We start from the raw sequence: 144,179 nt of genomic DNA on the forward strand, positions 1-144,179 counted from the left end.
GAAAATTAGAAATCACATTTCACCTGACTTTACCACTCTTTGTACCATTAGCTTTTATCCCCTCCATCTACACATTTTTCAGCCAGATAGCTGATGCTCCCCACCTACATCTAAAGTCACTTCATTCTGATTCCAGTACCAAATTATTTTTCTCCTTAGTTTCAACTAAGAATGGACCCAAATTTTTTTTTTACTGTACCCTTATTTTCAAAGTTAGAGCAATGGAAAAAAATATATATACATATATGTTTATGTCAAAATGCAAAATATTAAAACACAAAAAGTGCCATTCAAGACAGGCTTGCAATAACAACTCTAGAATCCACAGGATCCTGTTCCTTTAACTTGAACTACAACATGAACTATAGCCACCATTCAGTGAATATCTTCCATGTGCCTAGAATCCTATGAGGAGTCTTAATCCTTAAACCATTACTGTGTAGTTATCACCCCAGTTTCACAATTGAGAAAAACTAGTCAGGATCACATAGCTGAGAAGTGGCTGAGCCGTGACAAAAACTCAGGTCTACTGCCAAAGCGTATTCTCTTTCCACTGTAGCACTTAGACTGAGCAAGCTGGCCTTAGATTTGGTTTGAATCTACTCCTAGGGTTATGAGACTCATCTAGGATATACTATCTTCTCTTGAAGAACCTCCCTCCGCACTTCACCCTCCCTCTCTCTACCTTTCTCTCTTCTGGTACTCTTCAGTTCTACAACCATTCTAGTCTCTGGGATCAGTTCTGGTCCCAAACTTTTTCTAACTTTGAATTCATAGTTATTGCTTTTCTCCTCCCACAGGTCAGCCGGAGTTTATAATCATTACAATTTTATAAGCTCAAAATAACAATTTATAATCTCGTGTAGCACATGATTTTAAGGGCAGAGTTACTCTTACACATTATATTTGGTACAAGTATAGACTCTACAGTATCATGACTTTTTGAGTGGCACTGGTGTTACTAGTTTTTTCAAAGTCTTCATTTTCTTTTCACCCAACTAGACTGTAAGATACCTTTTAGGCAAGAATATGGGTCATATGATTCAGTTCTTTAATGCTAGGTGTGTATAATTAAAGGTACAATAAAATATGCCAAGTGAACTTAATCTACATTTCAGTAAAATGTCCGTTTCCAGGAGATACTACAGCAAAGGGTAACCTAACTCAAAAACAAAGAGACCCGAATTTACTTGCAAAAGCACAGGGTTTGAAGTCTCTTACTGAAGACAAAACGACATAGCTACATGATAGGATGCAATTAGAAAACAACTCTTCTGCCATTCAGAGCTCAGCTGCCAAGAATAACACAGCTAAAATGCATGCTGTGACCACTCTTGAAAGAGAATAAAGGAAAATAAGTGTGAGGCCACCTCCTCTTTATAAGGTTGAGAATTCAATCTTAGAAATAAAACAAAGCTTAACAAAAGAAGATGAAACACAAGAGCTACCGCAGACAAGGAAATTGAGAGGGAAAATGAATCAAGACTCCTTAATGTAGCACAACAATAGACACAAAATATGGGTGTTTTGAACAGAGCAAGGAAGGAAATCTACAGGAATGTTTGAATTCATTATTTTGTTTTCAAAGACAATGACAGAACTAAAAAAAGGTTGGGCGTAGCCATGGAAATTTAAGAGTTTTTCTCATTTCCTTTGCTTACTGGTGAGCAAAGGGTCTGAAGACAGTCCAAGAAATGTGGAGTCTGGTGGCACAATGTCCAGTGATATATTGTGATGACAGGAGAAGTGTGCACTCAGATGCCCAGGAACAGTGTACCTTACCTCTCTCCCATCCCTTATTGCCATTCAGGGCTTTCCGTTCTTTGAGAGTGAAAGGCAGTGCAGTATCTCATCTTTTTCTCCAGAAACTCTTACAAAGGTTAAGACAGTAGAATCCAAGTCCACTGAGGAGCTCACAGACTCTTTGCTCTGAGTATAAGGTCTTATGCCCAACCCTAACTTCCTTTTGGCTCAGGAAGGAGCTATTAACACAGAATTTCTTGACAGGCAAAACTCATTCTTTAAAAATGCAGGCATATAGGAATGTAAACACAGAGACACACTGGGGCTATTTTAAAAAGAGCAAGGACTATCCTGTAAAAACATAGGAAGACTTGAGAGACATCATGACCAAAAAAAAAGGGGGGGCCAAAAAAATGGAAAATAAAAATATAGTTAGTAAAACATAAAAGTGTATCTCATAATACTCCTAGTGCTTATTTTCAAAATGTCAAGTTACCAGAGATAACTTTCCAGTTGACCAGAAATGCTGTATATAGAATCATGTAACCACAAGCACATTATATTCTTACTTGGTAGTTGCTTCTTACTGTATGTGAAAACATCTCACTTGAAAAAAGAAAAAAGCTGTTGAGAGCTCAAAGCAGAGTTCAGGATAGAAAAATCATGGCAGGAGCAGGTGATGGGGAAGGAAAAAGTCTATGTCTAGGTACAGCAGTTGCTTTTTGAAGTAGGAAAACAACAGTATTTTGGCCCCTATCAGCAACATTATTATAAACAAATCAAGATTCTCTTTTCAGCAATGACTATGTGTGTTTATTGATTGTCAGCATAGGAAATTCCATTAAAATGGGAAAATACTGTCCATGATTCTCTATAAATATACAAGTTTGCAGGCTTAAATGTCTATAAAAACACCCATTACAGAATCTGCTCATCTATACAGAATAAGCTCACCATGAAGATTTACTTGATTTTCCAGAGGTTACAAATCAGTTTGATCCGTGTGAGGTCCTGGGTTACCCATAAAACCAAACTTGGCCAAAATTTTGAAGTAAAAGTTGAACATGTATTAAACTCACAATATTTATTTTGTTATATTTGCCAACTTATCCACCTAATTCCCTATAGAAATAAATGCAAATATAAAATGTCATAGACTACATCTGTCTAGTTGTAAAATTGCTTAATATGAAATAAAAAGCATGTTATCATTTAGCAAAAAAAATAAAAAGTATGAAATAATTCCCACTGTTATGTGTATGTGCAAACTCAGAATACTTACTAACTTTAACATAAATAATCAGGAATATTTGTGTACTTCTTACTACTTGGAAGTCTGAACAGTAAGATAATGAAAAATCAAACTGACACTAAGAGGTTACTATGGTGATATGAGCAAAGCCATACCTCTTAATAATAAATTTAAATAAATCAATGATTCAAATGGGCTTTTTGTTCATTACACAAACATTATATTCAGAGTAATAGAGAAGATTAGAAGTAATCACATTTAGCTTGTGTCATTATGATACTAATCTACAATATACAAAATGGTAGAAAAACATTAGTTAATATGTCAGTTTTATTTCAATTTAATACCACAAGCAAGCTAGACTTCAAAATATTTAATAATTACTTCTGTCACCTTATTACTTGATTAGACTACATTTTTTGTAATATATACACATTGATGGAGTACTAAGCTTTATGATGAATTTCCAACATCCAATATACAACTTATAAAACTTTATTAGAAGACATGAGAAGAAATCAAAACTCCTATTTGCATGACCTTAACCTTATTTGGGGGGGGCTCCAAAATCACTGCAGATGGCGACTGCAGCCATGAAATTAAAAGACACTTACTCCTTGGAAGGAAAGTTATGACCAACCTAGATAGCATATTCAAAAGCAGAGACATTACTTTGCCAACAAAGGTCCATCTAGTCAAGGCTATGGTTTTTCCAGTAGTCATGTATGGATGTCAGAGTTGGACTGTGAAGAAAGCTGAGTGCTGAAGAATTGATGCTTCTGAACTGTGGTGCTGGAGAAGCCTCTTGAGAGTCCCTTGGACTGCAAGGAGATCCAACCAGTCCATTCTGAAGGAGATCAGCCCTGGGATTTCTTTGGAAGGAAGGATGTTGAAGCTGAAACTCCAGTACTTTGGCCACCTCATGCGAAGAGTTGACTCATTGGAAAAGACTCTGATGCTGGGAGGGATTGGGGGCAGGAGGAGAAGGGGACAACAGAGGATGAGATGGCTGGATGGCATCACCAACTCGATGGACGTGAGTCTGAGTGAACTCCGGGAGTTGGTGATGGACAGGGAGGACTGGCGTGCTGCTATTCACAGGGTCACAAAGAGTCGGACACAACTGAGCAACTGAACTGAACACCTTTAGGAAAGTAATTAAAGGAATTTAGATTTAAATGAAATAATAAAAAAGGAATTGATATATGGAAACATAAGTAATAATTCCCTTTCAATCACTGTATTAGGAGAAATAAATGACAACCCACTCCAATATTCTTGCCTAGAGAATTTCGTGGACAGAGGGGCCTGGTGGGCTGCTGTCCATAGGGTCACACAGAGTTGGACATGACTGAAGCGACTTAACATGCATGCATGCATTGGAGAAGGGAATGGCAACCCACTCCAGTATTCTTGTCTGGAGAATTCCAGGGACAGGGGAGCATGGTGGGCTGCCGTCTATGGGATCACATAGAGTCGGACACGACTGAAGCGACTTAGCAACCACCACCACCACCACTGTATTATTTGCCTAGAGGAAAAAAAACATTTTTCAAAATCCTGATAGTACTCTGAGATTTTTTTTCCCCCTAATTTCAGGTTCTTATTTAAGATAACCTAAAATAATTAACGCTCAAAATTCTCCAAGCCAGGCTTCAGCAATATGTGAACCATGAACTTCCTGATGTTCAAGCTGGTTTTAGAAGAGGCAGAGGAACCAGAGAATAAATTGCCAACATCCGCTGGATCAGGAAAAAAGCAAGAGAGTTCCAGAAAAACATCTATTTCTGCTTTATTGACTATGCCAAAGCCTTTGACTGTGTGGATCACAATAAACTGTGGAAAATTCTGAAAGAGATGGGAATACCAGACCACCTGACCTGCCTCTTGAGAAATCTGTATGTAGGTCGGGAAGCAACAGTTAGAACTGGACATGGAACGGAAGACTGGTTCCAAATAGGAAAAGGAGTACGGCAAGGCTGTATATTGTCACCCTGCTTATTTAACTTCTATGCAGAGTACATCATGAGAAACGCTGGACTGGAAGAAGCACAAGCTGGAATCAAGATTGCCGGGAGAAATATCAATCACCTCAGATATGCAGATGACACCACCCTTATGGCAGAAAGTGAAGAGGAACTCAAAAGCCTCTTGATGAAAGTGAAAGAGGAGAGTGAAAAAGTTGGCTGAAAGCTCAACACTCAGAAAACGAAGATCATGACATCTGGTCCCATCACTTCATGGCAAATAGATGGCGAAACATTGGAAACAGTGTTAGACTTTATATTTTAGGGCTCCAAAATCACTGCAGATGGTGATTGCAGCCATGAAATTAAAAGATGCTTACTCCTTGGAAGGAAAGTTATGACCAACCTAGACAGCATATTCAAAAGCAGAGATATTACTTTGCTAACAAAGGTTTGTCTTGTCAAGGCTATGGTTTTTCCTGTGGTCATGTATGGATGTGAGAGTTGGACTGTGAAGAAGGCTGAGCACCAAAGAATTGATGCCTTTGAACTGTGGTGTTGGAGAAGACTCTTGAGAGTCCCTTGGACTACAAGGAGATCCAACCAGTCCATTCTGAAGGAGATCAGCCCTGGAATTTCTTTGGAAGGAATGATGTGGAAGGAATGATGCTGAAGCTGAAACTCCAGTACTTTGGCCACCTCATGCGAAGAGTTGACCTCTTGGAAAAGACTCTGATGCTGGGAGGGATTGGGGGCAGGAGGAGAAGGGGATGACAGAGGATGAGATGGCTGGATGGCATCACCAACTCGATGGACGTGAGTCTGAGTGAACTCCGGGAGTTGGTGATGGACAGGGAGGCCTGGCGAGCTGCGGTTCCTGGGGTCGCAAAGAGTGGGACACGACTGAGTGACTGAACTGAACTGAAAATAATTAAAATAAACATGTTTAAATATGCTGGGTTCTGTTGATGTGTAATATGTATGCCCTCATCAGTGCCTGTATTTACAATTTAAATAACAAAAAGCACTATTTGGGTTGAAGGACAAGAGAAAAAGATGGGCTTAATAAAGAAGGAAGCATCTGAACCAGGTGATGTCACAGCACAAAATGGGAGAGCCTCATTACACTGAACTTAACAAAACCTGTACCATGCCAGTCACTTCAACAGCCACAACAAAGTTTTCAGCAGAGTAATAATTTTAGACGTCATCATATTAAAATTATGTTATTAGCTTTTATCAGTTGGTTATTGGCATTATATTGTTTGCATATGGTTTTTAAATTTATTTTGTTTTATAGTTAAATATTTAAGTTTAAACATAAGGCCATCTAGATTTTCTGTTATCTTCTAAGAGTTTCATGTTTTTGCCTTTTACATTTAGGTCCATGAAGCATTTTGGGTTAATTTTTGTGAAAGCTGTAAGATAGATCTGTGTCTTGATTCATTTTTTTACATGTAGATACCCAGTTGTACCAACAATCAGGGCCAAGAAAAATTTTAGTAATTATACATAAACAAAATTAATAAAATATCATCTCCTTTTTACAATGATGCCTAGAGAATATAATATTGCCCCATATTATTGACCCTTTTAGGACAAAATTCAAACTCATTTTTGGTGCTGGTAACATGGCCAACAAATCTCAAAAATATTCAGCCAGTACATATAGTCAATCAAATCTGAAGAATTTGACCCTAGTATGTGCCAAAGACTCAAAGATGACACTGTAGCTAAGGTTGGTGAAATTTCACAGATAAAAATGAAAAAGAATAAAGTGAAATGAAAATTAAGTCATGACTTGATGACAAAGAATAAAAATTCAAACAAAGAGTTTGAGAACTGTACCACAAAATTATGGAAGGTATATCAGATACTATAAATATTAATTTTATAACATAATAGAGATAGGCTATAAATAAGAAATTAGAACTATAATTTTAATAATTTTTATATATATCCCCAATGTAAACAAAGATCAAGTAGAATTATTATAGTCAAGCTTGATCATAGGGAAAGAAAAAAATAGATGAATGAGCAAGAAAATGAACCTTTACCCAAGTGGAAGGAACACAGAATTTTAAACCAATCTTGAAAAGAGAAATCTGCTTTTGTTTCGAGAGGCACCATCAACATTAGTCACCATGTAAATATAAAGTTATAATAATAATGGCTGAGAAGAAAACATCGGATGAATGTTTCCTGGTAAGGTACCTTACTTTACTCACACAACACTGCAATGTAGATATTATTATCCCCAGAACACAAATGAGTAACCAAGTTGAAATGGAGTCATAAAAGCATGATTCTAGGATAAGCTCTTCCAATTATGAGTTCTGTGGCTCTGGGGGAAATCACAGCCTCTCAGCTTTTGTTTCTTCACCTGTAATGTAAAGGTAATACTTGCTATGCGGGCCTTCGACAGTGAGCCTCTGTGATGGCAATTAGATAACATAGAGCCTCCATGCTGTAGAAAGTGCCTCACAAATATAGGGATTTTATTACCATTATAAAAAACATGCTGATAAAAATGAACAAATAGAATAGAATCAACTAGCAAAGTGGTTAAGAGCTCAAGCCCTGGCCATATCTTAATTATGCATTATGGCTATATTATTTTCTAACTGTTCATTCTTAGGAAAGTTGCTTATTTTGGACCTTAGTTTCTATATTAGTATGATGGGAATAATGATAATACCTAGTTATAAAATCATTGTTATTAGTAAATGATACAACACATTAAAATTTCTTAAAACATACCAATCATATGAACTCATGTATGGAGAACCATTCTCTGGGAATCTTTGCCAAATTTCACCAATGACTAAATAATTTGTATATTTCAGGAGGTGTAAAGATAAATAGGATAGAATCTCTGTGCTTTGAGGACTCAGCCTGCTGAGAGAAATAGCACACAAATAATTTTAATAAAAGCTAGTGTGATAGATGAAGTATCAGAAATTTCCTACTTTACTACAGGTGTGAAACAAATGTTCTTTTCTTCATTCATTCAAGTCTGCCCAGCCTCTTGGGCCATGGTAACTGAAGGACAACATACAAGAAAAGTATTTTCACAATTAATGAGCACAATAAAAATTCATACTCATAATCTGGGTGCTATGTTCCAATATGAAATTAAGATGTAGATTTTATACTAAGAATATTAGTCATTGGGATGTCTTCTGGAAATTGGACTTGGAATTCTTTTTCCCAGAGTGTGGAAGGATATGTGCTGATCATTTCATGTCCTCTTATTACTACTGCAATTCTCATTACAGACAGGTGCCTATGCCTGGGAATCAGTCTTTAAGCATGGAACCAATCAGGGGTAAAAGACATGTAAAGAGATTGAAACTGAAACCTCATTTCTCTAGGTTGCTGCTATGTCATCAGTCTGTTGAATTCAGATGTCCAGATACCAGACCAAAACCTTGATTCTTTTTTCTTTTCTTGAGCAAGGTCAGCCAGTGTTTACTCTAGATCCTTGAGACTGAGATTGTATACTTCAGCTCTTCATCAGAAATTCAATTAAGCCAGCAATAACACCAATTCAATACCATCCCATTTACACTGCAAAGATAACTTTTTACTGTTTTTTTTTGTTGTTGTTGGAATTTTTCATTAAGAGATACTACCTGAAACAAAGCTTAAGCATCTTGCCCAGACTTTTGCAATAACTTACCTTTTAACTGGTCCTAGTCTTGCAATTTCTCTTATTTTTAAATCCATTCTAGACAAATTTTCATAGTGCTCAGTTGTCAAAGTATTTTATGTGATCACTCAGTTACCTAGAGGCTGGATAGGCTCAAATAGTGAAAATAAGAAAATGTTTGATTCATATCTTAAATATAGTGGAAATATCTCTGATACCCCCATATATCACACTGTTTTAAATTATCATTATATATGTTTTTATTTTCCTTACAAGACAATGAGTCTTTAGAATACAGGAATTCTATTTTATTTACCTTTGAATCCCATAATGTGCAAGATTATCATAATGTACAAATATAATACAATCCAGATCAGGAAATTCCAGCATTACTTGTTCCTAGTTTATTGAAAAAAAATAAAATCCTACCATCTATCTCCCAGCTACCTAAATTCCAATCTTATCTCCTGATATTCTCTCATATGTAACCTATACTCAAGTGGATTTCAAACCTGAAAAGCTGCAGAGCAGAAGTGAGTATTCTGTTTCATCTTCAGACATTCTATATTAGTAAGCTGTAAGTAGAGTTCAGAAATATACATATATTATACATATCATATTTATATATAAATGATATTCCCAACTCTAGAACAAGTAATCTATTTCTTATTGTCTAAAACGATTTTGCAATGTCCTGTACCAGGTCTTCTATTATTAGCCTGTAATGGTAAGTTTCTTCTCAGATCACTGCTTCTCAATGCCCATTTTAAATAACACCTCCTACATGAAACTTTTCCTGATTCCTTGCTTTTCTAAGAGATTCTATGACATTTTGCTTCTATCTCTCTTGGATACTTATTATAGTCTGCCTTGTAATATGGGCATCTGCATATCTGTTATTTCCATTAACAAATATAATCTCCTTAAAAAGTAGGAACTGTCTTACACATTTTTAAAACTCTGATAGACTCTGTATAATGCTTTATATAGAGAGCTCGTTTTTTAAAAATCATGTGTTACACTATCTTATTCTATTTAGTTCCTAGAGTTGGCCCTGTAATTTCCAAGTTGGAATTAGCCTCTACACAGTTAACACATCACATAAGAACCTTACCTGTCAAGCCTATAAGCACACACCCAAAACTCACCTTAAATATCCTTCTCTTCTAAAACAAATGCATTAGAACAGTAAACCCATGAGGCTTACTTTGTTCCACTGGGCCACATAAAGTTGAAGGTTTCCAATTATCAGCACAGCAGCATACAGCTTTTACATAGTAACTTAGTGGTATGCACTATCATTGCTCTGAACAAGGGAGAAATGTTAATAGGTAGAGTGAAATGAACTATGCAGATGGACATTACAGGAAGTGGCACCTTTTGGCATTGCAGTTATTTCAGCTGTACAGGGTCCTATGCATAAGGCTTAGAAATGAAGTTCCCAAGCCACATTGTGAAGTGATGCTTTAGTGCCAGAGAAAAAGGGCAGCTTGCTTAACGAAGTGCAGTTCTGACACCCATTACCATTCAACGCAGCAGGAGAAATGAGTCTAAAGGCTAAAGCAAGGCTGACTATGAACCCAGTTCCTTTATAAACCAGTCTCCCTGATGCCCTGAATGCCTTATGCCAATGGCTTCATCCTTCCCCCTTACACCAAATAGCTTTGCACCATTTCTGAAATGTGAATCATTTATGTTCCTTTTTCTCCCCGTTCTTTTGAAATGGGGTGATTCTAGCCACTCCATAATTTGCATAAGGAATTACAACAGTGTTTCATCTACACTTGGACCTAATCTAGATGATGAGATTCTGGGCTTCTGAGCTATTAGTTTAATGAGATGAGAATTTGAGGGACCTGGGGAAGAGAGGAGGGTATTTTGCTTGTGGAAATGTTATGAATTTCAGGTGTGAGGTGAATTGTAGCAATAGCCTCTAAAATATCTTCCAATTATTCCTGCCTCTTGGTATTCATCCTTTTGTGTAAATCCTTCCATTCAAGTGTATACTTAATTTAATGACTCAGTTCTGAGGAATAATATATGGCAGAGTGATGGGAGCCTTTATGTTCCTATTGCTTCACCCCTTTTTCTTCAACAACCCTTTCCTTCATCTTCCTAAATGTCTCCTGTGACAATCTTGTACAACCAATAGAAACCCTCCATTGTTTCACAAACTATCGTATCATGTAATATGATGCCTTGAGGCATTCTGGATTCTTGGGAACATGCAATCAAGTTTTCCAAACCTAGTTCAAAGGAATATATTTCCCAAGTTTGCTAGCTCGCCTGAATACTCCTCTCCCAGAGTGCCTCCTCTCTCCTTAATGCCTCTGATGCTTTTCTCTGAGTTCCCTTAGGCTTCTTGTGTGGCAACTGACACCTTAAATATGCTCAATTACATAATTCTTATTTCCACTATGAGATTATAAGTTTCTTGAGAGAATGGTTTCACATCTTATTCTTGTCATGTCTTTCACTGGGCCTGGAGCTTTATCATGGGTGCATCAGGTGTTCAAGAAATGATCTGCCAATTACTAATTAATACATCCATGTAAATGCTTTTTAGCTGATAGGATAAAACAGGCATTTACTTTATTTCAGTCCCTGTTGCATTAAATCTCCTCTGATAATGCATGCTTGTGAACCAACTTGACAACATGAAAGTTCTGGTGTGTGCAACTCTTTCTGAATCTGCCTCCCTGGTCAGAGCAGCCAAGAAATGTTGACAGCACCCAGGCAGCTCAACCAGATCTGACAGGTGCTGCCCCACTCCTCCCAGCCAGAGACCCAAAAGGAAACAAGTACATCAAGGACAGGGAGTGTCAGGGAAACTCCAGGGTGCCATGACAGAACCACGGGAGCCATGTCTGACTAATACTAATGGGAGAGCAGTCCTCAGCGGTCAGCAAACCTCATTTTCAAACATCAGGAAAATGACGGCAGAAAACCTCTTATAGGGAGATAAAAGGTAGTCAAACAGAGAAATTAAATTAACTCAAGTGTTACCTTTAAATCTTTACAAACTCATCATTGATTTTTTTTTTAACAGAATCAGGGAGCATGTTTTTATTTTTTTTCCATCTCTTCCTCATCAACACAAGAAATGGCTTGCAATTTATCAACAAGGACACACAGAAAGGCACAGAAGGAAGACATACATAGCCATAGGGTGCCTGCTCACCCTAGTAAACCTACTTGTTTTGCTGGCTGCTTTTTCCTCTTGGCTGTCACAAAAGATTTAAATACCTAAGAGCACCTCACAAACATTCTTTCTCTTTATAATGCCTACATTTCTGAAATGTAAACAAAACAGAACTTTTTTTCCTCGGAAATGCAAAGTACCTTTGGTTAACTGGACAGTCCAACAAATCATAATATATTGGAAAAAAATTAGTGACTGCATCCTCTGTGGCCCCTCCCACCTCACACAGTTATTTTCAAAGCTCTGTCCTCTCTTCAGAGATGTCACTCTAGTTGTGTTACCAGCACAAGCCCATTAACAAGTCCCTGGAAATAAAAATAGAATCCAGTAATAAAATAATGTCTAACCTTTTCTTCTTTTCCTTTGTGCTTGGTCTGGTTTCTCTTGCTCACCGCGTGGCCCAGGCAGAGGACTTGGCCTGGCCCTTCAGACTTGCGCTCCTAGTGCCTAATGGCTGCATGGAGGCCTCAGCTTGGTGCTGTGCGCAGAAGTCCGAGCAGGATGCCATTCTTCAAGATGGCGGCAGTGAGCCTTATATGGATTACGTGGAGACGCAGTGCCTGCTGGGTACTCCAATCTGTAGCCTTAAGCAGCACAGCTGTAGCACATTTGTGAGAGAACACCGTCTGTCCCTGCTGACAAGAACCCTATAAAGCAGCCCCACCCACAGCCCAGGGAGAGGACTACGCACTGGAGGGCACCAGCTCGCACCTCTCCATTCTCTAATTAAAGAATATAGGTTTCTTTTCCTTCTAAATCAAACTCAGTCTCATTCTACTGGCTCGAATCACACCAGACAGGACCTTTGTTGGGAACTGATTAGGGAGGATTGGTAATGGCTGTGGTGATTCTGCCTGAAATGAGGGAACTCGTTGCACCTTTCGTTCCTCCATTCCACCTTTCACACTCCCAACATACATAATATTTAAAAGCACAAATTAAAACAATGTAATAATTCTGACCCTGTATTTGTAACGGAAAGAGGGCCTTAAAAGTAGAATTCTCCTTTTCTTCACAGACTGTAAAGCAGGAAGCTATCTGCCTCAGAATAGTCTCTCTCTGCATTTATCTTTCTAGTAACATCCTTATAGTACTGTTTAAGAAAGTGAAAATAAGTAGGTCAAGGCTGTATATTGTCACCCTGCTTATTTAACTTATATGCAGAGTACATCATGAGAAATGCTGGGCTGGATGAAGCACAAACTGGAATCAAGATTGCCGGGAGAAATATCAGTAACCTCATATATGCAGGTAGCACCACCCTTACAGCAGAAAGAGAAGAACTAAAGAGCCTCTTGATGAAAGAGGAGAGTGAAAAAGCTGGCTTAAAGCTCAACATTCAGAAAACTAACATCATGGCATCTGGTCCCATCACTTCATGGCAAATAGTGGAAACATTGACAGACTTTATTTTTTTGGGCTCCAGATTCACTGCAGATGGTAACTGCAGCCATGAAATTAAAAGACAGTTACTCCTTGGAAGAAAAGCTGTGACCAACCTAGACAGCATATTGAAAAGCAGAGACATACTTTGCCAACAAAGGTCTGTCTAGTCAAGGCTATGGTTTTTCCAGTGCTCACGTATGGATGTGAGAGTTGAACTGTGAGGAAAGCTAAGTGCCGAAGTATTGATGCTTTTGAACTGTGGTGTTGGAGAAGTCTCTTGAGAGTCCCTTGGACTGCAAGGAGATCCAACCAGTCCATCCTAAAGGAAATCAGCCCTGAATGTTCATTGGAAGGACTGATGTTGAAGCTGAAACTCCAATACTTTGGCCACTTTGATGCAAAGAGCTGACTCATTTGAAAAGACCCTGATGCTGGGAAAGATTGAGGGCAGGAGGAGAAGGGGATGACAGAGGATGAGATGGTTGGATGGCATCACCAACTTGACAAACATGAGTTTGAGTAAACTCTGGGAGTTGGTGATGGACAGGGAGGGCTGGCGTGCTGACAGAGGATGAGATGACAGAGGATGAGATGGTTGGATGGCATCACCGACTTGATAAACATGAGTTTGAGTAAACTCCGGGAGTTGGTGATGGACAGGGAGGGCTGGCGTGCATGAGGTTGCAAAGAGTCGGACACAACTGAGTGACTGAAATGAACTGAACTGAAGAAAGTGAAAGTCGCTCAGTCATGTCCGACTCTTTGTGATCCCATGAACTATACAGTCCATCAAATTCCCCAGGCCAGAATACTGGAGTGGGTAGCCTTTCCCTTCTCCAGGGGATCTTCCCAACCAAGGGACTGAAACCAAGTCTCCTGCATTGCAGGTGGACTCTTTACTGGCTGAGCCACAGGGAAGTCCATATAGTACTATTTAAATAGCACCCCACTCCAGTACTCTTGCCTGGAAAATCCCATGGATGGAGGAGCCTGGTGGGCTGCAGTCCATGGGGTCGCAAAGAGTCAGACAGGACTGAGCGACTTCACTTTCACTTTCATGCATTGGAGAAGGAAATAGTGACCCAGTCCAGTGTTCTTGCCTGGAGAATCCCAGGGACGGGGAGCTTGGTGGGCTGCCATCTATGGGGTTGCACAGAGTTGGAAACGACTGAAGCAACTTAGCAGCAGCAGCAGCAGCAAGGGAGATCTTAATTAACAGACATGTGCCCTGGATTGAATATAATTGATGTCTGTGAAAAATCTGGTCAACATTTGCCAGTGTAGCACACAGAAACATCTCTAACTGAACGAATGTTAAGTCCAATGGTATATTTAAAAATGAAAGCTAATTTACTAAAGAAATTTGAAATACATTAAAATCTGAGATAGGGTCTCACTGTGGAGACCGCTAGTCCATTTCCTGGGCTAACAAGTTCAGCAACTTTTTGTCTAGACTAGTTCTAAGTTTCAGTGCTCAGATTAGTTTAAATGTTATAAGTAATTTATTCAAATAATGATTTAAACTATCAAAACTGAAATAAACATCTTTAAAAATAAAATAGAGCTTATATAAGGTTATCCCTTTATAATACCCCACTCGTTCACTTAGATACTTAGGAGAGAGGGTTGTATTTACAGCTAATTAATACATTGGAAGGACTTATGCTGAAGCTGAAACTCCAATACTTTGGCCACCTGAGGCGAAGAACTGACTCATTGGAAGAGACCCTGATGCTGGGAAAGATTGAAGGTGGGAGGAGAAGGGGATGACAGAGGATGAGATGGTTGGATGGCATCACTGACTCAATGTACATGAGTTTGAGTTTACTCCGGGAGTTGGTGATGGACAGGGAGGTCTGGCATGCTGCAGTCCATGGGGTAGCAAAGAGTTGGACATGACTGAACGACTGAACTAAACTGAATAGGCAATTTTATAATTAAAAAGGCAGTTTTGTCTATGCAAAAGCCTAATAAGATAATATTTAAAATGTGGATACTGCCACACTATATTTCAAGTAGGGCTTCCATGGCTTCACAAGAGGCTCAGTGACTAAAGAATCTGCCTGCAATGCAGGAGACACAGGAGACACAGGTTTGATCCCTGGGTTGGGAAGATCCCCTGAAGAAGGAAATGGCAACCCACTCCAGTATTCTTGCCTGGGACAGAGAAGCCTGGTGGGCTACAGTCCATGGGGTCACCAAAGAGTTGGACATGACTTAGAAACTGAACAACAACAAATATTTCAGGTTAGGAAAATATTTAAAGCTGCTATTGCAGTCAATGAGGAGCCATTGAAAACTTGAATGTCAATATCAATTCCTATTTCCAACCTCGATTGTAACCTCATGAAGGCTAAATATGATTTTTATTCATCCTTTTTGCTACTATTTCTTTTACTACTCCAAAGCTTTGCAACTTTCCACAGCCCCTTAACCCACTTCATTTTTCAACAGATGGTTTCAGCTCATTCATTTTTTCCTACCCAAGTTAACAGTATCACAATTAACTAGTCACCCAAATTAGATTCTTCAGAGTTTTCCTCATCATCTCCAACTCCTCAACCCCGAACAATATGTTCTCATGTTATACATTCTAAATCTAAAATGCCTCTTCAACTCTCATTGCCTTAGGTCAGTACTTCAACATCCTTTACTTCAATTATTTCAGTGATCATCTGACTTTTCTTCTTAAATCTCTGTTCCTCAATCAATTCTCCTTGCTTACTTGCAAACAATTCACATTGCTACCTTGAATTTTTTTCTACTCATAGAGTGGATAAAGAAGACTTTCCTTTACACGACACCAATAACATTTAATAGCCACTCACTTCATTTCAGACTTCCCAACCTATACAGCTCAGCAGTCTAATTGTTGAGTATGAATGAAAACAGATTCTGTTCCAAGAGACAAAAGCAGTATGTTTGTTGTGGAGGAGGCGAATAGGAATTGAAATCATCATTTGTATGGTAGAAAGCACAGTGGAACTAAACATAAATATTTTATCAGGCTATCGATATGTCTAAAATTTCCCCCACTGTCAGTAAACTCTACTACCAGTCTTTCTATATATGTACTTCTTAAAAATTTATGTTAAATGTATAGTGACTAGTTTTCCCATTTTTAATACTCCTTCACAATCTTTGCTAATATTTATGTTTATAAATCAAAAACTTACCTTTGTTGGGCAGCACAGTTAATAAACAAAAATGTCATCATAATAATAAGCTCTCAGAATCAAAGCAATCAGATATCTCCTAGATAATTTATATTTTTCCTCGACACAGAAAGAATTCCGTGCTGTTATTTCAATGGATTTCTCACCATTTCCTACACAGAAAACGCCACAGAAAATTCTAATCTCTAATCTAAAAGTATATTTGCTTATACTATTCTCTCTTCTTAGAATCTATTTTTACTTCAGCTGTGACTGACATAATACTTAATACCTACTGGAGGTAGTTATAATTTAGAGCCTTTGTTGATGGACCAGACATCAAAAGATAATTAATTTTATCTTTCTGGGGCTACCAGGATATTTTAGTCATTCCACCAGTATGACATTTAGACCTAGAACACAAGGAATATTAGTCCAATATTCAGAGACTGTCCCTGGGATATTTTGAATTTAAAGTGAAAAACCTCTTAGGTCTGAGGAACCTACTAGTGATTGATATCCCTAAGAATTAGTACACATCGCATGGATAAGTTCTCTAAGACCAACCTGTAAGTCAGAGTCAGTGACTATTCAAACAAGGGAGTGTTAAGGTCCCTTACCTTTGTTTTCATAGTTAAAAAAGAAAGATTTCCAAGACTAAAATGGCCAAAGGGGTGAAACCACTGACTCATCTGGGATAAATCACATCAACTTTGAAATGAAACTGAAAGGAGAAACAAAATATATATCACACATAAAATATATAAATATATACAACACAAGATGTTTGTGTAATATATAAAACCTAATTCGTAACATATTTAAGATTATATTTATATATAATTGTATAATGTATAACACACAAAATATGTGATAAACATCCTGAAAATTATTATTTTAATAAATAATTAAACTTTATCATTGAAGCTGCTGAAGCACAGAGAGGACGCTCAACACGCCCAACATCAAACACCTAATAACTGCTACTGCAGTCAGGCTTTCTGACATCAAATTTTTACTATTCCCTTCATCATACTCTGCTGTTACCAGTGTGTAGTTTATGCCTGTAAATTAGACACAGATAGATGTGGATACATTTTCGAGAGTAATCAAAGTAAGATGGACAGTTGCAGCAACTCAGTGCAAAGCAAGAAACAGTTTGGGCATGACATGACACTATGATTAAAGTACATGACCGAACTCTCATCAGGTAAAGGTGCAAGACTGAGATAATTGGTTTTCCCAGTTCTTCATCCAAAACCAAGTAAAATTCACCAATGTGCACTAAATGTTAAAGAGGCAGATGCTTGTCAGAAGAAGTCACTGAAGTAAATAGCTCATACTGCATGGAGGTTACCTCTAATACGCAGAACACTAGCATTTTGAAGTAAAAAGCAATTTAGCTTGACATCTATGCCTACCAACTTGATCAAAAAAGGGGTTTGGAAGGCAGCTACTGTCAAAAAAAAAATGCATTTTTTGGTTCCTAAAGAAAACATTAGATGTTATTGCAGCATAAAAAATAATAAATTTAAAACAGCACAAAAGTTGAAATTATTTTGCAAGACATGGCTGATTTTGATCCTATTCTAGTTCTGCATCTGTGCACAATTTGACACAGCAAAAAAGATAACAAGTAGTTCAGAATGATAATAATAATAGCAATGATAATAATGAATATTCTGACCTTTTGTGTTTATTCCAGCCTTTAAGGCACAATAATCATAATTAAACTGTCAACACATTATACAACTACATTATTATCTGTAAACTACAATAATAAAAATAAGAGAGTAAAGGCAAGATACATGCAATTTAGAGAGATGTAATGGTACAGAGTAAAAATATAGCAAAATATATAAACCAGGTGAAAAAAAAAATCAGAAGAAGAGAAGAATCTCTATGAATGTCAAATGTGCCAGAGTGTTCCTTAGATTGTAAAAACAGAAATGTCATATAAGTTTTGGACACTTTTTGAGGTATTCTAAAAAAAAAAAAAGCTAAATCCCCACTTGACAACAGCTAGAAACAAACTAAAAATAAAGGATTCTGATATTTAAATTCCCAGACTTTTCCTTGAGGAAGATGGCATTATTCTATATTCATTTACACAGCAACTCTAAACATTTCAGCCTATAAGAAACAGTTTTACCTATAAGAAATGATGTAAGATATATACACCCTGTCTGACAAACATGGCCCTTAACTTCTAGAAGGTCTATAATCCCTCTGCTGAAGAAGATGTTATGAGAGAATAGCAGGCTAGGCAAGTCACGCAAATGGACGAGCCATCTACCCCCTGCCCCAGGCCTACAACAGGATGAGCGTCTGCTGCATCCTGACGTGAGCACCATGATAAATCATGGCCTTAGAATAGACTCTCCATGCTCTCTAATAGACTGCTAAGAACCAGTCACATTCAGTGTTATAAAGAGGAGAGAAAGGCTGTGCAAGAGTCCAAGCATATAAACTTAACATATTTTAATATTGTGCATGTCTCTTAGGTTATGACTAAGTGGAATCATCTGCCTTCTCATACCACTTGTCACTTCTCAGAGGACTCCATTCATTTCTGTGATCAGAAAATGGCTTTTGAAAATGGCATGAAACATTTAGGAAGCAACTGACCTACTACATGAATATTTCGTTAGGGTACAAACACAGCCAGAGACTGACACAATTTTCAGGGTCATTTCCATGGTAGAGGAAGACAGTAACTATATAGAGAACCCAGAGGAATTTGGCTAATTAAATTGGTATCTCACAAGTCATCTTCTGTAAAATCAAGACATCCAACTGCCATGGCAAAATGTCCCACAAATATGGATTTTCTTTGATAGTCTTTTTTGAAATCAGTCCTTCCCTTAAATTACCTTTTTGATGGCTATTACCACAACTATGGAACATCATGTGGCAAGTCAGAATAGCCTACTGACTGGTGAAGAGTATAAACTCTGGAGTTAAGAGTGTTTGGATTTCAATTAGGGCACAAGTATTCCAATTTACAGCTGTAATATTATTTAGTACCTCTAACTCTCAACTTCTTTGCTTTTTATTTTTGTCTGCTTTAATCTCTGAAAGAGGTATAATAATATCTGCCTTTTAGGGTTGGTCTAACAATGAATTTTTAAAAATCTATGTGGAATGCTTAGCATCTTGCCTGAAACAAGTGATTAATAAAGGTTCATCATTTTTATTACTCTTGTTCACAAGAAGACTTCAACTCTCAAAACATATTTGGCCTAAAATCCATCATCATTACCAAATATTAACTGAATGTCTATCATATGCTAAAGCATTCTATCAGGCTCAGGGTCTTCTCATGTATTTCCACATGGAATAAATTAAAAACTGCCCTTAGAGATATTTAGAATCTAGAGCACTACCTGTCCATATGTTTGTTCTGTATATCTGTGTCTCTCAGTTCAGTCACTCAGTCATGTCCAACTCTTTGTGACCCCATGGATTGCAGCACACCAGGCTTCCCTGTCCATCTCCAAATCTCGGAGCTTGCTCAAACTCATGTCCATTGAGTTGATTATGCCATCGAACCATCTTATTCTCTGTTGCCCCCTTCTCCTCCTGCCTTCAATCTTTCCCAACATCAAGGTCTTTTCAAATGAGTCAGTTCTTCACAGGAGGTGGCCAAAGTATTGGAGTTTCAGCTTCAGCATCAGTCCTTCCAATGACGCACTACCTGTCCTCGGTGACCTTAGAAACAAAGCAAAGCAAAACAAAAAAGATTTCCCAGGATATCAGCTGACCCATTTCTGAGCATTAATATTAACATTAGTATATTCACCTGGTTTTTTAAAAAGGGAAAAAATAGCTTAAAATATGACATCACTTGATTCAAACATACCACAAGTCTTCATTTCCCTTCCTACTTATTTTCCTGTGTCAGAAAGCTATAGAACACAGTTCTCCTAGGATGTGAGATATGCCCTAAGACATAGAAATTTTTTAGTGTTTTATTTTATATTAGAATACAGCTGATTAACAGTGATGTGTTAGTTTCAAGTGTACAGCAAAGTGATTCAGTTTTATGTATACAAAAAACTGAATATATAAAATATACAAAGTATTGGAGTTTCAACTTCAGCATCAGTCCTTCCAATGAATAGTCAGGACCAATTTCCATTAGGATTGACTGGTTTGATCTCCTTGCAGTCCAAGGGACATCTATGTCTCTACCTAACCTCATACCAGTCAGAATGGCCATCAGCAAAAAACAAAAAAAATCTAGAAACAATAAATGCTGGAGAGGATGTGGAGAAAAGGGAACCTTTCCACAATGTTGGTGGGAATGTAAACTGGTACAACCACTATGGAGAATAGTATGGAGGTTCCACAAAAAATTAAAAATAAAACTACCATATGACCCAGAAATTCCTCATCTGGATATACATCCAAAGAAAACGTAATTCAAAAAGATACATGCACCCCAATGTTCATTGCAGCACTATTTACAATAGCCAGGACATGGAAGCAACCTAAATGTCCATCAACAGAGGAATGGATAAAGAAGATGTGGAAGATATATACTGGGGAATATTACTCAGCTATATAAAAGAACAAAATAGTGCCATTTGCAGAGACATGGACAGACTTAGAGACTGTCACATAGAGTAAAGTAAGTCAGAAATAGGAAACTAAATATCATATAATATTACTTATAAGTAGAATCTAAAAAAATGGTACAGAACATCTGATATTTTTTTGACATTTTAAATTACCATTACTAATAAATCCGTTGGTACTCCATACATCCAACCACAATATAATGTTTCATCTTATGGTTTTATCTTGGTAGAAATTAGTTGAAATAAACTGGTCTCTCTCAGACTTTAATACCTAGATTATAATATTCATTTTTCTGACCAGAGAAAAAGAGGTTCAGCAATTCAACCCCCAGAGACATCACTTAGTTTTTATTGTCTGATACTTATACAGAGAAGGAATACAAATATATATGAAAAATCATTAGGATGAATGAAAGTATAATGAAAACTCCAAATGAGAAATAAGACAATAAATCCTATAGGGATGTCAAGGACAGCAAGATCTCAAGTAATGTTTGAAAAGGAAAAAAAAAAAAAAGCAAACATTTTCTAGGAGGCAAACAATTTATTCTTAGCTTATTTGGTCAGCAAGTTTAATCAAGTATCACAGACACTCTATGAATTAGTATGATTCAAGAAAATCCATAGAAATGTTATCTATCATCTAAAACTATAACAGATGTCACACCTATCTATATGCGCATTAATGTGAGCTGATATATGCTTGCAGGAAATCAGTGTTATAAAGTGGTTTACCCACAGGAAGCCTTTCAATATTGTAATGCTCACTTAGACTCTCATTTCTTTTATAAATAAAACATGATTTTTCTATACTTTCTATGAAGCCCCAACATCATTTTCTTAAAAGTTAAGGACTTGGCAAGTTTTTAGACTGAATGAATACATCTATATATATATGTATGTGTGTGTGTATGTATATATATATATATATATAATGATTTAGCAAAAAATACAAATATTATATATTGGATACTTCTTTTCTTCATCAAATATCCCCTTAAACCTAGCTCTGCATTCTGCCATTCCTCAAATGATCATTCACAAAAGGAAACTCTCCTTTCCCAAAAAGCAGTTTGACATTTATGTTCATATCTCTTCATCTCCCTTACGAACTCAGATCTGTTTACAAGCATCTCATTTAAGAAGCATTCTGATGTGATGTGGAAGGAATTAAGAATGAAGTAAATTGATCTGATCTAATTTGATGTAACATAAGCCAAGTGGTTTCTTATAGACAAATACCGTCAACTGTGAGTTGTTGCCCACCAAAGGAAGCTTCATATAAATGATTACATGGATAGGGAGATGTAAAAATCTGGCAGACATAGCTACCACAATATTAATTTTCTTTATTCATAAACAATATTTCATAATACCAGGTGCGTCCAAGAAAAGTCACTCAAATGCAAATTACAAAAATACTCTAATAGGTATATGATGCAGTTAACCACCCACATTCAAAGATTTGTGGGAGGTTAACAAGTCAAACTTGAGAGATCAACCACAGGGACCCATCAATCTCCAATCCTTTACTCCACAGATGGAAATAGCCTTGGTCATAAATATTGCCACAATCTCCAAAATGTCTCAGCTAAGGTACAAGAGATAAAAACAAAAAGTGAAGACAGCTCCAACCAAAGGCATGGCCTCTCTAATTTTTACCTATTTGGATATGAATTAATGAGTCGTCACTGTGAATTCTTTGCAAATCACATTATATATTGATTTATTTCAATAGCAAATTATGGGAACATGGCAGTCAGGAGTCCTCGGTAAATGGGAGAAGTTCCAGAAGCTGGATTAGACCAGGGCTACTTAAAGTGGGAGCCATGGACCTGTGAGGTCCATGTGAAGAAAGTTTAGAAAGAGTTAACATCTATAACTTCTTATAAAATTTGATATCGCCATTTTTATTATATTTCATAGAAGTGTCCATCTTCAACATTTTGTGACTTTAAAGTAATAAGGATAATGATGATGATGAAATTTTGGTTAGACTACACATTTGGTCCTACTAATGTCCTGACCAAGGCCCAGGGTAGAAGACAAAATAAAGGCACAGTAAAGATGATTTGTACTTTCTCTAAAGTTTGATCTAACTCCAGCTTGTGAATGATATTCTTCTGGGTAAAGATCATGGGTATAGGGGACAGAAAGACTTGGATTATACTGTCTTACTTGTTGTGTACCTTTAGGGCAACATTGCCCTTAAACCCAGATAGCAGGGCACCTGCCCTGGGCCCATGAGTAGGAGGCCCTACATTGTGGGGTACTGCTCTTAAAATTGTCTAAGACTTCCACAGAGTTCCTGAAACTGGAGCCTTCCAGAAAGGGTGGCTACATGGGTCCTGTTCACCAGGGGCGCCCATCTTCAAGTTCCCATCCAGTCATCTCCTCTAGCCTGTTTTTCTCCTTCAAGGAGCTTTCCAGTCCTCTACCTACACCCTCCTCCTCTCTCTCACATGCTGAATGAACTAGATACCCCCAAGGGACTCCAGTACTCATGCCTACTGCCTCCTCTTGGGGCTATGTGGCTGGCTTGACTGTAGGAGAATGACCCGGCTAGTGGACTGATTCCAAGTGATTTGAGATATCTGAAATTGCTTATACAGATAGGGACCCAGCAAAAAGTGTTTGCCCCTAGATACATACACTTATGGACTTCCCAGGTGGCACTAGTGGTAAAGAATCTGCCTACCAGTGCTAGAGATGTAAGAGACACAGGTTTGATCCCTGGGTCGGAAAGATTCCCTGAGGAGGGCATGGCAACCCACTCTAGTATTCTTCTTTTTTTAATAAATTAATTTATTTTAATTGGAGGCTATTACTTTATAATATTGTGGTGGTTTTGCCATACATTGACATGAATCGGCCATGGGTGTACATGTGTCCCCCCGTTCTGAAACCCCCTCCCACCTCCCTCCCCATCCCATCCCTCTGGGTTGTCCAGTGCACCAGCTTCGAGTGCCCTGTTTCATGCACCAAACTTAGACTGGTCATCTGTTTCACATATGCTAACATACGTGTTTCAATGCTATGCTCTCAAATCATCCCACCTTCATCTTCTCCCACAGAGTCCAAAAGTCTGTTCTTTACATCTGTGTCTCTTGTGCTGTCTCATACATAAGGTTGTTGTTATCATTCTAAATTCCATATATATGCCTTAATATACTGTACTGGTGTTTTTTCTTTCTGACTTACTTCACTGTATAATAAGCTCCAGTTTCATCCACCTCATTAGAACTTATTTAAATGTATTCTTCTTAATGCCTGAGTAATATACTCCATTGTGTATATATACCACAGCTTTCTTATCCATTTATCTGCCGATGGACATCTAGGTTGCTTCCATGTCCTAGGTATTGTAAACAGTGCTGCGATGGACATTAGGGTACACGTGTCTCTTTCAATTCTGGTTTCCTCTGTGTGTATGCCCAACAGTGGGATTGCTGGGTAGTATGGCAGTTCTATTTCCAGTTTTTTAAGGAATCTCCACACTGTTCTCCATAGTGGCTGTACTAGTTTGCATTCCCACCAACCATGTAAGAAGATTCTCTTTTCTCCACACCCTCTCCAGCATTTATTGTTTCTAGACTTTTTGATAGCAGCCATTCTGACCAGCGTGCCACTCTAGTATTCTTGACTGGAGAATCCACTGGACAGAGGAACCTGGCAGGGTATGGTCCATAGGGTTGCAAAGAGTCAGACATGACTGAAGTGACTTAGCATGCACACACATACACATATACACTCTGTGGGGGCTAGCCCTGACTTTGAGCAAATCACTTTACCTTTCTAAAGCTCCATTTCCTTCCTCTACTTCCTTTATCAGTTTAATTGGGAAAAATAATACTTATATCACTATGTTTTTCAGAGAATTAAATTACATAAAATATGTAAGGCATTCACTTCAGTGCCTGATTCAATGTAAGTAACCAGTTTAAAATGTTGTGAGTATTCCAAAACCATAATTCAGATGCACTGAACAGATTGGTTTTATATGTACTTTCTTTGCTTAAGGAGAAATAGAAAAATGAAACAAAATTTTTGCTTTACAGTATTTTTCACTCTGGTCACAATCTATAACTGTATAGTTTAAAATATCAACCAACTTAAGTACTAACAATACTTTTTGCAGACATTTTTATTAGGTGCTATGTCAGTTTTTATCAATTATACATAGTCATCCAATCTTCAGCAAACATTCCATGATCGTCATCTATGTGCCAGACATTGTGTCAAGGTCCTTATCTGTCAAGTTATTAATATTTTACAGTGTGAAATATAACATTGAAAGGGGGGCATTACTGTTTGTGTAGTAGTAGATTCCTTTATTATTATTCCCATTTTGTAGATGAGGAAAGTGATACCTCAAGAGGACTGCAGCTTTGCAGGAGGTCACTCAGGTATTGAAGTACAAGTTAAAATCCAAGTGTTCTGACAGAAAACAAGATCTCACAGTTTAAAATAGCCTGTGTGCAATTAACCCCCAACCCACAGAAGTGATATTCTTCAATATGTGATGGATTTTCAAGTTAGAGAGAGTGGAATAAAACTGATTGGTGCAACATAAGGTCCAGTTGAGCACGGCCGCAAACTTCTCAACAGATAGCCTAGAGGACAGTGACGTGGATATAACCTGGGAAATGCAGAGTCTCAGTCCTCAACCTGGGCCCTGAGCTGGAATTTGTTTCCTAACATGACTCCCAGGGATTCAGTATCATATTAAGTCTTGAGCAGCAATGACCCGCAAACCTGACAGCACCTTATCTTCACACTGCTTTGATTCTCAAGTCTCAGTTTACCAATTCTCTCATCTGCTTTAGAGATTTACAGTTAGAGTTGCATAGGCCTTAGTTCTATGTGAATTTGTACAAGGAGACTCAATGTTTCCACGTATAAATGAGTTTAGTAACTCCTGTTCTCAAGGGTTACTATGAGAATTAGCAGAAAGCATGTACCCCTGTCTAGATACACATAGTAGGTGCCCAATAAGAATGCATTCGTTCACGTCGCCATCACTCACAGTCCTCATCCCTCCCTTATAACACACCTCAGCTCAGTCCTCATTTCCAGCTTTGGTCCATACCTGGTTTCAGCTCTTCCCTGCTGACACTTCCTGCCTTCTCCCCGATCTCTAGATGGAGTCCCTATGTATCTCAGTGTGGTCTGCCATTCTCAAGCCTAATCATGTGATATCCGAAGGTCACGGATTTGGAGCACATGCGCAGAGATGCTGCAAAGTAACTGACTAGCACAGCTCATTTCATTTCCTTTGTGTGAATTTGCAGGCCTCCTGGTGGAGCCCTGTAGTTTCAAGTTGACTACAAACCTTTAAACACCCTTTGTCTTAACACCGGTCACATTCTCAGAAGTATGTTTCTTGTCACACCCCTACAGGCTTTTGAGTCGGTGAATTTTTACACCCCAACTCCTTTAGCTTTTATCCTTATTTACTATTGAAGAATAAAGTATTTGCAGTGGTGCTAGTGGTAAAGAATCCACATGCCAACGCAGGAGACACATGAGACATGGGTTTGATCCCTAGGTTGGGAAGATCCCCTGGAAGAGGGCATGGCAACCCACTTCAGTATTTCTGCCTGGAAAATCCCATGGACAGAGGAGCCTGGTGGGCTACAGTCCATGGGGCCTCAAAGAGTTGGACACGACTGAGCACACACTATTGCGGATAGAAGGGCAAATGGTTTAGCCCTGTAGCCTGTGACAGACACAGATCCCTTTACTTAAGCACCTGCCCTGTCCCCCAACCCATGACTCTCTTGGTGTGTGGTCCTCTGCTGCCCTCTAAGGGCCTCTGCTCACTTTACCCACTGACCCTGATTCACAGCCATTGAGAACACTTACACAAAACACTTAGCATAGTCAGATTCAGAGTCAGAGAAGTACATGCCGGGGGCCAGAGGGACTTGGGGAGGGGGATTGGGGAGTTACTGTTTAATGGGGATAGAATTTCAGTTTAGGAAGATGAAAAATTCGGGAGATGGATGATGGTGAGAGTTTTACAACAATGTGAATGTACTTGTGCCACTGAACTACACAGTTAAATATGGTTAAAATAGTATGTTTTATATCTGTGATTTTCACCACAGTAAAGAAAAGTATTTTTTTTAATTGTTCCAATTTTAGCACATGGAAGGCAATGTATGGAGTGCATACAGGGATAATCACAAAGTTTCACATTGTAAAGGATATATTTGAAGTATAAAATATACTCGCCACCTGAAAGTGCTCCTTTCATGAAGTCCTTTCCATGGCACTGATCCTAATCTCTCAAAATATCATTACCTGTCCATTTATAGTTCCCACTGAATGGACAGTGCAGACAGCAACAAACTTCAGCCTGAGAACAAGGGAAAGCCTCCAACAGGAACAAGGCCATGAGAAGATAATGCTACACACACATTAAAGTGGTAAATTAAAAAAAAATAAAAACAATGACAATGCCAAATCTTGGCAAGGGAGTGGAACAACTAGAAGTCTCATTATTGTTAGAAGAAATGTTACAATTTCTTTGGGAAATAGTTTGGCACTTTCTAATAAAGCTAAATATGCAGTTATCATATTCCATTTCTAGGTATCAATCCAAGAGACGTGAAAACATATGCCCACACAAAGATCTATAATCAAATGTTCAAACAGCATTATTCAGAACTTGCCAAAGCAACTCAATGTCCTACAACAGGTAATTTGCGGCATATGCATACAATGAAATATTAGTCATCAATAAAAAGGAGTGAATTATTGAAATATAAATAAAAGCACTTGATAAACCAAGAGAGCTACAAAGAAAAGTGTATATGCTGTATGAGTCCATTTAATATGAAACCCTAAAAATGGCAAACCTAACACATAGGAAACAGATTAGTAGTTACCTGGGGCAAGGTGAAATGGACTGAGTGAGAAAGAACATAAGAGAACTCTGGAAGGTGATATGTATTTTTTAGATATACCCTGATGGTGGTGGTATTGACACAGGCATTTAAATTTGTCAAAATTCCATTAATGTACACTTAAAAGGGGTGCATTTTATTAAGTCCATAAAATTGACTTAAAACAAGCAAACAAATATGTAGATAAGTACTTAGTGATTTAAAAGGTCATAGTCAACAACTGACAAGCTACACATGATAAAGTTTCTTTGGCTTACTTACCTCTCTAGAGCCCCTTTTAATTGAATTCTAATAGCAAAACATTGACATGTCTCAGCAGCATTATGAAGGACAATAAAAAAATCCAATTTTCAAGTTTTTTTTAAACTAATGTGTGACATAGAGCATTAGGATCCTTTCTAAAAAAATATTTAGTTCTAATTATTTCAGAATATTTTCAGTTAACCTTTTTGCAGATGTCATCCTATCTAATAAAGAGCCTAGTTGAATCATCACAAAAGTGAAAACAATCACAAATTAATGTGGCAGGATGAAAAAGAGGCTGTACTAATGATCAGTGTTAAAACATCCACTAAACAGCTGCTCAACTCTTCCCAGAATCAGCTTTACCCTTGACTACATCTTCTTGAGCGTTTCTCTTCTGGCTTTGGACCATCTGTCATTTGGCAGCTAAGCCATATTCTGAGACATCTATATTCAACCACCATTCTCAAACTCTGTGAATGTGCACTAATTCTAGGCAAGACCATGCTGGTCTATTTTAACATTGTTGTTTTCCTTAGTTTCATTTAAAACCCTATCACACAAGGGAGAAACTTAGAAAATTTCAGTGGCAAAATGCAGCATAATTGCCTCTGGGAAGTTCCTCTTACCTTCTGTAAGCTTTTGGTAGCAATTCAATAAATTGTCAAGCCTTGCAAAGAAGGAGAATACCATACAATTTCCTCTAGTCAATAATAAAGATTCACCGGGGATTCAGCTAATTCTGATGTCTCACAGATTTTGAGCATCTGTAGGATTTTTTTTCTTTAGCTGCCTTTCAAGCTCATTCTTGAATATAATATTTTAATTAATTCTGACCATATTCAGTTATCATTCTCCTACTTCCCAGACTTTATGCATCACTTATGAGAATGAAGACAAAAATTGTCTTTCTTGATCTTTGAAATAACCCAGAGTACCCAGTTAATTTCCAAATCTATTTTCTCAGCTGAGTAGGGGAAGAAAAGACAATGGAACCAGCTTGCTGAACTAAATAGAAAAAGTTCAGGACTGAGATGAGGAGCTAAATTACCATTTCCAAAACATCATATCAAGTTCATAGCCCAGGAAATCCTACACTAAACCTTTCTACTGAACATGCCCTGAATATATAATCTCGGATAAGACGAGAAATATGGAGGCAACATCATATTCGTTTATGACTATTCCCAGGAGTCTGTTTTGTTTAAACCAAGTTTATCAGGTTATTACTCTCTTGACAAGCTATCTGGCTTGTACTTAAGTAGTCAAAATACTTGATTTAAAATGTAAAATGAAAAGAGTTCTTACATGTGATAAAACCAATTTAATTTTAATTCAGAAATAAAAGTAGACCCTAGTGCAACCCACTGTTTACCCTTCTACTTGAACATGTTTTTATATTTTGAGAGAGAAAGACCACTTTACTCTCTGTACAAAAGCAAACATTTGAAACAACCACAGGGCAGAATGTGGAGACTCTCCAAACAGGAAAATTATTTTCTCTCTCCTGCTGTTTTAGCCCTTCCCATTTTCAGTTTGGAGCACTGACTGGTGACATATCTTTATGTCTGAGAATTAGGGGCTATAACTAAACTAAGGAATAAGAGTTGTGCTGTAAAAATGATCGCTTAAGAGGCAGACTGCTGGTGCTCCCATCACTGGAAACTAGCTACTGCTTTGATTTATTTGCAGCTCCTGGTACACTAACCAGGAGAACAGAACAGCCAGCCACAGATCAAGGCAGTTCACCAGTTAGAATGCTCTGGTTACCAAGAAAGCACCTACTATATTTGAAAGAACCTTTACACAGAAACAAGCACAGTGGGACTGAAGGCAGTGCATATATTAACTTCATTTCCTCTGAAGAAAAACACTATTTCCACTAAACATCCAAGCAGATTCATATTACTGTCAGCCCCCAGTGGCCTGGTAGGCACTGGGGGCTTCACCATTAGCAAAATATAAAGGCTAACGTAGCGTAACCCTGTTACTTCCTGCTAGTCCTTCTTTTGCTCTTTCTTTTCTAAAGACCAAGCAAGGAAACGTCTAAATAAGAGTAGTGTTTTTCTTTACTGATGGAAACAGAGTTTTATGAATATACAGTTTCACACCATCCCCCCAAAACCTATATTTGGGGGTCCTCTTATAAGTAAAACAAGTTTCCATTTCAGTCTTCAACATTACCACAAACCACACACACACCAAAAACGTATTCACAATTTTCAGGGAACCTTTAGCTATCTGGAGTATGTATTAAAATCAGTTCAAATCCACATGCAACCATGCACAGCCATGTATTTGGCCTGTCAAGGTATGTTCAAATTTGAAACGGGTATGCTAAGTGAAGGTTATATTCATCTTTGAGCCTCGGACTCTGCATCATCACAGACATGACAAATGAGGCATAGAGGTCTCCTCCCTCTCTTGCTGCCCACAGTAAGTACTAAAGATTTAGAATGAAAGTAGAGACGCTCTGGCCTAAGTTAGCAAGCGAGCAAACCAATTAAAAAAAAAAAAAAAAAAATCAAGACTGACTCTAATCTTACACTTGAGAGGTGACTGACTTCTGATGCCATTTTCAACACATAGGAGAGAAACAGCACAATAAAATTAGTGCTGTTAGCTCTATTTAGTAAAGCTATTTCCTTATTTCCTAAGAGAATGAGTTTCGGGGGACAAAATTTGATAAAAAAGCCAAAATTAGTCAGAATTAAGTGATAAGTTTCACTAACAAAGCTACAGGGTACATTTTTCTGTAGTTGTGTGTGTGTGTGTGTGTAAACACGATTCTGTACCTGTTTTTCTAACCCATGACTAAAAGAACAATAAATGTGTTTTCCAAGGAATAGTTACAAATGATAACACCATTTCCTTCACCAAGTAGAAGCAGGGGACAAAATTCCAAAGTCATTGTTGGTTCTGTCACTGTTAGATTTTGCTTTCTGCTTAAGGTTTCCATTATAGTTTAATGCTATGAAGTATGAAGAAAAGAATTAAGAAGTGGCAGAAGATGAAAATCTCAAACCTCCAAATGAGAACACCACTCACATTTCTCTACTGGCACACATGGCTCCGTCCCCTAGCCCCCGGCCTCCTCCTACTCAGGACAAGGACCTTCCCCCATTCCCTGCCCCACCACCCTCCATTTATCCCTAAGAGACCACTTCATTATACAATTTGACTTCTCCACTCTGCCTACTCTAGATTTGCCTAGCTTTTGCAAAGCTTTTGCAACTGTTTAAAGTGTTGAATTCTTTACTTGCAAAGCTTTTGCAACTGTTAAGTGTTTAACCCACACTTGGAGAAAAGCAGCCTCTTCATGCTCCCCAGGTGGTACTGGTGGTAAAGAACCTGCTTGCCAATGCAAGAGATGCAGGTTCGATCCCTGGGTTGGGAAGATCCCCTGGAGGAGGAAATGGCAACCCACTCCAGTATTCTTGCCTGGAAAACTCCACGGGCAGAAGAGCCTGGCAGGCTACAGTTCATGGGGTCGCAAAGACTCGGACACGACTGAGCATGCACACACGCAGGCAGGGCGATCTCTTCACGTCCCTCAGTCCACGTGCAGTTACAGCTTGCAACAGAATATGCCCACGTGCCCCCCTGCACCTGAACTGACATGGATTCAAAGTGCCCTCGCAGTGGCATCTCAGGCACGCAGAGAGAGGAGACCACCTGCCCCAAACCAGGGCCACCAGCAAGCTCTCCCCCTGGTTCTCCTCAGCCCCCTCGCAGCTATTACAGTGCTGAGTGGGAAAGCCCAGCTGCCCCAGTTTGACTCACACCTACAGGCTTTTCTTCATTCCCACTCTCATTTCTGTGAGCCCCAACTGCTTGTCTCTCTCCTCCCCTTTATCTGTATTAGAGGAAGTATAACGCCGTGGGCAGAGTCCCCTTTGTCTTCCTGTTTAGATCAGACATGTAAATAAACACATCTGTTTGGCTAGGGCACAAGCAAAGCCTTAAATAGTAGCATTGCCTAAAAGATATCACTGAGTTCTGTGAAAGAATTATTGCAATTAAGACTTCTCATGACAAGGCAGCTTTCACACAGCTAATCAAACAACAAGACAGCATTTCACAAACTCACTTGCCTCTTTTTTTGCATATATGAAAAATGCTGGTACTTAGAGAACCATAGAAGGCAAGCAATTGCATATAACAGCCAAGTAAATCCATGTTCTCAAAACAGGGCACCAGAGAGAAAATCATAGTCTTTTGAAATAGCAACTCTCTCTAAAGCACATAAAATCCTTTTTAAAAAACCTGCCTTAGAATATTCAAGTTGTTTTCATGAATCTCCCTCCTCCCAATCTACTCCATATTTATCCATAAAAATGAAAGTCAATACTAGATGTATATTTTGTTATTTATGAAAAAAAAAATCTCTTGATTGTCTACTTGTTTTTTGTTTTTGTTTTTTCAGTAGACAGATCATTAACCATTTTCTTAACTACTTTCCATAAAGGGAGAATTAATGGGCTTTGTTTATTTCTCATGTTTAAAATAAAAAGAAATCCTAATCTACACTTATATGATATCAGCATAATGTGCATCTATCTAACACAATTTGCTCAAATAGGTACTTCCCAAATATTTTGTAAAGCTTTTAGCTCTACTTCTCAGTTTTAATATCCAGGACCAAGTGCTGTGCTGTCTAGAATAACAAAGTCCATTCTCTCTCCTTTAACTGTGCCCATTTTTCAGCCAGCAAGGCAGCCGGGCAAATGCTAATGGCTGGTCTCCAGCGACAGCACTGTATCACGCCCAGAATTAACCACAGGCAGTGCCTGAGCCAGGTCAGCCCAGAACGCTGCCTTGCACACTTTCTCAAGTATTAATTACCTTTCTAAAGGTCGCAGTGCCTGGCATGAGGACAGAAAGGCAGGACCTCACCAGCCACGCTCCCTAGACCAGTTCACACAGCCAGTTGCACTTTGCTTGAGGCTGGGTCACTTCGCTTGCTTACTTTCTCATATGATGTTATAATCTTCAAATGGGTCTCATGCTGAATCTGACCCCCTTATCCCCCTGGAAAATCCACTCTCTTGAAGTGCAAGCAGCCCAGGGCAAGGCTTTGTTGATGCCACAAGGCACTGTTTATCTTCCCTTTTTCATGGCAACCAGCAGGTTCTATACTCACTTCCTTACTTCTACTAGATCCCTGATGATTACGCTGTCCTATGGTGATATATTAATACATAGACGTCCATCCTTCTACCCTGGCCCTACCTTTGCCCTTAGATTTCTTCTTGGGTCTAATCTTAATGTCACTCCTCAGGCTGACCTTTCCTGAAGGCTCAAAGTTGGTTTTCTCTGTTATGTGCTCCCATTCTGTTCTACTTTATTCCTTTATATAAAATCACATGTCAGCATCTATACCATTTCTACTTCCCAAACCTTAAATTCTGTAGGGACCTTAACAACCCTGCTTACAATTGCATCCCTAATGCCTGGGACAGTGCCTGAAATTTTTTAGTTCTCAACTGTGAAAACATTGAGTGAATAAATAAGTGCATCATAGTTTCTTGAAAGCTGGAACCATATCTTATTCAAGTTACTATGCCCAGTCTATCCAAGTCAGTAGTAGAAATTTTTTGAATCAATGATGAACTCAGTAAACTGTATGCTATTCATTTATAACTCTACAAATACAGTCACATTATAACAATCTTGATTCTCAAGGAACGTGTATAACCTAATTTCCCCAAATTTTTATAAGTTTCACAGACATGGAAGAGTAAAAGAAAGCATTGAGAATATAGATTTTTAAGTGTAATTTATTTTTCACTAGTAGTATCTTGAAAATATGGTACCATGCCATAAAAAATTGCTTTGATGTATGTCCAGCAGCTAAACAAAAATCAATACATATTTATCTATGTTTATTATCAAGCATAGGAAAATTAAATCACAGGTAATTCAGAGTAATTCAAGCCTTCACTTTAGTTTTGCTTTCAATGTTACTTTCTACTCATACTTGCATATTTCAAAAAATAATCAATTAGTCATAGTCAACATTTATGTGCAGAGACCATATTAGGCAATATGGAAAAATGCAAGAGAAACAGGAGGGAGACAGATGGCTCCATGTAAAATACATAATAAAATGTCCTGCTTTGCTCTGCCTTACTTGGGTATTATGCAGTCAATCTGTAATGCTTTATATTCTTTTGCATAGGTGTGGGTTCTTTCTTCTGATTAGACCTAAAATTCCTTGACAACAAATGACTTTTAGTTAACGCCTTTTGATTATCATTTGACCTTCTTTCTTACTGTGTCAACTCATACATTTGCTCATCAAATATTTATTGAATATCTGCTATGTGTCAATTACTCTGCTAGACCTATGCTATAGAGAACAAGATAAAGGCCCTGCTCCCATGAAGCTATATTGAATGTGTATGTGGGAGGTGAGGTAGAGCAAAGATTAAACAAATACACAAACAAGTATGAAAAATGCTAGCTAGAAAAAGTGCTTAAAAACTTATATAACAGGCTAAAGGGCTATGAATTGATAATCCTGAGAGTTGTTTCAGATGAAATGGCCAAGGAACAACTAAGCAAAAACCAGAATTATTGGAAAGCATTGAAAGATCTGGTTAGAAGAATGTTTCAGGCAGAGAGAACAAAAAGTGCAAAGGCTCTGCGGTGGTAATGAGCCCTGTGTGTTGAAAGAGCATCAGAAAGATGCTGTCACTGAAGTTGAGTAAGAGAAGGGCAGAGGGGTATAAGATGGGGTTAGAATGAGCAAGATCATGTAAGGACAACATAGGCTATGGTAAGCAATTTAGATTTTATATTTATGCAATGAGAGGCTTATGGAAGGTTCTGAGCAAAGGAATGATATAATCTGATTTGTCTTTTAAGATTAGCTGCTCTGTGGCTAGTGGGTTATAGGGTTGCAAAAATGGAAGCTAGACCAGTTGAGAGATATCACAATCCCCAGGCAAGAGGTGGCAGTGCCTTGGACTGGGGTAGTAGCCTAGAGGTGAAGAGAAGTGATCAGATTTTGAACATACTTTGAAAGTGGAGCCGCAAGACAGGACTTTCTAATGGTTTTCACGTTAATTGTGAGGAAATAAGAATTGAGGTTCCCTTCTAGATTATCAACCTGAAAAGAGTTGAACAGTGTGCAGTTATGAAATGCAAAAGACATGGAGAAAAGCCTAGATGAGGGCCCCCAAGAGCAGATGCTCTACAAATGCTAATTCGATAATTTAAAAACAAAAAACTACAAATTAATACCACTGCAATCTGTTTATATAAGTGATAATAAGTACATAGCTTCAAATTCCAGATCTGTAGCATTTTTAAAAGTAGCAATAGTAATCAGAGCAGGAACAAGGAGAGAATTTCCCAAGAAAAATCATCTTTAAGAAGCATAATTGAAAATCATTTCAGACAATTGTAGGACTTTAGCTTCAAACTTCACAAATTCTAAGAGCTCTTACATTAATTAAAATTGGTTTAAAGTTATCTGTTGGGTGATTAACAATGATTTGATTCATTTATCTCTCACTTACTTAGCAGAAGACATTACTGTTTAGCATTAAAAGACTCTCCTACCTCTAGATACTCATGTTTTCAGAGAAGTTAGAACAGAAAAGCTACATCATCTTTATTAATTGTCACGATTGTAATCAGCTGAGAACTTTCAACTTGACCTCTGTGTAGCACTCAGAATAAAGATTGGTTGCTATGATATCTTAATAACATAAATATCCATTCCATCAAGCCAGGCTCTGGAAATTCATCTTAGAGTTTAATAGTGAAGTACCTGTTCCTTAATTGGTAAGGTTTGATTAATATGTCCTTTCTTACAACCACACGGCCCATTTGCAGTAGGTTAAATTTGTTTCATTTTTCAAGTTACAACAGTGTAGGGACTTCTGCTTCCCTCTCTTCTCTGATGTAAAGTATTGCACCTAAGAAATGTGCACTAACCTATTTTTAGTGATATTCTAGACACTTAAATTCAAAGCTCTAGACAAGTAATAAAGCATTGTTTCTTGATGGTTTTATAAAGATCCAAAGACTAGACATTGGAACAAGAAGCATCATTCCATTTGTATAAAATTTTTGAGGAAGGGAAATAGGGGGAGTTTTCTTTTGCTATTTATCACCTAAGATTTGAAATTTTTGCCATTACACTGCTCAGTAAACCCTAAGGATAGCTTCCAATTGGTCTGAGTTACAATAATCTTGTGAAGATTTACTGCTGAGTTTCATGTTATTGTAAATGAAGGAAATTCTACTTACAGTCCAAATATCAAATGCAGCTTCACATAGGGTCAGGCAACATCAATGTGCCACAGGCTTTTATCATAAATCAGATACTCTGGAACAAATTCAGAGCACTGACTTCCCAAGTTTCCATGTAATATTCTGTGCTATTTTTTCATTTGAACACACAGAGGCTAGCCGTAAATCATACACTAACGTAAAAACTAGGAGACTATTTTTTTCTCCCTGGAATAAAAACTAAGTTAAGGGCTGATTCAAGAAAATACTACTATTGGCAGGGAGTGGTGCAGGCTTAGAGCACAAGCAGAGGCACATTCAATCCCTGGCTATTTAACAAGATCTGCTAATTCTATACCGAATCTGTTCACACAAGACTCCTGCCCCAAATTGCACCATGGATTTGCTTTCGTTTTGTTCCAAGCAGAGAGTTAGTTTTCTGTTCTATAACTGCTGGCTGACCATTTCATATGTAACTTACATAATCATCTCCATAGGCCATGGGGAAGTTTTGTTTGTGTCAGTAAAAATCCCTATCTTTTTTTTTCTATCCTTTCTCTATGAGACCAGCATTCTTCTTCTGCTCCTATCCTCTCACCTTTAATAGATAGTCCTATTTAATGAGATCTTTTCAAAATGTCTCTAACTTGGTTCTTTTCTGAAATAACTCTTTGGCCCTGATAACACAGTGGTCAGGGAACACCATGCACTGTGTTCAGGGCACAGTACCAGACAAGGGAGAAACCTTCACTCTCAACATCAAACTGCGTGAGCTGGAACAGGGCTGTGCGTGCCTGGAGCAAGGACTGTTTTACCTTATTCACACAATGGGCTAGCAACAGCTCTGTTTTTACCCTACAAAGCCTAGAAGTCCAGACTTCCCCTCAACTCTATCACAGCAGGCAATTCTAACCAGCTTCTACTCTGCAGACTTGTCCAGGCTGAAAAAGCCTGATACCAGCATCTGTGCCTCCCAAAACTCCAAGATACACAGTCAATATCCCAAAATCTGTGTACCCATATCCAACTCTGAACCCATGTAAAACTGACCCTACCTTAATGTGAATGGTGAATGCAATGGATCAAAATCTTAAGATACGTGCATGCGTGCTAAATCGCTTCAGTCATGTCTGACTCTGCAACCCTATGGACTGAGCCTGCTAGTCTCCTCAGTCTATGGGATTCTCCAGGCAAGAATACTGGAGTGGGTTGCCATGCCCTCCCCAGGGATTGACCCTGTGTCTTTTATGTCTCCTGCATTGGCAGGTAGGTTCATTACCACTAGCGCCACCTGGGAAGCCCCAAACAAAATATGGTATTAACCAATCAAATCTAGCTGAATATTTAAAATTAATATTCTTTGTGCTTATTCCACAAATGTGTGTTACATTAAGAAATGTATTAATAAAGTTCATACTATAAATAATCAAGTAAGAAAAAAACAACTCAACTTGTAATACATTGAAAAAAGGCATCTGATAAAATTTAATACCCACTCTCAAAAACTGAATAGAAAGATGAATATTAAAATCAATCACAAGTTGTCCAGCCTCATACTTAAACACTGAATGCCTGATCATTCATGCCAGATAATAGCAAATATTAGTAGGTCCCAAATAATAATCATTCTCTCCACAAATAATGCATACCTGATTACTCTGAATCAGCCAATCAATGCAATTGAATAAGAAAATAAAATATAAGTGAAAAGTAATGAAATAGGGGAAAACATTTAAATATTTGTCTACCTAGAAAAAAAATAAATGAATTAACTAAGAAGCCATTAGTAATAAGAAAGTGAACTCAGTGATTGGACACCTAAGCCAAAAAATTAATGTTTCCCAAATTATAAATATAAAGAAAAAATACTTCACATGGAATAGTAATAATAAATGGAAAAGAACTAGAGAAGAAATTAACTTCACAAAAAATTAGATCATTTCTTTGAAGAAAATTATAAATTTTAGTCAGAAGCATAAGAACCAAATGAATATGTAGAAAACATACAGATAATGAGATAAGAACATTTTAATAAAAATAGAACTTATCCAAATTAAACTATAGATTTATTTCAGTTTCAGTCAGAATACTGAATATTTTTTCAATGAATTGATAAAAATTATCTTATAGTTCTCCGGATATCTAGGAAAATTATGAAAAGGAAGAATGAGAGAGGACTTGCTCTTTCAGAATCTAAAATGTAGCCTAAATTTGTCATAATTGAGAAATTGTGTTATTTTCAAAGCAAAGAATAACACAAATATATAAAATTTGATAGATAAGGATAAAGATGACTTCAAGTTGACACAGGAAAGATAAATAATTTAATAGAGTTGGGATAATGCTCAAGTAATATGGAAAAATGTATCAGATAGATTCCTGCTTCATCCTTATCATAAAATGAGTTGGAAATAAAGATTAAATTTAAAAGCAAAACCATAAAAGTGCCACAAGCATATAGAGATGATATTTATATGCTTTGCATAATACATTATATGATTTTATATTATGTCACATTATAGATGCAGAAATATAAACACAACATAAAAATTGATAATCATAAAAGAAAATATGCTTGACCTCACATAAATTTAAAACATTTGTATTAGACATATACTGAAAATTATAGCATTGATATATATGCAAGCAAAAAGGTTATGTGCATATATATATATATATAGCATGATTTCATTTTGGAAAAAATGAATAAGTATATGTTTAAAAAGCATGACTGTATTATACAATTACAAAGTTGGATGTATAAAAACATAAAGCTCTTTTGTCTTGAAGTAAGTTTATTTTCTAAATCTGGATTACCAATTAGCCAGCCTTACATCAGGCTGTTTAATTTAGCTCTTGCATTATAATTCTTCCCCATCCCCTAATTTAATAGTCCTCTTAGATTGTGTAAAGAAATAGAGGAAAACAACAGAATGGGAAAGACTAGGGATCTCTTCAAGAAAATCAGAGATACCAAAGGAACATTTCATGCAAAGATGAGCTCGATAAAGGACAGAAATGGTATGGACCTAACAGAAGCAGAAGATATTAAGAAGAGATGGCAAGAATACACAGAAGAACTGTACAAAAAAGATCTTCACGAACCAGATAATCATGATGGTGTGATCACTGACCTCGAGCCAGACATCCTGGAACTTGAAGTCAAATGGGCCTTAGAAAGCATCACTACGAACAAAGCTAGTGGAGGTGATGGAATTCCAGTTGAGCTATTTCAAATCCTGAAAGATGATGCTGTGAAAGTGCTGCACTCAATATGCCAGCAAATTTGGAAAACTCAGCAGTGGCCACAGGACTGGAAAAGGTCACTTTTCATTCCAATCCCAAAGAAAGGCAATGCCAAAGAATGCTCAAACTACCGCACAATTCCACTCATCTCACACGCTAGTAAAGTAATGCTCAAAATTCTCCAAGCCAGGCTTCAGCAATATGTGAACCATGAACTTCCTGATGTTCAAGCTAGTTTTAGAAAAGGCAGAGGAACCAGAGATCAAATTGCCAACATTTGCTGGATCATCGAAAAAGCAAGAGAGTTCCAGAAAAACATCTATTTCTTCTTTATTGACTATGCCAAAGCCTTTGACTGTGTGGATCACAAGAAACTGTGGAAAATTCTGAAAGAGATGGGAATACCAGGCCACCTAATCTGCCTCTTGAGAAATTTGTATGCAGGTCAGGAAGCAACAGTTAGAACTGGACATGGAACAACAGACTGGTTCCAAATAGGAAAAGGAGTACGTCAAAGCTGTATATTGTCACCCTGTTTATTTAACTTCTATGCAGAGTACATCATGAGAAACGCTGGACTGGAAGAAACATAAGCTGGAATCAAGATTTCCGGGAGAAATATCAATCACCTCAGATATGCAGATGACACCACCCTTATGGCAGAAAGTGAAGAGGAACTCAAAAGCCTCTTGATGAAAGTGAAAGAGGAGAGTGAAAAAGTTGGCTTAAAGCTCAACATTCAGAAAACGAAGATTATGGCATCTGGTCCTACCACTTCATGGGAAATAGATGGGGAAACAGTGGAAACAGTGTCAGACTTTATTTTTCTGGGCTCCAAAATCACTGCAGATGGTGACTGCAGCCATGAAATTAAAAGACGCTTACTCCTTGGAAGGAAAGTTATGACCAACCTAGATAGCATATTCAAAAGCAGAGACATTACTTTGCCAACAAAGGTCCATCTAGTCAAGGCTATGGTTTTTCCTGTGGTCACGTATGGATGTGAGAGTTGGACTGTGAAGAAGGCTGAGCGCCGAAGAATTGATACTTTTGAACTGTGGTGTTGGAGAGGACTCTTGAGAGTCCCTTGGACTGCAAGGAGATCCAACCAGTCCATTCTGAAGGAGATCAGCCCTGGGTGTTCTTTGGAAGGAATGATGCTAAAACTGAAACTCCAGTACTTTGGCCACCTCATGCGAAGAGTTGACTCATTGGAAAAGACTCTGATGCTGGGAGGGATTGGGGGCAGGAGGAGAAGGGGACGACGGAGGATGAGATGGCTGGATGGCATCACTGACTCGATGGACATGAGTCTGAGTGAACTCCGGGAGTTGGTGATGGACAAGGAGGCCTGGCGTGCTGCGATTCATGGGGTCGCAAAGAGTCGGACACGACTGAGCGACTGATCTGATCTGATCTGATCTGATCTAGATTGTATAAATCAGTTACAGTTTGGTTCTCTAGTGCATCCTAGATATTTTTCGCCCCTCATTTTCTAGCTGTCAGTGTTCCGGGGTATCAAGCACCTGCCTTCCGCGGGCAGCAGCTGGCCACCTACGTGTAGTGGAGAGAAGCTGTGAAGAGTAACGAGATCACCTTTCTATGCTATATTCTGCCCCTTCTGTCAGTGTAGTCTATTGTCTCTGAACCACATCTGGAGGGGTGCTGACAGGGGCCACATTTGGCTGCTCGCAGCAACCTGGAAGGGTGGCATCTCAGAGATGTAGCAGCTCTGCTCCTCTCTCTTTCGTGCGCACATGGGGTGCCCCTCCCAAGCAAGTCATGAGAGTCATCCCTGTTCAGCTCACTGTCAGCGACTCCCTGACATGGCACTCTTGGACCAGCTAGTACCCTGGAGACTGATTGGAGGGCAGGGGGCAGTTGGAGGCCCCTCTCGTATCTAAATGAACCAGGTGGCCACCCCCCTTGCTTTATCAATGCAGGATGGTGCTGTACACAACTGCCTGCCACTTTTAAACTGTGGCCAGAAGACAGTGCATCCAACTTCTTTTCTCAAGTATCTGCATACTCCTTGGGGGCTTCGTATGTTTCTGTCCTGGTTTTCAATTTGGTATTCAGTACAAGGAGGCGTTCCCAAGTGGCACTAGTGGTAAAGAAGCCGCCTGCCAAGGCAGGAAATGTAAGAGATGTGGGTTTGATCCCTGGGTCAGGAAGATGCCTGGAGGAGGGCATGACAATCCACTCCAGTATTCTTGCCTGGAGAATCCCATGGACAGGGGAGCCTGGCAGGCTACAGTCCACGTGGTCTCAAAGAGTTGGACACAACTGAAGTGACTTAGCACGCACAAAGCACAGCACAAGGAGTCAGGGAACAAAACGGAAAAGTCAGGCCAGTTTTCCCTCTCTCCTTCATCTAAAACTCAAATCCTCTCTATGCTCCACATGGTTCAAAGTACTTTATTACGTGAAAGGCAGTGTAAAGGAGGTTCCTCATCTCATTACCTCAGCAGATGTAATTGGTCTCAGTAGCCCTTACTGCTCCATAAGAACTCATGACCTAAATGGGAGAGGGTCACGAGAAGTACACGTTCTTTGATACTGCAAGTTGTTATAAGGAATTATTATTTCATATTTCATTCTTTACATATATATCTGTATATACACATATTTATAAATATTGTTGATGTGGATGCAGAGATAGATGTAGCCATAGATACACAGAGAAAAAGAGATCGATAGAAATTAGCTTGCAGATGTTGCTGTTGTTTAGTCACTCAGTCGTGTCTGACTCTTTTGTGACCTGCATGGACTGTAGCCCATCAGGCTCCTCTGTCCATGGGATTCTCCAGGCAAAAGGACTGGAGTGGACTGCCATTCCCTTCTCCAGGGGATCTTCCCAGTCCAGGGATTGAACCTGTGACCCCTGTTTTGGCAGGCAGATTCTTTACCACCAAGCCACCAGGGAAGCCCAGCTTGCAGATGATACATATCTAAATGTTAACAGAGGTTGAGAAGTGTTTCACACTTGCCCAACATTTATTACATTTTAGATAAATACTAAAAAAAAAAAAAAAAAGAGTTTAAAATGTGATTTTCTAAATTCATAGTTGTCCAGGCAATCTTCTAATTCACCTGGGTAGCAATTATGTTTCAAAAGTGTTGAGAAAACCACTGAATCATGTAGCCTCATTTATCAGTGTGGCTTAAGCCTTCATTTGAAAAATTCTTTCTAGGAGAAAAAGAGACTACATCAGAATGTGTACAATTATGTGCTTCATTAGGCAAAGCAGAAAGAATCTGTAAAGTAAAATCCTGCTTTACTTTCCAGATATTAAAGCCACTGGGCAGTTAAGCAGGGTTACCAGGTATTATCTTTCTAATTCCTACCGCTGTGCTACAATCAGAAACCTCTTTAGCATCATTTTGATATATAGTAACACAAAGTATTTATACATTATTCAGTGTAAAACTAACATTTGTTTTTTAATAAGCGCTTTTCAATTCAGAATAGTATTAGGAATATCTTTCCTTTAAAATTGATTGTGCTTGATCACAGCAGTCCACTGATTATAAACCGTACTTTCCCCAAGGATATGAAAAAAGATTATGACGGACTCATCATACTAACCACAAATCCAAAGCCACAAATGCTAAAGGCAACTACATTAAGTGAATAGTAACTCTGAAATAGCTAATCGTAACTCAGAAATCTCAACACCCAGAGTGCTGATTTAGCAGGTATAACGTTTCTGTTACGTTTCAAGAATCAGCATATTTTCTAACTGAATAATCTGACTTCTTGCAGGAAATACACTAGGATTGCATCTTGGAATAACCAACGATGTTAGGAATTAGTTCAATCCTTTACAATTTCAAAGCCTTAAGTTTCCCAAGGGACATCATCCATAGGAAAAAGAAGAAAGCAAGAAATAGCCTAGTACTCTGACTTTCAGAAACTTCAAATATACAAGTGCTGCAGAAAATTTTAGTCAAAGGCAGTAGAGATCAGGAATAGAGCATAAAAGTAAGGAAGTCACCCAGGACCAAGTGCTCCTGCACTGCCAGACCCCAAATTATTCAAGAAGTGTTAGGCCACCCCCCTGTACCACCTACTCATTCAGCCCTGACTCCACTGCCAAAGCTTAAGCAGAAAACTTAATGTAACTTGATTCCTCAGGAATCAAGGAATACAGTTATTCCTTTCCCTCTGTGAAGAGTTACCCACTCTGACCTAATCCCTTAAAGCTTTAGGGGACATATCATAGGGTATGTTTTGGTTAAATTCCATTAGTCGGATAACATAGCAAATCTTATGCATGTATTAATTGTAATAATTCCTACATCTATATAGCATTTTAACAAAGCACCTTCAAATATGTGATTAATTCCATGTGATCTTTGTAAAGCTTTAGGCCAAGTATCAGAATTCAATACAATAAATAGAAACACTAGATGTTTTCAGAGAAATGGGTTTAAGAAATAAGATGCTTACAAAATAACTAGAAGTGTGGAAGCAATGGAGCTTCCCTGGTAGCTCAGATGGTAAAGCGTCTGCCTACAATGTGGGAGAAGAAGCAATGAGCTCTAGACTGGGCCTCCAGGAATAAGCACCAAACACAACACAACTGAAACACCAGGAGGGCTGCTGATTCTGCCACAGTCAGAAGGTAAAAATCAAAAGGCTACAACTGAAACTATTATTAAGTCAAGAATATTCTGCTATGGACTCACAGATATAGAAAACACACTGGTGGTTGCCAGTGGTGGGGATTGCGGGGCTACTAGAGGCAATATAGGAGTTGCGGAGTGGGAGGTACAAACCATTGGATATAAGATAGGCTCAAGAATGTACTGTACAACATGGGGAATATAGCCAAGATTTTGTAAAATAATCTTTAAAATTATAATAAATGTTTTAAGTCTTTAGGTAAAATAAAACATAAAAAAAGGACATTATGCTACGGCTGTCACCTGGAGATGAGAACACAATTGCTGCTGTCACCTCAGCTACTTACATAAAACTGGACACCAGAGCACTCCTAGAGAAAACCCCCAAATCTTTACAATCCTTTGTCTGAAAGAAAAAAATAAAGATGCAGGAAGATGACTGTCTTATTACTTTTACCTTATAAATCTTAAATCAGTTCAGTTCAGTTGCTCAGTCGTGTCCAACTCTTTGCGACCCCATGAATCGCAGCACGCCAGACCTCCCTGTCCATCACCAACTCCCGGAGTTCACTCAGACTCACGTCCATCGAGTCAGTGATGCCATCCAGCCATCTCATCCTCTGTCGTCCCCTTCTCCTCCTGCCCCCAATCCCTCCCAGCATCAGAGTCTTTTCCAATGAGTCAACTCTTCGCATGAGGTGGCCAAAAATCTTGAATAAATACATCTAAATGATAGGATCAAATTTTCTTCCCAATCTTAGTGGTAAGGCAGTCTGGGAAATATGGATTTTTAGCTTTCCAGCTTCTACAGGGCAAGAAGGCTAAGCAGAAGGAGTTATAAGTGGATGCTGAGGATAGACCAATCAGCCATACTCCATAGGGAGCTTTTTGGTACTTCCATTTCACAGATGAGGAAACTGAGATTCAGAAAATTTAAGTGACTTGCACAAGACTTCAATGTTAAATAAACTGAATCACCAGGAATAAAACCTAAGAATTTCTATGCCATGACCAGAATACTTTCCAACTCTTTATAACCCCATGGACTATACAGTTCATGGAATTCTCCAGGTCAGACTACTGGAGTGGGCAACCTTTCTCTTCTCCAGAGGATCTTCCTAACCCAGGGATCAAACCCAGGTCTCCCTCATTGCAGGCAGATTCTTTACCAACTGAGCTATCAGGTAAGCCCTTCCAACTTGCCATTCTGTATTAATTATGAGGAATTATTAAACTAGAAAAAGAAACAATTTATTATGCCTGTAAGAGGGACTAGCATTTCCTGACCAGTATTAGTTCATCTATCAGGCTATTATTATGTTTCAAAGAAGTCAATTTAGGAAGAATCCCTAGATATACAGCATTCCTTTGCAATGGATATTAAGCAGTTGATAGAGCTTAGGATATAGATGAAGCAAACTTGTAAACTTCAAGCTCTCATCGTCCTTCAAATATTCAAAAATTACTCAAAACCTAAAAACAGAAAAAGGCAGTTAAAAAGGCAAAATTCATGTTCTTGATTTTTATCCACACTCTCTCCCCAAATGAAAAAATTATTTGCAGAGATTTATAAAAATTCAAAGAATAAAAGAAAAATTTACTTATGTTATCTGAATTAAATGCAGAATTGCTATTTAAGATAAATGTATATATAAATATAAGTTAACTAAATACTGGTGAAATTATCTCTTAAAGATACACAGGCCTTAAAGATGTAACTATACACTGCTATTGAATATAATTTGGCTTGCTTATCAGTTCTCTAAAACATATCTCTTCTTAGTAATCAGTTCATTTTTAAAAAATGAATTATTATCCATGTCTTTCCATGTGGATCTTAATTTAATTGCACATAGAATTTTAGATTAATTCTTAGCATATTCAAACTCATCCCAAATCTACTAATAGACATGCAGAAAATGGTTTTGCTGTCACTTTACAAATCTCCACGGCAATGTTCAATGCTCCTTTTTGTGACTACCTCTTAAAGAGAAGCATTTTGGAAGAGGTTTCATGGGAGCATTTACAATAAATCTTTCCTGAATTTCTTTTAAGCAGGAAAAAAAATCCATTTAAGACAATGCTTTAAGGCAAAATGTTACCTAACTTCAGATTCAAACTTTTCATTTATTAGGGAAGAAGTGAAAACCTCCAGGGGGTGCTGAATCAGTCTATTCTGAGAAGTAGAAATGGAGAGACTACTTCGGGTAAATGGTGTCTCACTCAGGCAAGGAGAGAAGTCCCAGCCCTGCCAACATTCTCTCTCCTGGAAATATCACCAGTCTACTCCACTGGGAAGGTATATTAATTCCATAATTGAGAAATGAGAAGACAACAATGAAGAATTACAGCAGCTTTTATTTATTGAATCCCCACTATATGCCAGCCATGTTAGATGTGTCAAAACATTACTATGAGCATTAATCTCACATTGCAGAAAAGAAAACCAAGGCTCACAGGAGCTAAAAGTGTGCCTAATGTCACACAGCTAGTAAGCAAAAGAAGCAAAACTCAAACTGTGACCAAATGGCTTCAAAGTTTGCATGTTTTCCCCTACAACACAGCGATGAGAAATCCACTATCTCAAGTAAAGGCCACTTTCTACTCTAGAGATGGTATGAGGCAAGCAATGTAGATTGACACAATGACCAAAACCCTACACCATGTAAAACTGCGAAACCACAGAAAAAGCTTTGCAATCTTACCTGTATGTCTATAGCAATCAATGTAAAGGTTATTCAAGTTCAGCAAACATGCCTTCAGCAAAATACAGCTAAATTTGTTCTACTTCTGGGAATGGAAGGAGAGTAAAGATTCCTGTTTCCTCATTTGCAGATCTATCCCCAGTGTGAATTTTCACCTTCACAGAGTTAAGAATGCATCATAGAAAGGAATACATGGCTATGAATAAACAAGCTATACTTGAAATGACAATCAACACCTCCGCCTCACTTCTGTGTATGACTGATTTATTTTTCTCAAGAAAAAATTATGCTACTGATACAGAAGTGATCATTTCTAGCCAGGTTTCTCATGCTCAAGGTACATTCCCTATATATAGTCTCTATGCAATGTCTTAATCACATTATACTTTTTATGATTATTAAGGTAAAACTTAATTTTCCACCTATAGAGTCAAGCCAATTAATCTATTTCACTTTGGGTTTTGGATGGAGAGGAAGATATTTTTGGCTAGTAAGGCTTTTTTCTTTTACTTAATTGTACATTTTCCCTTTCCACCACCCTTTCTTCCACCAAATGTCTGCAACTTAATGTAACTCAGATATTTCAAATCAGATGTGATGTCTGAAGCATTATAACTGAATTGTGTGGGAAGAAACAGTCAGGACTGTGATTATTCTTCATGTAGTTCTTCAAAAAAAACATGCAGCTTTTCTGCTGCCACATCACATTATAAATTAATCTTGCTTCCAAGTAATGCTCACCTTAATTTTCTTTTACTTCACTACTCTAACAAGTTATCTTGGCTTAGACTAAGATGCGCTAGGCAACGATCTCTCTGGAGGCTCTCACGTGCCACAACCACATACAGTCACCGTAACTGGGAATTCTTAAGGACATTTAAAGTGTTCTAGCCATATTTCCTGATTTGCCTGGGGACTATGAGGCCTGTAGAAAAAAATTTCTGACAACTGTGGGATGCGGGGTTTTTGGTGGGATCTGCTATGAAAAGCGATTGTTATGTTGGCACAAGGAGCCTGAAAAAATACAGCTTCTACCAAAGGGAATAGTACTTCTGAATAGAGTTGGAGGTGCTTCTTGAATTCACCACGATTGCACAGTCAACTCCCACAGCCACCATACTGCCACCATCATACCATGATTATTCTCCATTCAGCCATTCTCCAGTCTCCACTACCTAGACCCATGTTCTGCTATGCTCTGTGTATGCCTATAGTGGGCTGGCCCACCATATCACCTGGCCTAGTGGCAGTCCAGCAGGAAATCAAAAAAATAGGAAGAGGAAGAGGGCAGCGTTCCTCTCCCTCGTGCCTGGAGTCAGTGCTAGGGTTCTCACAGTAGACTCACGCCTTCTGAACACAGCTCTGGCCAGGCAGCCTCTCCTTGAGGCTCCATCCCTTACAGGGCTTCACTGTGCACTCCGTACCTTAGGTTTAGGAATGGTAACAGCTCTCCACTGTTGCTCCTGTTTGTTATCCTCCCCAGTCCCACACGTCTCTAGCAAGGACTTTCATTAAACTCTCCTCACAGTCCCATCATTGTGTCTTCTGACTCTCACTGGGCTCCTGGCTGATACAGTAATTGGTTCCAGGAGGAGTCTCAAGAAACAGCCCCTGAAGTTGAAATTCCACTATTGACTCCACACATATCTGATAACACACAGATGACTTGTCTGCTCAGGTGGGAGGAGAGGGGAGGGTAAAGAGAAGATGGCAAGGTTTTGGAAGACTAATTATCTGTCGTATCTGTTTCATTTGAAAATTATGGTGATAAAGATAGTAGGCTGCTGGAGAGATTGCAAAAACAAAAATACAAGCTAAGTGCCTTGAATTTTCAACTCAAGGCATGATAGAGAACCAGAAAGGTTCTAGTTAGCTTTAAATGTATCTCTTACCTTGAGTCTATGTACCACAGACAAAGCTGATGATCAGAATCATGACAAGGTGATATGAGTTGCAGATAACAATGAAATATTCGGGGGGGGGGGGGGAGGTTGGAAGTCCAAATTAAAATTAAGGTTAGCACCCCATCTCAAGTCTCAGGATCCCACTTCTTTGTATCCAGGGTTATAACTGCTATCTAAGAGATTTGTTGTAATAAAACACTGGTTGAAAACAGAGGGAACCTTGAGACTTGAGATGAGGCCCTTAACTTGAATTCTCAAATTCCTCTAATCATTCTTGCCAGTTAATATAGTCTTTCCAGACTAAAAAAAAAAAAAATCACTTTCAATGACTTCATCTGGAATGATTACCTTGAGAAGACATTTTCCCTACTGTCAAGGCTAATCCCCACCATCAATCATTGCTTCCATGCCTAGATGGAGAATTGAAAAGTTCTCTTAAAGATAAGATAGCTTGAGCATCAAAGGGTGGATGGGAACTTGTCAGTTTTTATAGTCAAGAAATGGGATTGGAGAAAGCATGTTTATAAATAGACTCTGAAGGAATTAAATCAAGGAACTAAAAATATCAAGTTGGTTCAAGAAGAATTTATCAGTATGGGAAAGCTTATCTAAGATTCTAGATACATCATATCAGCTGAAGCTCTAATTAGTTTGCTTAAAGCCTGAACTCAATGGTGACCTTCAGTAATGAGGTGAGATGTTGGGACTTCTCTGCAACAAAGAGGAAAGAAATGATGTTTGGCGAAACTATACAATTATGTAAAGTTTAAAAATAAAATAAAATTAAATTAAAATAAATAAACAAATAAAGGCTTAGGGAGATGGGGATGCTGGAGTGGACCTATTATCTGTAAACTATTCAGCCACTCTTACCATAACCTCCAGGAAGGACCAAAGGACACTTTCTTCCCTAAAGCAGAAAGGAATACTTGGTGGTGAGTACCAGTATCCCCCAAAAGTTCTGCCATGGCTGCCTTCTGTGGCTAGAGATGCTATTGAAGAACTGGGCTCCCTAATCTCAATAAGAACGATGGGGTCTTAGAGTGGTAGAGGCCAGGTGGCAGTGCCCAGTTTCAGGGGTGATATTGTCACAACTACTGCTATAAACCACACACAAAGATCGGCAATACAAGTATTTTGACTACATGGATACGTGGTTGTGGTTAATTTCATGTGTGAGAGAATTTTAGGAATGAAACAGATTGTCAGCTTTCTAAAATATTACTCAGTCTATGTTATCAGAGCCCAAATAAAAGCACTATATTGGGAATTCATGGCCTCTTACCCAGTTCACAAACCCAGAGCCTTTTCAGATAGAGCCAAGTTTTTGTTTGTTTGTTTCGTTTTGTTGTTTTAAAGGAATCACTCTAGAAGGTGGACACAAAGATACACTGCAAATCTTCCTCCAAACCTTCCCTCAGAAGATCCATGGCCATTTAACAGAGTGACAGTGACCTGGGGAGGAGAAATAACCATACTACCTAGGAGTTATTACCCACAATTTAGCACTAATCAGTGTAGGCATAAAGTCAGGAAACAAATGGACTCTTCCATGTCCACCTTAGAGTGGTCAGTGGGCTGTGTCTCTTTGGATTGTTATTTCCCATGTTCTTTACCATATACACTTAACAACTGAAAATACCCTTACATTGGTTGTCTGAGCTGAAATTAATGCTATCATGATGTTAACAGCCAAGTAGAGTTTCTGGAATGTCCCATATCAAGTAGTAAATAGAAATCAATAACCTGAAAAAAGCTACAGAAACTTGTACTACTATCAAAGATTAAAAGAAGTGGGAATGGTAATTCCTGTCCCTTCCTTATTTTTTACCAACTCCTTCAGTTTAGCTGTTAACAAAAGCCAAAGGGATGGGTAAGAATGATCCTGAATTACTGTGATTAATTAAGACATAGTGCCCATACTGGAGCAAACCAACACAGCTGATCACTCCAGGAATGGAGTTATTGATCTAGGAAGTGGTTTGTTTTGTGGTGGGTTTTTTCTCCACATGTTCATTAGTAAAGACAGCCAGAAACAGTTCAGCTTTATCTCAATAGTAGGAGCATAATGGTACCTTCAATGTTTCACCTCAGGACTATAACTTTCTTAAAAAAATCTTGTCCATGTTGAAATCCCAGAAAATATCACTGTGATCTATTACATTGAAGACGTATTATCTGACTGGACCTGATAACCAGGAGGTCACAAGCGCCAAGATGCATTAACAAAACCATGTGCACTAGTGAGTAGAAGATAAATCCCACAAAGCTTTGGGATACTTTCAAATCATAAAATTTCTAGTAATCCTTTACTGTAGAGCACATGTGGGCTTCTCTGGTGGCTCAGCAGTAAAGAAGCCGCCTGCCAATGAAGGGGATGCAGGAGATCCATCTCTGGATCTGGAAGATCCCCTAGAGGAAGAAATGGCAACCCACTCCAGTATTCTTGCCTGGGAAATCCCATGGATGGAGAAGCCTGGCAGGCTACAGTCCATGGAGTCACAAAAGACAGGACTTAGTGACTAAACAAGCGTGGATATTCCCTCTAAGGCGAGTTACAATTAATTGCACCTTGAATTTACTGCTGTGAAGAAAGAGCACCACATTAAGCTTAAGCCTCTAGAATCTGGAGAAAGAATACACTATAATTGGGAATACCATTGTAACCCATTTCCTGAATAATCCACAGTGTCACCATTTTTATTGTTGCCCAGAGCAAAAAAGGTTTAGCAATAGGATCAGGTTACAATGCAAGCTTCTCCCTCCTTGGATTTCATAAACCAGAATATCTAAATGGTACTTGAACTCTCTGGTATAACTAAAAAAGCTCCCTTTGGGGCCTCCAATGTGTCACAATAGGAGAAACATGGTGTAGATCCTAATATTACAGGGCAAATCCAAACTGTCTCCTGCAAAAACTTATTCCATTTGTAAAACTATTTCTGGTTTGCTACTGACCCTGGTACAACCAAACAACACCTGTGCACATATCTAGGGGACCATATGACCTGAGCTACTCATCCCAAATTGGATTTATTTGGTTAACTAAGCCCTAAAAGTAGATGTGTGCATTGAATGACTAAATTTGAAATGGAATGTATCTAACATGCCCAAAGAAGTCCAGGAAACTCAAATAATCCCTTTGAGTAGAATCAGACTTCAAAGTACATACTCCTAGGACCTAGGGATTGTCATATTAAGTGTGCCATCAGTCAGTCAGTTTAGTCACTCAGTCGTGTCCAACTCTTTGTGACCCCATGAATTGCAGTACGCCAGGCCTCCCTGTCCATCATCAACTCCTGGAGTTCACTCAAACTCATGTCCATCGAGTCGGTGATGCCATCCAGCCATCTCATCCTCTGTCATCCCCTTCTCCTCCTGCCCCCAATCCCTCCCAGCATCAGGGTCTTTTCCAATGAGTCAACTCTTCGCATGAGGTGGCCAAAGTATTGGAGCTTCAGCTTCAGCATCAGTCCTTCCAATGAACACCCAGGACTGAATTCCTTTATGATAGACTGGTTGGATCTCCTTGCAGTCCAAGGGACTCTCAAGAGTCTTCTCCAACACCACAGTTCAAAACTAAAGATTAATTTTTCATATTCCTAGGTATTATGTAGACAGGATTCTTAGTTTAAAAACACCCCTTTCTGTCAGTAATGTACAGTTTTAAAATGGATGTTGGCAGTGGGGTAGGGGAAGGAATAGGGGTTGGCGCATTTTATTTCTCTTTAGTTTTTGTAAGATCCTTAATTTCCCCTCTGTGTTAGTTTGCTCAGGCTGCCATAACAAAGTGCAGTTAGATCTCAGAGACACTGTGAGCTCAATTACAGACCACTGCAATAAAGTGAATATTGCAATAAAGCCAGTCGCACACACACAGATACACACAAAGTAATACTCTTATTGCTGTCAGCCGTTCCTCAAACCATACATTGGGGCCCCTTGGGAATTTATCCATGACTATTAGCCAAGAAGCCAAGAAGGAAAAAATTACCTGTCTTTTTGATGGATGTTGACCCCATCCAGAAGCAGATAGCTGCTACACTCTAGCCCCATTTGTGTCAGCCTGAAATTCCTAAAGGGAAGTATTTCCAGTAGACAGAATTTTGTATTGTTCATCTGTATACTTTGTGTGGTGGTAGAGATGGTCCACTGAATAGATTCATAATGACTCTTGGGAGGAGCTGATGGGATTCCTTTTCCATCAGGGGCTTGAAAAGCAAGATTAGAGGATTGGTAAGAGGAGTTCTGGGAGAAAGGTGTGTGATAGATGGATAGATGATAGTCATGGACTATTAGGCATTTTATGTCCTATATAAAAGTCCTCCAGAGGGCATCTATTGCTGAAGAGTCTCTTAATGATCAGAGAGATTCCTATTATAGATGTGATGCTATTCAGCCTCTTTACCCAGCCAATCCAGTGCTTGTTCAAAATGGCCATAGTGTCAAGGTTGAAGGATAGACAAGGAACTCAGAAACATAGACTTGCTATCCCCAAGGCACATCTAGCTCTTATAGTGCCTAAGGTACCCAGACTTTCAATCATAGAAACCAAAGACGTGCTCTGGTATGCCAACATTCTCCAAAAGGACCAGCCTGCTCCCTGATGGGAAGTTAATTACCCTTTCTACTTGTGAGTGGGATAGGCGTTTGTCCTCCGGAACCTAAACACCTGTCTCAGATATGCATTTGGCCTCCCAATCCACAGTGCTTCTTCCAGCATCCTACTGTAGGTTGAATTCTGTCCCTACAAAAATACGTTGAAAGTCCTGACCCTGAGTACCTCACAATGCAACCTTATGTGGAAATAGAGCCATTGAAGATGTAATTAGTTAAGATGAGGTCATACTGGAGCAAAATGGGCCCATAACTCATTATTAATGATGTCTTTATGAGAAGATGGTATAAGACACAGGGGCAAAGTGTAACATGACATTGGAGGCAGAGATTTTAGTTATGCAGCTATAAGTCAAGGAATGTCAGTAACATCAGAGGCTAATAGCATAGAAGCGATTCTCCTAGTCTCTTGAGAGATCATAGCTATACTGACACCTGGATTTCAGATTTTAGCCTCCATCAAGAACTGTCCAAGAATATAATTCTGTTGTTTTAATCCACCATGTTTGTAGTACTTTCTTACAGTGAAAAAGTGAAAGTGTTACTCGCCCAGTCATGTCCGATTCTTTGCGACTCCATGGACTACAGCCCACCAGGCTCCTCTGTCCATGGAATTCTCCAGGAAAAAATACTGGAGTGGACATGAATGAGCAACTTTCACTTTGTTACAGCAGCCCTAGGTATATAATACACATCACTGTCATGTTCGACTCTGTGTGACCCTATGGACGGTAGCCTGCCAGGCTCCTCAGTCCATGGGATTCTCCAGGCAAGAATACTGCAGTGGGTTGCCATGCCCTCCTCCAGGAGAGCTTCTTGACTCAGGGATCAAACCTGCATCTCTTACATCCCTTGCATTGGCAGGTGGGTGCTTTATCACTAGCACCACCTAGAAAGCCCAATATACATAATTCAGTTCAGTTCAGTTCAGTCGCTCAGTCATGTCCAACTCTGCAACCCCATGAATCACAGCACACCAGGCCTCCCTGTCCATCACCAACTCCCGGAATTCACTCAAACTCATGTCCATCGAGTTGGTGATGCCATCCAGCCACCTCATCCTCTGTCGTCCCCTTCTCCTCCTGCCCCCAGTCCCTCTCAGCATCAGGGTCTTTTCCAATGAGTCAACTGTTCACATGAGGTGGCCAAAGTATTGGAGTTTCAGCTTCAGCATCAGTCCTTCCAATGAATACCCAGGACTGATCTCCTTTAGGATGGACTGGTTGGATCTCCTTGCAGTCCAAGGGACTCTCAAGAGTCTTCTCCAACACCACAGTTCAAAAGCATCAATTCTTTGGTGCTCAGCTTTCTTCACAGTCCAGCTCTCACATCCATACATGACCACAGGAAAAAACATAGCCTTGACTAGACGGACCTTTGTTGGCAAAGTAATATCTCTTCTTTTCAATATGCTATCTAGGTTGGTCATAACTTTCCTTCCAAGGAGTAAGGGTCTTTTAATTTCATGGCTGCAGTCACAATCTGCAGGGATTTTGGAGCCCAAAAAAGTAAAGTCTGACACTGATTCCACTGTTTCCCCATCTATTTGCCATGAAGTGATGGGACCAAATGCCATGATCTTAGTTTTCTGAATGTTGAGCTTTAAGCCAACTTTTTCACTCTCCTCTTTCACTTTCATCAAGAGGCTTTTTAGTTCCTCTTCACTTTCTGCCATAAGGGTGGTGTCATCGGCATATCTGAGGTGATTGATATTTCTCCCAGCAATCTTGATTCCAGCTTGTGCTTCTTCCACTCCAGTGTTTCTCATGATGTACTCTGCATATAAGTTAAATAAGCAGGGTGACAATATACAGCCTTGACGTACTCCTTTTCCTATTTGGAACCAGTCTGTTGTTCCATGTCCAGTTCTAACTGTTGCTTCCTGACCTGCATATATGTTTCTCAAGAGGCAGGTCAGGTGGCCTGGTATTCCCATCTCTTTCAGAATTTTCCACAGTTGATTGTGATCCATACAGTCAAAGGCTTTGGCATAGTCAATACATCATTACTCATGCCTTATTCAGTGAAATGTTAGACCAAAAAACATTGACCTCAACCAAGAAATTCACTTTATAATGAAAAACAATGATACTCTCACACTTATGAAATTCATGAGCTGTACCACACGTCCCATCATCTAGAAGTGGACAGCTATGGCACTGGCTGAGAAGGGTGGGGCTAGGGTACTTTAAACCAGCGACCAATATATAGCAATGTCCCTACTCCACTCTACTCTCAAGGCCCAGAACCAAAGGGTGAAATTGGTAGTGGTCCCTCAGTATTAAACCTGAAATTTCTACTTTGAAAATTTTGCTTCTTGTTCCTGCACCCTTGGGTTCTTTCTACAAATTTCAAAATATGATTTCTTAAGAGAAAAATGCCTCCCACTGGGAATGAAATCATCTTCCATTCTATTGGAGACTAATTATACTTCCTAATAATTTAGAGCTCTTGTGCTGCTGAATTGAAAGCAGAGAGTGTGTAACATTGTCGGAGTGATCCATTCCAACTGTCATGGAGGGACTATACCACTGCTGCAGAATGGGAATAACGGGAGATGTGGGGAGTCCTGTAGATTCACTGGAGTTCCTCTTATTATTCTCACAATAATTTTTACAGGAATCTGCAGAAATTCAAAGGTAAAGCCACAAAGGGTTCAGACCCCATGGTGGACGGAGGTTAGGGCCACCACACCGGATAAAGAACCCAACCAGTCAAATCACTGGAGAGAGAACTCAGAGTGGGAGCTGGAAAACAAAGATCTCAAAGATCATGGACTCATCAGCACCCCTGGTAGGGCAGCCTGAGCAGAGGGCCAGGAATTTCAGTAAAGCACCAGATGTTTGAAGACAACAGCAGTATGGAGGCTGAGAATTACTGAAATAAGAACAGCTCAGTACAGCAGTTGAAATAAATGTGAATCAGATCTTCCCCTTCTGGGGATTCTGAGGGCATTTCAGAACAGGAAAGCTGAGATCCTACCAGTGGGCATGCGTAAGACTCGGATCAGATTTGGAGACCATGATGGTTATTTTTTGGTGTCAATCTGGCTATGTCACTGGATTCAGGTATCCAAACAAACACTAATTTTGGCATTCCTGTGGAGGTGCTTTTTAGATTTGGTTAAGATCTGCAATCAATCAGTTGACTTTTAAGTAAACAAAATTATCCCTGATTATGTGGGTGGACCTCATTCAATCAGTGGAAAGGCCTTAAGAGCCAAGCAAATTTCCCTGCAGGAGAAATTCTGCCTCAAGACTGCAACATCAGCTCCTGTGGCCTGGCCTGTTCTACAAATTTTAGACTCGCCAGCATAGCCAATTCCTGAAATTTATATATTCACATTTTTATATATGCATGTGTGATGATCTCTCGTTTTATTGGTGCTACTTGCATCAGTTTTCTGTAGTTCACAGTGGCATGCTGAACTGCAAATACAAACATGATGCTTTGGGTCCAATAATGTGAGCTGTTTTACCTGTAGCTAAGATGGGTTATTTGTACAGGGTGCTCTGCTGAACCATAATACAACATGTCCAGGAGGGCTGGATAGCTGCCGTGGGCAGCTAGAAACCACAAGTGGAAACCACTTAGCTTCCTATCTTCATGCCATAAGCTTGGTCTCATTGATATAGTGTCCAGACCAAGAGAACTGACCAGCTGCTTCTTGGTTTTCAGACAAAAGATTGAAATTACTGAAGAAAATGCAGAGAGACACAGTGAGAAATTTCACATAACTGTTCAAAACAAATGTATTGGACCCTAAGAAAGTGTTATAGGATACATAAAATATTGGGTGCACTGGATAAATTTAGGAATTTACTTTTAAAAATTGAAAAAGTCAAGTGAATAAAGAAAAACTTTCATTTCAAAACAACTACTGAATTCAGAATTTCTCAAATTTGAATAACACATGGAACTTCTTTGAAGGGAAAAATATTAGATACCCTACTATTACCTAAATTATTTTCCTAATAATATCTGTATATATACAGATATGCATACAAATATCCATATGTGTAAATATTTGCATACATACTAGTATTTGTATGCATTTTTATATACAATATAAAAATAAGTATCAAGTCCTTAGGTTTATGATCGTATAAAATACCAAAGCAATTTTACATTAAATGATAGCAAAACTACAAAACCAATGAAATTGTAATTTAAAACATTAAATTAGTATGACAAATATTTGTTTATTTGGTTTAATTAAACTTAATGCAAATCACCATTTAGTTTCATGGAAAAAATATATGTTTTACACAGACGCTTTAGAACACAATGAACCACTATTTGGGTCTTTGTCATTGTTAATGTTACTTATTTTTAGATAATTCTTTTTTAAACACTGATTAATTATTTTGATGAACCAATGAATTTAGTAAAGAACCCGAAATTATAAAACTTGGCAGTAATGTTTCAATATTATTCAGGGAGAAATCCTTATTGTGGATTTACTATAGTAATGACTGTTAATGAGCTTTGGCTACTAAATACCAAGACAGAACGCATGAACCTTCATTCACAGCCAGAACATGAAACTGTTATGACGTAAGTTGTTCTGAGTTAGAGAGGCACAGACGAAAGGAAGGCTGTCTTGTGTTAGACTCTTTTGGATACCCAGAATAGAGGAATAGAATCAATTCAACCTGGCTTCAGAACAAGGGTTTCTGCTTCTGTCCTCATTAGGGAGGAGGAGTGGGCTGCTGTGGAATAAAGAACTAGTGAGTTGTTTGGATCTGAGTGCTGTTCCAAGTGTATCTCTCCTTCGCTCTCTCTTTTCTCTTTTTCTCCCTCTTTCTCTCTCCCCCAACTGGCTGATGAATCTCCCTCTATCTCTGTATTTCTGTATCTATATCTTTTTGTTTTTGTCCCTCATGTCATGAGGTCTTATCTCTGTTTCTGTCTCCATGTCTCTGTTATCTTCCCTGTGTGTTGTCCAGATTTAGCTACCCATGTGCATATGAGTCAAAGACAGACTTACACTCCAGGCTTAGCATTCTTTACAAATGTAAATGCTGATTTGGGAGGAGACCTGTGTCCCCACTCCAAATTTCTAGGAGAGGGAAGAGCTTAACAGACCACTGATTTTAAGCTGTGGCTGGTTTGGAGTGAGTGTCACATGTATGGATGCCCACTCAACAGTGGCTATTAGAACACACTTTCTGAGAAGGACATAGGTATTATGGGAAACATGTCTATTTACATGTCTATTAAGGACCCAAAGCATCATTTTCTCCTAGCAACTATTCATTAAGGTACTTGAAATATCCAGTTGATTCTGACATTAAAGATAGTGTTCAAAAACCAGTCCAGAAAATTATACCATAGGATAAAAACAAAAGTCTTTTTAAAAACATGAAAAGAGCCCCTGACATCACCTACAAAGAGATAAATGGCCCAAGCCAAGGACTATTGGACTGTTCCATGAAGTGACCGCTCGTGAAAACACTCACGTGAAGCATGTGGAAGGACTTGACATCAAGACTTTGGATGGAGACCCTGGCCCACCAAAGAATGTATTTTTCACCAATACTTTTTCTGGTAAAAAAAAAAAAAAAAAAGCCTGGATAAGAATATTTAATACTTAAAAATTAAACATAATACTATACAATCCTTCCAAGATCACTGCCTTCTTTTAAGTACTTTTATTTATGCACAACAGTAGAAACACGAAAATAGCTTTAATCTAATCACAAAAATGTTAATAAGTGAAATTATATCCTCATCAAATTATGTCCCCTTTAATCACAAACATTTTTAAATGTGAAATTATATCCTCATCAAATGTGAAATTATATCCTCTAATGTTTATTAGATATAGGCAGAATAGGTGCAAAGTTTATGCCCAGGCCTTATAATTTGAGAGAGAAGGAAGATAGGATGAAAACTAATATGTAGGAAAATCATAATGATAACCTTTTATAAGGGTGCTAAAAATTTAGAGGTTACAGGCGCAGTTGCTTAAATGCAACACATCCTCCAAAAAACGCTGAGCTGGGTCTTTCAAAAAATGAGAAGGACACTGGGAGGAAAGGTCAAATAAACAGATGCAAAGAGTATGAGTGAAAGAAGGCAGAAAACTTGGCGAGGGGAGTGCAGAGGGAAGCCAGGGCTCTCATCTGGTGGCAGGCAAGGTGCTAAGGAACAGAGGAGTGAACAAAGCAGTAACCAGAGTTTCTTCTGCATGGGGTTTAAGAGAGGCGAGAGTAAAGCAGCAAAGTGGTAAATTAGTCTGGCAACGATATGTGGCATAAATTGAATGAAGGAGCAGACAGAAATGATAACTTTGCCTGTTACAATCAGCATGATGCCCTTCAGCAATGAAACACACCTGGTCTGTCCAGGACCTGCAGGGTTCATTCCCTGTCACCTCCCCTACACAGCTAGCCTCACACATCACCCCGGTCCTCGTAACTGAAATTCATTTTTCCTGAACACTGACTGATTCCTGATTCTGGCAAGAAGCCAGATCACAGCTAAGCTGGACACAGGAGACACTTACTGTACCTCATGTCCCCTGCTCTAAATAGAACTCTCTTCTGCTGCCAATACCAGACAAATCTAAATGAGTCTTGTCTCAGAGTGCACACGGATGAAAGTGTCCAAGTGGCTCCATGGGGATCAGAAGGAAGAGAGATGATGGAACAGAAAAGAAACATCTATGCGATGGAAGAATTACTAAGCACTGCTGGGAGGAGGTGATTAGGAAACAGGATGTGGAGGGTGATATAGGGGGAAATGAGAATCACAGAGAAAAAAAAGAAATGAGGAGAATAGGAAGGACACAAGAGAAATATTTGAGAAAATGAAAGGGAGTCATGGAGCAGAAGAGAATAAAAATTAATCAGAGACAGAGGAGGGAAAGGAGATAGAAGGAAAGCAACAGAAAAGTAAAGCCAGTGAACTAAGGATGAGAACAAGAAGAGAATATGTATGGACTATACATACTTTCGGCCATCTCTGACCAGGGTTACTGCTGCAAATCCACATTTCATCTTGCTAGTAACAGAAAATAAACAAAAATAAAAGAGAATGGCAGAGATAGAAACATCTGCATAAAAGCAAGCCTAAGACAAGGTTTTAAATAATACTGGATTTTTAATTCCCCTTTGATAATCAATAAAAAGACATCAAAGTACCTGGCTTTTAAAATTATGAATTTCTATAATTTGCTTGTATCTAGACTGAGCGACTTCACTTTAACTTTTCACTTTCATGCACTGGAGAAGGAAATGGCAACCCACTCCAGTGTTCTTGGCTGGAGAATCCCAGGGACAGGGGAGCCTGGTGGGCTGCCGTCTATGGGGTTGCACAGAGTCGGACACGACTGAAGTGACTTAGCAGCAGCAGCAGCAGAAACTACCTACATTTTGAAATATGTGGCTTTAAGTGTATAAACTGTCCTTCCACTTATAACCAATAATTGGTTATCAGCCCTAAGGCTTCATTCATACTGCTGCAATATAAAAAATTCATTAATTTCCTAAGTTCAACAAATCACAAAAATCTTAAATGAATTAACAATCTGACAGTAATATAAACACAAGAGCCTACCTCAACCTCCTCATCATTAAATATAAATGCAGTGACCAAGAACAGGATGCTCTGTAGGAGTTATGGGAAAGTAAATTTTAGCCTATGATTTTATTCTTTCTGACAAAGGAGAATAATGGAGAATGATAAAAGTTTCTCGAGAACCATGTACATTCTTGGTTGTCATTTATCCTGTTACCTGGAGTTAAGTGCTGTCTCAGATGGATTATATTCATGGGTTATGCTCTCAGGACTGTCTCACTCAGGTGATATTTGATGAGTCCTTCTTGGTACCTTTTGAGATTTATCTGTAAGAGACGGTATGCTGAAAGCTTTTTATATCTGTATTATGTCACTGATAGTATCACATCAATACCTACTGAATAATCATTAAAAGTTTAGAACCACATTTGCTTGAAGAGCTCAGTGGAAAGACAATCTACAAAACTGTTTACAGTTGTCAGAAGGTCCTTTCTTACTCTCTCTCTCTCTCTTTTTAATTCATTTTACTCAACTATTTAATATAAGGGTTAGAAGCTTATTGAAGGGTCCTGTGGGGATGTTAAGATGAATAGGTTTCAGATTTTTGTTTTGTATATGTTTTCATCTTTTAGAAAGTTCATTCAGGTAAGAACTCGATTGGAGGTGTAACAATCTATCATCTCCTATAAGACGGTGACACTCAGGGAGGCAGCTAAGCAGAAGGCCAGAGACACAGGAAGATGGAATGAAAACTAATATGTAGGAAAACCATAATGATAATCTTTTATAGGTGACTAAAGAACATGCTCTCATGCTTCTCAGTGACTTTCATGAAAAGGGTACCAGCTGTTCTGCTCAGTTGCTTTGGTCAGTACCATGGTTTGAATATTTGCGTCCCCTACTCTGCCAAATTGACAAGTTGAAATTTTCATGCCTAATATGATGATGCATTCAAATTGTGGTGCTGGAGAAGACCCTTGAGAGTCCCTTGGACTAACTACAAGGACATCAAACCAGTCAATCCTAAAGGAAATCAATCCTGAATATTCATTTGGAAGGACTGATGCTGAAGCTGAAGCTCCAATACTTTCGTCACCTGATGTGAAGAGCCAACTCATTAGAAAAGATCCTGATGCTGGGAAAGATTTAGGGCAGGAGGAGAAGTGGGCGACAGAGGATGAAATGGTCAGATAGAATCACTGACTCAATGGACATGAGTTTGAGCAAACTCTGGGGATAATGAAGGACAGGGGGTCCTGGCATGCTGCAGTCCATGGGGTCACAAAGAGCCAGACACGACTTAGCGACTGAAGAACAACAATGGTAAGATATTAGGATGTAGTCCTCTGGCAGGTGAGTAGGTCATGAGGGTGGAGACATCATGAATGAGATCTCTTGAATGAGCATTCTTACAAAAGAGATCTCACAGAGATCCTTCCCTGCTTCCACCATGTGAGGACACAATAAGAAGGAGCTGTCTATGAACTAGAAAGTGGACCCTCAAAAATTCCACATCTATTGGTACCTTGACTTTGGACTCCCTGGCCTACAAACTGGTGAGAAATACTTTTCTCCTGTTTATATGCTATCTAGTCTATGGTATATTGTTACAGCAATACAAATGGATTAAGATAAAATATCAGAGTGAATACTTTGTTTTATTTTTGATTATGTTGATATGAAATATTCCACATTGGTATGAATTATAGAGAAGTTAGAACTTAAAGACAAGCAAATACAGTAAAAATAAAACCTAACTTTAAACTCACTACCCAGATGGAATCAACACTAATATTTTTGGCCAATTTTTTTTTACCAGATTTATATTCTTTGCAAACATATTTTTAAATAAATATATTTTTGATACTATTTGATAGCCTGATTTTTACACTCAGTATCACAAGTATATTTCATGTGAATAAATGATTCCCATACTTTCATTATTGATTATGCATATTATAAATTATACATATTGTTCTATATATGTATATATATAATCTACATAAACTATCAGACATGTTTGACAGTACAATTAAATAAAATCAATCTAGGATTTTCAGGGAAAGAGTTTCTCCAAACAAATACATTGCTAGTCAACTAATACTGAAATTTTTTTCTAAGCAGAAGTTTAGAGACCTCAGTATGTCCTGACCTCAGTACAAGAAACAGATGTTCAAGTACAGAGAAGAGAGATCTTGATTTAAAGGAACTATTTTATGGTATTTTCCCTAAAATATAAGGCACTACCTCTTTTTAGATGGATAATTCCTATCATTATTTAACCATTTCTTGATTAACTATAAACATTGACTATTCTGCCATGTATCAATATAATCAGTCTGCTTTTCAATTTCCAATTACTGATCTTCTTGTCACTGCTCCACAGCAGCCTCAATTGCTTTCTAGTTGTTTTCCCTAATCCTAGTTTGTCATGGGCTGAGACACTGGAGACCTAAGTTCATTAACATGTGCATAAGGTCCAATGTGTGTTAAAAAAAGGCCCAATAAATCTGTAAGGGGAGTATGTGAGTCAATAAATTTCATCCACTGGTAATATTTATTATTTTCACTTCCTTTAACTTACATAATATTGATAAAAACCTGTACATAAATATTAGGTATTTTATGCTTTTACCAAAAAGGAAACTGAGATTTGGACAGATGAGATAACTTACCCAGTGTTACTTAGCTGTAAAATTATTGCATAAAGTCTCAAACCCAATTCTTCTCATTCAAAATCAACTCTAAGGACTTTGTTCAAAGCAATTTCAGGTTTTTTCATGCTTCTGGCTGAGGAATTTGTAATCCAGAGTAAAGCTTCCTAAAACATGTTTCATCAAAAAATAATACAAGTTATAAGCATTATGCAATAAAAGAGGAAAACACTGGCTCAAACGACTTGCTTTACTGGACTTCTCAGAGATCTCAATAAGCTAATATGCTTCATAAATCTCCAAAACCAGCATTTCCATAACTACTTGGACCTCCAAGGTGACCCTCTGTAACAGCATACATCCAGACTTCCAAGGAGCAAACTGCAGTAGGCAATGTCCCGAGGTGGGGTGGAGGGGGCAGGAGGTGGGGAAGAGGGTTCAGCAGACCAGGTTAATCAGATCTGATAATCTTAGTCTTTGTATGCACTTCCCAATTACAATCTGTTTATATAGCAGAGATTAAACAATAAATTTTAGAAAAGCTTGATATTTATGTGACTTATTGTGTTTTGATAATACAATTATTTCTAATACAAGGAAGAAATAACTCTTTCAAGAGTCGCTACAAAATGCACCTATGATAAAAAGAAATGAAATCACTCAGTCATGTCCTACTCTGTGACCCCATGGACTGTAGCCTGCCAGGCTCCTCCATCCATTGCCAGGCTTCTCCATCCATTGGATTTTCCAAGCAAGATTACTGGAATGGGTTGCCATTTCCTTCTCCAGGGGATCTTCCCTACCCAGGGATTGAACCAGGGTCTCCCACATTACAGGCAGACTCCTTAATGTCTGAGATAAAAACATACTATAATACTAATAACATTTCATCAGATTTTCAAAAAGTTTAAATTCCCAGAACACATGGCTATAAAATGGAAACTCTTAGGCTGGGTTTGGAAGTAAACCATGCACCATGACAGACCACAGCACTTTGTACCATAACCTTCCGCGTCATATCTCAGATAGCCCTCAGGTCTTCATGATCTCTGTAACAAAAAGAATTCCCAGTGAAATTCAATAATTTCCATTTTCACAAATTGCCTATAATAAAAATATTTGAGCAATCCTTCAAAACTGAACAAATAACTTAAACTAAGTCTATTTGTAGTTAATTAAAATATTTTCATGAAATACCACCATTTTAGTAATAATAATAGAAAATGTCATTATGTGGCTCATGAAAGAAAAGATTCTCTAAAGAGAAATGATTCCTAACTTGTCTACTGATAAGATTTTGCATCATGAAAACCCTCTTGGCCATATGTTGTCACCAATATCTGTGAGTGGAAATTTTGCTAAACACTTTGTATTTAGTATCTTATGTAATAATTAAAACAGTCCAATAATGTGAAACACTATAAATAATCTCCAGTTTTACAAATAATAAAACTGAGGTTAAGAGAACTGAATTAAGTATACTAAGCATGTGGAGCTAGAGTTGGAAGTCAGGATGCTTATTACAAAGCACTTCACTTAATCTACCTGTCTTTGCAATGCTCATATTCAGTTACCTGTTTCATATATTAAATATACATTAGCAACCTTCCCACTGGCTTCCCAAGTGGCTCGGATGATAAAGAATCTGCCCGTGATGCAGGAGACCTGGGTTTGATCCCTGGGTCAGGAAGATCCCCTGGAGAAAGGCATGGCAACCCAATCCAGTATTCTTGCCTGGAGAATTCTATGGACAGAGGAGCCTGGCTGGCTATAGTCCATGGGGTCGCAAAAAGCCAGACATGACTGAGCAACTACCACTTTCACTTCCATATGCATGCATGCGTGCTAAGTCACTTCAGTAGAGTCCAACTCTTTATGATCCTTTGGACTATAGCCTATCAGGCTCCTCTGTTCATGCGATTCTCCAGGCAAGATTACTGAAGTGGATTGCCATGCCCTCCAGTGGATAGAACCCTATCTCTTATGTCTCTTGCATTGGCAAACAGGTTCTTTACCACTAGCGCCACCTGGGAAGCCGTAGCATCCTTATACTCCTATTTTAACCTTATAGGAGTCATGGAAGGTTTGAAAGTAAAAATGTATTTTCAGTAAGATCCCCCCGTTTTACCTTAGCAAGCTTCTTGAGACTATAAAGACATCCTTTATTCACTTTGACCTATAACTAATCTCTTCAACTGGAAGTCAAATGACCATAGCATCCTATGATTTCTTCTCTTTTGACATTTCTGCTGTCTCATCAAGGCCTTTACAAATGGAACTTAAATATGATTAACTGCAGCATGAGCCAAACCCCAAATAAAAACCAATGAAGCATACATGAATGGCAAAGCAAGCCAGTTCTAAAACCAAAGATAGTTTTATCAGAAAACTAGTAGATGCTCAATCTGTAATTTTGGATTTTGTATAAATTAACTTTAATTCAAAGGTGGATAAAAAAAGAGAAGGGATCATATAACTAACTTACCTGTCAGTGCAGGAAGAGTCAGAAGTGGTATAATTGAAAGAGTCTAGAAGGGAATCTTATCAGTCAATCCTCAATTATTTATTGAATACCCACCATCACTAACTACTATCATGCCACAGTGTTTTGGATCCCAACCCCTGAGTTATCAATTGGGATAAAAGCATGACCAGAGAATGAGTAGGTATTAATGTAAATATGTACCACTCGAAGCCAGGGTAGCAGTAACTTCTTGGCCACTATTAAGACGATAGCATAATATAACACAGAACTCCAAGGGGATAGAATGAAAGGTAAATTCTGACTGATTTTGGAGAAGTCAAATCAATGGAGTAAAGGACCAAAAATGCGCCAGAGCTATATGTTTTAGTTCCAAATGGGAGAATCACTGTACTAGGGACTGGGTACTAGAAAAGTGAAATAAACAACAGAGCCAAGGTAGAATATTAAGGCCAATAACTTCTTCAACTATCGGAGAAGGCAATGGCAACCCACTCCAGTACTCTTGCCTGGAAAATCCCATGGACGGAGGAGCCTGGTGGGCTTCAGTCCATGGGGTCGCTAAGAGTCAGACACAACTGAGCGACTTCACTTTGACTTTTCACTTTCATGCATTGGAGAAGGAAATGGCAACCCACTCCAGTATTCTTGGCTGGAGAATCCCAGGGACGGGGGAGCCTGGTGGGCTGCCGTCTCTGGGGTCACACAGAGTCGGACACAACTGAAGCGACTTAGCAGCAGCAGCAATGAGAGCTTTTTATGTCTTCCATTTGTCTGTTAAGTTGATTATTTTTTATAATGTAAAATGCATTCTGAAATTTGAAGTGAGATGCCACAAACAGAAAAGAGTCCCTCCCCACACAATATAGGAAAAGGCCACAGAGGTCTATTACATAAAACTGGAAACATTACTTGGACAGAGCTCATGTTCAAGGGAAGGGACAAGCATGAATTTCTCTCGTATTCTCATCTGCAAAGAGTATTCATATTCCAACAACATGCCCTCTATCCATGGTGTGCTGATAAGGGTTCAACAACTGACTTTCCAAATATATATATATATAAATTTTACTGCTTTAAAAACATAGCAACCCAATTTACAAACAATGATAAAACATATAAAAATCACTGTTGCCTGCAATGCAGGAGACCTCAGTTCGATTCCTGGGTCAGGAAGACCCCCTGGAGAAGGAGTAGGCTATCCACTCCAGTGTTCTTGGGCTTCCCTGGTGGCTCAAATGGTAAAGAATCTGCCTGTAATGCAGGAGACCTGGGTTCAATCCCTGTGTTGGGAAGATCCCCTGGAGGAGGGCATGGCAACCTGCTCTAGTAGCCTTGCCTGGAGAATCCCCATGGACAGAGGAGCCTGGTGGGCTATAGTTCACAGGGTTGCAAAGAGTTGGACATGACTGAGCATCTAAGCACCACACAGCAATCATCACTCTAATAAATTCCATTCCAATGACTTCAGTGCAACTTGCTGTTTCCTATTAAAGAGTTTTTTCCTAAAAAAAAACCACTATCAGTTTGTTTTTCATTCTGTCCCCAGCAATGATGCCACAATAGACTATGTATAAATGTTTGATTACAATCTGATTCAAAAAATTCTCATGTCATTGACAAATGAGTATAGTTCTGACATAGACGGTTGATGTTTTCTTTTACATTACAGGGTGAGTTTAAAATAAAACAACAAGGATGTCTGTCAGAATTCATTCAGTTTTCAATGACATGAGCAATTTCTTTGCTAAATCAGATAGTAGTTTTCAAATGCTAGAAGAATATTTTCTCAATCTTCTGTGCTATTTACAATGTAACAGCTGCAGACACAACACGATTTAAAATTTAAGCTGCATTATTAATGCTAAAAATATTAATTGTTTAAGTCTAGACAATGAACAAAGAGATGATTTTTAGCATTGATGACTTTCACAGTATAAATACTTCCATTATAGTTGATTCCAAACTATCAGTGCAGGACTGGGAAAAGCAGATAGTATTATATAGCATTTCCACCTTACAGATACTAGATATGTAAATAACATCAAAAGCATAGATAATAGTAAAGTATATTAAGATAAGTAAGAAGTAACAACTCTTTCATATTTAATATCTTTGTTGTTAACATAATATTCAATGCTAAGTTTACACAATTTCATTTTTATTAATGGCTAGTTAACAAAGAGCAAAGTTGCTGTAAATTTAATAATTTGTCTGTTGAGAGCCCGTAGGAGCTAGCAAGAGCATGCCAACTACCTCTACCCATCCCAGCCTCCAGAAGAACAGTATACTGCCCTTCTAACCATCTTTCTAGGAGTATTTACTCAGCTGCAGCATGATTTTGGAAATTCTCTACTATAACCTCTTTGGTTTTAAAAGATTCTCATTATTACTTCCTACACTGGAATGAAATTTGAGAGATAAAGAATGCTGGTGAAGAAGAGTGGGTCCATTTTCCACTGAGGAACAAACTAGGAGGTAGTGACAAGAGCTCTGGGATTTGCAGTCAGAAAACCTGGACCTGCAAACCCAGTCCTGCTATCTCAGATGTGCCTCTTCAATTCTCAGCTCCAGGATTCTTATCTGTGAAATGCAGCTAATAGTCAATCACCTCACAGGTTTTTTAATAAAGGAAATATCTGTGAAAGTGCTTTATAATTAAAATTTATCATATACAATAAGTCATTTTGTAACATGCTATTCTTTAAATGAGTTTAACCTTTCAGAACTTCTTTTTTCAAAGAGGAAATTAGTCATGTTTTAATTTTTTTTTTCCTGCTAGCTTATTACTATTGACAGTTTACAACTCAAGACACGTTTCTGGTTTGGAAAAAGTTTTGTATGTATTCCAAAGTAGATATATTTGGTTATGAACATATTAAAGGAGATACCAAACACATTCAAAAGAGCTTGACTATAGAAAAGACATTCAAGAGACCAGGACTTCACAGCTAGTTCATTCAACAAAACCTATGACACAATTTTCAATTTCTCTGAGCCTCATTTTGTTTGTCTTTCAACTACAATAGTAGACTGAAATAATCTGATGCTCCTTCTCAATCCAAATTTTCCTATAATTTCCTTATAATTTCCCTAAAGTGTCCCCTTAAATATTGATAAATAGTGGTTATTTACAAAATATCAGCTGCCATTTCTGGCTTTTAGACTCCTAAACTCACAATTAATTAGACCTTACGTAGAAACATGCTTTGAAATAGGTCATTTACTTATAGAGGAACAGTCCACAGTCCTTTTGTTATTAGAACTACAGAGTGGTGACTGTTCTTTTTAGTCACGGGGGTACATAGAAAAGGTCCAGAAAAATTTAAATCCAAAGCATGAGAAGCTACCTTCTCAGGATGTAAAAAAAAAAAGAAAAGAAAAATGGAACATCTCTGAAAGTATAAGGCAAATAAAATACAAGATCTATTTTATTCTATTCTTCATAAGATATCAATTCCATGAAGATCTATAAAATTTTGGAAACACTTCCTTTTTTTTCCTTTTCTTTTAATACATAACTTCAAGTTTCCCTGTTTTGAAGGGCAATTCCTCACCCCAAACTCTTCCTCCAACCTGCTTCTCCTTCGTTATAGGTCTGTCCTGTGGCCACAGAGCTCCGAAATACACTCCTTAGCCCATCTTAGAACATTTGCTTCCAATTTAAGCACAAAGAAAACTAAAGGGAAAACAACAACAACCTCTAATACAAATAAGAATCATTCTACACATAAGAGAATGTGTGACAACTGCCCGACTCATACAGGGTTAGGTACGGAAGTGAAAACGGGACCTGAGTGATTCCTTAGATAAGAGGAAGCCTTCCTGGAACTTATTTATTACATGATGAAGAAGAAAAGGATGTTCTTTATGAAACAGTTTTCTTGGGAACTCAAAATGTAAGCTTCTACCACTGACAAGGTGGCATTTTTAGATTAAGCCGTGGGAAATCTAGCATGATTTACAAATACACCCGTCCAAGAATAACAGCCTTCCTGCCATTCGTGATTGGCATCATTATTACAGACTCTATTATAATCTTATCTTGCTGTCCAACAAAGCAATTCATTCAGCAGCTAAGCTCACGTCAAAGACAAGGCAGAGTCTACTTATTTGCAGAAAAATGCTTTTGGAAAACAGTCTCATTGCTCAGACAGAACCAAGAATGTACATGACATGGTGCAAGGTGCTTATGATAGAGGGTGGCAGGAAACGAAGTCGAAACAGAAACACCAGCTGAGAAGGTGTTTAATCTTCAAGGTGTGAGGTATTACATTCTAGCACTCTCTCTGACTGATAGCAGGCATGAAGGGAAAAACTACCTAAAACATACAGGGAAAAGTACACTTAGGTCCCTTTGATGTCTGTGTTGGCAAAGCACTTCAGCTTTTACCTCCAGTCTTTAATAAAACAGCAGAAGCTTCTGGTTTGTAAATAAAGGAAGCTAAGAGATTGCTGAATCAGGTCTGTCACACACACAAAAATGCAACTTCACTTTAATGGATGCCTGAAACTAGTCATGTCAATATTCACACACACACACACACACACACACACACCCTCCCTTAGAGTTGTCTTTTCAGCTATTCTGTATCTACTTTTAACAAGGCTTCTATGTTCAAATAATTTTTCCCATGGAAAAACTAATGAACTGTTAAAAATGCATGTAATCAAAATGTGGAAGGAAGTTGGATAGTCCCTCTTTTCCCAAAAGGCAGAAACCAAAAGCCATAAGCACAGTGGGGATGAGGCCAATATAGGTCTCTCTGTACGAGGGATGATTAATGAAACACATCAATTGTTTTTGTTTTGTTTTTTTTCCCCAGCAGGAATGAGGGGCAAACACAACAGCAGCAAACAAAAAAGGGAGATTTTGTTAATAACTCAGATACTGCTTGAACTGTCCTGGACATCCAGATCCACAAAAGCAGCAGGGTTCTGCCAGAGACCATAAGTGAAGCAGATAAATCTCAACACCAGGGAATCCAGGCCCCACGTCCCATTGGTCTTCCCTTTGGATTCTGCTGATGACCCACACAGCCTAGGTGTGTAGAGAGCACCCCTTCTCCATGCCTACCCTCACCAGTGATGCACACATGTGCTTCCACACTCCTCTGGAACTGCCAACTCACACCATCTCCTGCTAAGTTCTAACGGGGACACCTAGAAAGCATTCAAAGAAATGTGTGCTTTTTAAGCCAGTCTATTCTATGCACCCCGGGCTTCCCAAGTGGAGCTAGTGGTAAAGAATCCACCTGCCAATGCAGTAGACACAAGAGAGGCTGATTCAAACCTGGGTCAGGAAGATCCCCTGGAGGAGGGTATGGCAACCCACTCCAGTATTCTTGCCTGGAGAATCCCATGGACAGAGGAGTCTGGCGGGCCCTAGTCCATAGGATCACAAAGGGTCAGACACAACTGAAGCAACTTAGCACCTGTGCATGTATTCTTTTCACCCAAGACAGACGTATAGAATTCTAAGGAACTAAGAACTAGGGCCAAAATCTGAGATCACTTACATTCAATCCCACCCCAAAAGAATCCCCTCATTGCCCTCCCAGTTGTGATGATGATCCCAGTTCAGTCTATCCACTGCAGGCATTGAGAACACGACTGTGATGCTGGTCCAGATTTGGGCCACTCTAAATAAAATTTAAGGAAATTCTTCTTACCTTAATTTGCCATCTGGTTCCCTGTGGTTTCCACCTAGAGATTCTGACTGGTCCTAGAGAAAAAGGAAGACAAGAACATTTTTCTAAGAGATCATTAGTAAACTATTATAGCTTCTAATTATAGACAGCTTTTAGAACTGATAAGTATATCAACACCCAATTTTTAGGACACTTTGACAAACTTTTTTAAAAAGTTATAAGTCTCTTCATGAGCTGTCTCCCAATTAATCATAACTATTGAATATTGCTGATAGAAATTCTGCAACTGTCCTTTCAACAGTCTATAAGGTCACTTATTGGAACTAAGATTTTTGTATAAAGGTGATCAGTGTCATTTATTGTTCCATGTGTTTCAGACTTTAATTCTACTTTTCCAGTTGAAAAACCAATTTTCTTGCTCTTGAATACGTTGAGTAGAAACGTATCTACCATCTTGAGTAACACACCATCTAAGAAAACAGTGGTCTGGCCTCGTCCTTGTCCATCTTGCCCCTTGCCTTCTGTCGCAGTCTTTTATAATTCTCTACCCTTCTAGCCTTTTGCCTGTTTTCATATTCTTTCAGCCTTCTGCCACACTTTTACATGCACGTGGCATTCCCATCTTTGGGGTTCCTTAGAACCTGAATCATCAAAACATTTTCTGTGAAGTGTCATTGATTTCTTTGGTTGTCTCCTCTTTATTTTTCTTCCAAGAATAATTAGAAATCTTACTAATAGATTTTCTCATTTTTAGAGAAACTTGTCTCCCTTTAGGAGTGTCTGGTTCTGTGATGTGCCTATGTTCTTTTTTTTCCGTCCACCTTTAGGAGTGAGGCTTCCATAAATACTAGAGATATGTTTGCCTAAGACTAGTATTTTCTTTTTATTTTTTATGTATCTTGAGAAATTTTCACCCCAAACTTCTATCACTTACCACAACTTCAAAATTGCTCTATTTCATCCAAGGAATAAAGTTTTGGCCGGGCTCAGTCCTATGACTATCTCCCTCAGAATTAGAATTCAGATGTGAGAGGATTTCATGAAGACACGTATGAATGCATGTAATTGAATTAAGAAATGAAAGTGACAGTTAAGTCACTTAGTCATGTCCAACTCTTTGCAACCCCATGGACTGTAACCTATCCGGCTCCTCTGACCATGAGATTTTCCAGGCAAGAATGCTGAAGTGGGTTGCCATTTCCTTCTCCAGGGGATCTTCCTGACCCAGGGATCGAACTTTGGTCTCCTGTATTGCAGGTAGACGCTTTACCATCTGAACCACCCGGGAAAAGTCAGACTTTTTCTGACAATAAATATGTCATTTGGCTGATTGATTTGATTTGAGGATTGGCTTTGCCAAATAAGCAGCTTAAATATTTTCCATAAATTAGCTAATTCTGTAGCTCTGAGATTTTAACAATAGTATATTTAAAATGCATGAAAAGAAAGCTTTTTATCAAAACTGTTTATTGGTAAATGTGTATCAGAATTGTTAATAATAGTGATTGAATACATCTCAGTAAAGCCTTTTAGGTGTAATGCCTATAAATTGAGAAAGAAAATGACTCTAATGACAGGATGACAAATCCTTTTGCAAGTCAGGATCAAAACTGGAGAGAACATAATTAAATTGTCAGATGTTAGATTAATAAAAATATTTTTGATGATAGATCACCATATGAATTTTTGGCACATAAGTCAGAAAGAGCTCAAAAAATTGAATGATATTATTATACCAAAACTTCTATTTCTATCTTCTTACTTAAAGTTTTCTCAGTGCTTACACATATATAAAATATAAAAATATAATTGATGCTGAACTTGGCCTGAATTAAATTATATCCAATATTCATACATGAAAAACCTGCTATTCTTACTGAGATTGTCAATATTATTTTTCTTTTTGCATTTAATAAGTTTTAAAATTTATAATATAGTAATTTTTGGCCAATTGAATTGTAATAATAATTTTCATGAAGTTCAATCTAGAAGAATTTTTTTAATACTTAAAGCTGGTCAACCACTTGTAAAAGAATGAAACTAGAACACTTTCTAACACCATACACAAAAATAAACTCAAAATGGATTAAAGATCTAAATGTAAGACCAGAAACTATAAAACTCCTAGAGGAGAACATAGGCAAAACACTCTCTGACATACATCACAGCAGGATCCTCTATGACCCACCTCACAAAATATTGGAAATCAAAGCAAAAATAAACAAATGGGACCTAATTAACCTTAAAAGCTTCTGCACATCAAAGGAAACTATTAGCAAGGTGAAAAGACAGCCTTCAGAATGGGAGAAAATAATAGCAAATGAAGCAACTGACAAACAACTAATCTCGAGAATATACAAGCAACTCCTACAGCTCAACTCCAGAAAAATAAATGACCCAATCAAAAAATGGGCCAAAGAACTAAATAGACATTTCTCCAAAGAAGACATACAGATGGCTAACAAACACATGAAAAGATGCTCAACATCACTCATTATCAGAGAAATGCAAATCAAAACCACTATGAGGTACCATTTCACACCAGTCAGAATGGCTGTGATCCAAAAGTCTACAAGTAATAAATGCTGGAGAGGGTGTGGAGAAAAGGGAACCCTCTTCCACTGTTGGTGGGAATGCAAACTAGTACAGCCACTATGGAGAACAGTGTGGAGATTCCTTAAAAAACTGGAAATAGACCTGCCTTATGATCCAGCAATCCCACTGCTGGGCATACACACTGAGGAAACCAGAAGGGAAAGAGACACGAGTACCCCAATGTTCATCGCAGCACTGTTTATAATAGCCAGGACATGGAAGCAACCTAGATGCCCATCAGCAGATGAATGGATAAGAAAGCAGTGGTACATATACACAATGGAGTATTATTCAGCCATTAAAAAGAATACATTTGAATCAGTTCTAATGAGGTGGATGAAACTGGAGCCTATTATACAGAGTGAAGTAAGCCAGAAAGAAAAACACCAATACAGTATACTAACCCATATATATGGAATTTAGAAAGATGGTAACAATAACCCTGTGTACGAGACAGCAAAAGAGACACTGATGTATAGAACAGTCTTATGGACTCTGTGGGAGAGGGAGAGGGTGGGAAGATTTGGGAGAATGTCATTGAAACATGTAAAATATCATGTATGAAATGAGTTGCCAGTCCAGGTTCGATGCACGATACTGGATGCTTGGGGCTGGTGCACTGGGACGACCCAGAGTGATGGAATGGGGAGGGAGGAGGGAGGAGGGTTCAAGTTGGGGAACACATGTATACCTGTGGTGGATTCATTTTGATATTTGGCAAAACTAATACAGTTATGTAAAGTTTAAAAATAAAATAAAATTAAAAATAAAATAAAATAAATAAAAAAAAAGAAAGAAAGAAGAAAAAAGGAAAAAAAAACAACAACAACAACAAAAAAAGCCTTATGGCTAGAAAAATAAAAAATAAATAAATTTTAATTTATAAAAATTTGTTGCAGAGATACGTGATAGTGAAATGAAAGCCTCGTCCAACTCTTTGCAACCCCATAGGCTATATGGTCCATGGAATTCTCCAGGCCAGAATACTGGAGTGGGTAACCTTTCCCTTCTCCAGGGGATCTTCTCAACCCGGGGATCGCATCTAGGTCTCCCTCATTGTAGGCAGATTCTTTCCCAGCTGAGCCACAAGGGAAGCCCAAGAATACTGGAGTGGGTAGCCTGTCCCTTCTCCAGCAGATATTTCCAACCCAGGAATCAAACCAGGGTCTCCTGCATTGCAGGCAGATTCTTTACCAACTGAGCTATCAGGGAAGCCTGAGATATATTATAGGTGACAAGTAAAAGACTTTCAGAAGTATAAAAGTATATAATATTAGAGTAAAAGTTTATTGGAAAAATATAATGGAATTATGAGTTCAAAGAAGAAAAAAAATTTTAATATTTATTGAAGATTTTGTTTGTATATTTCAAATAAAAGTGCCTTGAATCACAGAATTTAACAATTGGAAGAAAAATTAAAGATTAACTATTAACTGATCTTTACACATTTGCCTGCATTGCCCCACATAATGCTGAATAATTTCTTATTCGTTCAAACATTAATTGATTTATATTTTTTTTCTATCTGAAGTTTAAATGATTACCAAAGATGCAATTTCTGTCACAGTATAAATATTTACATTAATTTTTTTAAAAAACACAGTTACTTAACTGCTTCAAACAGGGCCAGAGGGAATCATCCTGTAAAGGCTACTGTAATCTGATACCACCGTTATCCTGTGTCTGCCATCTCATGGCTGTGCTTCTGCAGTGTCACTCCTCTTCTCCTATTATCCTGAATATTGCCCTCTATGTCTCCGCTATATCAAGAAAAGAGTTTTCGATAAAGTCAATATTTTTCCAACCTACTTTTTTTTTCCTTTTTTTTTTTTTAAATAAAGGAGGGTTCAGGATAGGGAACACGTGTATACCTGTGGCGGATTCATGTTGATATATGGCAAATCCAACCTACTTTTAAAATTCAGTTTCTTTTGAATCATGAAGTTGCTCAGTCGTGTCCAATTCTTTGCAACCCCATGGACTGTAGCCTGCCAGGCTCCTCCGTCCATGAGATTTTCCAGGCAAGAGTGCTGGAGTGGATTGCCATTTCCTTCTCCAGGGGATCTTCCTGACTCAGGAATCGAACCCTGGTCTCCCGCATTGCAGGCAGACGCTTTACCATCTGAGCCATCAGGGAAGCCTGCATAAAGTATATACCACTTGTTTACTAGGGATCACCTCCATCGTTTCAAATTCTGGCGATAACTATGAACTTGCATTTACTTTGTGTTCATATATATTATTTATTCACAACATACCTAGCACCTGGATGCTCAATCAGTGTATTAGCCTTTATGGTTATAATGTTGATTTCTTCAATAAATACTTCAAGGACACTTTGTTATCAATCTCATACACATTGTTTTTTATATATGTCATATTTTAACTATCTTTTAATATTTTTAGGAGAACTGGTTGGTTTGATAGTTTTAAATTTTTACTAAGAGTTTTCTTTTTCACTTCATCTTGCTATTTAAAAATATATATCTAAAATTGAGATAGTACTTCCATGACCATGGGTATTATATACTCCAAAATCCTTATTTTATGCTTGAAATATTATCAGAAGTGATTTTTATCTTGTCTGAATTAGTGACCAAGCTAGCCCAGGAAACTAGACACAATTAAAGACAGGGCTTCCCTGGTGGTTCAGTAAGTAAAGAACACACCTGCAATGCAGGAGACCCAGGTTTGATCCCTCTTGCCTGGAGAATTCCATGGACAGAGGAGCCTAGCAGGCTATAGTCCATGGGATCACAAAGAGTTGGATATAACTGAATGACTAACACTTTCACTGGAAAATGAAGAAACTGTTACTCCACTCTCTAATGCCTCCCATGCTTCAACTGGTCAGTTTTGTCATTATATACCATTGCTTATCCACTATCAAAGTTTGTAACATTTATATTCTTTTATGCAACCATAATTAAATCACATGGGTGTATAACTAAAATTGAGTTTCAATTCTAAAGGTTGAAAAATGTTAATATTATCATTATGTGAATATCATTCACTATAGAACCAAGTATAGTGATTGGGCAAATAACCAAAAGACCAATAATTTTATTAAGAAAGCCATATTAAAAAATATTAAAGGCTCATGATCCAGAGTTATTTATTTTAAACTCTCAGCTACTCAGTTCACTGTATGTGTTTAAGATGATTTTTGTTAGCCGTTTGCTTGATTTCTCTTGAAAGCCTAACGTTTCCCCCCACCCACTCTCTCATTTATTTTCTTATCAAAGAAATGTCTCCTTCCTCGCCCAAACAACCAAGTCATCCAGCTTCTTAATTAAATATGTTGAATGGATTTTTTTTTCCTTGAAAACAATATTCTTAGAATCATAATGCTTTTTTTTTTTTCACTCGTGTAATGAGGCCACATGGTATTGTCCTGCGTGGTACCACTGCAGCATCACTTCACACATGCTAAGTCGCTTCAGTCATGTCCAACTCTTTGTGACCCCATGGACTATATAGCCCGCCACACTCCTCTGGCCATGGAATTCCCCAGGCAAGGATACTGGAGTGAGTTGCCATGCCCTCCTCCTGTGGATCTTCCAAACCCAGGGATCAAAACTGCAAAATATGTTTCCTGTACTTGCAGGTGGGTTCTTTACCACTAGCACCACCAGAGAAGCCCCATTTCACACAGAGACCAGACTGATAATGTTTCAGAAGTCTTGCTGCGATGAAAATTCTTTACTTTTTCCCCTTGGGTATAAACCCTGTTTTCTCCCTATGAATTGTATTTATTCAGGGAAATTAAAGGTATCATAAACTTAAATCCTAACAGAACCTCATTTTTTTTTTATTGTTTTTTACCTTTAGACCTCCTCCATCCACTTTTTCCACCCCTCGCCCCCTGTGTCTGGCAACGGCCAATCTGTTCTCCATTTCTATAAGCTTGGGTTTCATTCGTTTTTAGGTTCCACATACAAGAAAGATCATAGGGTATTTATCTTTTTCTGTCTGATTCATTTCATTTAACATAATGCCCTTGAGGTCCATTCATATGTTACAAATTGAAAATTTCATTATTTGTTGAATATTATATTGTATATGTTCTGCTGTGCTGTGCTTAGTCTTTCAGTTATGTCCGATTCTTTGTGACCCCATGGACTATAGCCCGCCAGGCTCCTCCATCCATGGGGATTCTCCAGGCAAGAATACTGAAGTGGATTGCCATGCCCTTCTCCAGGGGATCTTGCCAACCCAGGAATTCAACCCTGGTCTCCAGCATTACAGGCAGGTTCTTAACCAGTTGAGCTGCCAGGGAGGCCTTATATTGTATATGTATGCAATATATATACTATGTATATATACACACACACACACACACAATTTCTTACCCATTCATCCATTGATGGACACTAGGTTGTTTCCATACCTTGGCTATTGTAAATAATGTTGCAATGAACATTGGGGTGCATGTATCTTTTCAAGTTAGTGCTTTTCTTTAAATAAATACTCAGCAGTGGAATTGCTGGATCATATTTCAGTTCAGTTCAGTTGCTCAGTCGTGTCCGGCTCTTTGCGACCCCATGAATCGCAGCACACCAGGCCTCCCTGTCCATCACCAACTCCCAGAGTTCACTCAGACTCAGGTCCATCGAGTTGGTGATGCCATCCAGCCATCTCATCCTCTGTCATCCCCTTCTCCTCCTGCCCTCAATCCCTCCCAGCATCAGAGTCTTTTCCAATGAGTCAACTCTTCACAAGAGGTGGCCAAAGTACTGGAGTTTCAGCTTTAGCATCATTCCTTCCAAAGAACACCCAGGACTGATCTACTTTAGAATGGACTGGTTGGATCTCCTTGCAGTCCAAGGGACTCTCAAGAGTCTTCTCCAACACAACAGTTCAAAAGCATCAATTCTTAGGCACTCAGCTTTCTTCACAGTCCAACTCTCACATCCATACATGACTACTGGAAAAACTATAGCCTTGACTAGACGGACCTTTGTTGGCAAAGTAATGTCTCTGCTTTTGAATATGCTATCTAGGTTGGTCATAACTTTCCTTCCAAGGAGTAAGCGTCTTTTAATTTCATGGCTAAAATCACCATCTGCAGTGATTTACGAGCCCCAAAAAATAAAGTCTGACACTGTTTCCACTGTTTCCCCATCTATTTCCCATGAAGTGATGGGACTGGATGCCATGATCTTCATTTTCTGAATGTTGAGCTTTAAGCCAACTTTGTCACTCTCCACTTTCACTTTCATCAAGAGGCTTTTTAGTTCCTCTTCACTTTCTGCCACAAGGGTGGTGTCATCTGCATATCTGAGGTTATTGATATTTCTCCTAGCAATCTTGATTCCAGCTTGTGCTTCTTCCAGTCCAGCATTTCTCATGATGTACTCTGCATAGAAGTTAAATAAGCAGGGTGACAATATACAGCCTTGATGGACTCCTTTTCCTACTTGGAACCAGTCTGTTGTTCCATGTCCAGTTCTAACTGTTGCTTCCTGACCTGCATATAGGTTTCTCAAGAGACAGGTCAGGTGTTCTGGTATTCCCATCTCTTTCAGAATTTCCGACAGTTTATTGTGATCCACACAGTCAAAGGCTTTGGCATAGTCAATAAAGCAGAAATAGATGTTTTTCTGGAACTCTCTTGCTTTTTTGATGATCCATCAGATGTTGGCAATTTGATCTCTGAATCCTCTGCCTTTTCTAAAACCAGCTTGAATATCTGGAAGTTCACGGTTCATGTACAGCTGAAGCCTGGCTTGGAGAATTTTGAGCATTACTTTACTAGCGTGTGAGATGAGTGCAATTGTGCGGTAGTTTGAGCATTCTTTGGCATTGCCTTTCTTTGGGATTGGAATGAAAACTGACCATTTCCAGTCTGTGGCCACCGCTGAGGTTTCCAAATTTGCTGGCATATTGAGTGCAGCATTTTCACAGCATCATCTTTAAGGATTTGGAATAGCTCAACTGGAATTCCATCACCTCCACTAGCTTTGTTTGTAGTGATGCTTTCTAAGGCCCATTTGACTTCACATTCCAGGATGTCTGGCTCTAGGTGAGTGATCACACCATCATGATTATCTGGGTCATTAAGATCTTTTTGTATAGTTCTTCTGTGTATTTATGCCGCCTCTTATCTTCTGCTTCTGTTGGGTCCATACCATTTCTGTCCTTTATCGAGCCTATCTTTGCATGAAATGTTCCTTTGGTATCTCTAATTTTCTTGAAGAGATCTCTAGTCTTTCCCATTCTGTTGTTTTCCTATATTTCTTTGCATTGATCGCTGAGGAAGGCTTTCTTATCTCTCTTTGCTATTCTTTGGAACTCTGCATTCAGATGGTTATATCTTTCCTTTGCTGCTTTGCTTTTTACTTCTCTTTTTTTCACAGCTATTTGTAGGCCTCCCCAGACAGCCATTTTGCTTTTTTGCATTTCTTTTCCATGGGGATGGTCTTGATCCCTGTCTCTTGTACAATGACACGAACCTCCACCCATAGTTCATCAGGCACTCTGTCTTATCAGATCTAGGCCCTTAAATCTATTTCTCACTTCCACTGTATAATCATAAGGGATTTGATTTAGGTCATACCTGAATGGTGTAGTGGTTTTCCCTGCTTTCTTCAATTTAAGTCTGAATTTGGCAATAAGGAGTTCATGATCTGAGCCACAGTCAGCTCCCAGTCTTGTTTTCGCCAACTGTATAGAGCTTCTCCATCTTTGGCTGCAAAGAATATAATCAATCTGATTTCGGTGTTGACCATCATGACATTCGGTGATGTCCATGTTTAAAGTCTTCTCTTGTGTTGTTGGAAGAGGGTGTTTGCTGTGACCAGTGTATTGTCTTGGCAAAACTCTATTAGCCTTTGCCCTGCTTCATTCTGTATTCCAAGGCCAAATTTGCCTGTTACTCCAGGTGTTTCTTGACTTCCTACTTTTGCATTCCAGTCCCCTATAATGAAAAGGACATCTTTTTTGGGTGTTAGTTCTAAAAGGTCTTGTAGGTCTTCATAGAACCATTCAACTTCAATTCTTCAGCGTTACTGGTTGGGGAATAGATTTGGATTACTGTGATATTGAATGGTTTGCCTTGGAAATGAACAGAGATCATTCTGTCATTTTTGAGATTGCATCCAAGTACTGCATTTCAGACTCCTTTGTTGGCTATGATGGCTACTCCATTTCTTCTAAGGGATTCCTGCCCACAGTAGTAGATATAATGGTCATCTGAGTTAAATTCACCCATTCCAGTCCATTTTAGTTTGCTGATTCCTAGAATATCGATGTTCACTCTTGCCATCTCCTGTTTGACCACTTCCAATTTGCCTTGATTCATGGACCTGACATTCCAGGTTCCTATGCAATATTGCTCTTTACAGCATCGGACCTTGCTTCTATCACCAGTCACATCCACAGCTGGGTATTCTTTTTGCTTTGGCTCCATCCCTTCATTCTTTCTGGAGTTATTTCTCCACTGATCTCCAGTAGCATATTGGGCACCTACCGACCTGGGGAGTTCCTCTTTCAGTATCCTATCATTTTGCCTTTTCATACTGTTCATGGGGTTCTCAAGGCAAGAATACTGAAGTGGTTTGCCATTCCCTTCTCCAGTGGACCACATTCTGTCAGACCTCTCCACCATGACCCACCCGTCTTGGGTGGCCCCATGGGCATGGCTTAGTTTCATTGAGTTAGACAAGGCTGTGGTCCTAGTGTGATTAGATTGACTAGTTTTCTTTGATTATGGTTTCAGTGTGTCTGCCCTCTGATGCCCTCTTGCAACACCTACCATCTTACTTGGGTTTCTCTTACCTTGGACACGGGGTATCTCTTCACGACTGTTCCTGCAAAGCGCAGTGGCTGCTCCTTACCTTGGATGAGGGGTATCTCCTCACCGCCGCCCCTCCTGACCTTGCTGGATCATATAGTAGTTCTATTATTGAGAAAACCTTACACTATTTGCCATAGTGACTGTACCAATTAACAGTCCCAGTAAGACAGCCCAAGAGTTCCCTAACTTTTTCTTAGTTCTGACATTCAAGAAGCTTCTCTGTGAACCTAAAGACTGCTGCTTATAAATTCTTAGACATGAAGAGTTATGCAATGGGCATTAATCTTGATAGCCCTAAAATTCAAAGAGTAATAATGCTAAAACAGATTAGATGCTCTTGTACAATAGCCTGCAAGTGGAAATGTAAACAAGCCAATCTCTGGTTGTAGAGCTAGAACTAAGGATAGCCACATGAAGGATGGACCCAATAAGGTAATTGAAGCTACTGTCTTAGTGATAGTAGTAAAGTAACAGCATTAGATTGGAAATCTCAAAGCCTGTACTCTAGGCCTGTTTCTGCAACTAACAGTTAACATAAACCTGTAAGAGAGCTATATCCTGCTTGGATTATAATATGATGATGCTTGAGGCCCCGCCTATCCCCAAATTCTGTAATAATAGGAATTTACATGATCATAAATAGTCTTTCTACTCCTTGGATGTATAACCAAATCATTCTGTGTTAGTCCTTCAGTCATGTCTAACTCTTTGGGACCCCATAGACTGCAGCCCACCAGGCTTCCCTGTCCATAGAATTCTCCAGGCAAGAACACTGGAGTGGGTTGCCATTTCCTTCTCCTAAATCAATCATTAATACCATAGAAATGACATATCAATGTATGTATGTATGTGTATATATATATATATACATATGCACATATGTATTAAATAGGCACTGTATTTAGTGCTAATGCCAATTTTTCTCCTCTCCAGGATACTGTGATTAGTCTCCACATAAATTCTTTATCCCACAGAAGCTACTGATGAGTTTTTAATCACACAGAACTCAGAGAAATTCTTAGATTACAGTGCTATGATATATTTAATCAACAATATGAAACAAAAAAATTGAGTTTTCAAATGAAACATCCATTTTTACATGCAGCTTTTGTTTTTTCCTTCCTGACTAAATCTCACACCAGCCTTGAACTTCTTATTGGTTCAGTTATAGCTGTTATCTAAGATCTCTGCCAGTATTCAATGTTTTGGCTACTTCTAATCCTGTTGGAAAAGACTCTGATGCTGGGAGGGATTGGGGGCAGGAGGAGAAGGGGACGACAGAGGATGAGATGGCTGGATGACATCACTGACTCGAAGGACATGAGTGTGAGTGAACTCCAGGAGTTGGTGATGGACAGGGAGGCCTGGCGTGCTGGGATTCATGGGGTCGCAAAGAGTTGGACATGACTGAGCGACTGAACTGAACTGAATCCTGTTGTCAGATATATCATCTTACTTACCTTAGATCCAATTGCTTCTCTTTTTCATAAAATAGCAAAATGCCTTTAACATTCTCCTCAATCAAGGAAACAAATTTAAACTTTATAATTGACAAATATATGTGTTACATACACAAATGGTAAAAGTTATCATTCTCCCTATTTTCCATACAACCTAGTTTTATATCCTATAAATAACAAAGATCATTGAGTATATATTTCTAGATTATTTAATAAGAACAACATTTTTAATTTAATAACTCTGATATATGGTTTAAAAAACTTCTTTAAATACATTACCTCATTGAGTCTTTGAGTTAGTCTGTGGCATGAAAAGACAAATGTAATCCTCATTTTACAGACGGAGAAGATGAGGTAAGAAGGTGCAGAAGGTTGAGTTACATTTATATCCCAGGATGCCAAGGGCCAGTTCTGAAAATACTTGCTGCATACTTCCCCTACCAAACTTTGCATTCCATTTTTCATCTTTTTCTAATGTCAGCTCAACTTCAACACCTATTTTCCACAAGTCTTTATTCCAATCTTCTTTTATTCATTAAGTAAACATTAATCAGTCTGTACCATCTGTGAGACTATATGCTACATAAGGCAGAGCTTGGACCACTGAAGAAAAGGCATTAATCAAATAATGACAAAAGAAAAATGAATCTACAGCTGTGACAAAGGCTTCAAAGTAGAAGAAGCTCCTGTGTCATCAGACCCTGTGATTAGGAGATTTGATACAGTCAGAAGGGTCAGGAGCATCCATTCTGAAAGAGTAACATTTGGACTCTTGTTGAAGGATGAGACAGAATTTACTGGATAAGAAGAGAAAGAGAAACTAACACATGCAAAAACCTTTAGCAGCAGGAAGCATTCTGAGTAGGGAATAAAGAAAGAAGCCTGATGTGAATGGATTCAAGAGATGGAGGAGAATACAATTTGAGATGAGACACGAGAAGAAATGGACACCAGGCTCCACAGGGTTTTAAAGCCAAGGTTAATGAGTTTTGTCTTTATCCAAAAAACAATGGGATTGTATAATTTAATTTATATGAAATATAAAAAGTAGACAAATTTGTAGAGACAGAGGTAGATTAGTAGTTGTCAGGGACTGAGGAAAGGGAAGAATGGAGTGTGACTGGTATTAGTTACAAGTTTCCTTTTTGAGAAGAAAAAGATATTCTAAAATTAGATAGAGACAATAATTGCATAACTCTGAATATTCTAAAACCTACCAAATTGCACACTTCCAAAGGGTGAATTTTATGATATGTAAAATATATCTTGATAAGGTTATTATTAAAAAAAACTAACAGTGGGAAAAGATTTTTAAGAAAGGAATCCTCTGATAAGATTAGAGTTTTGAAAGGATCACTCTGGCTTCAGAGTGAAAGCACAGATCTGGGAGTGGAGAAAGGAGGATATTATGACAATACAAGTGAGAGAAATTAAGAAAGGAAAACCAATAGGGCTTAATTATGGATTGAGTACTGGAGACAAATAAAAAGGAGATGTCAAAGCATAGTCCCTCATTTTCTAGCTTGAACAAGGAAATGGATTTCAGTGCCATTCACTGTGGTCCTAGAAGATGATCAGATTTTGAGAGGAGGGGTTTGGATCTTGAGTTCAGTCTTTTATCATATCATATTAAAGTCTGACATTCCCTGGAGATATGTCAAATAAAAATTAAAATATATAGGTCTGAAACTCAGAGGAGAGTTTTTAGTAAAGGGAAAACTTATGAGTCTTCTGCATATAAATTAAAATAGTAGACATGGATACAGAGAAACAAACTGGGAAGAGAACATATAGAGAGGAGAAGAGGACTATGATCTACCCTAGAGGAACTCCAGATTCTTGGTCGTAGAGTATAAATCTGCAGTGGAAAAATTAAAATAAACAGAAGCCAGAGAAATAGGGAGAAAGACAAGAGAGTGTTCTGTCAAAGAGGACAAGGAGACCATTCAATCACCTTTACGACAGCCCTCACATTATATAATTCCTACTTAGCTTCTCTGCTGGATTATGAGGTTTTTGAAGGTAGGCATATCTTCTTCTTGTATTTTACTTAGTAGTGGGCCCATATCAAGCAATCAATGAATATGTGTGGTTTGCAATTAAATGTTTAAATTTGCTATTTGGTGTGGGGGGGGGGCGGGGAACTGTTGCTTTGATAGCTCATAATTTTATGCTAGAAAATTCTTAGTGCAACAGAGAGAAGTTCCCATTTTTCCTGACTAAACAGAAATATCTCTAACTCCATAGTATAATGCAAGTGCATGGCATACAGAGCTCAGTGAAAATGTCTAGCAGAAGCAATAAACTAGCAGGAGTGGTGCTAAAGGCAGAAACACTTGCACAATAAAATCAAGGCTTAAATAAAATGAAAAAGGAGTCTGAAGGGTTACCAAGTAAAGATATTTTCCAAACTAGATCTTTTATGAGGAAAAAAAAAAAAAAAAAAAAACAGTGTCACTGAGCAGAAACAAAATGCAAGGAGGCTAAAGAAGACATGAATTTGTGAACCATGGCTGCAATTTGGCTCCCACCCACCCAGGACTCCGAAAGATGTGACCAATCCCTACTGGGAGGATTGTTAATAAACAAGCTTACTTGTATATTAAAGTACATAAAAATCAGCACTATATTCATAATTAAACATATATACACATAACAAGGTCAACTACATACTTACTTTATAAGCTGTTTATATTGTTCATATAATTTGATTCCTTTCTTTCCTAATCTCCAGGAGTTTGTGGAAAGCCTACTGGTCAGAACCTTGATCCCAAGCAGGCACTTCTTCATATTGCATGCATTCAACTGTAAGACATCTTCCTCACAGCTGCCATGAGGCGCTGTGGGCATGCCAGCTAATACTACTCTGAGAATAACACTGAATGCTGGGGAGAGCTTCAGGTGACTATTGGGGCAGAGGTTACTGCTGTATATTTGCATAACACAAGGAATATTTTGTGGGAACAGATGCTACTTTACAAAAGTTTGCGCTGATTGGTGGCTCAGCTGGTAAAGAATCTGCCTTCTATGCAGGAGACCTGGGTTAGATCCCTGGGCTGGGAAGATCCCCTGGAGAAAGGAACGGCTACCCACTCCAGTATTCTGGCCTGGAGAATTTCATGGATTAGTCTATGGAGTCACAAAGAGTTGGACATGATTGAGTGACTTTCACTATGCATTTTCCACTTTCCTATACTTCTCCTGATGAATGTGGCAGTTCTGGACATCTATTTATAGCTGAACTGAAAATTTTACCCTAAAAACTTTTCTGGGCAGCTCTTGTCAGTTGTGGCTTGTACATTGAAAAATAAATAAATCTATGATCTGCATTTAGAAAATCCATCATGTCCTTTTCCCTCATTCTAACCTTGTCTCAAAAGTTTCACAAATCACACATCACAACAAGGAATTTGAAATCTCCCATATGACTAATCCTGTTATCTTCTCTTGCTCTTATCATTTCACATATTTCTTTGCCTTGTCTCTTCTCTCCTAAAAGTCTATAGTGTACCTGTTTTTAGACACTTTATTTTTAAACCTTTTAGAGAAGCACTAACTTAGTCTCTAAAACAAATTCTTCCTACATGAAAATTAGTCAGTAATGCTCTGATTTATACCCCTTCAATTACCCTTTCCACTTGCAAGCACATTGCATAATAACATGTTCTAGACATTTCTGCTATCCTGCAGCAGTAAGACTGTTTCTTTTCAAATATAAAATCTTTGTTTCTCATAATTTTCTTCTGTCACCCATGCTGTGGATGTTCTGTTTCTAATACTACTAGCCTACAGGCACAGACACTCAATAATTTTCATTTCCTCTACTTGTCTGACTTTGTCCAAATTTATTTGGATGATCATTTCCTCTCCTATTTTCCCCAAAACGGAAATATAAAAGTAAATAACGGTACTGCCTTTCTGTTTATTTTCCATTTATATGGAAAGCCTAGAAGCTTAACCCCCAAAAGCAAGCACTCTTAAGCTTTTGTTCAAACCAGGTATTTTTGGCTCTCAGCACCATGACTGTAACTTGAGAACTAGTTTTATGGCAGAACCATGCTGATCAGTCTTTCCTTCGCTTGCCAGGGGCCTGAGTGCTAGTCAGACGTGGGAACCATTAATTTCAGCTGCCATGGGTCAGACAGAGCAGGTCACAGGCTGCTCCCCTCTGCTGCCTGCAGTGGGAGAGCAAGCAGTAGAGGGACTGTGAATTACTACTTCCACAACGACAAAGTGCTCCACAAAACAGGCCAACCAGCAAGCAGTTTGGGGAAGTTATGCTTCTTATTTACTCCAGAGAAATCCAAATAAGTAAATCTAAGACTCTGAGAAGTACTGCAATAAAGAACGCTATTTCCCTTGGTTTAATCTTGAATTTCCTACTCTTCTCAACTTGAGATCATTTTTTGTATTGTGCGTGTATGTAAAGACTATTCACGTTTGGTGACTCAAGCTTTAAGAAATAATCTTCTGGAAACCTTTAGATTAAGAATCAAGGCTGATCCTCATGCATCTAAGATTAATAGCCTCTAGGCCAGGGGACAAATCTTTCCAGGACAAGGTTTTCCCATGTGGCTTTTCTCCTTGGACTTCTACAAGAAGTTTCATTTATTATGTAAGTCTACATTTTTCAAGGTGCTCCCTCCATAAACTATCTTCACTCTACCTGAAATTTGAGATTCTAAATTCAGTAGGACAATGTTCAAATCCCAGCTCTGTTATTTACCAATCATTGGTCAATTAATTTAATTCCCTTTAGCCTCAGTTTGCTCCTCTGTAGAAATAAGAACAGGTCTTCCCCAGTATTAGCATGGACTAAGGCAAAACAACAAATGAAGGCCAACGTAGCATATGTCAAAATACCTAATAGTTATCAGATAAACTCTGCCCCCTAAGTGGCCTATTTTCCACTCAACCTCCCTTCCCCCGTCCTCAAGCCTAGTCCTCTGAAAAGTGCTGAGCACCCAGAGGACAGAGAGCCACTCTGTTCTCCCTGGGCCTGCCCCTGCCCCACTCAAAGCCTGTATGGGATTACGGATCTGCCGGGGCCAGAAGGTAGAAACGTCCCAGACCTCCTGGCTGATGGCTGAAGTGCCAGGATTTGCCGATGAGCCTGAGCATCTACCAAAACTAGACCATCCAAAGAGAGGGGGTGAAGTAGGGAGGAAGAGAACGTCTAGGCATACCACTTTGGTGATTTAGGACGTAAGCAACAGCACTTATTTTTTTTTTATTTTAATTGGAGGCTAATTACTTTACAATATTGTGGTGGTTTTTGCCATCCATTGACATGAATCAGCCATGAGTACACATGTGTTCCCCATCCTGAACCCCCCTCCCACCTGCCTCCCCATCCCATCCCTCAGGGTCATCCCAGTGCACCACCCTTGAACACCCTGTCTCATGCATCGAACCTGGACTGGCAATCTGTTTCAACGTTATCCTCTCAAATCATCCCACATCCTCGCCTTCTCCCACAGAGTCCAAAAGTCTGTTCTTTGTATCTGTGTCTCTTTTGCTGTCTCACATATAGGGTCATCGTTACCATCTTTATAAATTCCATATGATTCTTTCTCTAGTTTCCCAGGGCAAAAAATGTCTCACACACACACACACACACACACACACAAACATACACTCAGCCCAGCATCCTCTGGCCTGGAACAGGCACTGTGGCTAATACAGTTATTTTCCATAATTCTCTGTAATCAAATTAATTCTACACATATAAAAAAATTAATAAAAAAAAAGCTTGAAAAGGAAAAACTGTGTCTTAATATCTATAATTTTCATTGTCTTCTAAAGCTCAAGGTACTGACTAGTAGATGCCCTTCTTATTCATGTCTAAGGGCAGGAATGATTGTGATCATTTTATTTATCTCATAGAATTGTGTAGGAAATAAATATGAAATGCATGTGACTTATGAATTATACCACTATCAAAATTAGGAGTAACTCTTCTCTAAGCTTGACCTTTAATTCTCATTGGGGAAAAAAGGCAATGAAGCTGTATTTTTAGAAACTGAACAAATCTGAGACCAGTGTTATCCCATCGTCAAATCATTTGAAGATTTTTAGGCTTTAGAGCACTATACTGGACTCTGGGCTTTAAAGATGATCAATTTTCTCATATGTTCAAGAATAACTAGATATTCCAACTCTTTGAGAGTAGGATACACTTGCCTTCAGTTGATTGCTTTATTAGGTAGGAGAAATGAACTCTTTATAATCTCCTTAGAAATGATAAGCAGAGATGGCATCAAGCAAACATGATAATCTTATATGGAATATTTTTAAGCAGCAGTTCCTTCCCTGATCTTTCACATTAATTAAACAAGTAGTCTGGTCCCATTTTTGGACAAAGAGTTTGCATGACACTTTATGAATATTATATATTCCAGTTGCAACAATGATACAAAATTAATTTTTCTGAAAAACAAGCACACAGATGAGACTGGCTTGAGGTACAATTTGCTAATCTCATATTAGAGAAGAAAAACTTACTATATTGTGAGTATTGCAGGGTTTCAGGCCTCTGAAATGGAATTTGACTAAGGACATTCTGAGCAAATGGATAATACCATATATGATATACATGCTATATATTTACCTTACCTATAAGATTCTTACACATAGTCTTCAATTCAATCAGGCCAGCTACCCACCAAAGAGTCCATGTTCACTGCCCCCACTACACCCTCTAAACTTTTATCCATGCCTGATGATGCACGCCCACCTAAAGGTCTTCCAGGAAACCTGCCCTGATAGTCTCCTCTCTCACTGCTTTGGTCTCTAATTTCTCTCACTCCTTTGGTCTCTATTTTTTTTCTAATGTCACATGTGCATGTTTTTCCTTGCTATTAACATTTTAAAATAAATGAGATAGAGAACAAAAATCCAATGACTTTGTATCCTCCCAGAGTGCCTAGCATAGTGCCAATGACTTCAACACAGAAGAGCTAGTTATCATTAATACATGGCAGACCTCAAAGGTCCACACAATTACTTGGTGTGTGGCCTATCTTTTCTTTTATTTCTGGAAGTAAGGTTACACAATATAGCAGACTATTTGAGCTCTGCTTTGTCCAACATGCTGTGAGACACTTGATAGATACAGATTTGAACTAGGTAACACGAACCCTCAAATAGTTAAGTGGTTTAGTGTGTGTGTGTGTTCCTCTAATGAATAATTAACAGAAGCAATTTGAGAGACTCACCCATCGTAATGTGCTAAGAGCGGCATTTGGGTTTGATTTCTCTTCTGTGTTTCTTCTGAAAGCATTCACACACCAGCCACCATCCCTGATACCACGTTTATAGGTATGTCATGTCTGGAGCCTCTCAGGTGGAAATTATGACAGTTGTTCTAGAAGCAGCGATAGAAAGATAATAAAAAAATAATTAACAAGAATAATTAGCATGGGGCCAGGGGAGGGGAGCTTTTATTTTATCAGCTAGACTGATCTGATTAAATGTGTATAGAACACAGCAAGCAAAGTATCTTTACATGGCAATGTGGAAGAAACAACGATTTTTTCATGTTTAGTTCATTTTCCTGCTATTCCTTCCCCACCAAAAATCAGCAAGGAGTAGTCACTGTGATCCTCATTGCCTTTTAAAAAATTCCATTCAGCATCTCTCACAGCATATTTCCATTTGATTGAAGACATAACTGCACAGCTCCAATGAAAACACAGAAGGGGAACATCAGGATCTGTCAGCATAATGCTTCTGGGGGTTGTGTATTAGGTGATTACTTTGGCACTAGCTAAGGAGAAAAGAAAGGGAAACACAAAGGCAGTAAGCAGCCATAGAATTTTCACTTGTTTTTGCTTATCATGTTTTAGTTTCCTGAAAGCAAGCCTAAACTATATAAACTATATTTCCTGAAAGCAAGACTAAAGAATAGAAGCATTAACACTCACTTTCAGCCAGTAAGGTGTTCTCAGCACTGATTGTCTTTTAATTGGACAAGACAGTATACAATTCTTTCCAGTAATTTCTCTGTTACAGGGAAGCTGTACAAGCTCAAGAATGGCCCCCTGCTGAGAGAAAGCCCTTAGTTAAACAAGCTAGTCAGCTAGGAAAAAGCACGTGCTGGGGTGAGACAGACTGGGCAGGAACCCTAGCCTTGGTCACACATCTCTACTAGTTGAGTGGCCTTGAGTGGAGTGCTTTCTCTCCTTGATCTGAAACTGCCTTATTAAAATAGTTTAAAATAGTGATAATAGTACCTAACCAGCCTGATGTTGGAATAATCATATATCTGAATGCTATGCTCCTGTCACAAGTGCATGTTTTTCAGGTTCCTTAACCTCTCAGAACCTGCTCTTCCACCTGCAAAATGTAGGTATCACTAATCTCATAGGTTTAGGATGAGAATTAAATAAGGCCCCTAAGAAAATTACCTCCCCAAGCTATATCATTTATCAAAACCCACTTGGGTAAAAAATTATGGAATGGTAGAAGATAACTAAATTCTTGACTTACATTTATTGAGAGGGAGGGGGGAAAAAAGAGAAAGATATGATATAGCTATAGTCATAGGCATCAGAGCATGGCTTTGAAACACGTGTTTCAAAGATCTGCTGCTGCTGCTAAGTCACTTCAGTTGTGTCCAACTCTGTGCGACCCCATAGACAGCAGCCCACCAGGCTCCCCCATCCCTGGGATTCTCCAGGCAAGAACACTGGAGTGGGTTGCCATTTCCTTCTCCAATGCAAGAAAGTGAAAAGTAGAAAGGAAGTCGCTCAGTCGTGTCCGACTCTTAATGACCCCATGGCCTGCAGCCTACCGGGCTCCTCCGTCCATGGGATTTTCCAGGCAAGAGTACTGGAGTGGGGTGCCATTACCTTCTCCATCAAAGATCTGAATATAGTATTATTTGGTAATTTGTATTTGCTTATTTGCTTTTTGTTTTGTTCATTTGCTTATTTTTAACATATGCATGAAACTAAACTGTGTCCTAAGCACTAGATATTTGTTAAGGCATAAAAATATAATTAGCACATCATCACACTATTTTGTTTCTCCCAGAACTTGATAGCACTGAAATGAAGAAACAGAGTAAATGAAGTGGGTGAAGCCTTTAACAGTGATAGTAATGGCAGGCAGAAAATAATTTATAATGATTTGGATTCTTCAGATGAGTTTCTCAGATGCAATTTGCCTAGAGGATATTTGAGATGGAAAGTGCAGAAAGAACAGGCGACCAATCACATTAGAGGGTGTGAGAACGGCTGACCTGTCTGAAGTTCACATCACAGAGTTTCATCTCAGAAACTTCACTCCCCAGGAGCCATGGGTCCTCTAAGGGGTCACTTGATTATAGCAGAATCCAGCCATGGCTTGCATAGCCTAGATAACTTTACTAGACTCATGATATCTATTTAGCATGACTTATCCATTCATTTAACAAATATTTTTGAGCCACTCATTGTCCTTCTGGACTTGTAGTCTGGTAGGAGAAGAGGCAGAAAAGGGCTATCTCAAGTCTAGCTCAGATAAATAAACATAAGGGCCCCAATATTTATGGCATCACTATTTACCATAGCCAGGACATGGAAGCAACCTAAACGTCCATCAACAAAGGAATGGATAAAGAATAAGTGGCACATTTATACAATGGAATATTATTAAGCCATAAAAAGGAATGAAATTGTGCCATTTACAGAGATGTAGGTGGACCTAGAAACTGTCATACAAAATGAAGTCAGAAAGAGAAAAGCAAAGATCATGTATTAACGCATATATGTGGAATCTAGAAAAATGGTACAGATGAACTTATTTGAAAAGCAGAAATAGAGACATAAATGTAGAGATAAACATACGGATGACATTAGCTCTGAAAATGTCTTAGCTATATATTGGGATGAATTAGGAGATTGGGATTGAGATATACACACTATTAAATATAAAACATATAGCTAATGAGAACCTAGTGTGTAGCACAGGGAACTCTACCCTGTGCTCTGTGGTGACCTAAACAGATGGAAATCCAAAAAAGAGGTGGTGTTATACACACACACACATATATATACATTTATAGCTGATTCACTTTGCTATACAGCAGAAACTAACACAACTTTGTAAAGCAACTATACTCCAATAAAAATTATTAAAAGCAAAGAAAGTTTCATATACATTAAAACCCCCATCACCACAGCCATCAAATCTCATAATTCATGTAGAGAGATTATGAGAGAAGAAGAGACTGAAAGTGCAAATGAGTCTTCTCCCTCCAAGTAGGAGATGTTTACCCTTGGTAGTGTCATATCATGATTTTACTTTTCCTTATGAGTTTTTGGCACCTTGTTATACAGCATGACCCATTAGCTCTGAAAAAGCCTCAGGAATATCTGGTTGCTCCCAACATGTTAGAACCAAGAATAATTCTCAAATTCTTCCATGTTCAAAAATACTAAGACTAAACTTTCCAGCTCGACACCAGGGCTTCCCTAGTGGCTCAGATGGCAAAGAATCTGTTCGCAATGCGGGAGACCTGGGTTTGATCCCTGGGTAGGGAAGATCCCCTGGAGAAGGGAATGGCACTCCACTCCAGTATTCTTACCCAGAAAATACCATGGACAGAGGAGCCTGGTGGGCTACAGTCCAGGGGGCCTCAAAGTCAGACATGACTGAGCAACTAACACAGACAAACTTTCCAGCTCAGGTGATTGGATTTTAATTATTATGCCTGGAGCATATCACTCAAATATTCATTGACTAAATAAATGAACAACAAAAAGCTCTGAAAGAGAAGAGTGTGAAGGAAGTTTGTGGACAATAAGGAAACATTTTCAGAAGAACAAAAGGCAAGTTGGCTGCTTCCATAAACTGGGTGTTTCTCAAATTTATTTGAATTCTCCCTTTCAAAACATCCACAACTGATAGATAAAAGAGAGCTGACAGTTGGAGGACATTAAAGTTGATTGCCAATAGATTGTTTTAACATGCAAAGCAACTAGGGCTTTGCTTTGTGTACCGATCATAATTCTGAATCTGTGAAAGTTAACTACGTCCGCAGCCAGCCTTAGGCATTATGATTCAGGCTTCAAAAATAGCATTTGTCAATACCCATTACCTGTGCCCTCTTAACAGGATGAAACTCCAGGCCTGTACTTGTCCAATCAAATGGCTGCCTCTTGCTTTCCTTAGTCTCCTGGGATAGGCCAGGTGCTGTCAGCAGAAGAGATTCCTATTGAAGTCACTATATATTGATGACTTTAACACTGCCAAATAATCTTCCTGTTTGTCCACATTTATCTCTAGCTCCCATTTTCCTCAACTGTTATCCCAAAGTCTCACTGAAGCTCCATCTGCCATTACTCCCTTCATCATTCTTAGATGACCATATGACTTCCTAGTTCACAAGTAAAGCCCATGAGAATTCTGTTTCCTTTGTCCATCTCGATATGCACAGAGATGCCCCCTCTTCTCCCCTCCTTTCTTCATACCTAGTATTGAGATGCTCCTTGTTCTGTATTAATCCTTCAGCTGGCATCTTATGCCTCTGGCAAATCATACCATCAATTATCCCATCTCTCTCTTGCAATTCAGCCTTTTCATGTTTAGGAGTTTACATAACTATGTTCAGATCTCTCCTACTCAAAGTAACAAAGGCTCAGTCCTGTAATCCCTTAATTATCTTAATACACATTGTAAAAATTGGTTTTCAGATATAGTATGCCATTTTAAGAATGAATTTTCTTTACTATAAAACTGATAATACTAATTTACTTAAAACCAGTGGATACTACTGAATAAAACAAAAGTTCTCTAAAATAGCACACCAAGTTCCTAATTACCTATTCTCTACTCAGCTTCCCTCCTCATCTCCTTCCATCTTCCTTGGGAACCCTGTGCAATACTGAACTACTTCACCGGACGTTCTCTCTCACCACTCAGCATTACAATGTGTTTTGCTCCTACTGGGATATAATAATAGTGGTGTTGGGAAATCCTCAAAAGGAAATATTGGGTAAGGCAGCAATTTGACTTGTTCACTATAGCCATGCATGTGTGCCTGGTCAGTCATGTCCGACTCTTTGCAACCCCATGAACTGCACCCCGTCCGGCTCCTCTGTCCTTGGAATTCTCCAGGCAAGAATACTGGACTGAGTTGCCATTTCCTTCTCCAGGGGATCTTCCCCATCCAGGAACTGAACTCATATCTCTCACATTGGCAGACAGATTCTTTACCACTGAGCCACGTGGGAAGTCCTCATTGTAGCTATAGGCAATGGCAATAACTAAGGTTTTGTAAACAGGGGAATGATGGTAGTGGGTTTCAATATGGATCATCTACATGAGAATAGATTTAAAGAGGACAAGGATGCAAACTTAGAAGTTTGCTGAGGTCCTCCAAATGAGAGCTAACTGGTCTGAAATAGAGTCATAGCAGTTAACATGGAGCCTCAAAGAGGCCCAAAGCACAGTATCACAGAGGCCAGAGTTAAAAAAGAGACTATTGTCACAGAAACCTAGAGTGTAGAGAGCCCAGCCTAAAAATGACTGATTCGAGATCAAAAGCCACAGAAAAGACGCAAAAGAAAAATGTGGCCATTTGATTCAGTAATTAAGAATCTAAACAGCAGCAACTGCAATAGAGTAGGAGCAGAAACAAGGATGGAGAAGGCAATGGCACCCGACTCCAGTACTCTTGCCTGGCAAATCCCATGGACAGAGGAGCCTGATAGGCTGCAGTCCATGGGGTTGCCAGGAGTCGGATATGACTGAGCGACTTCACTTTCACTTTTCACTTTCATGCATTGGAGAAGGAAATGGCAACCCACTCCAGTGTTCTTGCCTGGAGTATCCCAGGGACGGGGGGGCCTAGTGGGCTGCTGTCTATGGGGTCGCACAGAGTCGGACACGACTGAAACGACTTATCAGCAGCAGCAGCAGCAGCAGAAACAAGGATGCAGAATTGAGGAGTGAATGGGAGACAGGGAGTGACTCGCTAGTCCAATGAGTGGCTAGTACTTTCCAAGAAGTTTGAATAGAAGGAATTGGAATAGACTAGACAAGTCTGGGCTTCCCAGGTGGTATTAGTGGTAAAGAAGTGAAGTGAAGTGAAGTGAAGTCACTCAATAGTGTCTGACTCTTTGCGACCCTGTGGACTGTAGCCTGCCAGGCTCCTCTGTCCATGTGATTCTCCATCCAAGAATACTGAAGTGGGTTGCCATTTCCTTCTCCAGGGGATCTTCCCCATCCAGGAACTGAACTCATATCTCTCACATTGGCAGACAGATTCTTTACCACTGAGCCACGTGGGAAGTCCTCATTGTAGCTATAGGCAATGGCAATAACTAAGGTTTTGTAAACAGGGGAATGATGGTAGTGGGTTTCAATATGGATCATCTACATGAGAATAGATTTAAAGAGGACAAGGATGCAAACTTAGAAGTTTGCTGAGGTCCTCCAAATGAGAGCTAACTGGTCTGAAATAGAGTCATAGCAGTTAACATGGAGCCTCAAAGAGGCCCAAAGCACAGTATCACAGAGGCCAGAGTTAAAAAAGAGACTATTGTCACAGAAACCTAGAGTGTAGAGAGCCCAGCCTAAAAATGACTGATTCGAGATCAAAAGCCACAGAAAAGACGCAAAAGAAAAATGTGGCCATTTGATTCAGTAATTAAGAATCTAAACAGCAGCAACTGCAATAGAGTAGGAGCAGAAACAAGGATGGAGAAGGCAATGGCACCCGACTCCAGTACTCTTGCCTGGCAAATCCCATGGACAGAGGAGCCTGATAGGCTGCAGTCCATGGGGTTGCCAGGAGTCGGATATGACTGAGCGACTTCACTTTCACTTTTCACTTTCATGCATTGGAGAAGGAAATGGCAACCCACTCCAGTGTTCTTGCCTGGAGTATCCCAGGGACGGGGGGGCCTAGTGGGCTGCTGTCTATGGGGTCGCACAGAGTCGGACACGACTGAAACGACTTATCAGCAGCAGCAGCAGCAGCAGAAACAAGGATGCAGAATTGAGGAGTGAATGGGAGACAGGGAGTGACTCGCTAGTCCAATGAGTGGCTAGTACTTTCCAAGAAGTTTGAATAGAAGGAATTGGAATAGACTAGACAAGTCTGGGCTTCCCAGGTGGTATTAGTGGTAAAGAAGTGAAGTGAAGTGAAGTGAAGTCACTCAATAGTGTCTGACTCTTTGCGACCCTGTGGACTGTAGCCTGCCAGGCTCCTCTGTCCATGTGATTCTCCATCCAAGAATACTGAAGTGGGTTGCCATTTCCTTCTCCAGGGGATCTTCCCAACCCAATGACAGAGGAGCCTGGCAGGCTACAGTCCATAGTGTTGCACAGAGTTGGACACGACTGAAGTAATTTCACAGTCATGCAGACAGGTCTAGGAGCTCTGTAGAGACAAAAGGCTAGTGAGGGTGAAAAAGGTTTACATGTACCTAGGCTAAATTCAGACTGAAATTGAAGAAAGTAGGGAAAACCACTAGACCATTCAGGTATGACCTAAATCAAATCCCTTATGATTATACAGTGGAAGTGAGAAATAGATTTAAGGGCCTAGATCTTATAGGTAGAGTGCCTGATGAACTATGGACTGAGGTTCATGACATTGTACAGGAGAAGGGATCAAGACCATCCCCATGGAAAAGAAATGCAAAAAAGCAAAATGGCTGTCTGGGGAGGCCTTACAAATAGCTGTGAAAAGAAGAGAAGTGAAAAGCAAAGGAGAAAAGGAAAGATATAAACATCTGAATGCAGAGTTCCAAAGAATAGCAAGAAAAGATAAGAAAGCCTTCCTCAGCCATCAATGCAAACAAATAGAGGAAAACAACAGAATGGGAAAGACTAGAGATCCCTTCAAGAAAACCCGAGATACCAAGGGAACATTTCATGCAAAGATGGGCTCGATAAAGGACAGAAATGGTATGGACCTAACAGAAACAGAAGATATTAAGAAAAGATGGCAAGAATACACAGAAGAACTGTACAAAAAAGATCTTCATGACCTAGATAATCATGATGGTGTGATCACTCACCTAGAGCCAGACATCCTGGAATGTGAAGTCAAGTGGGCCTTAGAAAGCATCACTACGAACAAAGCTAGTGGAGGTGATGGAATTCCAGTTGAGCTATTTCAAATCCTGAAAGATGATGCTGTGAAAGTGCTGCACTCAATATGCCAGCAAATTTGGAAAACTCATCAGTGGCCACAGGACTGGAAAGGTCAGTTTTCATTCCAATCCCAAATAAAGGCAATGCCACAGAATGCTCAAACTACCGCACAATTGCACTCATCTCACATGCTAGTAAAGTAATGCTCAAAATTCTCCAAGCCAGACTTCAGCAACACATGAACCGTGAACTTCCAGTTGTTCAAGCTGGTTTTAGAAAAGGCAGAGGAACCAGAGACCACATTGCCAACATCCGCTAGATCATGGAAAAAGCAAGAGAGTTCCAGAAAAACATCTATTTCTTCTTTATTGATCATGCCAAAGCCTTTGACTGTGTGGATCACAATAAACTGTGGAAAATTCTGAAAGAGATGAGAATACCAGACCACCTGACCTGCCTCTTGAGAAATCTGTATGCTGGTCAGGAAGCAACAGTTAGAACTGGACATGGAACAACAGACTGGTTCCAAATAGGAAAAGGAGTACGTCAAGACTGTATATTGTCACCCTGTTTATTTAACTTCTATGCAGAGTACATCATGAGAAATGCTGGGCTGGAAGAAGCACAAGCTGGAATCAAGATTGCCGGGAGAAATATCAATAACCTCAGACATGCAGATGACACCACCCTTATGGCAGAAAGTGAAGAGGAACTCAAAAGCCTCTTGATGAAAGTGAAAGAGGAGAGTGAAAAAGTTGGCTTAAAGCTCAACATTCAGAAAATCAAGATCATGGCATCTGGTCCCGTCACTTCATGGGAAATAGATGGGGAAACAGTGGAAACAGTGTGAGACTTTATTTTTTTGGGCTCCAAAATCACTGCAGATGGTGACTGCAGCCATGAAATTAAAAAGACGCTTACTCCTTGGAAGGAAAGTTATGACCAACCTAGATAGCATATTCAAAAGCAGAAACATTACTTTGCCAACAAAGGTTCGTCTAGTCAAGGCTATGGTTTTTCCAGTGGTCATGTATGGATGTGAGAGTTGGACTGTGAAGAAAGCTGAGCGCCGAAGAATTGATGCTTTTGAACTGTGGTGTTAGATAAGACTCTTGAGAGTCCCTTGGACTGCAAGGAGATCCAACCAGTCCATTCTGAAGGAGATCAGCCCTGGGATTTCTTTGGAAGGAATGATACTAAAGCTGAAACTCCAGTACTTTGGCCACCTCATGCGAAGAGTTGACTCATTGGAAAAAACTCTGATGCTGGGAGGGGTTGAGGGCAGGAGGAGAAGGGGACGACAGAGGATGAGATGGCTGGATGGCATCACTGACTCAATGGGCATGAGTCTAAGTGAACTCCGGGAGTTGGTGATGGACAGGGAGGCCAGGCGTGCTGCGATTCATGGGGTCGCAAAGAGCCGGACACGACTGAGCGACTGAACTGAGGCTAAAGGAGAACTTGGAAATTTTTTCTTCAAAGATCAAAGAGTAAATATTTTCAGCTCAGTGGCCACAAGGTCTCTGTTGCAACTATTCGACTCTGCTATTGTAGCACAAAACATTCAGAAACAATACCTAAGCTAATGCACAGAGCTGTATTTCTATAAAACATTACCAAAAAAGAGTGGAAGCAGACCCTCTGGCTATAGTTTGCTTGTCCCTGAGTGACTTCAGACAGACAGAAGGAGTGGGATTCAGAGTAAATCTTGTCCTTAAACCTGAAGAAAAAGGACAAGAATTCCTCCACACTCTGCCAAGGGTCCGGGTTCAACCCCTGTTCCAGGAACAGAAGTCCTATAAGCCACAGCTGGGCCTAAAAAAAAAAAAAAAAAGTAGCAGCAAAAGGAATAGTGATATATATACACCTGTCAATAGAAGCTGGATTAGCGTTAACTAAAAACTTGAATGCTTCATTAAAACAAAAATTCAATCTTTTTAATATTATAAAAAGATATCTCCCTAAAGTGAAACCAGATGTTTCTAAAATGGCTCTTTACAGGACTCTAATGAAAGAAATATTTACTTAGTTGTCTTGAAATAATTTGGATATTTTAAATTCTCAACCATGATCCATCAGTACCATCTCTCAGAAACTGAAATAGCATTCATGATAGCAGCAAGGACCGCGCCCAACACCGCCCCCTCACCCCAGCCTCACCCCTTACATGCTGCCTGAACTTGGTGCAGCACAAGCTCATCACTGCCTGCTCTAAAAGAAGGTCTGATTTGAAAAGAAGGAATGCATTATTCTCTTTCAACCCTAGATCTACAGATATCTTACTTGAAAAGCTGATTGTGGAATCCTGGCTTATTTCCATGACTAAAGCAATGTGATTAAGTTCCTATAGGCTTTAGATAATCACCCAAGCTTTTTGATTATTATAATCAGGTCAGAGCTTCAATCAATGAAGCTCTTCTAACACTATTGACTACTTTAAGAATCTGGACAGGATAGCACCTAAAAACAAGAACTACAGTCATGCTGAGCGAAAGCTTTCTTTGTAGAGTAGTTTCCTTGGTACAGCTTAACCAGTGTGACAGTGAAGGACTAGCATATCGTGGATGTTCACATCCTGAAGCATGATGGACAGGGGCATATTTGTACAGCAAAGTGGGGTGATTCTATACATTTTTAATTTTATAATAATTGCAATAGTCTTTCACTGAGAAAGTGAAAAATAGTGAAAGTGGCTCAGCAGTGTCCGATTCTTTGCAACCCCATGGACTGTAGCCCGCCAGGCTCCTCTGTCCATGGAATTATCCAGGCAAGAATACTGGAGTGGATAGCCATTTCATTCTCCAGGGGATCTTCCCTACCCAGGGATTGAACCTGGTCTCTTGCACTGCAGGTGGATTTTTTTTACCATTTTAGCCTTTCACTGAGACAGATACACTAATCACCCTCATCATAATTAAGCTGGCTGGGCTTCAGTAGCTTTTCCAACCCAGCCAAAATTTGCCAGGTAAGCCATTTTGCTAGCTTAAACCACGTGAACAGTGTTGTGAATTCATCCAAAAAACATGTCTGGCAAGTCAACTTTCTCCTCTGTAAAAATAAAGAAATTATGAAAGCTGGTTGGCTAACAGTGTTCTTTGCCACCCACCTACCATCAGTAACAATATTTCATTTGGTGCAGAGGAGCAGGGTGGTGGATATTTTGTGGCAAAGATCAGCCATGCTAGAGTTAAAGAAAAAATGTTCTTGTGCCTGTCAGGGGAGACATTGAAGACTTTAACTCCTCTCTAAGACTGTTCTGCAGAATGGCTCTGGGGAACAGCTTCAGGCAGCCCTTCTCTGCTGTGGATGGAAAAAAAAAAAAAAAGAAATGGAAGAAAAATGTGTTAGGAAGCAAAGAGGTGGGGGCGAGGGAAAGAACAGGCAAACAACAAATAAATCTCTTGATAGTGTTTTGGATTGATAGATAGCACTTCATCCCAAAGCATTTCTCAAAACCCCACACATGCAGTTTCACAAAAGAAATGCAAAGCCTTCAGGAACAGAAGAAAACTAGAAAAATAAATAAATAACTAAGATTCTAATGGTGAAAAAGGAAAGGAAATACTTTGGACCAATTTCAGTTGGTCAAAAGACATTATGGAAAAGACCACCACTCTTAAATTCCTACCAGGCCTAAGTAAGAGTTCATTTTTTATGGTCTCATCCTTCAGGCATTCCATTTGGTTGGCTGAAAGGTTGAGTCACAGCCCTGCTGGGAATAGACTCCATCCCAGAAAACCAGGCAATAACAAATGTTATGGCCAGTCCACTAAATCACACCATAGGAAAACCTTGACTTACTCTAAAGCTGTATTTTCTCAGTTCTCAGAATCTGAACCTGGTTCCAAGCATCATTTTGATGATGGGTTATCTCCTTTAACTCCTCTGTAGAAGCAGGAAGTCCTAAAGCCCTTGGAGCCTTTTAAAAGTTTATTTTCCACTGAGATAAGATACCAAAATCATAGCTCAGAACTAAAATTTCCACAACAACCAAAATAACTTGTTCACTCCCACCTAAAAATCTTCATATGACATCTCAGGATGCCACTTCATCATTTTTGTAAAACTAATAGCTTCCATTTTTAAGCCATTTATATTCTATCCATGTGCTTTTATATAGCATCACAGTTACACCCTATCTCTTTGAAGAGTCACTACACTTATGTGTGATCTAGATTTTGCAGGCTATTCAAGCACATAACCACAAAACAAAAATGTTTCTAATCCTCTCTTACTTGTTCTTTGAGAACTCAAGCATCATATAATACCTGGGAACATGTCTAGGAATCAGCATAGCATTTTTTGATTAATTCTCTTGGCTACCAACGTTTTCTTATCCTCCTCCTTTAGGTCTTTATTGTTTATGTGCTTTTTAGCCGACATTAAAAGTGGCAGCTATGCTGATTCAGTTTTTCAAAGACTTGACCACCATCATTGCTGACTGTGGCCACCATAGCTGTGGATGTCAGCCATCGGCATTGCCCTTTCATTGCTCTTCTCAGTATCAGAAGTGATGCTGAGGTCCATGCCATTTATGATGACTAATATTAGAGCCCCATCCACTAACTCCACCACTGCTACAACCCACACTGCTCACTACTGCTGCCAGTGCTACAGCTGACTCTGTTAGCTGCTGTCAAGGCAGCATCCATTGCAGCTCTTGCTGCTGCCAATGCTGGGAATGCAACCACCACCCTTCTGAGGGCCGATGTTGATTTTATCATGGCTCTGGTGATAGTTCTCTTTTTAACCTCTATTGGTCTTTATTGTATCCTTCTTATGGTAGAATCAAGGCAAGTCTCCTCAGTGGTAGACTGACAGATGGCTGAAATACCAACTTAATTGTTCCAATAAATATTCGAGGACACATCCTTGAGAACAGTGTCCTTTACCCCATAGTCAAAACATCACTAAGGTTACTAACTACTTTCAAAACATATCCAGAATCCAACTACTTCCTTCATTTGTATCCCTACTACTCTTATTCAAGTCATAATCCTATTTAGTCTAAACTTTGAAATGACCTCTGAACTGGTCTTCCTGCCTCAAGTCATGCCCTCCTATAATCCATTCTCAGCATGTCAGCTACAGGGAGAATTTTATAAATATAACTCAGACCACATCACTCCCTTATTTGGAGGCCTCCAGTGTTTCCGTGCCTTACTCTAGTTTACGTGATGCACCCCCAACTAACCCCTTCAACTTCACACCACTCTTGACTTAATGTCTTCAGCCACTTTGGCATTCTTTTTCCCAGATACACCAGCTCATTCCATCCTGAAAGTCTATGTACCAGCTGTTTCTTTTTGCTTGAAATACTGTCCCCCACCCACCCAATATTTTTGTGGCTCCTTTTTCCTCAGAGAAATGTTTCCTGACCAAGTCCAAAGAAGTCCAAAGAAGCTTCCAAGTCATTGTCTTCTCATTGTATTTTAATTCACTGAAAAGCACTTATCAGTCTATTTTTCTTATTTATATAATCATTTGATTGTGGTTTACATAAATAGATGCTACATAAATATATTGATGCAAAATAAAATCTTTAACTACAAAATCTACAGGATTATATAAAAAATTTGCTTCAGAGAAAAACTGTACCTTGACTTGCCAAAAAGTCACAAATCAGTAATTGATATGTCCAATTTCAGAGAACATAAAAACTCAGAAATTCAACTGACATTAAAATACTTCTGTCCAATTAAAAGGAAGGTGTGGGCAGGTTCCTTCTCTGTTCGCTAGTTCCCCATTCCCTGTTTACCACTCCTAGATGCAGCTCCCAGCCTTTTCCATGTTTAAGGAGGAAAGAAGAGAAAAAAAATGTGGAAAAACCTTCCAAGACGGGTGCCAGTATCCTCAGGAACTGGTTTCCTCTGGCCCTGTTAGCTATTTTAAGTTTTCTCTTTCTCCTTTCCTTGGATTCTTCAAACCTACAACCATCCCCATCTCTAGAAATACCTCCCCTGCAGTTCCCTGACATAAATATTCACCTTCCCTCTGAACACCAAGGAGTCCTCCTTAGGCCTCCAGTCTAAGCAGTAGGCCCCTAGCCAGATGCTTGCTGTTAGAGTGTCCCAGTTCCCCCGGAAGTTCTCTTAACACTTCCCTAGACGGGTCAGGCTCCTGGCGGCCATCTTGGGTCTTAAATAGTTCTGTACCACTGTGATCTCTTTCGTTTTCACACGGGATGAGGGTAGCTATGGTTCTTACTGCCTTCTTTACAATACTGCTTATGGAGCCTAACACCTCACTTTGAAACTTCTTATCATGGGCTCAGTCAAAAGTAATTTTACACGTTTCGGCATTCTTATCAAAACATACAGATTCTATTAGTCAGTTCCTCTTCTGTGAAACATTTGCCACATAGGAAGTCACTCTTTATAGGATCAGCTTAGACAATGAGGAGAATAAACGTGTATTAAGCCCAATATATGTAGTTCAGAATATGTAGTCCAGCCTTGAAAACAGTCACCCACATGAAAAGTCTAAATTAATGAACTTTCAGAAAAAAAAAAGAATATTGATTTGGTTCACTTGGTAATGAATATTAGTCCATGAATATATTTTTACAAGCATTTCAACATTCTTATTCTTAAGGTTTATTATATACCTGATGGAGCAGAGTTGATCTCAACATCTAGATAATAATAATGAATGATTAAAGATACTCAACCCACCTTTTCTACAGACCTTGGCTTGCTTATTATTGATGCCATTTGTATTAATATGCAGATTTCATAAAGCTCACTTGTAGAAGACACTCCAAATTCCCAAATACTCACCTCCAGAGCAACTCAGAGTCCCCCAGTTAAAATTATTATTAACTCCCAACCCCCTTATTAACCCCCAAGACTTCTGAGGGTTGGCCAGGGAACCATTAAATTTTTAGTGCCAGAATTAATGCCAGATTAGAGTCACACGGGTATTATCCTTGCTGATTTATGACGCCATGTAGCACAGTAAATGAGACTGTTCCCCTTAGGCCAGCTGAAAACTTCTAATACTTTGTTTCTCATGGCACATCTTTCAGGGCTGGGGCAGACAGTGAGAGCAAAGAGGGAAAAAAAAGTATCCGACAATGTCTTTCATATAAATCCCAGGTATTCTCTTTCTTCCCCAAACCAGCCTAGATTACCATTATGGAGAAAAGTCAGAACTGCACATAAAACAAAAATCATAACAAAGAGAAACATCTCACATCCCCTGACAAATCAGAACAAAGCCGTGAAGGTCATTTACCCAAAACAAGGAAGAGAAAATCTGAAAGAAATTGTGTATAGTATTTAAAAACACCCTGACAGAACTCAAATTAATAAAGATTTAAAAACAATCCTTCATTATAGACAAAATGTCTTCTTTACTCACTAGCTATGTGGCCTTGAACCCAAATTTCCTCCAATGTGAAGTAGAATAGCATTGCTTACTACCTATGGTTGATCTAAAGTTGGAGTAATTCAAGATATAATGATCTGAGATTGGATTTTATAATGCATGAAGATTTAGGAGGCCAGAAAAAAAAATGATCCTTTTGGTCAGAAGATTTTTTTTTTTTTAACTTGCTTCCAAATCAGGTTGTATTCATCCTTTTAGTCCAAAGACGCTATGTGAACGTGTCTTAGAATAGTAACACAAAGGAGGTTCTAGAGCTTCATTTCACAATTCCTATAGCTATTTTATATCAGAGCCTTGACCTCATTGTAGACAATTATATAAACATTTTGGGTTCCCTGATGGCTCAGTGGTTAAAAAGCCCTCCTGCAAGGCAGGATACATGGGTTTGATCCTTGGGTCAGGAAGATCCCCTGGAGAAAGAAATGGCAACCCACTCCAGTATTCTTGGGAAATCCCATGGACAGAAGAACCTGGTGGGCTATGATCCATGGGGTCACAAGAGTCAGACATGACTTAGTGACTAAACAACAATGACAAATATAGACATCTGTATAGTAGATCTTAGAGGCTCTAAATCCTATTTACTTAGTTGATTCAGTCTCACATCTGAAGAAAATGACCCAAGAATACTAACACACTTAGTACTTCTTGCTTCCAGCAACAAAAATGACAACCTTATTTATATAATTATTTTTATATAAAACACCAATATTGTCCCACATGGGTAAAATGAAAGACATTTGTTGTTTTGTGTCTAATACTTTTTTTAGACTGAAGGAAAAAAAGGAAAATCAATGCTTCAGATTACTTTGCAGAATAATGTTCAGATGTCTAGGAGAAACAGCCTGGGGCAAGGAGTGATGGGCGGGGGCAGCCTCTTCACCTGGCATGTTCACAATCTCTTTGTAAATGACTGTGCCTCTGAATCCTAATCTGGCTGCCAAGCATGTCCCAGGCCCCAGGCTGAGGAGCTCTGAAGAGATCAGCCACAGGCATTGATTAGGAAGAAGTTCCTGGAGGACAGCAAAGCCTTCACCGTGTTGTTTAATAAGGATTTTCATGTGGAGTGACTAGAGACCGTGCAACAGTGACTGTAAGCCCCGGGAAGTTGTCAAATACTGAGCCCACCTGGCTGAATTCACCCTGTTTACCTTGCTTGATAGAAAGCCAGAGGAAGGCCAGACAATAGCCATAAATTCAAATAAGTTTTTAAAGCCTTCTCAATTGATCACAACACAAAAAGACACAGAGCAATTGTATAATCACCTCACACACCAGTAACTAAATATATTGCCCTTTCCAAATCCACTGATGTAAAACACAGAGCCTTTTCTCCCCAGCTAATGGTTGAGAGCAGCTTTATGTAGCTTTCTTGTGAACTTAATACCCAGCAAACAAAGAACAGTGTTGGAAGCAGCTCTTTGGGTGTGACAGTAACGTACATACGATGGTATCTTCCTGTGGTAGAATAGCTTTTATAAGTGAAGCAGAATTAAAGCCTGGGTTGCACTTCTGTCTCTTACATGTATATTAAGTTTTTCTCTGAAAGTCAAAGAAAACGAGATTTTCTCCTAAATTGCTTGTCTTCCTGTGTCATATTAAAATACCGAAACTTGACTCATGAGATGACACAGAGTGGAGCAATAAATAAAATGACACACAGGATATCTGTGAGTTCACAAACTAGTAATTAACTCCTGAACCTACATTCAAGCCAGAGGCAATGTGACAACGGGGAACAGAATCCATCATCATACCTAAATGGAAAGGTAAGTAGATGGTAAGTACTGGTAATAATTTCCTATTGTAGACGTTGTATGTGGTAACTCGGGCCAATATAAAGTTGAAGTCAGAATTTAAACTTTGGATTTTACCCTTGACTCCACAGTCTGCGAGCACAGACTCTTTCATTGAGACTCTTTCATTACCACTCTTTCATTGAGGTAATATAAAAGGGGGGGAAATGATCCCCACCTCAATGACATTTCCAAATGATTACATTTCCTCATATGACTGTCAACTTAGAAATAGGCATCCTCAGAAATCTCATAACCTTTTGCAGGTTTCTTTTGTTTCAGGGTCTCCATGTTTTCAGAGAGTACGGGCTTCACAATGCTTGCAATTCAATCTCAACTATATTTTTCACACCAAATAGATTATATAGGTACAGGATTTCGGTCCTTCTATCATAGCATATTTTAAATAAATAACTATCCTATTTCTATGGTACATACCCAGTTGCTCTAGAACTCTGGGTGTATCTGCTAAAAAGTCATAAAAACTGTAACTTTTAGTAAGCTGATTCTTTCACAGTAATCTAAGACTTCAAAGACTGTCCTTCTTCTGTGACCTTTACAAAACATACAAGGAGGGTTCAGTTTGATTTTTATGGACATTAGATGAACATTCTGTAGTTTTTACCATAAGCAGAAGTGCAGTGTGTGACTAGCCAGTACAGCTAGAATTAGTAGCTGAGATGGGGTTGCAGGAGGTGGTTAGAACCAAAACACTGACTACAGTGAGCCTTGCTACTCAAAGTGGGGTCCCAGAGCCAGAAGCATCCGCAGCTCCTAGGAACTTGTTAGAAATGCACAATCTCAGGCTCTGCTCCAGACCTATTGAATTGGAATCTGCATTTTAATAATATTGGAGGGTGATTTACTTGCTTAAGCTTTGAGAAGCCCTCAGCTAGAGCTGAGGAGAGCCAGGTGCTGTGAATTCAGTTCAAGAACCCATAGCAAAAGGGGGAGGTCAAGGTTAGGGAGACCAAGTGCAAAAACAAGTCAAAGACCAAGAGGCATGAGTGAGGTCATCAACAGGAGCCATAAACATAAACAGGGTAAAGCAAAAATGGGATGAGGACTGTATTGAACAGGATTGGGATGGAGTTAGGTTTAAACTTCAGGTGGACAATCTACATAATGCCAGAAGAATTCTAAGATTACTGTTCAGGGTGGATAATTCAACCTACTCCTGTAAATTTCCAAGTCAGTAGAACTGACTTATAATGAATGATGACTATACAACTTGTTACCTCTCTGTATCTCCAAGACCTTCATCCTTTATTACTTTGGGATCCCTAAACAGAACCCTAAAAACCTAAAACCCTAACCAGGTTTGCCATTGTTTTTTTCATTGAACCTTCACAATTTCCTATTGGTTAAACAATTTTTTAAAAACATTTTCTGTTAAAAAAGTTAGACAATGCCAAAAAGAATATGTTTGTCTAAGGGTTTTTCTATTGAGGAAAGACTTCTGAATGGGCAAGCTAATAAGCAACTGAATCTGGTGAGCAACACAGGAAACACAGATGTTAGACCCCCAAGGGTCATCGTTGACTTAAATCCTCATAATTCAGAGTTCAATCTTATTATCTCTCATTTAACCCATGTTACAGCTGAAGAAATTAAGGCTCCGGGAAAAAAATAATTTTTTTCAAGTCTGACAGAATGAGGACAGTGTCCAGAACTTGTATTCTTAGCCACTGCACTGCACCAAAAGAAAGACAAGCAAAAATAGCCCCATTTGTCAACTGAAGTGTCTCTGTATCTCCTGTGTGTCACACAATGCAGGAAAAGTAATCATTTCTGGAGTCACTGGGAAGCCCATAACCATGCACACCATCCCTGTAACATAATGAAGAATCTGAGCAGATTCCTAAGTTTCATCTTCAGAACTTTGTATCTCCTGACATCAAACAAGATACTAAAAGTTTTCAAAACATAGAAAACCTGTCTATGTGCACACACATATAAAAATTATATTATTGCTAATACATTCATTCTAGATAAGGTCTAAAGCTTTACTTACCATGTTCCATGATCTATAGGACTTCTTATCACAATGCTTGGCACATAGCAGAACAGCAGGCTATCAGTAACCCTTTATTAAATGATTATGATTATGATAACACTGAAAGCTGAACTCAGAGACTTCTACCAAAGAGATTCATTTTCATGTTTGCTGTGAATTTTTCTTAAACAAAAATGTTAACTCATGGTCATGAAAATATCAAAGGTTTTGTTTTTTTCTTCACACCAAAATTAATTGTGATAAACACAGGAAAACTGCAGGCTTGCCAGAAAGATTAATACCAAATTCAAGAAAGAGCTGGCAGCCAAATTTGTCCATATTTGGGGAATAATACACAATTGAAATTCTCCCCCAAGGAGATATTAGATACAGCTTGTAAGCTATTACAAGAAATTGCTGGCGTAGCTTCTCCAATTACAGATTAAGTATCAATCATAGCAAGCCAGAATTGATGCCAAACTTACTCTAATATCATACCAAATGATGTAAATTCTATTTTGGTATATATAGACATTTTAGCTTGATTCTCTAATTCTTGTCCAAGAGAAATGAACAGTCCACCTTCCAAAATTAATATAAATAAATTCTTACCCGATACATACATGTGCTCTCTCCATTAACCATTATTTGTATGAGATTACATTCTGAGGTTCCCCAACCCTAAGGAACAAAGTCAAATTGCAAGAAAACAAGCTAATATCATGCTGTTTGAGAAAATCATTTCCACTGAGTCCAAAAGTCAGAAGAAATTTAGCTCAGTTCCCTAAACAACACAGAAAACTCTGATCTTCTGAATGACCACCATGAATCATTTGTTGTAAGTGTTATAATCAAAAAAAAAAAAGGAAAATTCAAATATGTTCAGCATATTCTACTAAGTCACTCAAGTGGATGCAGATTTTTTTATTCCCATCAACATAAAAAGATTATAAGCGTGAGCACCAATTAATCAGAAAATTCAGTGAACCCTAAACCCTACTCTCTAAGAATTTTATTAAGCTTTTATAAAAAGCCAGAAATAACACAAAAAAGAAGAAAATTAAATAAAATGGCTCAGTAAATTTGCAATGATTACACCATACCATATTAATTATCAAAATCTATTTTAACAACTTAGTGTTTAGTGCCAAAGATCAGAATTTTTTTGACCTTCCAAAAGTCAATCTGCATATTTTGAAGGACACTGAGTCACTTCTGCTTTCCTTTGATATATTAAAGGGAAAATGCTGATCTATTTCTAGATAAAGTTGCACACATTTACAAATAGTCCAATGTGGTTGGCTTCCAAAGTTGATTAGCATAGAGTTCATCAAACAATTTTTAGCTCACAATCTCATTTCTTCAAGATGTTTTTGCTACCGTGTATTCCAACTGTTTTTTCTGTGAAAGCTGTGGTAAGATTTCAAAACTTAAGTGAGGAAAACACTTTCTCTTTACTAATTAAAATGAAATACACTAGGCCCTTGACATTTATATCAGATAGTTCCAGGATCTTTCACAACTCTGAAATTTTAAAATATCACCACTGAAAATCAAAACTCTGCTGTATAAATGGAGTGCAATGTTGTCAGCGGGCTCAGTCACTAGCTTGCAGCTAACTTTTAGCAATCACCACACCAGCCTCAAAGAGTTTATAAGCCAAGTTCATGCCTCAGCAAAATCACAAATTAGTTTCTGTCATGGATCTTCAGTTTAATTATGAAGAAATGAAACCAAAAATTTTAATGTACAAATGTCAAAGTTATAGTATAAATAGGATGCTCGCCAAAAAAAATAAATAAATAAATAAATATAAGCTCAGGGACCAAAGCCTTTGGGTAGGCATCAAAAGGATGTCTTTTGGACTCTGTGGGAGAGGGAGAGGGTGGGATGATTTGGGAGAATGGCATTGAAATATGTATAATATCATATATGAAACGAATTGCCAGCCCAGGTTCAATGCACGATACTGGATGCTTGGGGCTGGTGGACTGGGATGACCCAGAGGGATGGTACAGGGAGGGAGGAGGATTCAGGATAGGGAACACGTGTATACCTGTGGCGGATGCATGTTGATATATGGCAAAACCAATACAATATTGTAAAGTTAAAAAATAAAATAAAATAAAAACAAAAAAAAGGATGTCAACAAATCTGTCTAAAGTTTTTAATGTAATACTCTTTAAAAAAAAAAAAGGAAGCCAAAACTACAGCTCTAGATACCTTAAAATTACTAGTATCAGGGTCAACAATAGAATTTATTTCAGTTTTGGGGATAAAAAGCAATTATCACCTTAAGGAGAATATTTTTCTAGGAAAAAGCAATTCAAAAAGTTTCAATCAAGAGGGGACTAATGTGATGCTCAATTCAAAAAATCTATCAACAGAAGTACACTTTTCTATTCATATAAAGTTTTTGTTAAGAGCACTCATTTTAATAAGATAGAAACAATAAAGTCAGGATTGTGAAGACATCTATTTCTGGTTGTTATTGTTGTTTAGTCACTAAGCCATGTCTGACTCTTTACAACCCCATGGACTGCAGAACACCAGGCTCCTCTGTCCTTCATTATCTCCCGGAGTTTGTTCAAATTCGTGTCCATTGAGTCCATCTAGTAAGTATTTCTGTAATGGTAGGCAATTTGAGCCAACTCTTCAGTTGAGGACAGCTATAAAAGCTGGACAGAATGTTTATTTTTAAAGCTGCTTGAGGGTGTTAAAGACAAATTTCAAAAACACAAATAAAGGAAACAGGCTCAGAAAAGAAAGTCCACTTAGAGGTTTAATTTTTCCCTCAGGGCATTGACTGATCGTGGAGGGAGCGGTTGAGAGATTAAAAGACTGAGGCAGAGCTTTGGGTGGCCTAATGAAGATAGACGGACGGTGAATGATGTCCAGGATTGACCATGTAAGGGACCTTGGTGAATCCACCTTAATGCATCTCACAGGAACTGTAGCCCAACTTTGAATCTTATCAATCATTGAAATTGTATTAAGTGGTCTGAGAGCAAATGGTTCTACCACCCAGAATGGTAGGTCTCCAGGGAGAAATGAACGTAAGTTTTCTCAAAAGGAAGATGACATCACTCTAAGCATGGAATTATTTCTTTACACAATATTACAAACATAATATCAGGTTCCAAATAAAAATTTATACATATGTGAACAAGAGGATATGATTTAAAAGCAACAGTAATAAAAGATAAGAGAAACACAGTTTTAAGGTCTACAGATACTCCACAGAATTTAAAATGAGTGTTCTTACTCTACACAAAGATATAAAAGACTAGAAATTTCATCAGAGAACTAGAAATCATAAAAATTATCCAAGTGGAAACTAGATTAAAGAGTAGTATAAAAAATTAACCAAAATTAAGAATTTAGGCCTCGCAGGTGGGTCAGTGGTTAAGAATCCACCTGCAATGCAGTAGATGCAGGTTGAATCCCTGATGGGGAAGATCCCCTGGAAAAGGAAATGGCAAACCACTCCAATATTTTGGCCTGGGGAATCCCATGGACAGAGGATCCTGGCAGGCTACAGTCCATGGGGTTGCAAAGAGTTCAATAAAACAGAGACTGTGCAAGCACACACTGATCATTCTAGCAGCAGATTAAACACAGCTGAAGATAGAATCAGTGAACTGAAATAGAAGCCCCCCAAATAATATATCCTAAATAGTGTACAAAGAAATAAAACAGTAAAATACAGAAAAGGGAATAAAAGACATGAAAGACAATGAAAAGATTTACAATGTGGTTAGTTTTGTTGCTACATAACTACTACAAACTTGCAGCATTAAACAACACAACAGTATTAGCTCACAGCTATTTTCATCAAAAGTCTGGCATGACATGTTAGGTTCTCTGCTTTGGACTCACAAGGTTGAAGTCAAGGTGTCAGGCTGAGTTTTTGACTGGAGGTTGTGAAAGAAAATCTGTTGCCTTCTTGTAGGCACAATTTAATTCTTAGTATTTTGTGTGACTGAGATCCCCATTTCCTTGCTGGTTATCAGTGGGGACCACTTTTAGCTGCTAGAGGCTGCCACACTTCTTGTCATGTAGCCTCTTCCATCTTCAAATCAGTAATGTCACATCAAATTGTTCTCACACTTTGAATTGCAGGCTTTCCCTCCTGCCAATGGCCAATAAAATGCTCAGCTTTTAAATAGCTCATGTGATTAGGTCAAGTCACTAGATAAATGTTATTTTAAGATCCACTGTGCCATGTAACAGGCTTTTCCGGTGGCTCAGTGGTAAAGAATTCACCTGTCAATGCAGGAGCCGCAGGAGACAAGGCTTCAGTCCCCAGGTGGGGAAGATCCCCTGGAGTAGGAAATGACAACCCATTCCAGTATTCTTGCTGGGACAATCTCATGGACAGAGGAGCCTGGTGGGCTATAGTCCATAGTGTCACTAAGAGTTGGACACAACTGAGTGACTGAGCACTCACACGTGTACCATATAATATAACCATGGGAAAAAATCTACCATGTATACCAGTTGAAGGAATATGCAAGGCCTGAACACCAGAGGAGCAGGAAAGTCTGAGGACCACCTTAGGATCTTGCCCATCACAAGCATTCTCATCAATGATCAGGTCACATTAACAGAAGAAGCCATGGAAGACAGAGTATTCCAAATAATAATCCTGGAAGAGATAAATTAGGAGTTTGGGATTAACAGACACATACTATATATAAGGCCCCGGGGCTTCCCTGGTAGCTCAGATGGCAAAGAATCGGCCCACAAAGCAGGAAACCGGAGTTCAATCCCTGGGTTGCGAGGATCTCCTCGGAGGAAGGAGAGGGGAATGGATACCCACTCCAGCATTCTTGCCTAGAGAATTCCATGGACAGAGAAGCCTGGTGGGCTACAGTTCATGGAGCGACAGAGAGTTGGACATGACTGAGTGACTAACACACACACAGACATACACTATCTCTCTATCTATATGGCTTCCCAAGTGGTGCTATGGTAAAGAACACACCTGCCAATGCAGGAGGCATAAGAGACCTCTGGGTAGGGAAGATCCCCTGAGGAGGGCACATCTATCCACTCCAATATTTTTGCCTGGAAAATCCTATGGACAGAGGAGCTTGCCAGCCATGGTCTACAGGATTGCAAAGAGTTGTACACAACTGAAGTGACTTAGCACACAAGCATGCACTTTATATAAAATAGATAAATATCAAGAACCTAATGTATAGCACTGGAAACTATATTCAGTGTCTTTTAAAAATCTATAATGGATAAGAAACAGAAAAAGTATATATATATATATATAAAGAATGCTACTGCTAAGTCACTTCAGTCATGTCCGACTCTGTGCGACCCCATAGATGGCAGCCCACCAGGCTCCCCCATCCCTGGGATTCTCCAGGCAAGAACACTGGAGTGGGTAGCCATTTCCTTCTCCAATGCATGAAAGTGAAAAGTGAAAGTGAAATCGCTCAGTCCTGTCCGACTCTTCGAGACCCCATGGACTGCAGCCCACCAGGCTCCTCCGTCCATGGGATTTTCCAGGCAAGAGTACTGGAGTGGGGTGCCATTGCCTTCTCCATATAAAGAATACATATGTATATATAAAAGTAAATCATTTTTCTATACACCTGAAACTATATCAACTGCACTTCAATATATAAATAAGTATTACTTTTGAAAAGCAAATCATCAGTTAACTTGTATTTTGGCAGCTCCATTAGAGTGATTTTCAGACTTACAGGTTTCAACCTATTAGTGGTCATAATATCAGTTTAATGAGTTACAACCCACTAATTTTTTTTATTGAAATAATTAAAGAGAAGAAAAAGGAAACATCACAAGCAACTTAGTGGGACTTTGAACATGATGAAGAATTCATTTGAAATCTTGAAATAGATCCTAATATGTCCCAAGTGGGAGGAAGCCCACAATAATCATGCTTTCTGTTACACATATACACATATATCCAAAGATATTGATATATATTTATCCATATTTGAATATATATATATATATATATATATAGTGATCAGAAAACATTGAAAGGTACTAACAGATTACAGAGAATCCTATTATTTATGTATAATTATCATTTGACTCTATTCCTTATGTACTGTCTTTAGGGTCAAGTCTAATATTCCTTTGTGCTATTATGGAAAATACACTCAGGACTCCTAAATTTCTGTGGTTTAGTTGCATGAGTCTTTCTTAAAATATGAAATAAATGATTTTTTGTTCTTTATTATATAATTATTACACTATCCATTTTAATTTCTTTTGCATCAGCCATTAGAGTCTTCAGGACCTGCCCATATCTGGGTCTCTTTAAGCTTTGAGTTTAACTCATCTTTATATGAACAAGCATTTTTTATTAGTGTAATCAGCACATTTCCATATCATTTCTTCATTTTTTAAGACATTTGTCATTAGTGATGGGTCTTTAGGAACCAAGAGTTCCCATTGGACATTTCTGTCCCCAGGAATCTGAATAGCAGTCTAATTCCCCATGCAACCACATCCGAGGTAATTCACCTGACAGTTACTTAATGCTTCCCCATACATCAGCATGGGGCTCAAAACTGAAGATTTAAAGATGAATAAAACTAGTCCCTGTACTCAAGATATTTATGTACCTCCAACCTTTTACTGTACTGTGAGTGCTTTATGTTTTTTACAATTTCTGTTTCTTATCAAACTGTTCATTTTCTTCTCAAATCTACTTTTGTCTCACTGAATATACTGTCTTTAGGTATATTCCTCTGTAGGGTAAATTTGGGTTTTAAGCAAATGATCAATATATTTTTATTTACCAAGTTATCCCTAACTGCATTACATGTAGTCCTGTAGTACAGATTGTAAAAATCAATAAACACCATCATTATCTCTAAATATTAAGTAACTAACATTACTTACTGGTACCTTAGCTTATCGCCTTTGTATCTGGGTTTTACTCCAAAATGCATTTGAAATTTTGAAATCAGATTAGAAAGTATATAAAGGAGAGAGGGAATCTCTATAATCATGTTTATTTTTTCCCAGAAATATTAAATCGAAGCCCTCTTTGAAAGAGGTATTATAATGAGTGTTACTTCATATTTATTGTGTGGGTTTACGTGCTTGTAAGAGAAAAATAAAAGGTAACTGATTCTCTCTACATCCTTTGGAGAAGGGTCATGGTGGTCAATGTCTGACTAAATAGTATATTAAAGATTCAACTAAAACCTTAAAACTAAGTATAATGTACTACAGGCAATAAATTGAAACCCATCAAACAGAGGATCACCACCATAAATGGAATCACAGTACTGATTTGTCCAATTCTAATTCATTTTGTCACTGAATCAGGGCATCAAGCTAGGGTTCTGCTACACAATATGCCAAAGAAAAATAAAAGACTGATAGGAGAGTTTTCTTTCCCAGAGAGCAGTTTGCCTAAGGTGTTCACACATCCACCCACTGAAATTTAATCATTAATGTAGCACATTGCCAGAGAGATGAAAGGCAGTAAAAGTGACATAGGTTAGTTAGATCTCAGGAGAAAAACCAACATATCAAAGTCCTGTCAGAATAAGAAGTAGGAACCCAAAGGACAACAGGAATTTTGTTTTGCACAAAAGAAATATTTCTATTTATCAACTTCTACTTATTTTGTAAATTTCTCATCTTTTTCCACCACCATCCATCCCACCAATATGATGATGCAGCAAAGTTTTGAAAACAAAGGATGGTCAAAATAGCAAAGTTTAACAAAATTGCTGGTAAGGTCGATAAGGACTGATTTTGCTCGGCTGTTCTAACATGTTGTTAGGAAAATAATGTTTTGGGCAAGGTAAGTTAAAAGGCTTGCAGGAGATAATTTGAAGGAGGATCAAACCAGACTATCAAAATCCAAGTCACAAGTTCTAATACTTACAGGGCCACTCAGGTAAAATAAGTAATGAGGCTAGTCTAACATAACACCATAAAGAGTGGTGAAGTGAAGTGAAGAAGTGAAGTCGCTCAGTTGTGTCCGACTATTTGCGACCCCATGGACTGTAGCCTACCAGGTTCCTCTGTCCATGGGATTTTCCCAGCAATAGTACTGGAGTGGATTGCCATTTCCTTCTCCAAGGGATCTTCCAAACCCAGGGATCGAACCTGGGTCTCCCGCATCGTAGACAGGTGCTTTACCATCTGAGCCACCAGGGAAGTACCCATGCTGAGTGGTACCATAGTGTAAAACACCTGCTCTGCTTGGATATGCAGTACTCTTCCACTCCATTTAGGCATTTCCATGAAGGAAATGGGGAAAGTGGTCCTAGATCTTTTACTTTTTCAAGAGTATCTGAAGACCTGGATGCTTCTGAGAATGTTCTCAATTTTTATTGAACTGAAAATAACAAACAAAAAATATGTAAAGCTGTCTTGAACTCAAATTTCTGCTGTATGTGACCTCTACTCGAGAAGGAAATAATTAGGTGATATAAGAAAAGGTGTGCTCTGTAATTCAGCTAATATTAACAAAAATATAACAAAGCTTTGGAAACAATTATTTTTATCATTACCTCTGGGTTCCGATTACCTTATACTTTTGGTTAATGTTGGAAATAAAAGATACACAAAATCACCCTAAGAGGGCATTGTTTATCATCAGGGAGTAGCTGAAAGTTATCAGGACCTGGTGTTCAATCTGCATGTTGGTCTCAACGCCCAACAAACCACTGGAGCCACACTAGCATTATTAATTACAAACTTCTTTAAAAAGGCCTTCCCTGGTGGCTCAGACGGTAAAGTATCCATCTACAATGCGGGAGACCTGGGTTCAATCCCTGGGTTGGGAAGATCCCCTGGAGAAGGAAATGGCAATCCACTCTAGTACTATTGCCTGGAAAATCCCATGGACAGAGGAGCCTGGTAGGCTATAGTCCGTGGGGTCACAAAGAGTCGGACATGACTGAGCGACTCCACTTTCACTTTCACTCTAAAAAGGCCAGTTGTTTAATTCCCTAATCTTGGTACATAGCCTAAAGAGTGGGGGAAATATGATTTTAATATTTTTCTCCTGTGTAAATGTCACTCAAATGCATCAGCATATTTGAAGGGTATTTTGTATTCTTTCCAGTCTCTTTATGGCCTGAAATGTCAACACATAGTCAATAGCTCATTTCCTGTTGATCTTTCAGAACTAATTTTTTTAAACGAAAACAACAATTTATTTTTAAAACTCCTTGGCTCCCCATTAGGATAACACTGCTTTGGGTTCTGCATACACCTCCCAATTAATTGGATGTCTTTCCTCATCACCCTATCAACATCACATCATCATGAACTGAGTTGTTTCTCAGTCTTCAAAACCGGCGCCAGCTGGGCCTGAGCTTTCCTTACGAGAGGTCCTCCGTTATCCTACACGGAGTCCTCTCTCTCCAATTTACTCAGCATCCTCTTGACACAGTTGATTTGCAGTGAAGCCTGCCTCAGTCTTTAAGTAACTTGATCCCTGGATCCAAGTAATTCTAGTGTCACAGACAAAACTTGCTAAATAGTTTAATTTGGCCTCAATAGCTGACCTGAATTTCAGCTATTGAGGGTGAAACTCCTGCAAAACTAGTTAAATGTGGCCTAGCCCTGGCATCTTGGAAAAATTTATGAAGTTCATATCACTCTACACTGTTTCATCAAATGAAGCACTGATCATTTCCTAATATTTTAAAAAAATCACTCCTCTCCTACAATATGGCTCCAACAGGAGGAAATTTCAATTGGTTCTTTCACTGCATTCCAGGTGAAGATTTGTAGGATATAAAATATTAAAAGTTGTAGTCAGAACAAAGAAAATGCAATAGCTTTTAAAAAATGACTTTTCATGGAAGTTCAAGGAATACTTAGTAGCACATATTTCCTTCTCAAGGAAATCAAATTTGCAAATACACCTAACATCAAGCACCATTATCTAGCTAAGCAGATTGCTGTGGTCGCATTATTGACTCTTTTTCAAGGGTTGTGAATAAAGTCAAGTAGATTTTCTCAGACTGTCAGTTCCAGTAACTCTTCTTTGGTGGGTCTATGGAGTAATATCAGATATACAGATACCATAAATGGCAAAGTAGAAGAGAGTTAGTCACTGAAAATCAATCATCATTTTCCTACAGTACAAAATGTAAGGATTGTGTATATTATAAAGTATATATATTTTTTTTAATTGAAGGATAATTGCTTTACAGAATTGTGTTGGTTCCTGCCAAACATCAAATAAATCAGCCATAGGTATACATATGGCCCCTCTCTCTTAACCTGCCTCCCACCTCTCTCCCCATGCCACCCCTCTAGGTTGTTACAGAGCCCTGCTTTGAGTTCCCTGAGTCATACAGCAAATTCCCACTGGCTATCCATTTTACATAAAGTAATGTATGTTTCCATGTTACTCTCTCCATACATCCCACTCTCTCCTTTCTCCCCACACTGTGTCCATAAGTCTGTTCTCTATGTCTCCACTGATGCCCTGCAAATACTTTCATCAGTACCATTTTTCTAGTTTCCATATATATGCATTAATGTATGATATTTGTTTTTCTCTTTCTGATTTACTTCATTCTTATGCAGAAACTGTTCAGTCACTAAATTGTGCCCAATTCTTTGCAACCCCATGGACTGCAGCACACCAGGCTCCCCTGTCCTTCACCATCTCCAGGAGTTTGCTCAAACTCATGTCCATTGAGTCAGTGATGCCATCCAACCTCTGTCACCCCCTTCTTCTCTGCCCTCTACCTTACCCAATATCAGAGTCTTTTCTAATGACTCAGCTCTTTGCATCAGGTGGCTAAAGTATTGGAGCTTTGGCTTTAGCATCAGTCCTTCCAATGGAATAGTCAGGGTTGATTTCCTTTAGGATTTACTCTTATTTATGATCCAACTCTTACATCCATATATGACTCTTTCTCTCTCTCTACTGATATATATGCATGGGTGTTACATGTGAATGTGGGGGACTGATGGGGAGGAATATTACAGTAATTTTGTGAAAAAGAGAGACTCCAAAGAGAATAGAGTTTTAGGGAAAGAAGAGAAAATGTGAACACAGAAATAAATAAAAATTAGAACAGTAGCTTCTTTTCAGAAAGAGGACTGCAGGTGTGAGATAGCCAAGATTCCATGGATACTTGGTGCGCAAAGTTGATGGATTGCCAAGAGACAGAAATTGAGGGAAGAAAGCCCTTCACCAACTCCCAGAAGGTGGGAAGAAGAGTATCTCATTATATAAAACCAAGAAGGCATCATGAGGAGAAATTCCATCTATAACTAGGAGTCTAGGAGTGCTCACCAATTCAGAGTTCTCTGATATAGTTGATGGGAAAGGAGAGGAAAAATGGGACTTTCCCTTCTCCCTAAAATGTTAAGCTAATTTTAAAATATTATATTTTGGTGGATTACATCAGTTCAGTTCAGTCACTCAGTCATGTCCAACTCTGTGATCCCATGGACTGCAGCACACCAGGCTTCTTGTCCATCTCCAACTCCTGGAACTTACTCAAACTCAAGTCCATCGAGTAGGTTATGCCATCCAGCCATCTCATCCTCTCTTGTCCCCTTCTCCTCCTGCCTTCAATCTTTACTAGCATCAGGATTTTTGCCAATGAGTCAGTTAACTATTTTATGCCAGGAGCATTTTTTTTTTTGAGGTTTATATGGACCTTGTTTCTTCAAAACAAATTGAAAACTTAGATAAGAAAGGAATATAGACCAAAATAATATATTTGCCAAACATAAAGACTGTTAAAGCAGATAACTTACTATGAGAACCATGATAACCCTGTTCAGTTCAATTCAGTTCTGTTCAGTTGCTCAGTCGTGTCTGACTCTTTGTAACCCCATGGACTGCAGTACACCAGGCTTCCCTGTCCATCACCAAATCCCAGAGTTTACCCAAACCCATGTCCATTGAGTTGGTGATGCCATCCAACCATCTCATCCTCTGTCGTCCCCTTCTCCTCCCACCTTCAGTCTTTCCCAGAATCAGGTTCTTTTAAATGAGTCAGTTCTTCCCATCAGGTGGCCAAAGTATTGGAATTTCAGCTTCAATATCAGTCCTCCCAATGAATATTCAGGTCTGATTTCCTTTAGGATGAATTGATTGGATCTCCTTGCAGTCCAAGGGACTCTCAAGAGTCTTCTCCAACACCACAGTTCAAAAGCATCAATTTTTCGGCGCTCAGCTTTTTTTTATTGTCCAACATTCACATCCATACATGACCACTGGAAAAACTATAGCCTTGACTAGACAGACCTTTGTTGGCAAAGTAATGTCTCTGCTTTTTAATATGCTGTCTAGGTTGGTCATAACTTTTCTTCTAAGGAGTAAGCATCTTTTAATTTCATGGCTGCAATCACCATCTGCAGTGATTTTGGAGCCCAAAAAAATAAAGTCTGACACTGTTTCCCCATCTATTTGCCATGAAGTGATGGGACCGGATGCCATGATCTTAGTTTTCTGAATGTTGAGCTTTAAGCCAACTTTTTCACTCTCCTCTTTCACTTTCATCAAGAGGCTCTTTAGATCCTCTTCACTTTCTGCCATAAGGGTGGTGTCATCTGCATATCTGAGGTTATTAATATTTCTCCCATCATTCTTGATTCCAGCTTGTACTTCATCCATCCCAGTGTTTCTCATGATGTACTCTGCATATAAGTTGAATAAGCAGGGTGACAATTTACGACTCTTTGCGACTCTTGACGTATTCCTTTTCCTATTTGGAACCAGTCTGTTGTTCCATGTCCAGTTCTACCTGTTGCTTCCTGACCTGCATACAAATTTCTCAAGAGGCAGGTCAGGTGGTCTGGTATTTTCATATCTTTCAGAATTTCCCACGGTTTATTGTGATCCACACAGTCAAAGGCTTTGGCATAGTCAATAAGGCAGAAATAGATGTTTTTCTGGAACTCTCTTGCTTTTTCGATGATCCGGCAGATGTTGGCAATTTGATCTCTGGATCCTCTGCCTTTGCTAAATCTAGCTTTAACATCTGGAAGTTCACAGTTTATATATTGCTGAAGCCTGGCTTGGAAAATTTTGACCATTACTTTGCTAATGTGTGAGATGAGTGCAATTGTGTGGTAGTTTGAGCATTCTTTGGCATTACCTTTCTTTGGGATTGGAATGAAAAGTGACCTTTTCCAGTCCTGTGGCCACTGCTGAGTTTTCCAAATTTGCTGGCATATTGCACACAGCACTTTCACAGCACCATCTTTCAGGATTTGAAAAAGCTCAACTGGAATTCCATCACCTCCACTAGCTTTGTTCGTAGTGATGCTTTCTAAGGCCCACTTGACTTCACATTCCAGGATGTCTGGCTCGAGGTCAGTGATCACACCATCGTGATTATCATGAAGATCTTTTTTTGTATAATTCTGTGTATTCTTGCCACCTCTCCTTAATATCTTCTGCTTCTGTTAGGTCCATACCATTTCTGTCCTTTATCGAGCCCATCTTTGCATGAAATGTTCCCTTGGTATCTCTGATTTTCTTGAAGAGATCTCTAGTCATTCCCATTCTGTTGTTTTCCTCTATTTCTTTGCACTGATTGCTGAGGAAGGCTTTATCTCTCCTTGCTATGCTTTGGAACTCTGCATTCAAATGGGTATATCTTCCCTTCTCTCCTTTGCTTTTCACTTCTCTTCTTTCACAGCTATTTGTAAGGCCCCCTCAGACAACCATGCATGCATGTGCAGTTGATTCAGTCATGTCAGACTCTGCAACTCTGTGGACTGTAGCCTGCCAGGCTCCTCTCTCCATCGGATTCTCCAGACAAGAATACTGGAGTGGGTTGCCATGCCCTCCACCTGAGGATCTTTCTAATGCAGAGAACACATGTCTCCTGCATCTCTCACATTGCAGGCAGATTCTTTACCACTGAGCCACCAGGGAAGCCTGACTAGGCCCAATAATTAGGCAGATTTTATGATTTTTTTTACAGGAAAAACTAGACAGTGGATGCTCTCCTCATTCTGAGTGGTATAGAGACTCCTGCTTCCTGGATCAGCTAGCTCCCAACAGAAAAGAAAAAAAAAAGGCAGAACTGAGACAAACACAGTACTTTCACTATTACCAAATTCTCCACTCAGATAAGTCACTCTTACTTGCAAGATGTAGAGTGAGCAAAGAGAGATTCTGGGAGCTTTATACTAATCAGGCTCTACCACGGTGGACCTATATTAGAGATAATGATGTGGGGAAGTCATATTCCCGCCTAATACACTGTTTGCAAGAACATGGTTGAAAAATAACTGCTCCTCACTTTATTGTAATAGACATATCTCAAATAATAGAATAATAGAAGTTCGGTATAAGATCTTTTATCCGGGACTTTAGTTCAATAAATGGAGGAAAAGAAGTTGTACATACAAAAGAAAAGATGAGTTACAGGCCAGATTTTTTAAAACTTTAGAAAATTATATTTATCTTTGGACAATTAAATTTCTTAGCTACCACTATCTCTTCCCGAAACCATGAATTTTAGAATTCAGTTCAAGAAGAATATCATTCTACGAACTGGATCATAACAGCAACCAATGCCCATCTGATCTAGGGGAAAAAAACACTGATAGGAGAATTGTGTCCTATTAGCTCAACAAGTTATGATTTTTAAGACCATCGGGAGTCAACTTTGAGCAAGAGAAAGAGCACTGATTAGTCACAAAATCCTTTACTCAAGCTTTAAAACTGTCATTCCTTTGAACTATTGCACTGAATATATCTGGATCATTTTTTTTCTTTCCATCTAAAGCACAGGAGCTGAACAAAACAATTTCTGAGGGGTCTTTCAGTTCTAAAGTTTCATACTCTACTTCTAATGTTATTGAATTATTTCTAATGTTATTAACTATTCTCAATATTTTAACCAAGTTGAAACCACATTGAAATATCTTGTTTTCTTCTCTATTTCTCAATATTTTCCCAGACTCCTGTACTAGACCCCATGCTAGATATACGTCCTCACTAGATACAATATCCAATATGCAATAACAACACAGATGAGCAATTTCCTGGGTAATGACCCCTTAATTTTTTCCCCAGTGGTGAATACTTAACATTTCTTCAACACATATTTGTGAAAAAACACAGTCTTCCTTAACAATGGTCCTATTTACAGAGCAGCGAATGTCAATGTTGAAAATGTGTGCCCAAATAAACACAAGCCTCAGTCATGCCATTGTCTAAGAAATTGCTCAAGTGAGGGATCAATAGAAATGTGTTGCCAACACATAAGCTGACTGTTAAAACTAAATAAGCACTTGGAAACAGGTATTGAATAAATACAAACATGAATATTAAATCATTCCTGTTACATTGCAAGATGGCTTGACAATAAGGATTTACCATCTCCAAATATTTGAAAAGCATAAACTGATTAAAATGATTATAAAGTGCAAGTGAAATAAACAATAAAGTAAGCAATACATAATTTTAGAAGTTTAGGAATCACAACCTTTGGAAATTTCCATGAGGTTTATTTGCATTTCTATTGACATTATTCAGAAAATATAGACATGGACTTGTCAAATAATATATTCTCGGTGCTAGAACTAGTTTTTCTATTTTCATAAAAGGAAGTCACCTTTTTTCAAATATTTTCATTGCAGAATTTTGTAGCCTGACCCTGGAATACTTAGCATTCTCTCCACCAAGATTTCTCCAACTTGGGCTTTTATCAATGATTGCAATAGTCCTGTTGAATCATTCTCTTTTGATTTTCTTTTTTCACATGATACGAACTTAAGGAAATATTTATGCTCCATATCTATAAAATTAAGGTTTTGTATTAAGGCAGTATTTTATACTCACTTGATTAACCTTAACAGAGGGTTTATAGGATTTAAAAAAAAAAAAAAGTCTTGTTAATTAGCCTGGGCTCTCACACTCACAAATTATTCTGGGTCTTAATGTAGGCAGATAGAACATCCTCACAATTGCAGTACATCTTGTTAGTATTTCACTTGGCTAAGTTGCTGCTGCTCACTGACTTCAGACATCCCCATGTGGAGATGCTGGTAAGTATGAGAAGAGCTGATCAAGTGTTTGCAGCCTGGTAGATCAATGAACTCTATCTGTAGTGCTGAGTAAGTCTATTTTATCTCTCTCCAGCACCAGAAACTGGATGGAGAAGCTTACTAATGAGGACCTAGTCCCTTCAAGTGATTGAAAACAAGGCAATGACGAAAGGAGTTCCAGTTGGTGCGATTTGAAAAGAATACTGGTGATCATGGAAGGCTTGGTTGCCCCCTTATCCCTTCTAACACCAAAATTCTTCCCTCTTCACTGCTAATGCTACTTAGAATGTGGACTTTATAGTAAGTGAAATGGTATAGATACAAAGAACAGTCTCTTAGTACACTTTGGCAATTAATATTATATGTAATGGTGTAAATGTCCAAAAATGTAATACTTTTAAAATAGTTTAATAGGCCTTTAATGAAGGCCAGATAAGCTAGAGATCTCACACTGCAGCATCAATTGAATTTTAATTAGGAAAAAAAAAAAGCAGAGTTGGCCTCTTAATAGGTTTAGCCAGTTTATAGAAAATGTATCATCTGAAGTCATCCTAAATTTATTATAACAAAATGGGACTGATGAGTCAGCAAGTTTGTCACCCCTGGGAACTATATCCCTGTTATGATTTGGAAAAGGAGCTAAGAGTCATGAAACACTCCCTAGAGGAAGGAATTCTTTTCCAGAATTTCTATTCTTCATTTTGAGACTTCCCAAACTTGTGTTAAGAACCAACAAGGACCTACGGTACAGCACAAGGAACTCTGCTCAGTGTTGTGTGGCAGCCTAGACGGGAGGGGAGTTTGGGGCGAATGGATACTTGTATGTGTCTGACTGAGTCCTTTTGCTGTCCACCTGAAACTGTCACGACACTGTTAATCGGCTATACCCAATACAAAATGAAAAGTTAAAACAAAATAGAACAGTTTGGTGGATCTTATAATACTAACACTGAACTAAAATAAAAGATTCAATTATTCTTTGGGCTGATCTTCTATAGGAAAATGTGCCTTTCTATAGCTCAGGCTTAACCTCAAGATTCTACTAAATTAAATAAAACAGCATGTTTAATCTTTTGGTCAATTTGGATAAATTTGGAACTTATGTACTAAGTATGATATTAATTCCCCATATATACATAGGATGCTATCAGTTAGCTTAGGCTGGGTTATATGTAATAACAAACCATCTCAAACTCTCAATGGCTCACAGCAACAAAAGTTTTATTTCATTGTGTTTTTCCTCTTATTTATACCACATGGTTCTGCTCAATGTTATCATCTCAATAACACTAAGGCTGATGGAGTAAACTTCATCTAAGATGTTGCCCATCTCATAGTGAGCACACTCTGTCTTAACATTTTCACTAAAAGTGACAAACATTATTTTTGTTCACATTTTCTTGGCCAAACAAAACAAGTCATATTGCAGTCTAACACTGATAGAATTCAAATATATAATCCTCCCATAGGAAGATATATGACAAGAAAGGACATTGCAAGGGAGGCAGAAAAAAAGAAAAAAGTTAAACTGCAGTATGAGGTTTAACAGTCTGCTCTGTTATTTACAAATATTTAACATCCTCTTTGCCATAGATAAAATATAATTTCCAAATAATCTCCAAAAGGAATCCAAAGGCCCCATCATGTCATCAAGGCATGAGACTCACACTCTCATGAGAGTTTCCACACTAGGTTCATACGTAAATCCTCTTTATCTAAAGACCCAGACAGAACTAAAGAACCAATTTATCAGCCCTCCCTACGCAACCCTGCTTCATAATAATCACACCAACTCTGAAACAGGAAGAATGGGCTACACAAGTGGCCACTGATCCATAGTAATTCTAAAATCCTGCTAACAGGCAATGTAAGGACCTTACTGTGAAGGTAGGAATTATGGACTTAATGTTCGTGTGCCCTCAAAATTCATATGTTGAAGCTCTAACCTTCCAGTGTGGCTGTATTTGGAGGTAGGACCTCTAAGGAAATGCTATGCAATGCTAAGTCACTTCAGTCGTGTCCGACTCTGTGTGACCCATAGACGGTAGCCTACCAGGCTCCCCCGTCCCTGGGATTCTCCAGGCAAGAACACTGGAGTGGGCTGCCATTTCCTTCTCCAATGCATGAAAGTGAAAAGTGAAAGGGAAATCACCTAGTCGTGTCGGACTCTTAGCGACCCCATGGACTGCAGCGTACCAGGCTCTTCCGTCCATGGGATTTTCCAGGCAAGAGTATTGGAGTGGGGGTGCCATTGCCTTCTCCGTCTAAGGAAATAAATAAGGCTAAATAATGTGATAAGATTAGGGCCTTGATCGAATATGATAAGAATCCTTACAAGAAGAGACACCAATGCGCTTACTCTCTCTTTTGACACCAAAGAAAGACTATGTGATTATATGTTTAAAAGGCAGCTGTCTGCAAACCAGGAAAAGAGTCCTCACTCAAAATAACCATGCTGGCACTCTGATCTCAGACTTTTACCCTCCACAACTCTGAGAAAATAAACTTCTGTTGTTTAAGCCAGCAACCTGCAGTATTTTTTTACAGCAACCCTAGGAGACCAATACAATAGAGTATGTTTCCTGATTAAGCCACGTTTCTGCCTGAAGGAATAGCTTTCTATCCCATTGTCATCAATAGCCTTTGGCTCAATCCTCTGGAAAGAATTTTTTCATCATCTCTCTTGACTTCTTTAGGAAGACATTAGATCAATGACCTTTTTGGAATCTGAGAAAATTTGACATCCTGTTTTCTACCCATAAAAGATTGGACATCTAAGAGTCATATTAAGTTTTGCAAATTGAGTCTAGTGAATTTTGGGGTCACACTAGTCTATAAAACATAGTTTCTTCTCTACTTGACTGAAACCAGAACCATGTGACCAGAATTGCAATATAGCTATTCTTTTTGAAACATTTCTCCACTTTAGTTCAGGTTTGTCAAGCTTCCAGGAGACCATGATCTTAGTCTCATCTCCCTAGGAAATTTTATCCAGTTGAAAGAATTTAGTGGCTATTACCTTAGTCAACTGAAGATTTTACAGATTCTTTACCTTCTGAGCCACTAGGGAAGCCCAACAATGAGATAAATAACCACACTATTGTTTTTACTCAAGCCATTTTTTTTTTAAATTAGTTCATGTTGCTGCCAGATGTTCACAGTTTTATCTTCTAATGGTTGTCTTAGTCACACAGTCATGTCCGATTCTTTGTGACTCCATGGATTGAAACCTGCCAGGCTTCTCTGTCCATGGGGATTCTCCAGGCAAGAATACTGGAGTGGATTGCCATTCTCCATTTCTAATGGTTGGATCCTATTTAATATTCTTAGTTATGTTCAACAAAGTATTATAAAAAAGAAATGAACTCCAAAGAAAGCGGCTGGTTTGCAAGCAAAAATGAAAGAGAACAGAGTCAGGGAAAAGAAATCAAAAACTTCCACTTAAAACATATCAGTTCTGCTCATATTTCATTGGCCATAGCAAAACACAAGCCCAATCAGATATCAGCTGAAAAGGGGAAGTATAAATCCTTCCATAGGGAAGGACAGTGAAAATTTTGAACAGTAATATAGTTTATCACAAAGCTTTACAGTATCTACATAAAATTTTCATTGTGCCCATATCATTCCTGTAAAATGGGTAGAAAAAAATAGTGTTATTAGCTTCATTCTCCAGAGTATGAACTGGAAGTTCAGAGGATATTTAAATCCTAACTTAAGATCATAGAGTTAATAAGATGAAAAAGTTGACCTAGAATCCCAGATTCCAGATTTACAGTACAACATTCTTTCTACTACTTTCAGCTGGTACTCATGAAATACAAAAGTTACATGACATGGGTATGCAAACACAAGTGCCCTAGGAGACAAGGAGTTTAGTAACAACGTCTAGATACCAAAGTACTCTGGGTGTCTGACCCAGCTCTCTTACTTACTAACTGTATGAGCTTCAGCAAGTCATTCAACTCCTCTATGATTCTGTTTCCTCATCTATAAACTAGAAATTGTTTTATCTAAAAGTGTCAAATACAGAGTCTCATATACTAGTTTAATACATAAGTTTGACACTGCATTTAAAATCAGATCCAGAATATAGAAAAGATGAATGTAAAGTGAGAAGAAAGTACAATGGAGGCATATTTGCCTGGACATCCCCCACCCCTCGATTATGCTCCTATTTCTCTCTATAGAAAGTGATATTGTTTTTAAAAGATGAGCACATACACTATGCAGTTGAATAATACATGTGATTAATATGAAGCATCAAAATGGCCATTTAAAATTCCTAACCCTGGGACTTCCCCGGTGGTCCAGTAGTTAAGACTCCACATTTCCAATGCAGGGGACACAGGTTTAATCTCAGGTCAGGGAACCATACATCACATACTTCAATGACGGTCAAAGATTCTACATACCGCAACTAAGACCTGGTGTAGCCAAATAAATAAATAAAATAAAATTCCTAACCATTTCCATTAACAGTAAAAACATAGGATTTAGGCAATAATAAAAATTAGAAAAAGGCAACATTAAATGCATATTTGATTTCATGTCAAATATAGATTTGTTTTATTATAAATACATTGTTTTGTATGTGGAGCAGGAATAATACTATTATCTTATTTTTCCAGAGTAAGTAACCTTTGTTCCAAGAGGTTAAATTGTTTATAGGTTAAGATCTTAGAAACAATCATGTGACAATAACTCAAATATTCTTGTTCTGGGTAATCATATTCTCAAGGTCTTAGGCATAACTGACATGAAATTTTTTACTTGCAGTCCCTTTTCTCATCAATTCTTCCCATGCACAGATGTCATAGTGTCAATCTCACACAAAACCAAAACAAATGCCTCTTTTTGCTATCCCAGTATATACTATTATATTATGGAAATGTTAATATACAATGTTTTAAATTTCAAGTGCATTCCTTTTACTAGACTTATAAAGTTCAATGCATTTTTTAAATAAAACAAGCAAAAAAGTATTCTATAATTACTGTGAAGTTCAAGTTTGAACACAGAGAAATAATGTGTCTGCTGGAAATTTTAATAACTATTAATGTCTAATGACTATTGACTTTGGACATTTATGCTCTGATCCATACTAAAATTCTGATCCATTGCTGTAATTTATACAAGCAGAAGTCATATACACTGCCATACAAAGGAAATTGTTCGAGAAAAAATAAGCCCGTAAGTAATAGGCAAATCTTAAATAGAAGCTATTTTCAAAGCTGCAAAAATCACCATTAAGTTAGAAAGAAATAGGATCCACTTAGTGAGTCGTGTCAGGATCAGCATCAATCTCATCAAAGGACAGAGAACCATCCCTCTCAGTTCATGCTGCAAAGAGAAATGCACTCTTCCAGAAAGAGAGGCGTCCACACAAATTACAATAAGGATCAGTAACTCCAGTCACAACATTACAGGAAGAGCACGGGCAAACACAGAGGCTTCCTGAAGTGGCACGAGAGAGAGAAAAATGATAACATTTAACATCTGCATCAAATAATGAGGAAAACGAATGTATCCTGTAAACTTTTTTCCTTTGATTAGTTTTTTTTTTTTTTAATTTGAGCTGCTGCATGAGACTGAGGCTAAGGGTCAGTGACTCCAGGGCCTTATTATTTATTTATGTATTTATTTACTTATTTATATTGGTTTTTAAACATGATAGAAGCAAACACTGTAGAATGCTTACTGTGAGATGTTTAATTTCCATCTGTCATCATAGAGTTGAAAAAGCTGGTTTAAAACTGTCATCATACAGTGAAAAAGCTGGCTTAAAACTTAACATTCAAAAAACTAAGATCATGGCATCTGGTCCCATCACTTCATGGCAAATAGATGGGGAAAAAATGGAAACAGTGACAGACTTTTTTGTTCTTAGACTCCAGAATCACTGTAGATGGTGAGTGCAGCCATGAAATTAAAAGACGCTTGTTCTTTGAAAGAAAAACTATGACAAACCTAGACAGCATATTAAAAAGCAGAGACATCGCTTCTGCTGACAAAGGTCCATCTGGTCAAAGCTACGGTTTTTCCAGTAGTCATCATGTATAAATGTGAGAGTAGGACCATAAAGAAGGCTGAGAGCTGAAGAATTGATGCTTTCGAACTGTGGTGCTAGAGGAGACTACTGAGAGTCATTTGGACTGCCAGGAGATCAAATCAGTCAATCCTAAAGGAAATCAACCCTGAATATTCACTAGAAGGACTGATGATGAAGCTGAAGCTCCAATACTTTGGCCACCTGATGCAAAGAGCTGACTCACTGGAAAAGACCCTGATGCTGAGAAAGACTAAAGGCAGGAGGAAAAGGGGGTGACAGAGGACGAGATGGTTGGATGGCATCATCTACTCAATGAACATGAGTTTGAGCAAACTCCAGGAGATAGAGAAGGATGGGGAAGCCTGGTGTGCTGTAATCCACGGAGTCCCAAAGAGTCAGACATGACTGAGCAACTGAACAACGATAGCAACCATACAGTTGATCCCCTTTACCTATTCTGCCCTCTCCCCACCCCCTTCCTCTATGTGTTTGTTTTTTATTTGATTTGTTTATGTATTTTGGATTTTTTTGCTCGTTTTGTTTTTTTAGATTCCTCATATGAGTGAAATCATGCAGTATTTATCTTTCTCTGACATTTCACTTGCATAATACCCTCAAGTTTCATCCATGTTGTTGCAAATGGCATTAACTTTTTCAAAAGTTAAATTTTACTCAACTTTTCAACTAGTTGAAATATAACAAAATCATAAAATACCACTTTCTACCTATTATTCCTATAAACATTAAGAAGAGCTACAGATTCCAATACAGAATGCATGAGGAAATAGAATTTTTACACTCGGAATACAAATTGCACAAGATTTTGGATGGTCATGTTGCAATGCACCCACCCCAACAATCTGTTTATTGTCACCACAATCCTATGTTCTAGATTTATCTACAGAAACAAGCCCCCCGCAAAAAATGCAAAGCTACATGTCATTGTGAGCATTTATTTCACTAGTAAAATCTGAAATAATGTAAATGCTGTCAATAAAGTTTTTGAAATAAATTAAAGTATATCCACACAGCAGAATACTATAAAACCATTAGGAAGGATCTGATAATTGCTAGGTATTGGTTTATCATATATTAAGTGCAGATTACAGTTCAGTATGCATAATATAGAAAATATACATATTTCAGTGTGCACTGAAGAAGGCTGGAAAGATAAAACATTTTACAAATAACAGATTTTATCTCTGGAGAGTGGGATTAATGGGTCTCTAAGATCTCTCACACTTCTGCAGATCTGACGATTGGACCAAAAGAACACGGTGGACAAGGAAAGATGCCGATGTATGTACACATGTGATGTTGCTCATTTTATTAGTGCATTTTGCATGAGATATCTTTAGATGCTTTGTATACCTTCAAGATACAATAACTTCATTTGCAAGGAAATAACATGCAGGCTCAAGATTACCTCATATCTTATACTATACCAGAGGGTTAGTACTTGGGACAGATGAGGGGGAAATTACCTAAATTTGAATTAAACTATATACTAACAAATTTATCAATCACATACCTTGCAACATTATCTGCCCTAAGCATTCTTTTCCTGAATATGAGGACACTCAGCCAGACTTGGAAATATTCTTTAATACACAAGAAATTAAAAGGACAAAATGCAAACACACACTGTGCCTGGCTAATTAAAAGCACTTTTGAAGTTTTAGGTTACAACTTATACTAACAAGTCTTCTCTTTAAGTCTCTCTGTCTCTCTTCTCTCTCTCTACTCTCTCTCTCTAACATATATAATAATTTCACTGCTGAAATTGGTGTTTCAGTTAACTACACATTAGCTCTATTATTAAAAGTTAAATATGACACATCATACATTCCAAGTTTTCTTCATCTAGCTCTAAATAAAAGGAAAGAACTGAACAAATTTCAGACACACACAGGATAGGATCAGGCAAAAGAAGAGCAACAGACATGAGGCAGAGCTTCGAAGATCCCTTCATTTTTGACAAAGATGATTCTGCAAAGTGTCTCTCTTCTCCACCTCTGTTAACTTACAAAATGTCTTAATTATGTCATCCACATAATGATACTGGAAGAAAGGTTCTGGCAGACCCACTCCAAAATGTTAATAGAGTACCTCAGAAAATAAATATTTGTTTGATTTATCTCATCCATCTTGGCCATTCCTTCCTTCCCTTCAGGCAACCTGCTTCAGAAAGGCAAGTACTTTATCCATGTGACAGAGCTATAGGAAAATTGCCAGTCAGACTTAGAAAGGAGCCTTTTCCATTTCTTGACAACCATTTATCTCTCTGCCATCAGGCAATATATAAAATTTTTATGTGGACTGCATCTTAAAGATGAATTCCTATGGAGTCTCAGGGACTGTCAATATGTTTTTAACCTTTGAAGGAAATGCTGTTTTTCCAAAACAGTCATATTTCCTTTTCCAATGGTAATATTAATACTACCACTTAAAACAATTATTTGAAAACTTTGGCCGGCTACTATATTCTGAATTCTATAACATGACCTCATTCTTAAGTAGTTCACAAAAATGTGTTTTGAAAGATTAAACATCATTGATGTTTAAAATGCAACATGCAAAAAAGCAGACAGGAAAATTGCATAAAATTATTAAATTTAGCTTTAAATAATCACAAATAACAAAATTCTAACTTATAACTTCAAATCTCATTTTCAAACTTTCACTTTTATACATTTTTTTCATCAAGAAATATACCAAAATGTATGTAATATATAAACCTCTCCTACATTATAATTTTTTTAATTATCATTTTATTCTCTTCAGTTTCTGTATTCTCTTTACTATAATTCGTATCAGCTTTCTTACCTCTGTCCCAGACACCCACGCAACATTTACTTGTAAAGTATAGCATTTTTGATATTTCAGGGGGTTTTTATCCCTAAATTGATAATTTTTTTGTTCAGTTTTTATGTCAATGAGATTCCATATACTGCTTTTTTTTTTTGTTACTATAGCTTATTTTCTTTCTCCCATAATATTAGCTGTGTTCAATAATACTTTCACTACTTGGAACATTGATTAATCAGGTTTCTCCTTCACTTGGAAGATTTTGTGTCAACCAATCCTCCAATTCTTATTGACTTGAACCAACAGTTCATTATGTAAAGAATTTCTTATGAGATTCACTCAGACAAACTCTGGGTTGTTGGTTTTTTGGGTTTTGTTTCATTTTGTTTGTTTTCCTAGAGCATCTGTTCTGTATTTTCTATTTATCATCCAGATCCATTCTCCTCCCTCCATCTTGGTCTGTGCAATGAGAAGCCGTTCTTCATCCATAGGCTCCTTTGCTTTCTGACTTCTAGTTGGGAGGTTACCCAAGGGGGAGCATAGGCAGGAGCTTGGAGGACAAGAGGGAAGTAAAGTTGAGATCAGTATCTCTCCTAATCTACACCCTAGTGTCCCTGTATTGGCTGCCTTGGTCAGGAACGCTTCTGCATCTGGCTACCCTTTCCCAGGGCTTGAAACCACCGTCTTGTTTCTAGTTCAGATCTAGAGGCAGAAATACCTCCTCATTTTGCTAACCCTGGGGTTCTGAACTATCTCTTGCTAGTTTCATTTAGCACCTTGTAACAGGTGGCACCAGTGTGGTCATGTCTGACTCCTTGCAACTCCATGGACTGTAGCCCTCCAGGTTCCTCTGTCCATGGAATTTTCCAGGCAAGAATACTGGAGTGGGTTGCCATTTCCTTCTCCAGAGGGTCTTCAGACCCAGGGACGGAACCCATGTCTCTTGTGTCTTCTCCATCGGCAGGCAGGTTCTTTACCAGCTGAGCCACTGGGGAAGCCCAGTGGTAAAGAATCCGCCTGAATGCAGGAGACACGAATTCCCCCTCTTGCTAAATATCTATGTTGTTCCTAATTTTCACCATTTTTAGTAACACTTTCATAAACATCATTGTGCCAAAAACTTTGTCTCTACTGTACACTATTTCTTTGGGATTGATTCCTAGCAGTGGGATTAATAAGTCAATAGTGATAAATATTTTGGTCTTTTGATGTTGTTGTTCAATCGCTCAGTCGTGTCTGACTCTTTGCCACCCTGTGGACTGCAGCACACCAATCATTTGATACATATTATTAAATTGACTTCTAGAAAGTTTCCACTTTCATAAGTATGAATGCATGACTCACCATGTCACACAATTATCAATTGTTGAATCTTTACTATTATCTGATATGTCAAAAGTTGTATCTCATTGTTTTCTTGAATTTGCACTTCTCTAAATGGTAATGAGGTTGAACATTTTACTTTCTCTTTTATCAGTTTTCAGTTCATGTACTATTATATTTGCACTGTGCCTCTAAGCTATATAAGCTCTATGTGTAGAGGATATAAACTCTGTTTTTGTCTTTTTTTTTTTGCAAATATTTTCCCCAAATTAATGCTTGTCTTCAGATTTACATTGTTTGTTTTGAAGAATCAATGTTGCTTGAACTTGTTTTTCAAGTCGATTACATTTCTTAAAAGTTCTTTCCAGTGCTTTTAAGGTTATGTTTTTCCAAATTTAGACCCAAGATAAATTTTAATCTTTTCCAGTGTTTTATGGCTTTATTTTTTCAATGTGTAGCTCTAACTGAAATTTACCTTGGTAGAGTATAAGATGAGGTTCTAAGTCACTTTTTTTATATAAATAGCAAACTAAGTTTTCTACCATCATTGATTTATGATAACTGTTACTTATATCACCAGTATTGACTAAGAACAGTTTGACTACCAAAATTTTCCTTCCTCTCACTTTCTCATTCCTTATAATAATACTTTGCTAATTTAATGATCACTTTTATAAAGTAAGATATGTCTTACTACCTAGCAATGCGAAAAGGAAGTATTAATTTCATTCTCCAGTTCTCTTCCATTTAATTGAACATTTATCTATCTATTTATTTATTTATCCCATCCTAAGACCAGAAACTTTTATTTGTCCTAGGAGGTATACAAAAAACAAATCTGACACAATCTCAGGAAGTTTATAAAATAGTGGAAGAGAACAGGCATGAACACAAGTAACTATAATACAAGTAGAAAGGAAGTGGTATCAGGAAGTTATTAGGTTCTATGAAAGAAAGAGAATTTGAGTCACTAGAATCATTAGAATCATCTGGAAATTCTTTATGTAAAGATAGCACTTGACATTGGCCTTCAAAAAGAGCTAGAATTCAGCAGGCAAAAAGTGGCAAAGAAGAACATGTCCATCAGAGGAGCCACAATAAGCAAAGTCATTAAGGTGAGACAATGGAAGACTACTTTGGAAGACAGTAAGCAATTGAGTGTAACAAGCATGTGTGGGGTTAGAGGAGGAGACAGAGGGAACTGCTGCAGTTTTAGGCAGTGGTCTGGACAGATTAGCTCTATATTCCAGGAAAATTATCACATCCATCTTCTATTGCACAGGTAACTATCCTTTAACATACTACCTCCTATTTTGAACAATAATTTCTCTTCAGGAGAACTTTCCCATTTCACTAGTGTGGGAAGAAGAAACATGAAGAAGGAAAATTTGATTATACATTTAACCAGTACTAACACTGCCAGCCGGAGAAGGCAGTGGCAACCCACTCCAAGACTCTTGCCTGGAAAATCCCACGGATGGAGGAGCCTGGTAGGCTGCAGTCTGTGAGGTCGCTAAGAGTCGGACACGACTGAGTGACTTCACTTTCACTTTTCATTTTCATGCATTGGAGAAGGAATTGGCAACCCACTCCAGTGTTCTTGCCTGGAGAATCCCAGGGACAGGGGAGCCTGGTGGGCTGCCGTCCATGGGGTCTCATAGAGTTGGACACGACTGAAGCGCCTTAGCAGCAGCAGCAGCAGCAACACTGCCAGCAATTACCATCATATTCTGCCTCAATATTGACATCTCCAAATGGTACATGTCATATCTGACTTTCTCTCCTTTCCTCTTGCCTTAAAAGGCTTGCTTGAATTCATCTGGGCAGGTTCATTCATTGAGCTCTTTTTTTTTTTTTGGTTCCTTTTTTAGAATTTTATACCCTTGAAATGATTCCAGCAACATCTGCTGTCTTTTAATCTGCTTTTCAACAGACAGCATTTCTGTATGTCACTCTTTAATGACATTGGCTAAGCAAACTTAACATTCAGATGTTCTCCCGAGTTTCACCTGTAGCAAGTCATTGACTGTGGCTCGGTACCTGTGGAACCTTTACTGGTCAGCATAGGCTACACTCTGTTAACAAATAAACCACCAAATATCATTGGATTAGCTCCATTACAGTTTATTTCTCATCAGGCACAGCATGGCAAAAACTGGACTGCCCTCCTCCAACTTGTAGCTATTCCAACTGCAGCATTTGGCATTCAAGGTCAATGCCACAGAAGAGAGAGCTGGGAAGTCAAGAGAAATGTTTTAAGGTCCCAGCCTGAAAGTGGCTTATGTCATTTCTGCCTTCATCTCACTGGCGGAAACTCTAAGGTATTGCCCCAACCTAACTCCAAGGTGTGCCCTGAAAAAGGGAATGGTGTGATGAAACACAGTGCATATTGACCCCAGACTGTTAATCCCATTTAGATCCTCACTTTAGTTCTAACCAATACTTACATCCTTTTATTATGACATTTAATGCAGAACAATGAGTCCTACATCTGAAATCATACATTTTCCTAGACAGAATGAACAAAACTTGGACAATTGTTCTGTTAAGTGGGCTAAAACATTTTCTTCTAATGCAGTCATGGAAATAACAGCAATTCTCTGCAGGCTAACATTCACATAAAACTCCAGAAATCCAAATTATTAAGAACGTGTTTCTTGGGTTCATCGTAACTGATTCTAATCAGGATTCCACTACAAAGTTCTCTTCCTGGAGAATTAACTTTATGTAATATAAAACATAATATCTGGACAACTACTTCTTCCAATCAAATTTTAGGTCATCTGCTCCACTCCCATAGGCTATATTTTTTTCCTTTTTTATTTTGTTTATCTTAACTATATTATCATGTGAAATAAAAAAAGATTAACGATTTCTGGCTTTATTTCCATATTCTTGCCCCTCTGTCTTCTCTTGCCCTTTTTTCTTTCTTTTTCCATCTATTCTTTTCCTCTAGATTTCTTCTGTCATTCCTTTTCTTCAAAGTTCTCATGTATATCTGGCTTACAGAAACTGTCCAGAGAAAAGCCCTTACTGTTCTTTTATTTTTATCAGAGTATTCTTGCCTCAGACCCATGTATATTCACTGGCATTCACCTACACTTCTTAAATTTCTATCACATCTCAGAATACTGCTCCCTCAGATCCCCAAATTATGTTGAAGCTACTTAATGTCACTGTTAAAGTTAACAAACACCCTGTGAGCTTGATGGGCAGAAATCAGCCAGGTTTTTTTCTTTTTTTTAACAGATAATATAAATATGCAGCAAATAAGAATATATCTCTGAAACTAGCTCTTCTATATACTAGAGCAGGAGGAGTAGACAAACTAGAGCCAGTTTTTTACAACCTGCAAGATAAATATGGTTTTACATTTTTAAAAGTTGCAAGAAAAACCAAAGAATTATGTGGCAGAGGATATATGTAACCCATCAACTTTAAAATATTTACAATTTGACACTTTATAGAAAGTTTGCTGATTTCTATTCTGGACTATAGTTCTACTTATTAGACTTCAATTATCATAAAGATGCAATTCTGGGACCTCCAGGAAACAAATATCAAGAAAGAATTCAATAGCAAGAGATTTACTGGTGGTGGGGAGAATATGGAACAAGAGTAAGCAGGGAAAGCTTTTAGACCAAGGCTGGCACCTACGTAAGGAAATGGGGGAGTAGGGAGGATACATTAGGAAAAGTCTCAGACAACAGTACAACCTTAAGAAAGTCTTGACCAGCCCAACAGGCACTCTGATACAAAGATAAATCATAAAGGAGTCCCATACTGGGCAGAGGTCTCCAGTTCCTGTCATCTCCCCACCAATTCTTGAACATCTGCTGGAAGCATCTCATGACTTCAATGTGTTGCAAGCCCAAAGTGTGGTGATGGAGACTTATCAGCTCTCTACATCTAGTCCAGGCGATGGTTTTTCCAGTGGTCATGTATGGATGGGAGAATTGGACTATAAAGAAAGCTGAGTGCTAAAGAATTGATGCTTTTGAACTGTGGTGTTGGAGAAGACTCTTGAGTGTCCCTTGGACTGCAAGGAGATCCAACCAGTCCATCCTAAAGGAGATCAGTCCTGGGTGTTCATTGGAAGGACTGAGGTTGAGGCTGAAACTCCAACACTTTGGCCACTTGATGCAAAGAGCTGACTCATGGGAGAAGACCCTGATGCCGGGAAAGATTGAAGGCAGGAGGAGAAGGGGACAACAGAGGATGAGATGGTTGGATGGCATCACCAACTCAATGGACATGGGTTTGGGTAGACTCCGGCAATTGGTGATGGACAGGGAGGCCTGGCGTGCTGTGGTTCATGAGGTCGCTAAGAGTCAGACACGACTGAGCAACTGAACTGAACTGAACTCTCCTAATAGACTCTTCTCTGCTGTCTCTTCTAGTCCACTACTTTCATGTGCAAGAATTCATATTTCTTTATCACTAGCAATCGATTTAGATTTTCATTACAAGTGTATTAGAGATCACTCTAATGAATACTTATGGGAAAACAATGTAGGCTGATGCAAACTTTTTCAACATTTGTTAAATTTTGCACATAACAGAATATTGTTGTTTCTCTATGTCAAAAAACTCAAAAAAATTAAATGTAAACAACTTGAACCGCCATGGACTATTTTTGCTCTTCATATTTAAAGATGAAACTGCTAACAAGATTATTCTCAGCTAAGGGCACACACATGATTAATGCATGAGCTGCAATCATTCAGGGCTATATAACAGCCTTCTCCAGGGCTTGTCATTATTCAGTAGGCTACAGGAGATAGCACTGGGTCCCTTACTTCTGACTGGTACATGCCATCACACTGTCTGACGGCATCACTTTCCCAATCTCTCTTGTCTGCCACACTTATTCTTTAATCACTGCATGAACACACACACACACACTATTGTGTACCTTCCACTAAGCCATAAACATCCTTATGCATTCTTGTCTGGCTGTGCCTGGGAACTTCACCTTAAATACACTGCCTCTCCTCTCCCTAGAAGCTCTGCCCATCTTCAAGGTCCTATTCAGGCTCTGCTCCATCCATGCACCTTCCCTGACTACTCTAGCTCTCAGATATTTCTCTTAACTCTGACTTTTTACAGCTCTTAAACACTTCACTGTTCACTTTCACTTCACTGTTCACTTTCACTTCACATGTATATGTCTTGCCTCTTCAGGTAGCATTTCACTTCCTTGTGATAAGACTATTCTTTGGAATGCCTCTGCACCTCTCATAGCACCTAGCTGGCTCTCATACATACTGACCTCAATGGAATACCCTGCTTCAAACCTCTACCCTCCCTTCAAGGCTAATTTCAGGTTCCACATCTCTTAAGTATTCTTTCTAAGTACAACTCAAAACTGTATCTTACTATGTATAGTATAACTTTGCTTGTACATTTAGTATATAATTGCTTCTTCTTTCAAGCATATCAGCTGTTCATATATTTTCTTCTTTGCCCATGTGAGGTTATAAGATGTTAGAACATGTACTCATCTTTGTATCCTTCATTGTACTTTTGCTCGGCTTAAGCCTGATCTTCAGTTTTGCTTGGAATGAAAGAATGTATGAAGATAAAATGGTAACAGTTAAAACTTTGTATGAAAGGAAAGTGACATGAAAGAAAATATAACCAGTAATGGGAAGAAGCCTCAACAAAAAGCCTCAACTCTACCATTGTGTAGCTGTGGGGTCTGGAAAGCCAGGTAATTTATCTGAACAAGAATTTCATCATTTGTGAGTGGCATACTGAGTGGAGTGAGTCAGACAGAGAAGGAGAAATATCATATGACATCCCTTATATGTGGAACCTAAAAAGAAATGATATAAATGAACTTACTTGCAAAACAGAAAGAGAGTCACAGACTTAGGAAATGAACTCATGGTGGGGAAGGGATGGCTGGGGACTTTAGGAAGGTCATGTACACACTGCTATGTTTAGAGTGAATAACCAAGAGGAACCTGCTGTTACAGCACATGGAACTCTGCTCAGTGTTCTGTGTCAGGCTGGATGGGAGGGGAGTTTGGGGAAGAATGGATACATGTATATGTATGGCTGAGTCCCTTCGCTGTTTACCTGAAACTATCACAACATTGTTAATCGGCTATACCCCAATACAAAATGCTTTGGGTGTTAAAAAAAAAAAAAGAATTTCATTATTTGTAAAAATCTGTGGGTATAACATGTGTGTGCATGATAGATTGCTTCAGTCATGTGTGACTCTTTGCAATCTCATGTACTGTAGCCCACCAGGCTCTTTTGGCATCTTTCCAACCTAGGGATCAGACTCACATCTCTAAATCTCCTTCATTGGCAAGTGGGCTCTTTACCACCTGCATCACCTGGGAAGCCCATGGGTATAACAAACATTAATAAAAAACATAACATTTAAGAACAGGAACTCTGCACACACTATTTGAATCTCAACTTTGCCAATTACCATCTGGGCAAGTTACCAAGCTATAATAATAAGTTTATTTTCTCACTTATAAAATATCATAGTTCAAAGTGATAGCCTACTTCATAGTGTTATTCTGAGGATTTAATGAAATAATATATATAATGATCTTAGTAAAAGATCCAGGATATAGAAAGTCTGATGTACCTGGTAGTTGTTAGTATTACTACTAATATCATCATTATCTAAGATTCCTTTCACGTTTAAAAATCAGTATTCTATAACAACATAGTCAACAGATCCACTAATCTTTGAACTCACACTCTTGCTTCAAGACTCAAGTCATCACTGAGCACCATTTGTCTGTCTGCCTGTTGACATAAATAGGATTCCTGATGATGATTTCTAATTTTTAAATGTTAATCACTACAATGAGAAATCTACATGGAAATTAGAATGTACTTAAATATCAAGACCTAACTGTTGACTTTTCCATCAAAGACTTCCCAGGTGGCCCTGCAGGAGACATAAGAGACGTGGGTTCCATCCCTGGGTCAGGAAGATCCTCTGGAGGAGGGCATGGCAACCCACTCCAGTATTCTTGCCTGGAGAATCTCATTAACAGAGGAGCCTGGCAGGCTATAGTCCATAGAGTTTCAAAGAATTGGACATGACTGAAGCGACTTAGCTTTCTTCACAGTCCAACTCTCACATCCATACATGACCACTGGAAAAACCATAGCCTTGACTAGATGGACCTTTGTTGGCAAAGTAATGTCTCTGCTTTTCAATATGCTATCTAGGTTGGTCATAACTTTTCTTCCAAAGAATAAGCGTCTTTTAATTTCATGGCTGCAGTCACCATCTACAGTGATTTTGGAGCCCAGAAAAATAAAGTCTGACACTGTTTCCACCTTTTCCCCATCTATTTCCCATGAAGTGATGGGACCAGATGCCACGATCTTCGTTTTCTGAATGTTGAGCTTTAAGCCAATTTTGTCACTCTCCACTTTCACTTTCATCAAGAGGCTTTTTAGTTCCTCTTCACTTTCCACCATACTGAGTGACTAAACTGAACTGAACTGAACTGAAGTGACTTAGCACGCATGTATGCACATTCTAGCAAAGCCTTGTAAAAGAAATTGATCAAACTAGCCACCATCATAGCTCTCTTAGAATTAGTGCAGATAGCTGTATAGCACATTACATAGAATCAAATCAACAAGTTCAAATTTCAGCTCTGTATTTATTGCTCTGAGACCTAGGACCTTGTGCAAATTGGTAAGCTCTTTGTATTTCAGTTTCCTCATCAGCAAAATGATACCATCAATTCAGTTCAGTTCAGTTCAGTCGCTCAGTCATGTCCGACTCTTTGCAACCCCATGAATCGCAGCATGCCAGGCCTCCCTGTCCATCACCATCTCACGGAGTTCACTCAAACTCATGTCCATCGAATCGGTGATGCCATCCAGCCATCTCATCCTCTGTCATCCCCTTTTCCTCCTGCCCCCAATCCCTCCCAGCATCAGAGCCTTTTCCAATGAGTCAACTCTTCGCATGAGGTGGCCAAAGTACTGGAGTTTCAGCTTTAGCATCATTCCTGCCAAAGAAATCCCAGGGCTGATCTCCTTCAGAATGGACTGGTTGGATCTTCTTGCAGTCCAAGGGATTCTCAAGAGTCTTCTCCAACACCACAGTTCAAAAGCATCAATTC

The 144,179-nt window shown here is 38.6% G+C and overlaps 4 long non-coding RNA genes across 4 annotated transcripts; 1 reads left to right on the forward strand and 3 right to left on the reverse strand.

The window, feature by feature from the left end:
- Positions 1-2,528: 2,528 nt before the first annotated feature.
- Positions 2,529-13,064, reverse strand: LOC129619737 (uncharacterized). The gene is made up of 2 exons (XR_008698070.1): positions 12,164-13,064; positions 2,529-4,139 (listed from the first exon to the last, which is right to left on the reverse strand). It is a non-coding gene; the product is annotated as an uncharacterized LOC129619737 (long non-coding RNA).
- Positions 13,065-19,531: 6,467 nt separating this feature from the next.
- LOC129659992 (uncharacterized) lies at positions 19,532-76,098 on the reverse strand. Its single transcript, XR_008718286.1, has 7 exons — positions 75,958-76,098; positions 71,772-71,824; positions 63,639-63,784; positions 61,181-61,289; positions 60,397-60,443; positions 58,902-58,986; positions 19,532-20,068 (listed from the first exon to the last, which is right to left on the reverse strand). It is a non-coding gene; the product is annotated as an uncharacterized LOC129659992 (long non-coding RNA).
- An 8,415-nt stretch (positions 76,099-84,513) lies between these two features.
- Positions 84,514-86,928, forward strand: LOC129659993 (uncharacterized). Its single transcript, XR_008718287.1, has 2 exons — positions 84,514-85,625; positions 86,338-86,928. It is a non-coding gene; the product is annotated as an uncharacterized LOC129659993 (long non-coding RNA).
- A 4,098-nt stretch (positions 86,929-91,026) lies between these two features.
- On the reverse strand, positions 91,027-104,803 carry LOC129659994 (uncharacterized). The gene is made up of 3 exons (XR_008718288.1): positions 104,681-104,803; positions 94,687-94,781; positions 91,027-91,371 (listed from the first exon to the last, which is right to left on the reverse strand). It is a non-coding gene; the product is annotated as an uncharacterized LOC129659994 (long non-coding RNA).
- Positions 104,804-144,179: the final 39,376 nt, after the last annotated feature.

The sequence above is a fragment of the Bubalus kerabau genome, chromosome 9 (genome assembly GCF_029407905.1).
Source record: "Bubalus kerabau isolate K-KA32 ecotype Philippines breed swamp buffalo chromosome 9, PCC_UOA_SB_1v2, whole genome shotgun sequence".
NCBI lineage: Eukaryota > Metazoa > Chordata > Mammalia > Artiodactyla > Bovidae > Bubalus > Bubalus kerabau.